This window comes from Clinocottus analis, unplaced genomic scaffold (genome assembly GCF_023055335.1).
Source record: "Clinocottus analis isolate CAN_PGR_092001 unplaced genomic scaffold, fCliAna1.0.p SCAF_22, whole genome shotgun sequence".
NCBI classification, from domain to species: Eukaryota; Metazoa; Chordata; class Actinopteri; order Perciformes; family Cottidae; genus Clinocottus; species Clinocottus analis.
The window spans coordinates 9385282-9526046 of NW_027175954.1; the positions used below are offsets into that span (position 1 = coordinate 9385282).

General features: G+C 41.2%; 13 protein-coding genes across 34 annotated transcripts; 9 read left to right on the plus strand and 4 right to left on the minus strand.

The window, feature by feature from the left end:
• The first annotated feature begins 2575 nt into the window (after positions 1-2575).
• On the plus strand, positions 2576-19060 carry elf2b (E74-like factor 2b (ets domain transcription factor)). 6 transcript variants are annotated; one of them, XM_068588817.1, is made up of 12 exons: positions 2576-2963; positions 5079-5245; positions 5341-5394; positions 9120-9290; positions 9399-9651; positions 14505-14618; positions 14811-14999; positions 15393-15479; positions 15601-15796; positions 15894-16298; positions 16438-16594; positions 17036-19060. In XM_068588817.1, the coding sequence occupies exons 4-12, from the start codon at positions 9213-9215 to the stop codon at positions 17639-17641; spliced, it is 2085 nt and encodes a 694-aa protein (XP_068444918.1). In that variant the 5' UTR covers positions 2576-2963; positions 5079-5245; positions 5341-5394; positions 9120-9212; the 3' UTR covers positions 17642-19060. The 6 variants fall into 6 exon arrangements, with proteins under 6 accessions (XP_068444918.1, XP_068444922.1, XP_068444917.1 ...); XM_068588821.1 differs by lacking the exon at positions 5341-5394 and having other exon boundaries at positions 9399-9527; positions 9609-9651; XM_068588816.1 differs by lacking the exon at positions 5341-5394.
• Positions 19061-20498: 1438 nt separating this feature from the next.
• On the minus strand, positions 20499-31628 carry noctb (nocturnin b). The gene is made up of 6 exons (XM_068588927.1): positions 31522-31628; positions 28061-28339; positions 22487-22614; positions 22197-22371; positions 21557-21888; positions 20499-21470 (listed from the first exon to the last, which is right to left on the minus strand). Exons 3-6 carry the CDS (start codon positions 22604-22606, stop codon positions 20949-20951), a joined length of 1149 nt encoding a protein of 382 aa, XP_068445028.1. The 5' UTR covers positions 22607-22614; positions 28061-28339; positions 31522-31628; the 3' UTR covers positions 20499-20948.
• Positions 28371-31320, minus strand: ccdc175 (coiled-coil domain containing 175). The gene has a single exon (XM_068589069.1). It carries the CDS (start codon positions 31094-31096, stop codon positions 28880-28882), a length of 2217 nt encoding a protein of 738 aa, XP_068445170.1. The 5' UTR covers positions 31097-31320; the 3' UTR covers positions 28371-28879.
• A 1714-nt stretch (positions 31629-33342) lies between the features above and the next one.
• Positions 33343-43073, plus strand: LOC137793210 (uncharacterized). 9 transcript variants are annotated; one of them, XM_068589223.1, is made up of 9 exons: positions 33343-33588; positions 35423-35555; positions 35646-35743; positions 36218-36549; positions 36723-36787; positions 37042-37199; positions 37331-37837; positions 39228-40723; positions 41462-43073. In XM_068589223.1, exons 1-9 carry the CDS (start codon positions 33348-33350, stop codon positions 42113-42115), a joined length of 3684 nt encoding a protein of 1227 aa, XP_068445324.1. In that variant the 5' UTR covers positions 33343-33347; the 3' UTR covers positions 42116-43073. The 9 variants fall into 9 exon arrangements, with proteins under 9 accessions (XP_068445324.1, XP_068445325.1, XP_068445326.1 ...); XM_068589224.1 differs by having other exon boundaries at positions 35495-35555; XM_068589222.1 differs by lacking the exon at positions 33343-33588 and having other exon boundaries at positions 33599-35555.
• Positions 43074-43354: 281 nt separating this feature from the next.
• On the minus strand, positions 43355-49458 carry slc43a3a (solute carrier family 43 member 3a). The gene is made up of 12 exons (XM_068589427.1): positions 49272-49458; positions 48841-48979; positions 47619-47665; positions 46820-46896; positions 46590-46682; positions 46276-46415; positions 46048-46181; positions 45041-45184; positions 44779-44886; positions 44462-44648; positions 43677-43800; positions 43355-43513 (listed from the first exon to the last, which is right to left on the minus strand). Exons 1-12 carry the CDS (start codon positions 49456-49458, stop codon positions 43355-43357), a joined length of 1539 nt encoding a protein of 512 aa, XP_068445528.1.
• Positions 49459-53250: 3792 nt separating this feature from the next.
• Positions 53251-78780, plus strand: ctnnd1 (catenin (cadherin-associated protein), delta 1). Of its 7 annotated transcripts, XM_068589355.1 has the most exons (24): positions 53409-53651; positions 60273-60421; positions 60549-60696; positions 64160-64234; positions 64346-64471; positions 64657-64946; positions 65051-65141; positions 65329-65519; positions 65801-66059; positions 67086-67157; positions 67975-68125; positions 68408-68609; positions 70821-70938; positions 71235-71391; positions 72388-72405; positions 72648-72713; positions 72806-72933; positions 73368-73518; positions 73619-73814; positions 73963-74156; positions 75077-75124; positions 75244-75326; positions 76232-76286; positions 76734-78780. In XM_068589355.1, exons 3-24 carry the CDS (start codon positions 60556-60558, stop codon positions 76790-76792), a joined length of 2871 nt encoding a protein of 956 aa, XP_068445456.1. In that variant the 5' UTR covers positions 53409-53651; positions 60273-60421; positions 60549-60555; the 3' UTR covers positions 76793-78780. The 7 variants fall into 7 exon arrangements, with proteins under 7 accessions (XP_068445460.1, XP_068445453.1, XP_068445459.1 ...); XM_068589352.1 differs by lacking the exons at positions 53409-53651; positions 60273-60421 and adding an exon at positions 53327-53387; XM_068589356.1 differs by lacking the exons at positions 53409-53651; positions 60273-60421 and adding an exon at positions 53658-54178.
• A 130-nt stretch (positions 78781-78910) lies between these two features.
• Positions 78911-87744, plus strand: LOC137793282 (uncharacterized). 3 transcript variants are annotated; one of them, XM_068589349.1, is made up of 7 exons: positions 78911-79105; positions 79996-80111; positions 80191-81221; positions 82085-82180; positions 82914-83403; positions 84326-86173; positions 86897-87744. In XM_068589349.1, the coding sequence occupies exons 2-7, from the start codon at positions 80009-80011 to the stop codon at positions 87229-87231; spliced, it is 3903 nt and encodes a 1300-aa protein (XP_068445450.1). In that variant the 5' UTR covers positions 78911-79105; positions 79996-80008; the 3' UTR covers positions 87232-87744. The 3 variants fall into 3 exon arrangements, with proteins under 3 accessions (XP_068445450.1, XP_068445452.1, XP_068445451.1); XM_068589351.1 differs by having other exon boundaries at positions 84347-86173; XM_068589350.1 differs by lacking the exon at positions 78911-79105 and adding an exon at positions 79507-79627.
• Positions 87745-87915: 171 nt separating this feature from the next.
• On the plus strand, positions 87916-91322 carry timm10 (translocase of inner mitochondrial membrane 10 homolog (yeast)). Its single transcript, XM_068589127.1, has 2 exons — positions 87916-88139; positions 90116-91322. The coding sequence occupies exons 1-2, from the start codon at positions 88069-88071 to the stop codon at positions 90300-90302; spliced, it is 258 nt and encodes an 85-aa protein (XP_068445228.1). The 5' UTR covers positions 87916-88068; the 3' UTR covers positions 90303-91322.
• Positions 91323-91501: 179 nt separating this feature from the next.
• Positions 91502-98894, plus strand: unc93b1 (unc-93 homolog B1, TLR signaling regulator). The gene is made up of 13 exons (XM_068589447.1): positions 91502-91643; positions 92605-92721; positions 92862-93003; positions 93113-93266; positions 93401-93562; positions 94507-94636; positions 94777-94870; positions 95629-95753; positions 96806-96988; positions 97086-97359; positions 97442-97563; positions 97647-97769; positions 98353-98894. The coding sequence occupies exons 1-13, from the start codon at positions 91641-91643 to the stop codon at positions 98602-98604; spliced, it is 1881 nt and encodes a 626-aa protein (XP_068445548.1). The 5' UTR covers positions 91502-91640; the 3' UTR covers positions 98605-98894.
• Positions 98895-101864: 2970 nt separating this feature from the next.
• Positions 101865-105167, minus strand: cryba1l2 (crystallin, beta A1, like 2). The gene is made up of 5 exons (XM_068588798.1): positions 105093-105167; positions 104864-104982; positions 102968-103109; positions 102629-102771; positions 101865-102092 (listed from the first exon to the last, which is right to left on the minus strand). The coding sequence occupies exons 1-5, from the start codon at positions 105165-105167 to the stop codon at positions 101945-101947; spliced, it is 627 nt and encodes a 208-aa protein (XP_068444899.1). The 3' UTR covers positions 101865-101944.
• Positions 105168-110201: 5034 nt separating this feature from the next.
• crybb1l2 (crystallin, beta B1, like 2) lies at positions 110202-112894 on the plus strand. The gene is made up of 5 exons (XM_068588799.1): positions 110202-110297; positions 110728-110846; positions 111313-111445; positions 111565-111707; positions 112720-112894. Exons 1-5 carry the CDS (start codon positions 110202-110204, stop codon positions 112889-112891), a joined length of 663 nt encoding a protein of 220 aa, XP_068444900.1. The 3' UTR covers positions 112892-112894.
• Positions 112895-127129: 14235 nt separating this feature from the next.
• LOC137793337 (uncharacterized) lies at positions 127130-127954 on the plus strand. The gene has a single exon (XM_068589428.1). The coding sequence runs from the start codon at positions 127130-127132 to the stop codon at positions 127952-127954; it is 825 nt and encodes a 274-aa protein (XP_068445529.1).
• A 2604-nt stretch (positions 127955-130558) lies between these two features.
• rtn4rl2a (reticulon 4 receptor-like 2 a) lies at positions 130559-133967 on the plus strand. Its single transcript, XM_068588982.1, has 4 exons — positions 130559-130707; positions 131201-131427; positions 131593-131826; positions 132033-133967. The coding sequence occupies exons 1-4, from the start codon at positions 130650-130652 to the stop codon at positions 132885-132887; spliced, it is 1374 nt and encodes a 457-aa protein (XP_068445083.1). The 5' UTR covers positions 130559-130649; the 3' UTR covers positions 132888-133967.
• The last annotated feature ends 6798 nt before the right edge of the window (positions 133968-140765 follow it).

A 140765-nucleotide genomic window follows, 5' to 3' on the forward strand; every position in this document is an offset into this window, starting at 1 on the left:
GATCAAAGTAAGAGCTTACAAAGTGCCATGCAAGTCAAATACCTAATTTAGTTTAATTTATAATGCGGCATAATAGTTAAAATTACTGCTTCTTTTTTTATTATTGTAAAGAAAGGAAATGGTAGTATAGAAAACCCCCTTCACCACCCCGAAGGCTACAATAACATTACACCCAGAGTTTCAGCTTGTATCCTGTTAGAAAAACATATACCTTATATAACTGAATACGGTAAGTAGTGTACAGTACGCAAAGGAAGATTGGTATTGATATTTTTGCCAAATAGACAAAACAGTCTGACGTTACAGATACATTCTTTTTGCACAATGACAATTTCAGACACTAAATGGCAGCACGATAAATCTTAGACACAGCAGACATATTGACAGATGTCACAGTAATGACTTTACCATCAGTAACTTTCTCAATTCCACCTGTGCTTTTTCTGCTGTAAGAAACCTTAATTTAGGAAAAGGCAGATGTGAATTCTTCTACTACTACTTTGCTGAGTGTAAAGCAAACATTATCACCTCAAAAAGCATATAAAGGTTAATGATTCATGTATAATAAAAAGTTTCAAGAGTGGCTGAACATGTTCAACCTAATTATTTTGTTGTAAGCTGACTATCTTTAATAATGACAGCTGCAGCAAAGATTAAAGTTTTTCAATTGGAAAGCTCTCATATCCTCTGGACTCTGAATTTGTGGTTCAAGAAGACAACCTCATTAATTATTATCAAACAAAGACTGAGCTTGCATCACAAGCTTTCTGGCTGCTTTGAGTCTTGATAAGAATAGGGATGTAGTGACTAAAGTAAAAATATTGTCAGTACACAGAGAACGTAAAAAAAACCTTAAAATGAACCTGAGTCCTGGTTGATTTCCATACTTGAATAACTGAACTGTTTAGCATCACATTAACAATATGACACAGTGTGGCTACATTTATGGCTCTTAAAATATATATCATTAAAAATTATATGATCTGAGTCTTCTCTGTATTTGGCTCTGACCACATGTATTTCTGCCTATATCCACAGAGCCAAAGGTGTCTTTCTGGACAGTAAAAAGCTGCTCAGTGATGTAATAGTACAGTTAAGAAGGTAAAAGGCCAAACACAGCACAGCTATAAGCACAGCTGTCTGTGTAGAGCTAGAGGCAGTAGAATGGACATCTTCAGGATAGATATCGCCACATGTTTGCAGTTGTTTATGAGACCAGTGTGACTCATATTTACTATTACCATACTTTTCTTTGCATTCATTTAAATCCTGCTGCCCATGTCCATTCTACTTGTTTAAACTCTAGGTTATGCATGTTGCTAAATGACAGTCACGTTCACTAATTGTATGCATTTCTACCAAACAAACTTGTGTTGTGCTTGTTTGTTTCAGCCATGGTGGTGGTGACAACCCGGTCATGACATGACGGACAGTGCCTTTCACAACACAAGGAGAACTAGCCACTTGTCTATAGTGAATGTGTCCTTTTTGAAAGGTTTTCAAATGTGTTTTTTATGTTTCCAATCTTTCTTCTGTTCAAGCTTAATTAGCATTTGTGAAATGATTCCCATTACGCCTCTTGTCCTCTAGGTGTCCCTGTAGCAAAGCTTTTCATGACAAGTTGAATGAAACACAAGTTTCTTTTGTTTCTGATGTAGGCAGTGGAAAGGGTTTTGTTGTTTATGTAATGTTGTTCTAGACTTATTTTTATAGATATGCTTAATCACAGAACACTATCAACCCACCAAGATTGCACCAAGTGGGGGATTAGTACAAATAGATGCAGACATGATTATGTTAAGTGGTTTAAGACATTGCAATGTCATTGTGTTGGTAATTTAAAAGGAAAAACATGACATAAAATACTAGTAAACCATATTGCACCAATTCTGATATTTGTTTTTAAAGTTGACTTTAACTGATAGCAATAGTATATCCATATATTGTTATATATCTATGTTCCTTTTCTTTTCTTATTGTAGACAATTGTACCTAAACCAAAAGCTGATATATTATATACAGGTTAATTTCTCGTTAATATTATACATCAACTATATATTATATCAACATATTAAATAGTGGATATACCTACTGTTATTTAGTTAATTACAATGTCTTTGCTGTCATGATAATTTGCTCCCACATTTTCAATAAAGTGATGTATAAACAATTCAACTCAGTTTTGCTGTGCATGAAATGATTCGTGTTTGTGTGTTATTAACGTCCACATGGTTTTGCACTGTGCTATAGTAAATGTCAGTGCACCACTTGGTGGAGACTGTTATTGGATCGTTTGACAAAATGTATGCATCTTAGCTTTTCTGACGGTATTTGGAATAACTCGTGACCATCGTCTGTGTTGTTCAAAGGCAAAAAAGAAGCAAGAAAATAAATTCCTAATAAAACGACACTGATGATCCTTCGTAACCGATTTATGTAGTATTATGTTGTTTTTTTGTCAAACTTAAAGACAACAAAACTTGTCAAACAAATCAAACCGGACCGGAGAAGTCTCCTCCGGTGAGCGCCGATTGTTTGTTGTACGACGTGACGTCACACGAGTATTTCGCCCGAAACGAGCGCCGAGCAACTGACAACCGCGTCGGTCTCCGTGAGCGGAAGAACCGCCTGTTCCCCGGTCAAGCCCTCCGCGTCCGCATTCACGTCTACTGTCCCACACGAACCACCGGAGGGCTGCGAGCCCTGTACGCTCGTCCGTCCGGAGGCTCTGAGGGTCCTCGTCGTGAAAACAAATGGCTAACTGTTAACGTTAAGCTAGCGCAGCCGTTAGCAGCGGGACTCCTCCGCCTGACAGTCGACAGCAGGAGAAGGGAGGAGGAGAGAGGAGAGAGGAGGTTACTGGGTGTCACACAGCAACAAACTGTCACGGAGCCCCGCCAGCTAACGTCAACTTTCCGCTAAGAAGTTAGTTTCCAGCCACCCGCGAACAGCAGCGTCTCCCGGTGAGTGAGCGGACCGCCGCTTCAGCCGCGAGCTTGTTGGGTTTCTCTTCTGACAGCTTGTTTTTCTGAAGGCGCTCACGCAGCTAGCTGTCGTTAGCCGAGTTCAGTTTCTGTTCCCCGTCAGTTCGCTTGTCGTGTGTGAAGGTCCTTGAAGCGCATCTCGTGATTCAATCACCAACTCGGCGTACTAATCTTTTAAAAACGATATGTAAATGATGCAAGAGCTGGATAACAGTTCATTTACAGGGTTAGCGAATAGCATCGATATCAATAGTGAATCCCCCCTTTTGACTCCCTATATAACTTAATCTTTGTTGTCTTTCATATCTCTTCATTGTAACAAAGTCGGCCAACCAACAGGGTGATCTTGATTAACATTGCTTGTTGGATCTAACCTCGCAGCTGTTTAAGAGTCCGAGGTATTGCCAAAATCAAATAAGCTTTGTGCCAACACTGAAACTATATTGGCTTTGCAGGATAGCAAGTTCATGATGTGCATATCATTGTAACCTAGCAGTGTGACCTAGGACCATGTAATGATAAGTAGGTGGTGACATGCTGTCAAAATGGTTGCATGGTATCATGGCATTCATTATGAAGATGTACATATGTGCAATTGCATATGGTATTGAAAAATACATCTGACAAAGGTGAGTGTGTGTTCGAGTTAAAGGCACACACAGGAGCAGTCTGGCTGCTCCATGTTAATTGTCAATAATCACAGAACACTTTTTAAAAAGTCACAGCTGATGATTTTTCATTTAGTAGTTGTTTTTTTTTTTGCTTTTTGCTATGTGAACTAACATGCTTTTGTTAGACTTTGTTAGTAGCTTTTGAAATTTTCTCATAGCTTGTTGAAAAAAATAAATAGATAAACTGGGTTAGGGCTGTCCCTCCTTTTACTACTTGACATTCATACATTTTGGTGGATTTGGAAAGTCTTATTTGGAGTATACATGTGGTGGTAGTTCACAGAGGCCATGCTGCGTTCAGTGTGAGCTGTGCTATAGTGTCTGTCATTTGTGCTGGCAAATGATTGATCAGCTTGCTTTGTGCTCAGCTGGTATGACCTGCGGTCAAAGCTAATAGTTGCTCTCTGAAGGTTTCTGATGAATATTCTGGAATAGGGCTAAATCATGAGAGGCTGTTCAAGAAAAGTCTAGGGCTGCACATCGTTATTATTTTATTGTCACTTTCTGGGAATCTATATAACTCATTTGGTTATAATGTCTTAATTTGGACACCAAGGGCTGCCTCCTGCTGATTTTTATTGGAATTTTTGTCGAGGGTTTTGATGAAATAAAATCAGTGCTGTAATTTAAAGTAATATAAAACGCAGAAAAAGAAAAACCCTCACTTTGAGAATGCTTAATCCTGCATGTATTTGGTGTTTTTCCTTGATAAAGGACTAATCAATTATCTCAATTGTTGGAAAATCAATTTTGGTCAAGCAGGTAAATGATTAATGGAGTAATTGCCTCAGACTTTAACGTAATGTAAAGGGTAACTTTTCCAAACGTGCACCTCCTTTGATTTAAATGTCACTTTCTCAATGACTCTTGACATTCCAAGGCTAAATATGCTATTTAGTATTCAATGTGTTGGTTGTGTGAGAGTGTAGATACCATAATTTACTGCCACTTTACTTATTAAGACTAATCTGTATTACAGAATAAAATGTGACAGTTTTAGGCATATTTCAACGTATATATATATATATATATATATATATATATATATATATATATATATATATATATATATATATATATATATATATATATATATATCTCTAGTGATTAGTGTGCATGTGTGTGTGTGTCTTGGTTGTATTTGCACATAGTGTCATCACTGTGTCTGTGTGTATTGGTAGAGGGTAGGGCACAAGGCAGGGCGTTGTATCTTTACCAGCAGCCCTAGAAACTCGGAACAAAAGCTCTGTTGTTGAAAGATCGTGTGTGTGTGTGTGTGTGTGTGTGTGTGTGTGTGTGTGTGTGTGTGTGTGTGTGTGTGTGTGTGTGTGTGTGTGTGTGTGTGTGTGTGTGTGTGTGTGTGTGTGTGTGTGTGTGTGTGTGTGTGTGTGTGTTCCACCCTTGTCATGTGATCTGAGCTTAGGGCAGGGTCTAAGATGTGCTGACTCGCTCTCAGAGGTTCCTTCCACCCAGGGAACAGGCAGACAGCGAGCATGCAGGCAGAGAGGAGAGATGGACCCCCAGACGGATGGATGTCAGGCAAAAGGAGATGTTGGAGAGAGTCAGGGACAGGCAGAAAGAGAGAGAAAGGTGAAGACAAAGTCCTGTTTTCTCTTACCATGACAGGAAAGCACTGCTCCCATTCTTTCATTCTACTCGTCTCTTTGTGGATTTGTAAATAACAGCCGAGTAAAGATGCAAGCCTGCATTTTGACTCACATCAACTTCTCTATGGCAAGGCAAGTCTTCAGTGTTTTCCTCTTTTTTTGATGTGTTTGTTGGGCTTTTTAAAATAATTGATCTACTCATGTGCTTCCACCATGTTATGCAAAGGTTAAAATTGAGAGTAATTAGACATTATTACAGTGAGACATGTATCTTTAGCTCTTGTTCAGGATTAGTTTTAATTGCAGCCTAAATATCAATTCCTCAAATAGCAACATGCCACAGTGACTTCTTCTGACCTTTTTAAAACAATTCATTTCTTTCCTTGTAACTTGATGGATGTATTCTGGTAACTTCAGATTTGAATAGTTTGTGGCATTTTTAATAATGGAGCATTTAGACTAATTTATGTTTGAGCTCAGAAGCCACAAGACAGCCACGTGTTCGCATTCTTCCTGCAGTTCCTGTAATACTTGTTTGAGTCGATTCGACCTGCAAGTCCTGCTTGAGAGACTCGACACACTGTGTGTGTGTGTGTGTGTGTGTGTGTGTGTGTGTGTGTGTGTGTGTGTGTGTGTGAGTGTGTGAGTGTGTGAGTGAGTGAGTGAGAGAGATTTGGCTGCAGTTTGTCCACTCACATTGGTGTTTTCTCAACATCTTAGACGGCGAAAATAAAGAAGGGATAGAAAGGAAACAAAGAAAGAAATTGCATTGCGATGAGAAGTTATTGCCATACTGGCGTACATGCTGTCATTTTAGTGCCAGATCATTCTGTTGACCAAGTGAAAACATACGGGCGCCACATACAGGACTCTGCACGTTGACCCTCCCTTTCTCTCAATCTCTCTCTGGCTTTCTAATAAATACTTAGATGGGCTGGTTGGATTACAAATCCCAGTGTGTCACAATGTCCAACTCTTTCATGAGTTTACATCATAACGTTTGTCATTTTATCAGCAAAATAACAGCAAATAGTGCATCTCATGTGGACACACCTTTCTTTGGTTAGCCTGTTTCTGTGCCATATTCCTGGCAAAAAAACAACAAGTGAAGTAAGAATTGTTCAATCAAAGAGTGAGAGGAGAAGAAAAATAAATTGGAGTGATAGTATATTGTATGAAGTACTCTGGTCTGATTTCCTGCAAATCTGAGTTAACCTAGCACCTCCAAAACACAATATACATTTCTGTAGATGCATGTCTGCTCACATTGTTAAATAATTGAACAGAGGAGTTCCATCTCATGTTGGTCACTGCATGGCTCATGCATTATGCAGCTGTTAAAGTAATCAAGCATGTCCTCATAACACCATGCGAGGATGTTGTATGGTCAGTAAGTTTGTCCAAAACTAGAAATGCTTTGAATCATGCATGGATTTTACATTGTGTTATGCCTGTTTTAAAATGTGCCATTACCTTTTCACTGGAAAATTATTGAGGAAAGGGATTTACTTCTAAATGTTGTCTTTGTGTCTACGGAAGAATTTAAAGAATTTTGTGTAGGATTATCTTTTAAGCAGAGGGTAGGCGACCTAAGCTGTTGGGAGATGTGCTGTGGTTGATGAGGAGAATACGGTTTGCTCTGTTGTTGATGTAAAAAATAGTGTCATCAACACATCTGAAGGCAAAACTGTTTCTAGCTATCTTAAATGACCGCACTTAAAACCAGGATGTAATTCATGCTGTTATAGAACGATGCTTTTCAGAGAGGTTCTTTTCATTAATGGTGTTGCAAAACAATGTAAGTAGAGAGCTAGCAGTGAAAATGTTACATTTCCACTCCCCGACAGCACGACCCAACAGTCTAGTTTGCACTAGGCACACAATTGAAATTCATAGTAATTTTCCAAACAAGGGTCCTTGATTTCAGACACAGGTAGAGAGCTAATTAAGTGAATGTTGGCTCCATAAATGCATTAAAAAGTTGTCTCTGGCTTTTTCATTTCTGCAGATGTCTTGCTTTTAAACGAGAATACTTTAGAAGGATCCTAATTATAGATGTGATGGCTACATACTGGATATTGTGCTAAAAGACTGAGACTAGAGCAGCATGTCCCAAGCAAAAAGTTGCGTCCTCACGTGTTGATGATCCATGTAGAAAACATTGAATTAAAGAAGCAAAGTATTCATGTGATGTCGGGTAGAGATGGTTATGGATAAGGTGTAAAGACTCACCAGTGTAACAATATATCTAACCCAATAGGTCAGTGACCAAGTCAACCCGTTACAAAACAGAGTAAAGTCAGAGTAGGTGGAGCAGCAGTTTACAAGGCGTCATGCATTCTCTTTGTCTTGTATCCTGTTGTCACCTGCAGAGCAGCACAAAACAGGGACTGAGGGTCTTCAGGTTCCTAGCAACGATTACCATGGCTTCAGTCTGCCCTGCCCAGATCTGCCATTGGACTCTCTGTGCGTGTTTAAGGAACTGACTTGGCTTTCTGTCAATGCAGTTTTTCCCGTAATAGCAGACAGGCACTTCCTGCAAAACAAAGCTCAAAGGAAAGAGATGGAAAAGATACAAGAGATCCATGGGTTTAGTGTGAGCAAAACTTTTTTGACGAAACTGGACTTAGGAAGGAAAAGTTTGATGTGAAGATCATCACGGATGTGGAGATTAATAACGTTCTCTACGGCCCAAAGCAACATCCAACAGGGAGTTAGCTTAGGCTAGCTAAGGAAAGCTACCTTGGTAACACATACATCCACCAGCACCTCCAAAGCTCACTAAACATTGGCAAAAAAAAGTGAATGTCTATATTTTTCAAAAAGTCAAACTGTTCTTTAAAGATCCCTACAACAACATGTTCTTCTGTAAATGATTAACACTAAGAGCATCAGGATGGCATCACAGCCCCCTCAATGGTTTGTCAGACCAGATGTAATTTCAATATGAGTGTTCATAAGCAATAATCAAAAATGTATTTGTTTTATGAAGTTACTAAAGGTGATGGGAAATAAGTAAAATATCACAGATCATAAATTAGTATCTGCAACCTTTATGATGTCCCATTTTTTTGAATTCCACATTGATTTACCATAATAACTTCTGCTGCCCGTCTCATGTCCACATGGACAAATTTGCTTTACAATGCTAAAATACAACTAATACTAATATATAACTTTTAGCGTAGTTATTGTTGTTAGCTGTCCACTGTCTGTCGACAACCAGAGACTGTGCAGGGTTCTTACGGTCATGGAAAAAGTCTTGGAATTTCAGGCCTGGAAATGTAATTGGAAAAGTAATCCCAAACCTTTTGTAAAATGGAAATGTGTTACATTTATATGTTTATGACGTTCATTTACCTTGAGTTTCAAATCGTTAATATGCTTTGAAAAGAAAGACGCTCAAAATATAAGCAGGCATCCATATAGGCATTTATATAAATGTTTATTCTTTTAATCAAACAATTGTCTCACATTCATTTGTGTCATTTAAGGTATACTGTATGCTTTGTAATTCCCATTGTTAGTTTAAATATGACATTTTCTCAGTTTTTCATGTTTACACCAAGATTTCACAAAATGTTTGCTCATGGGAATTTGGTTTAAAGTCATAGAAATCCATTGATTTAAAATGTGTATGAACCCTGTGTTTGGCAGTTTTGATCTCAAACTAGTTTGAGAACAACAATTGAGGCGGTGGGCATTCATTGTTTCGATCAAAGACACAAAACAAGGATAATATAGAGAAATATGTGGACTTCTGCCTTCATCAAACAAAAAGTATATTTTGAATCTGCGTCACAGACTTTATTGTGTTAAACAAAGTTTTGCTTATCAAGTATGTCTTCTCTCTTCAGGGGCCTTTCTCCACCATACTGGTGGAGTCCACCAGACGGTGGTCCTGAGGCTAATCACTGGCTGTAATCGCATATCCCTGAGGAGCATGAGTCATGACCTCAGTGGTGCTGGTCGACACTGGTGGGACGGTGGTGGAATATGTCACAGCGGAAGAAGGGGACTGCCAGCAGGTGGGTCAGACACAGGCATCTTGCCTCCTTTTTTCCAATCTGTCATCTGTCATTTGTCTTCTTGGAAACTTTTTTTTGACTTGCTCTCTTTCGTCGCCCAATCTGCAGGAGGGAGAGTGTGAGGTGGACCTGGAGTTCGAAGGAGAGGTAGAAGGTGAATGTGAAGCCGAGGAGGCCTTTGAAGAAGAACAGGACAGAGAGGATGCCGAGAACAACCCAGCAGTCATAGTAGAAGAGGTACCTGGCGCAAGACTGGCTGATGAGCGAGGTTACTCGGCGCAGGTGTTCGTATATAATGATGAGGCCTACCTGATGCAGGAAGTAGGCGATGAGCAGGAGGTGGAGACCGAAGGGGAGGCAGGTGAGACAATATTATACTCCTGTACTTATAAAACAAACTCACTTCCTCCATAATGTTAATATTGGAGCTGTAGGTCAGTGCATCAGATGACTATAATACAGTCTCTTTTTGCAACAAAAAGATTTTGCGTTTGCATAATTTTAGCTCGTCAGAATCATTTAAAACAGGCAGTTGATTTTCCCTGACTCTGTTGTTCGTAGTCTTGAATCCACCAAGTCAAAACTACACATAAGACAGGACAAAAGTTGGTGATGACTGTAATATTATAAGAGATAATCTTGAGTTTGTGTAATAAAAGTATGGATAGGGTGCAATATGTGAAGTCTTTCTCTATAGACACCCACATTGGACCAAGGAACAAGTTCAGCTGTTACATTATATAGTTTTGCGCAATGTTTCAGCTAAAAGGCATCATGATACCAGTGTATATTGGGAGGCCTAGGCATCCGTCCTCTTTAGCCATGTAAGGTTTTGTCTTATTTTATAGTATTTTTTTGGTCATGCATTGTGCAGTCAGCTTCATGTTATCATATAAGTAATAGTTTATTTTTGAGACCATTACCATCTTTAAAATATACATTTTCCCAAATGGTTCAACTTCAATTTGGTCCAGTTTTTTTTTCTCAAGTTTATTCATATTGTCGCCCAACCTTGGACTTAGCCTGATGTGTTAGACCAGATGGCTGCCATTCCTGCCTTACTCTAGGTGGGCAGGGTCTCTATAGAGGCAATGCCTCCGATTTTGACCAGTTTATTTAGTTTCCTGACAAGTATAGAAAAGAATAAATAATAGTGAGGATGTGGTGCACGGTGGTAGCAAAATAGCATCTGCATACAACAACAGTTTGATGTTTCCCACCACGAGCCTTTATGGCAACGATGTTTTGCCTAATGGCAATCGCTAATGAGTCAAGCATGATTAAGGGAGTTAAAGGGCATTGCGTTGTCCCTTTTTATAAAGCTCAAAAGGGAAGACTTCTTGCCAACTGTAACCACAGATGTTTAGGACTGTATTATAATAATTTGACACATTAAAAAAAAAAAAAAAGACAAAGAAAAGGTACGTCGACACTACCATTCTAAATGCTTTATAAGCATCTTGTGTGTGTCAGCATCATGTACAGCTTACCACAAGAGATGACGCAACCTTTTGGAGATTTTCAGAGGTTGTCCTGCTGTTATTAATGAAGCCCACTTGGTCTGGTTGAAAAAAAGTGTTTAGTCGAGAAGCCAAAATCTTGAACGATAGCTTCTCCGCTGTCATTTTTTTAAGTATTGTTTTTAAAGTGTGCCTGTAGCACATTTTCTACACTTTTTTTGGTACATTAGAGCGGTTACAGCATGTAAATAAAATGTTGTGAGTTAACTTAAATCTATATTTAAGGTCAACACATTGGTTTCATAAATTCAATCGTACAAAGTGTTGCTTTTGTTTGTGGTGGTTGTGCTGAAATGTGACATATTTCTCATATAATTCTCCAGCCAGCATCAGTGTGATGAGGTCTGGTAAAGTAGGCTGTGAGGCTCACAAAGCCATGTGTTCACACACTGCCACCTTCTGGGTATTTTTGACGGTAACTTTTATGAACAGTGACAATATCCAATATTAACGCTCTAATCATTAATCCCCTATTCATTGTAACTAGTGTCCAATCCAGTGCACTGTTCATAAGTATGAAACAGACTAAAAGACTGGGACAATAGTATTTTCAACTAAAGAGAAAACAACATTCTAATCTTACTTACTGAAGAAATCAGTGTTCATAAAGGCCCACTATAAATACATGATTGTTGTCTTTTTGTGTAATTAATGATGCTGTGTCTGTTTAATCTTATTGAAACCAAAAGATAATGACACCTGACAAAAGAACTGGTGTATACAGATTATTTTTGAAATGTTGTAGATGTAGATACCACACTTCCACTTGTAAAATGCTCACTGCTCGTGAACCACATTCACAGATCAAAGATGTGTATACTGTACAAGGCAATTAAGTATTGCAAATTAAGCAATTTCAATGATTGAAATGCTAATGACCTATGCTGTAGTACTAATATTTATTTTTGATTTATTGTAGTGTATTTGGCTTGTACAACTAAATCAGTTAAAAAACAGAAACCCATGCTGTAAAGTAAGTTTAAACAAAGCAACACACAAATAACTAATTACAAAACATAGTGTTGGTTGTTTTTTAACTTAATTTAATTAGATGTACAATACTGTCTTGTTGAAGTGAACTATTCGGTATTATTCAATTTGTTAGGCAAACTGCACATTGGTTTGTTTTTGTCGATTTTTTGTTCAATGAGTTTATTTAAAAACGGATATCGCAGTACAGCTTTATTTGACGTAGTCACTACGCAAGCGAGGGAGAGCGAAGGAAGGATTTCCTGTGTCGGCTGCGGAGGGATACCGCCGTAGTGTGTCTCGTTGAAATCGAGGAGAGATTTCCCATTCGCGGCGGAGTGATCTGAGCTCGTAGCTTCCTATACAATTCAGTGATAAGTCAATGTGAATCTGCAGCAAGGGGAAAACATGGCGACTTCGCAGCATGAGGGGCACGCAAACCAGCTCGATCTACTCATCCGAGCCGGTAACGTAGCTTGGTGTACTAGTAACCTTGATCCGGGAGCTTGCTTTAAAGTAAGGGTTGTGTTTTAACCTCGTCAGCGGCGCTCCAGTCCGCTGAGTAGTGTGGTAAAGTAATGGAGGAGGGCAATCAGGAAGTGATCACCTTGGTAGCAACCTGCATGGCGTTGCTACACGGTTTACCGGACCCGGTTTAAGAGGGGAAAAACTTTCGCAGGGCTTGCCAGTCTGCACAAACGGATCGTTATCTGCACGGAGTGTGTTTTGCATGTTGTTGCATAATATTCCCATCGCAACCATGAGTTAGAAAAGCAATTTGCAGATCGGCTCTGCACAACCAGGAAGTGAAAAGATGTTGTCTTTCCTACGTCTTTGCCACGCTGTCTGAGTCGGAAGGACATGTGGGTGTTATTTTTTTCTGGTATAAATGTGGTACACACAGCCAGGTATCACCTGTGGAATTACATGTATCAACATTATGTGTTAGCTGGCTTAAGTTTTTCCGTTTGTGGTACTTGTGTGCATTAAGTCCTCACACATTGTCTCTGAATAACAACCTATTATACCTGAAAAGTAATCAACATTGTATGTATTGTAGAAGTGCGGGCAGATTTCACAGAGATCAAATATAGGAGGTTTTGATTATCTTTTTCTTTTTGGTGTGCGCTCCTGTTTCCGTTATGGTGTTGTGCACTACTGATTGACGCGTGGGGTGGCCTGGCTCACTCGCTTTCTTCCCTATAGTTTTTTGAAGTGCGGCTTTAACCTTCAACCTCACCGACCGGCAAGTACACACACGTGTGTGGTATCACTCGGGTTTTAACAGTTTGTATTAATGTGCAACATCTTGCGAAAACTGCGTCGTTTCCACCCGTTTTTTTCTCTCAAATTTCTAAGTATTTTTGTCCCGTTTCGATGGCGGAAGCATTGTGTATAGAGAGGGCGTGGTGTTGTGTTGATTGACTTAACCTTTAGTCCAATAGTGGGCGCGCTGGTTTATAACGTCAGCAGTAGTCCAATCAGATTTAAGAAAAGGCGGGCTGTTGACCGGAAAAAGAGCCAATAGGAGATGAGGCGGTTGTTGAGTGACAAGAGAATTAGTGAGCTTCTTCGAAGAGAACTGGAGGGAAAGGATGAGGACTGTAAACACGGAAGTGATCAGAGGCCGCACTACTTTTTGTCGGAATTGCTGCCGTTCTTGGCGCCGTTATATTGTAGTATAGGTTCAAAATAGGCATTTTCCTAACTTCTATTCATTTTACCTTTTTTTATATTATTCCCACACATTATGTTTATTTTTTTACACAATTATATATGTTTATTTTTGTAAATAAAATAAGTGAGGATAAATCAAAATCCTTACATTTTGAAAAAAGCAAAATTGTTCAAATGTAGGTCATGCTGCAGCTTTTTGACCTCACACCTTTTGGTGGTGGTATTACAGCAGGGCTGCCTGGTTTTAAGGGCAGCTCGGTAAGCTGTAGACTCTGACGTGACAGCCGCCAGCATGTCCTGTTTGTTTGTGAGAGGGAATTGAATGAGTGGGACAATCTAAAGATAGTCTGTTTCTCCCCTATGCTGTGCCTGTTGCCTCAGTGAGATAGCCAAACATGGACAGAGCAGGGTGTAACGTGATCTCATGTTTCCCACTAGTGATTGACACCGACAGCAGGTGCCCTGGGTTCCTTCTCAGCGTCCCAGATGGGGCAACTTACCATTTCATTCAGGCTAAATCCCATATTATATTTATTGAGCATCGTCTGTTCTGTGCCAAGTCTTGCCCTATTTGCAATGCATAGAGGCAATGTTCCTAATGTCACTCAATGAGTGTCCTGACCCAATCATGGCATCTCGCAACTTCATGAAACTACAACATTGTTTTTGTTTGATGTCATGACTATTTGACGCAATATAATAAAGACACTTTATACTGTAAAGTTTGTACTTTACATACTGTCCCTGGATCAGAGTAAATGTGTTGCATACTGAAATTGCTAAATCATTTTGGCAATTTGTCTTTTCACTAGGGGGCGCCAGATAGTAAAACTTTATTTGTTGTATGTGCAGCATTGTGTGACAGTGGTGACAAGCCCTTTGTTGTACTTTTTATTTCAAACATCCTTTGGATAAATTCAGTTAATCATAAATATAAGTAAGTGTTTTCTTAGCGTTGATATAGGAAATCAAATTGTAACTCTTATAAAAAAGGCTCCACTCGGTTAAACCGGTAACTATTTGCTAATTGATTCTGTGTGTGTTTCAGTTGAGGCTTCTGTCCACGGCACCAGCATTCACTGCTCTGACAAGACCTTTGAGGCTGCAGAGGCTCTGCTACGCATGGACTCACCTTCCAGCCTCAGAGAAGACCGTAGCCCAGGTAAAACACACTCACTAATAATACCCCAAAACACAATTTACTAATTTTGTAATATTTTATAATGAACTCATCATAACTGTATACATCTGTGTGGTAGGGTTTGCTTTCTGCAGTTTAAAGCGGAAAAAAGTAATTAATTTCAACCTAAATATTTTTTAAGATAACTCTTCCCTCTTATATTCCTCCATCTAGAAGCTTTTATCCCGCCCTACATGGTGACACCAGACTTCCTTCATGCAGCCATGCGTCCTGACATGATTGCAGGGACAGAGGTGGAGATATCGACAGAGGAGTGCTGTGAGGAGGAGGAGGAAGATGAGGAGATGGTCACCTTGCTTGAAGAACCAGAGCCAGGCCACGAGCCTGTCAGGAAGAGGAGAGGTAGACAGAAAGCTTTTTACGTTTTTGTTTGTGCAAACGCATAATTCATTTATAACCTGAGGAAAGTCAACCCCTAGTAGTCCAAAGCTATGGAAAATAGCATACAGACGTGTTAAAACTCCATTTCATGCAGTGAAAATAGACTCACTATCAGCACCATATTGTAAAGAATTAAGTTTTTGAAAAAGGGAAAGTTTTAAATCAAAAACATCTGGCGGCTCTGTGATTACCTGACCTGCCAAGCCACAAACCTCAAACCAAAATCCAGACTTCTGCTGTTAGTGAGTTTATTGAAGAGCACCATCTAGTGGTAGAATATTACTGTTGGGTCTAAACTTAAGTTCACAAGTCAAGAGAATGATGAAGTCATATTTAAATGTTTCTTTGTTGAAGCTGGACGCAAGCCAAAGACTCATCCGTCATCTATTTCCAACGGCTCACTGGACCTTGGCATCAAGAAGAAACCAAGAGAAGGGAAAGGTACTAAATAGTGCTAATGTTACTGTGTACGGTGAACATGTATGGAGACATGCATGTTGCCAAAGCACCGGATAAATACAGGTTACTCTTTAGCAGTGCAATACATTTGCCTGATTTCCAGTAGGGAGCACCACCTACCTCTGGGAGTTCCTGTTGGACCTCCTCCAGGACAAAAACACGTGTCCCAGGTACATCAAGTGGACTCAGAGGGAGAAGGGCATCTTCAAACTGGTCGACTCAAAGGCCGTGTCCAAGCTGTGGGGGAAACACAAGAACAAGCCAGACATGAACTATGAGACCATGGGACGTGCACTCAGGTGAGCAGTGTGTGCTTTTGTTTTTGGGGGGAATTGTGTTTGAATAATTGTCTTTTTGAAAAGCAGCATTATAACCCTGATTGTAATTTTTCCTCAGATATTACTACCAGCGCGGCATCCTCGCCAAGGTTGAGGGCCAGCGACTGGTTTACCAGTTCAAAGATATGCCCAAAAACATAGTAATCATTGACGATGACAAGGCAGACATGCCCTCCCACGACGATCTGATTGGCTCAGAGACCGTATCATATGAGCGCGTGCCGCTGCCATCAGACATGCTGCTGCAGGCGACCGAGCTGTCGTCCTCCAAGAAGCCCAACATCTTGCGGGGCGGGAACAAGGCCAACGTGCTTCATGCTTCTGTCGCCACAGGCAGCAAAACAGTGGGAGGAGGGGGAGCTGTGATGATGGCAGGGCTACCGAGGATAATGTCTGTTCCGGGAGTATTGGATGGGAGTCAGCAGTCTCATACGGCCATCATCCCAACTGCCACCGGGCCCAGGTTAGACTCCGGCAAAGAGATGCAAACCTCCAGTTAAAGGGTTTCTCATATTAGCAGTGCTGCTGCGAGTGGCTTCATCTTTTCCCAACAGCAAGTATTGACTTTTGACTCTGTTTACTGTCTTGCCTCTTGTGTACAGGACGGTGCGGGTGGCCATGCAGGTGCCTGTAGTCATGACATCATTGGGTCAGAAGATCTCCACCGTTGCTGTGCAGCAGCCAACACGAACCACAGGCGCAGCCAGCCACGCCACCCTTCTCACCAATACTTCTGGTAACAACAACTCGCAACAGAAGGTGTGTGTATGTAGAAACTCATTTAATTACAAGTACTTCTGCATATCACAGCATGGTATCTGTTCTACTACCAACTACGGCAGATAAAAAGCTTATAAATGGAAAATGTCAATTTTAGCAAAAGCTTAAAGGACCTTTTGAATTCATTTTTGTATTAATTCATCTATACATCTTTTGCTGTTTATCCAGGTCCTTGTCAGATTACTTATATTATTGGGAATTACTGTTATATACTGCTGAGAAATGCTAAACATTAAGGAATAATTGTAGTCCATGTCATGCCTACTGGTTTTCTATCATAAAACGATGTTCTATTTGGTCCTGTACAGGCTTATTGTTTAATCAAGGAAACTGTTAACGTGTAACATTATTGGTTTGTAGTCTTTTTGTTAACTTTCACAAACGTTTTAGTTTTTACAATAATGTGTGTTTCTCGGTTAGGTTGTGATTCAGACCATCCCCACCATGGTCCCAGCGACAGCAGAGAACGGAGACAAGATCACTGTCCAGTTGGCCAAGATCATCACAATCCCAGCCCACCAGTTAGCTCAGTGTCACCTCCAAACTTCCACAGGCTCAAACAAGCTCGGCGTCGGGGGCTCCCCAGGGAGTATCAGCCTCCTCAGGAGCCCCCTGACGGTCCGGGCTCTGGCACCCGTCAATGTCGCTCCAGGAACGCAAGTGATGAGACTCACTGTGCCTACGCAGACGCAACAACAGACTTTGGTGGTGTCACAGCCGGGTAGCGTGGCGGGGGTGGTCACCGTATCGACGGCCACTCAGACGGTGCCAGCACACCCTCGGATCATAAGCAGCATCATTAATCGTTCAGAGATGATGATGGGAGCACCGGTAACTGGAGGAGTGTCAATGGAGAACTTGAAGGCAGCAGGAGTCCAGGTCCAAACTGTGCAGGTGGCAGTGCAGCAGAACCAGCAGAACCCCAAAACTGTCCAGCTCAACCAATCAGAGGCCGTGGATGCTGAGGTTGTTATCAAACTGGAAACACCTGGCGAGATGATAAAGACTGAAGAGCCCGAGTGTTGAAGTGTGCACATTTCCGAATGGTGGTTTGTATAGATATGATGCCACTTAACTCTTGTAATAACCAGCAGTAGTCTGATATACTTCATAAGACTCCTGAAGGCCTGTTTTTACATCTTCTTTGTTGCTACAATGAACTTTACTGATCCAAGCCGGTCCTCAGAACCACACAGAAACCTCTCAGTGTTGTGTATGGACTTCACAGGGATACACACACTTTGAATGGACTTTTTGTAAAAGGCAGAGGGACCAACCTTGATCACTACAATATATACTTTCTAAATGGATCACCATCGCTGACTAGAATTCGAGGAGAAAGAGGGGAGGAAAACCTTGAAAATAAAAAAAGCTGAAACACTACAAAATGAGGCAAATGATTACAACCAACCAAATTACAAAGAAATACACAATGAGTGTGTAATTAAGCATTTGTAGAGACCATGTGTTTATAATTTTGCCACTTCAGATGTTTAAACCAGCAATTTATATTTCTTTTCTTTTTTTTTTATTACTCGTATCACTGTGCAGATCAAGTGTGGTTGGTGCTATGAGAATGCTAAGAGTGAGAGAGAGACAGAAAACGTGGAGCTGCGAGAAGCTCAAAGAAGGAACGATGTCAGAAAGAAAATGGTCATGTATGTACATATTTATATAAATATATATATCTACTATTTACAGTTTACGGAGCTAAAGTTAACAGCCTTAGATTTTACTTTTTACTTTCTTTTTCATGTATTGTCTGAACGGTAAGCTGACATTTTTGTGTGTTTTGATACCTTGTACCAAGCACAGTATTATTAAAACTAGGTGAACTAATTTGTATTATTAATAATTTCACTGTCATTATCAGGCTTCAAATAGATTGAAACAGCAAAATGTGTTAGATCAATGGCCAGATTTGTTTTTGTCTCTACTAGTGTCTGGAAAAACCTCAAGGCATGAATATAGACTTATTTGACAAGGATTTTGGCAATTTCTCCATTCTTTTTCATTTTTATGTTTGCTCTTTTTACAAGTCTACACACTCTGGCTGCACAGAAATGCAAAGGAGTGCGACTCTGAGCTGGTACTTGCTGCCATGTCTTAAAAACGGATTCAAATAGGAATGTATGTGAACTCAGAGATCAATACTTAATTGAATCAATTATTTTAATTATCGAAAAGAGAAGCATTGAAATCACAAGTTTTTGCAAAAAAAAAAAAAAAAACCCACTGTGGATCCCAGGTCACTTTGCTTAAAAATGAGGGTCAAATGCCAGCATGCATTTAACCCTAAAGAGGGAAGAGAGGGCGCTGTTTTGTGTTCAGACTGGACTGTTTCTATATTCAACATTTGAAAGTATATTCTATTTTGTTGTACTCTTGTTTCAAAGTGTATTAAAGTAGATTTTACTGAAATATAAAGAGACATTTGAATCCTGACTTGTCTTTTTCATCGTGGTTTTATGGATTTATTCTTAAAATATTTAAATTGATGTGTGTAGATTAGTTCAAGGGGAGGCGGAGACGTCAGTTATTACAAGCATGTTCTTTCTTAACAATGGTAAAGAGAAAAATATCCCATGAGCATTAAAAATAGCACATCCTAGAAGATAAAATTATAGACAAGACTGTTGCCTTGCACCTGTTTAAGTGGCTCACTCCAATCAAACAAATGAGAATCTAGTATTTTGTCCTTGAAATTGAAAGCTTGGATGTGCTCCTATCACATTGTGATGCTCATTAACGTTGTCTCTAACACTCCACCCTGAATCGCATTGTTGAAGCACAATCTCTTTCACCAAATGAAAGCTCAGCTCAGAGAAGATGTCATCTGTTGGGGCCAAATATCCACAAGATTGTCTCTAGATTCTGTTCTACATACTCTGTACGTTGTGTCGGTATGCACCCAAAAATGTGGCACTGCATAATGATCATGAATACAATACAAAGAAACTGTCCACCTGCAACTGTCAAAGCAATAAAACAAGTGGATGTGACTTTTGCCAACTAAAAATCAACTTTGACATGGTCACACATGCAAGCAGCTGTGATTGTAGTTTTTTAAACTCTACAATGATTTTTTTTTTAACTTTAGCTTTTTAAACTCTACAATCTTTCACTGAGTATTGTGTTCATTATGGGCTGGTGACCTCCAGGCCATTCGTCACTATCTTTTTCTTTCCTCCTTGTTCATGAGCATGAATAAATGCCATGTCCCTATCGCTAATCAGGTTAGGATTTATAACCTTTACTGCAGCCACCAGGAGGCGATCTGTGTGTTTTGAACTGCAGCTCGGTTGACATGTCTCTTCAAAAGCAGCCCAATTGGAAATCCAAAATATGCCCCCGTAAAACCATAAACACTGCTTTTAAAGTATCGTAATATCTACAAAGTAACAAACATTTTGTGTGCCTGCTCTCCCTCAGGTTACATTTTTTCCTGTGAAAGGGTTTTTCTATCTTTATTTGGGGAGTTTTTCCTGATCCAATCTGAGGTCCTGGGACAGGGATGTTATGTTTACAGATTGTAAAGCCCGCCGAGGCAAATTTTGTATTTGTGATTTTTGGCTATACAAAATAAACTGAATTGAATACTTTAGACAAAGATCAATCAAGGTGTGCTGGAGCTGAAAATAAGCTCATGAATAAAGATGATTAAATAAAGCCATTTTAAAATAGTGCCAATTGCATTATCCTAAAGAAACATACTCTTTGGTATTAAATATTGGAAATGTTTTCAAAAGGCATAACATTTACATAGTTAGATTTTACCTTATTAGGCATTTAGACTTGAGCTGTAAAGGGTCAGTTGCACCACAAACAAAATATTCATTCGCCACTATTTAAAAGCCGCATTTGAGTAAATGGTCCTTTAATTCCGAGAGGGTAGTCAGAGAATAAACATCTACATAACACTAGACTGCAAAAGCAACAGCCATTGAATGTAAATATACATGGTCTGCAAAAATACTTTATTCTCAGTCACTCTGTAGTACAACGGTAGTTTGAAGCACAACATTGATTACAGTTTCAAGATTGGGATTAGACCCCACGGGTTCCATCCCTTACTTTCACTGGGCAGGTAGACTATGTTGTCTTGTTGCAGTTTCTCTGTGACTTCTGTGTCATAAGTTATCAGACTGATCCATCCAGTGAAAAATAACCAACTCTGGTTTTTCTGTAACCTGTCATCATCTTCCGCCTGTCACTCCAAAATGGTGTCTCATGTGCCCGCCGTCTTGTTGCGTAAAGCCGACGAGTAGCCAATCTGAACTGGGTCTCTTCTCAGTGTGGCCCCTTCCAATGTGCCGGTTCATCATTTCCTTCCTCACTCCTTCTCCTTAAAGCTGAAGTCACAAACCAGAGAGAGATGGTCTGATGGATAGCTGAAAGACGGAAGCCTGTTTGGTCCAATCTGTTCCTCAGTGGGCATGTCCAAAACTTTGTCCACTCTCAGTGTGTCCCGACTGTACCAGATGTAGTCCAGAGTGGTACAGCATTCCCCCGTAGGCCGGATCTTCCATGTTGTGTACTCTGGCTCAGTCAAACCGTCTTGACTGAGTTTTTTATATGCCGAGTCCAAACAGAGAGGCGACGTGATGAACCGTCGGTACACCTCCTCCGTCGGGACTGCGTTGAAATCTCCACATATGAAGAGAGGAATGTCTGACATGGGGGCACCCGCGGGATCACCAGTTTGCTGCTGGACCAGATTCTGGAGTTGTCGCAGGAAGTCGGAGCCCTGGGCGCTCCGGAGCCACTCCCAGCCAGAACGAGCCTTCAGATGGGTCACGGCCACGCACACACATCTCTCTGTGCTCCGACAACGCAGCATCGTCACCACAGCAATCTGTGGCAAGAGAACTGTGTGTTAGAGGTGCTTATGAATGGCTTTTGTTATGTGTCCAAGATTGGCTTTGCACAGATTCTACTCACCTGATTGGTTGGGATCCGCATGGCAGAGAGCCTTATGTTCACGCTTTCTAGGAACTCGTATCGCGATTGATCAAAGAACAGCGCACAGCCGTCCGGACCGTTGTTGCCCTCCACACCCAGGCATGGCGACCAGGGTTTAGGGCAGAAGTTGCCGCTGTAACCGAGGCCTGCCAGAACCGGCTGGAGGGTGTCATAGTAGTGGTCGACTTCCTGCAGACACAGGATATGAGGTCTGTAGGTGAGGATCTCCTCTAAGATGAGGTACTTCCTGCGGGACCAGCTGAGGGCCTCCGGGGGACACTTGACAAAACAATCAAGTCCCTCGCCCAGAGCTGAAGGAGAAGAAGGAGATCGGAATTCAGTAAAGAGTTAACCTGGAGCTAAACAATGCTCCATAGTTTATCTTAGCATCCAGTTTGTCAATGTCCTCCACTAGCAAGCTAGTTTGGTGCTGCGCAGGTAACACACACTGTGTTTACCAGAGATTTGTCTTTGAAATAAGCTGGAAACAGCCTGATGAGAAGTAGTACTTGGATTCACTCTTTAAACTTTTTTTTAAATATCTCTTTTTGAGGCTAATGTGTCCTTAAAGTCCAAAAGCCAGTGTGATGTTATATTAGATGGGCTAAAAGCAATCTACCTTGGGCCAATATGTTCCACTGCATCACCCTGAAGGAGCTGTCGGGGACGCCGTCTCCATCATTGACGCGAGTGAACTTCCTCCGGAGGCGAGCTGGTCGGTCCCCGAGGGCCTCTTCACACTGTCGGAGCAGCTCCGTTGGATCGGGGGGACATACTGGGGACGTCTTCTGCCCCTGCAAAACACACATGACACTTAATCATTTAGTTCACCCGAGGAGGCAGATTGCTGCACAAATCTGCTGCTGTGTCAGTTTCTGAAATCTGCATTAACAGAAGAGAAAAAGTCACCTGGCAGAAATCTGGATCCAGGTTTGTTTCTGCAGGCTGGTGGGACGGAGGGAGAGGGAGAGCTGAGCTGCTGCTGGTCTGAGTCAGGACGCTGTACAGCCTGGCGGCAACTCCACCCATCGGACACACTGATTAGAGAATGACAAAGATGGTGAGGTGTGTGTGCGCGCAAGGAAGTAGAAAAATAAAACATTCAGAATATCTCTGATTCTTATGCCAAATCAGTGTTGCAGTAACTGGAGTTGAGGGACTTTTTAAATTGCAGACACGTGTGTAAATGAACAGGAATACCTCTGACGAGCAGGTGGTGTCGTTTTTTAAACATGTATGTAATGTGTCCGTTGACCTTCAACTCAGCGCCTCTCATGGGCGCTGATGAAAAGTCATCTGGTGCAGCCTAACTGGGACTGCTTTTTTGGTAGACACAGTGGCTTCAGTTTTTCTGCTTCATGGGTGTAGCTCTGCTCACTTTTTGTCCCCCTTCAACAAATTAGATAAACTGCTATTGAGTATTAACAATTTCATCAAATGTGATAAAAACAAATTGTTTTCCTCATCACACACTGAAACTGCTTAAACCTGCAACAACTCAGTATTTGGACCACCGAGGGAAAATTACATATCATCATTTATTGTATATATAACGCCCCGGTGGGCAGTGCAAACAAGCAGACATATCACCATATATTGTTTGTTTTGGCATATTTGTTCGCTAACAGTTGCTAATTTACATAACTAGCAACCTCAAGATCGATTTGGAGTCGTGTTTCTGGCCACCAGATGAACGCAAGTACAATATTCACTCTCTTCTAGTTCAGGTTAGATCTCCACCAACTCCTGAGAGATACATCTGACTCTTTAACCGCTAGCGGTTCCACTTTGGTCACTAGCTAGTTATTAACAGCTTCTGCCTGCTGTTTAGTGCTGGGTAGGTAGCGTACAGTGGGTTTCTGCAAGATGTGTCTGTTAAAGAAGTTGATGAGAGCAGTTAGAGTATAGTAATTATTGAAATATAAAACATATTTGTCTGAAAGTTTGTGCATTCATTTTTCAAAAGCAGTTGTATTTCAGCCAGATAACATCAGGCAAGAGTCCTAACTGGTTTGATGAACATTAAATACAGAGTGATGCACACCTCTGTCACGGTATGTCACAGAGTTTTAACAAGTAGTGTTTTGCAAATCTCAATTGAAAAAACAGCACAAAAACAAGAATGACCTTCGCTCTGTCAAACAAATGCTGGTGAGGAACTTTCTTTCCGTCTCCTCTGGACCAGAACTATACTAAAAAAGGAGAGTTTAGGAACCAGTGATGTGTGTGAGCGATAACAGGACTTCTTTATCAGGAGTCAACTACCACTCCTTCAACATACAAAACAAACCCTAAACAGACCTTTGAACTCTGACATTAATGGTGCAGGACCTCACTGCCACTTTGAGCTTTCACCTCTGTTTTTTTATTTTGTACATCAAAAATGACAGTTATGTATGAACAAGTAGATATTATACATTTAAAGAAATCACTGTATCTACAGTAAAATAAAGAATGTCTTACCCATAGTCTCCATCACTGTCCACAGATATGTCCACTCTGCACTGTAAAATTGTCCGTAACGCTTCCTTGTTACACTATCACTCTGATAGATACTAAATGTTAGGGTCAGCTGATTAAAACTTGTGTTTCCACTGCCAGAGGAGACCGCGACATTGAATATGAGTCTATGTGAATGCATGAATCTGATGTCTCGCTTCCCACTCCCACTTATAAAGCCTCGGGGAGGGAGAGAGCGAGATTAGGAAGTATAGACGTCACCAGGCCAGATTGATTATTACAGTTCATGTGCCGGTGATGCAAAGAGGGACACGCTGCGCAATACAAACCGCTGCTCTCTCACACAGTCACACACGCACAGTCACACACATTGTTTTGCAATAACAACTTCCTTTGTTTGCATGTTGTAACAGCACCTAGGCCACTTTGAACACAATTTACCTTCACCAATGCAACGTTGGTTATTTTCCATGTACAGTAGTACTTTGGACATTTCCACACTGATAGAGCTCAAATTAAATTAAATATTGGTCTGTAAACAAATTAGAAATGTTCTAACTCCAGTACAAACCTCCCTCACCTGTGATTCATGCTTCCCCTGTGGGGTCACAACATATGTGTGTGGGAGCATGAGTCAGAACAAATTTCCAAACAGCCGTTATCTGGATTATTAACTGACCACAATTATCTAAATGGCAACGTTAACTATTAATGGTGAAAAACATATGCCGCACAGTAAAAGTCCTGCAATCACATTTTTACTTAAGTTAAGCATAAATGACTGAGCCATTGATTACATCCACAGTGTGGGCAGAGCTTTACATTTTAGTATAATGATGGATAGTTTAAAGAATAACAATGATTCATGTTTTAATTACAATATATTGGCAGTAAAATCAGACTCTGCAACGTAACCAGTGTGTCACTCACAGACAAGCACTTATGAGAAAGAACCAAACGCTCTATTGACTTGAGTGGTGACTCATGTCTGTAGACGCAGCACTCAGATTACGTAGTTTATAAACAAGTCACGAAACAATCATGGGCGGCTGCGGCGGGAGATTTACAAACATGGTTTCTTCAGATTAGATGTTTTTAGGAAGCAGGACAAAAAAAAACAAGTATTCCATAAAACTAATGTCCAAACATTAATCGATTATATACGTGTGTGTGTGTGTGTGTGTGTGTGTGTGTATGCGTGTGTGCGTGTGTGCGTGTGTGTGTGTGTGTATGCGTGGGCGCGAATTGAGGGTAGTGTGATTCATATCCTGTGGACGAAGTATTGTGGCTCCAGGCAGAATCCTTTACTGTGGCGGTTTGAGTGCGCGAGATGGAGAGCGTGTCACTCGATCCTTTAGTGGCATAGCGACATTTCCACATTGAAGAACAGCTGCCTCTTGACATTCCAATATGTGTGTGTGTTTTTTAAATTCATGTTCATGTGATATCTTCAACAGAGCGGAAAAGATTTCACTGTGATGGTTGTCTATCTGTGGTCTTAAACGAATATTGCATGTAAACGAAAAACCGGCTTTTCCCTTTTGACTGATCCATCAGTATCTATCAGTATTATTTCTGTGCGAAGAAATATAACAATGTCTTCTGGCATCTTGTTGTATTTTTAATGTTACATTTTATACGCATGTACTTTTTTCTTAAAAACGTATATGTTAGGATGCTATATAAATAAATTGAATTGATTGGAATTCGCTAACATGCTTGTAATTGGAATATCAATGTTAATCATCTTAGTTTTTTGTGTTAGCATGCTAATGTTAGCTAAAGGACAGCTGAGGCTGATGGGCATACATTAAGTATGCAGGTATTTGGTCTTAAACCAGTGTACTGCGCAAAAGTAAATAAATGACCTTATGATGACACAAGATGAAGAGTCGTGGCCAACAATAATATTGTGATTCATCCTGAGAGAAACATTAATATCTGAACAAAATGTTATGGTATATAATATATATTACGTTACATTCACATAATCATCTCAATCATATAACAGTGCACCTAGAAGTGTATTAAAGACCTTTTTTTAACGGCGGGGAACCCTTAACAAAATCCCAATTGTCCAAAATTACGAAATTTGATTTCATTATTTTCTTAAAACTTGCACTAATGTGCAGATGCATGCATGTGATATCTTGCAGACCCCAAAGTCAGCCTTGTGTATGTTTTGAAGTTCCTAGTATAATTTGCTACTTGACTTTGACCTTTAGAGAGTCTCCTCCACTGCAAAGCTGAGTGAACACAACACGTACTATAACTACAATACCACTCAATCCATACATATGCAACTTGCATTAGCTATGATGGCGCCAGCTTGTTTTAGTGGTAAACAAACTGAATCATAAACCCATTGTCTCTTAGAACAGTATGAGACAACATAATTTACACTGAAAGAATCACTTTAGTAAAAAGCACTCGTATTACTTTGTCACATAATGCAAAGTACACGTCAAAGTTATTCTAACATTGGAAATATACGCAATATCGTATGTTAGAGTTATAGATTTGAGATTGCAAAGTATTTGTAGGAAAAAATAAATATTGTTGTCAGCTGCTGACCTATTCTCTAAGCAATAACATTAACACGCTTCTGGGACTTGAATAAGAAAAACAATGCATGGACACACATTGCTCTGGAAAATAACTAAATTACTGGCTAAACTTTCTAAATATATATACAGTACATTACTTTAGGCCAGTGCTTGAAGTGGAAAAGAATAATTACTCTTACTGCCCTTACACACGACTTTGCAATCTCTTACAATCTTTCTTTTTATTCCTATTTATTTACTCTTTCTTCAAGCATAGATACTCTGTCAGACATAATCAGTTATTTTTTTGTTAAATTATAATATTTGGGCTACATGCATCTTCTATATGGACCAATAACACTTCAATAATATAGTAACTAAAACATATTAGGGTAACGGTTGGGTGTTCGTATGCCTTTAGGCCTATGAATGGTAAATGGACGTGTACTTGCATAGCGCTTTTCTAGTCTTTCGACCACTCAAAGCGCTTTAACACTACATGACATAATTCACTCATTCACACCCATTCACACACTGATGGGAGGAGCCACCATGCAATGTGCCACATCAGTATCGTCAACCATTCATACACATTTATACATCTTAGGCGCAGCTACGGGAAAAATTTTAGGGTTAAGTGTCTTGCTCAAGGACACATCGACATGGGCTAGCGGCGCCGGGGATCGAACCACCAATCCTCTGATTGAAAGACGATCCTGCTCACCACTGAACCAGAGTCGGTTCATTCAAGTATTAGGAGCAGGGCCCCAGTCAAGATGCTCGTACATATTAAGCAGCAAGATAAAGAGATACATTCTGAATTCCTACAGTGAATAAAAGATACTTGAGATATTTACTGGTTGTATGTCCTCCCTCAAAAGAATGTCATAAAATTATGCAATTTAAAATAATGGACCATTAAAATAACTATAAATAATGCCCAATAAAATTTGCTGGAGTCAAATTATTATCTCAATCTTTAAACATATCACATGAACATATCATATGAACATGTTTGCCCCCTTAAAATACTTCTGTAAATCAAAAGAGCAGATTCAGGGAACTTTTAAATATTGTTTCATTGACTATTTGTTCACAAATAAAAAAGAAAAGGTGATATTGAACAGTTCACTATTATTTCACAAAAGGGACATGAGTATTGTATTGATAAATTACAGCCCCCTTATTCAGATGAGTGTGGTTCTGAGTGAAGTTTTTCAACTTTACAGTCGCATACAAGTGGACGCCATAAAGAAAGACATGACACAGCTACACACCAAACGTACTGATGAACAAACATGATTGTGGGACAAAAATCTCCCCCTGAAGAAGAGTCGCGTTCTGACATCTATCACATGCAAACACACTATTGATACTGTGGAGCAGTCACAGTCACTTAGAAGCCAAAAAAAATTCCAAATATTGCACGGTGAGGAGTTCAAAGCAAAGTTTACATTGTATTTAACTGACAACTTACCTCCTTCACTGGAATCAACTGCTCACTTCCCTTCAGCTATCCTTCTGCAGCTGCCGTCTTGTCTTTTGGATCCCTTTCTCTGCCTCTACGTGGTTCCAAAAGTGTGCGACACAGACGATGGGAATGTTTCTCTTTGAGCATGCGTCTGCGTGCTTTTGTTCCGTTTGAAGTGGCGGTGGATTGAACCTTTAGCTGTAGGGCAAAGACACAGTGGAGAGAAACCCAGTCTCTTCTGCCATCTGCTGGTACCCAGGGACCAAGTGTCCAACTTCAGACAGTCTGAAGAGAAAGAAAAGTAAGAAAACTCCGCTTGAACAGATTTTGTCCAAAAATAAACCATGTTATCAAGGCAAGGACACTTTATTTATAGACCACATTTAAACACAGATTAAATCCGAAGTGTTTTACATTAGCTCTATTTTAGGCCTACATTTGCAGTGGTTCCACAGCAGACATTTTGATTGGTTGTTTCAGGAAAAGCAGCACAAGAAAAATAATAACATTAACAACTGTTCCATGTCAGCAATTAAGGCAATGCAGAAATTAATGAAGTTACGAGTGACACCCTTTGATAAGTCTTCATTACTTATACCAAAACGGCACCTACCATTAACCATTACACCAATTATGTCAACATGAAGAGAAATCAAGTTAAGAATATATCCCAGTTTTATTACTTGACATGACTTAAATTTATCTTTTTCTGCTGTGAGCTTTATTCAAAAAAAAAAGTTTTATCACAAATTAATATCACATTTGTACATTTATTATATTCCATTCACAGGTTATCGGAGTTCAGATAGGACACTACAGGTCATCTCAACTCTGCTGTTCTATAATCGTTTTGTCCCCCAGTCGTTTGCTGAAGTCTAACATTTGGTGGTGTAGAAGCGTGCTCACGTTCCCAAACTGCTGTCTCCTGGTCGTCAGGTGGTTCAACAGGGCACTAAACGACATCAACAACACGCCGTCGCTGTTTTGACTCTCCAGAGTTACCAATGAATCCTCTTTCCATGCATCCTGCAAGCTCTCAAATAAGGTCTTTATGTCTTGCTTGACCTGGTGAACCTCCTGCCAGTATTGTTCTTTGTCCTCTCGGACTCCGTCAACATCCTCTGTCATCTGTCTGATACAGAGATGCAGCCTGCTGTTCTCTACGCCGATCTGCTCCAGTTTCACGCCATTGTCATAGATGCTCAACTCGACAGCTCTCAGCTCCGAAGCCTGCTCGTTGAGCATGTCCATGTAACTTTCTCGCAGTTCCTCCAGCTCGGTCTTCATCTTCTCTCTGGGCTGCAGCAAAGAGCCTGTTTTCTCCTTCATCCCCTGAATCAACATCCTCAGATCAGCTCTCCTCCTCCTGAATTCGCCGGTCAGCGTATTCAATCTCTGATGCCTGGTTTGCTCTTCATTCCACTTTGCAACCACCTCCTTCAGCATCTCCTCTTGCTCCTCCACCCCCCTCTGCTTCTCCTCGCGGCTCCTCGTGATGCTCACAGTCTTTGCTGTGCACCGCTCTATTTCCTCCTGCTGTTTGGTCTCTTTTAGTCTGTATTCCACCTCGCACTGGGTCACATGGCTGATGAGCAAGTCAGCATTTGTGGTCTTGGGCTGACGCATTTGGAGTGTGGTCTCCTCTTGTTGAAGCTTGTAGTATCTCATTCTGGTGTTGCTGATATCCAAGTTCATCTTCGCCACATGCTCCTCCTGCCTCCTCTTCGCCTCCTCCAATAGCTTTGATAGCCGCCTTTTCTCCTCCTCAAAATGACGGATATTCGTCTTCTCTGTATCTACAATATTACACAACTCCGCCTGATTTCTTTCAAACACACGCTTGGTGATCATTTTGGCCTCCAGGAGATCTTTGATCTGCTTGTCCATCTCTTTTATCTCCTTGCTGTGTTTGACTACGGAGGCGATGCGCTCCTCCAGCTGCAGCTTGGTCTGCTCAAGCTGCTGCGAGACAAGGACATGCTCTGCCCTGACTTCATTCTCTTCTTCCCGCTTATGCTTTAATATCTCATTGGTTTGAGCCAAGGATTCTTGACAGAGTAATTTTGACGCTTGACCCTTCTCTATTTTATCTTCCACTGTGGCAATTTCTCCTTTAAGCAGCTGGACGGCAACACAGAAAGCTTCCCTCAACTCATGCAATTCCTGTTTCATCTTTGTTCTCTGTTGACTCAATTCTGGATGCTTTTCAGTTTCCCCCTGCAGCTGTTTCTCGCACTGGCACCGAGATACTGCCAGTCTCCGCAAATTACTTTCCAGCACGGCCACGTCCATCATAAGCTTACCCAGATGGTAAAAGGTTTCTCGTTTCTTGTCATTAAGTCTGTCCAATTCTCCTCTGTTCTTCCTGACAGATTGTTTCTGCTGGTGAACTTTATCCTTAGCCTGGTCCACTTCTTTGGACAGGTTGTCTTTTTTCACTGTGAAAGCCTCTCTCTCCAGCACCATATTTTGCTGCAGTGTTCCTTTGTCTTGTTTGGCAGCAGCGATGCAGGACTTCAGCGCCTCTATCCGATCCTTCGTCTCACCTAGCTTCCTCTGCGAGTCATACTTTAGGGTGATCTGCTTATTCTGAAGAGCAATGATCTCTTCATGTTCAGCCTTCATGTGCGCTCGCTCCGGGTACAGTGCCTCGTTCTGGCTCAGCAGTGTTTCCCGCCTCTTCACAGTGGCTTCTTGCAGCTGAGAGACTGCGTTGAGGTCTTTGTGCAGCTTGTCTATCGCTTCCATGTTAGATGCCCGGGCTGCTGCTACGTCAGCCATAATGTCCTGGTTCATTTGTTCTCTGATATTGTTAATTTTCTGTCTCAACTTGCTGTTTTCTATGGTTTCCACTTCTAAATGTTCATGAGCAGCACGACGATCCGCCTCAAGTTCAGTGATGGCAGCAGTTATCTCCGTCAGGTGGAGGCTGGCTTCAGGTGAGAAAGGTACTGCGTCCTCATGTAGCTGCTTGTCCAGTTCCTTTAAATGCTCGAGCGCAACCATGACGGCCGGGAAGTCCGGCACCAGGGAAGAAGCCATTTTATACCCTTGTTTACTTTGTGCGAGTGTGCGCCTGTGTTTGCAGCTAGTTTCGCTAGACTCGACTACCGATAACTTGAGTGGGGTTGCCGTGGCAACAACTAACTGGCCACGAAGAAGGCAGCGTGCTACGGCGAGTGAAAGGGTCCAAGTAGCGAAACAGTCTGCTACCTATAAGCTAATTGTCAGAAGGCTAACGTTAGCTACGTAAAACCAATGTAGTACGTTACCACAAGAACAAGGCTGAAGTTAACTTTAAATACTCAAATAAGATAAGAACTGTATTGATCCTAATTCAGTTGTTACAGTGGCCCAATGGTGACAAAAGCAAGACGATACGTTGGGTGACCTTTGCATTTGAAGCATGAAAACAACGTGTTATCGCACGAGAGAGTATGTCCATCAGCAGCAACTGCAGCGCTTACCTGAAGTATATTAGCCAAGCAGCAATTGGTTACAACCTTGGCGTTCCAAGACCTGCTTACGAGCTGGGCACAAATATCAGACTCACCCTAGTATGACAGCCAAGCTGTAGGTGGCAGTAGCAGGGAGCGCGAGCCCGAGTGTTGCCACATTTGAACATTTCACGTAAATCAGTTTAAAAAGTGGGCTCGCGCATGCTATGTGCTCTTATATATCCGACCTACAGTTGTAACGAAGTACATGTACTTGACTGTACTTAAGTGCAATCTTTAAATACGTGTACTTTTTTGATTATTTAATTCAATCAACAAATACAATCTCAGATAGAATTGTAGACAAACCTTTACATCACTATATAAGTAAAAGGACCAATCCCAAGCTCCACTGTAAACCCTCAAACCCTGAACCCTCAGGGACTTACTGACGTCAGCTGCTAAGTGATTGAATGTGAGAGGCTGTGAGGGTTTAAACTGATGTAAATATGAATGGGACAGTACTTTCCTGCAACATATCACATGACTACATAAAAATGTTGTGTGTACAATTGTCTATTCACTGATTTGAATGTCTTCCTCAATATGTCACTTTAAAGTAAGATATCTATTTACTCGTAGGTCAAAACAAAATGTTTGATGAATGTAAAGAAAGTATTATATATATATATATATATATATATATATATATATATATATATATATATATATATATATATATATATATATATATATATATATGTTCTGCTTGCATTCCTCTGATTTCATGTGTTTTTATGTTGTAGTGTAAAGGTATTTTATCTGGCTAAACGCACACATGTGCCTCTTTGTTTACCTTCTTTTTAACGTCTCCATTCTTTAATTGGGAACTGCATGTTTAACGTCACATTGCTATGAACTGTGGGTAATTCCCTTAGGTAAAGTCAGCATGCTGACTTACGCAAAGGGATCGTAAAGGGCTCAACATGTCTGTCAGAGAGCACTCAGGCATTTGACAAGGGGACACCACTAAACTCTCACGGACTTTGCGCGACCACGACTCAAAGTCTGTGTGTCCGTAAAGGTGGAGATTGGGATTGGGCCTTTAGAACACTGGAGTGATAGTTGCTGGAAATGGGCCTCCACACCTATGTGTGTCTGTGAAACCAGAGCAAAAAATCAGGGTTGTCTGTGAAGAATCAGAGTAAACTCATGAGCAACAACAACTGGGGTGGTGTCATCATCAAGTCAGCTGCGGTTCCAATTGCAAAAAGACCGTGCTGCGTCCTACCGTCCTCCCAACCCCCAAGTCCAAACTCCAAAGTACACATGTCTGTACTTAGCGTACTTCGTATTGAGAAACGGCCATAAATTTGTGCAGTTCTTTTAACAACAAGACTTGGCAACCCAGACCCGTCGCAGTGTGCTGTCGTTGGTCGACAAATAATGACGTAGCAAGCATAGAAATAGAGGAGATAGACGATGGAACATCATTTAATGTCTCTCATCCTATCTGTTGTTATTTGTACTTTTACTTTTAGGAAAGCCTCTAAAAGTGTTTGGACTTTGTGTTGTCCCAAATATGGAATATTTTTTCAGTGTAATAGAGTTACATAGAGTTTCATTTAATATGTTTACAAGTATGTGTTGGTCACGATGATATGCATTTGAGTATCCGTTTCCTTTTTCTAACTCACACAGAAAGTTCTCACCATCAACATACATTAACAGTACATTTAAAAGACTGCATTAAAAATAATTGGTGTAATTTTCCACCTGATTCGTTTTCTATCTCACCTAATTCTTGCAGCAATGCTGCAGCCAGCCAGCTAGCAGAGCGGACAGCCTGCAGAAACATGGATCTCATCAGTAAACCAAGAAGCAAGTCAATTGTGTGGCTGTATTTCGGCTTGAAAGCAGACGATAAGGGACAGCCTTTGAACTCTGGGGAGGCTATTTGTCGTTTGTGCCGAAAAATAGTACTTGCTAAAGGTGGAAATACCACGAATTTAAGAAGTCACCTGAGACGTCGACATCGTGCTGATTTCTTCGAGAACATTTCTTCCACGACCTCTGGAGCTTTGTTGGAGGCTCAAGGTACACACATATCTGCGCTTTCACATACAATAATTGTGAAATCTAAGGTGTGCATCAAATGTGAGTCGTGTTGCCACTACATTCACCCACCCCCTTTACCGACAAAATACAATTGCACTACAGGGCACTGTGATGGGGTTTATAAAGTTGCATTTGAATGCGAGCAGTTACATACCACATGGTAGCACGCTAACACATGGTACTTTATCTAGTAGAATGTGTCCGAAAGGCTCATTGAGTGTGTCACTATGAATGCAACATTCCATCCCGAGCATGGATTAAGATTGTATCAGACACATTCACAGAGTCGATACAACCGATATGTTGGATTACACTGGGCCCTCATGTAAGTAACGGCGAGTTTCTAAGTAAAACTAAGTCCGTGTCTTTAAACAGGGGGGTTATCTCATGTCTGGTTCTTTCGTTCCAATTTCCACACATTGGCGTGAATTTGTAACTAAACATGCTTGTGCGCATGCGCTAAAGAGAGCACAGCGCCAGAAGTCTGTTTTACGGCAGTATTGTAGCCGCCATCTTTAGCGTTTTAAAATTAAGCAGTAAGCCACGAGAGGCTGCGCTTTACAATGAATTTACAACCACTAAAGGGCGTTGTGAGGTACTACGTGGAGCCACTGCAGCTGCTTTAGTGGAATCGCCATTTATTTTTTTCCAAACTAACTGGCACAGTCTCTTCAATACGAACTGATACTCCCTGTGGTATAATCGCAGTATAGCGCCGCGACCTCAGTACTTGAGCGGTATCACTCCGCTTTGTTGACATGGCCAAATTCTAACACCCGTGCTCGCCTCATTTTAGTTTTGAAGCCGCTACATTGACAGCTGATGGAGCTAACAGATGCCACTATGAATGCAGACCTTACTGATTCCCGTGAGAAACTGGTTTTGTTTGAGCCTGATATGAAAACTCAAGAGGAGATCATTCTGAAAGAAGAGGACGAGTCACAAGATGGGGAAGAGTGTGAGGTAAATGCCACTGACATTCCCAGACATGCAATGGTATCAAACATGGAACTTGATGAACTTGAGGACAGCAGGACCGAAAGTAAGCTTACAAAGATGCAGACATTATGGGCTGTGAATTGCTTTACTGGCTGGTTGGAGTCCCGGGGGCTCCAGGTGGACCTGGCTACGGCAGACAAGACTGAGCTGAACGGGCTGCTGAGACACTTTTATGGATCAGTACGAAACAGCAAAGGAGAACTGTATGGGATTGCTAGTTACGTTGCGCTGAGAGCTGGGCTTAACCGTTACTTCAAAGAGCCTCCTGTCAGTCGCCCTGTGAGCTTAATGAAGGATGCAGAGTTCATTTCAGCCAACAAGGTATTCTCTGGAGTGCTCAAGAAAATTAGGAAGTCTGGTCGAGACATAACATTACACCATCAGGCACTGTCTCCTGATGATATCTGCATCCTTAGACACTCCCGTGCGATGGACACTGGCACTCCAAGGGGTCTTCTGAACAAAGTCTGGTTTGATATCCAGGTGTATTTCGGCCGCAGAGGAAAGCAGGCCAACAGGAATCTGAAGCCAGATTCATTTGTAATCAGAAAAGACAATAGAGGACTAAGGTACTGCACTTCATTCTTTGGTGATAAGACAAAAAATCATAGTAAGGACAGATGCTCTATGTTTGAGAAACCAGGCAGTGTATTATGTCCTATTACCTCTCTTCTAAAGTACCTCAGCAGGCTCCCATCCAATGCAACAGCCTTTTACTTGCAGCCTAAGAAAGATTTTGCAGATGACATTTGGTACAGCCACACCCCCTTAGGAGTCAATTATCTGGGCTCCATGTTGTCTCGCATGTCTAAAGAAGCCTGCACATCAGTCATCTATACGAATCTCTGCATCAGAAGCACACCATTTCACCAACTATGTGACGCAGGATGGGAGAGAAGAGAAATTATCCCTGTCAACTTGCAACTCATTCCTGTCAGCTTGCACAGGTGGGATGAGCTTATTCACTTGTTGATTTTTTTTTTTACATTCATCCCGTTACACCTGCTGAAATAACTTTCTTATTTTATTTATATCAGGTCTGAAACCTCCCTTGAAAGTCACCAAATTCCGTCTGTTGTGAGCCGTAAGCCGCGGAGCAAGATATTGCAAGAGAGCATTTCAGCCAGCCCAGCAGGTCTGCCACCAAACAAGTGGGCACCCTTAACAGAAGTTCATTCAAGCACACACTGCTGTAAAGGATTTATTATTTTAGTAATTACAGTCTGCGTGAAATGTTCAGATAGACGTCTATAGAAAGTCTGAATGATTAAACATGATCCTGGATACAAAAAGCTATAATTTTGCTTGATTGGGGGAACAAAATAAAAGTAATCAAAACAAACTCAAAGTTTCTGTCTTTGCTATAAATATTCAAAGTTTAAAATGTTGTGTACTTACAAAAATGTAATCTGTCCAATGTAGTATACTATCAATCACAATCTGATGTAACATTCTCTGCAGGTTTTGTCTTTATTTCCTTTGTTGCTTAATTCTGTCACCTCTAGTTTGTAACCCTTACAACAAAAGAACAGTAAACATGCTCCAAGTCTGGATTGTCAATACAAATTCCATATTTAACTAAGTTTTTTTTTTTTTTTTGCTTCAGCAGGTTTGGATTTAAACAATGACGAATTCTTCGAGGATGTTCCTTTTCTTCAGGCCACTTCCAACACAAACTACGTCCCAGATGCTGTTTTGCCGCCTGGAGAGCCATGGCTCCACGGCGGCCCCTCCCGGGCAGTGCTGTCCCTGCCTTCTTGCCTGTTCCTGTGCGGTGACATTGGGTCTGGGATGTCTGGTCCTGGATTCTCTGGCGAAGAGCAGATGGGAGAAATGAAAGTGTACGCCAAGTGTCACCTTCAGCAGGGTGTGATGTTTGGGCCATATGTAGGAGAAGTGTGCAGAGGAGAAATGCCGACCAACCTCAAATACGCCTGGGCTGTAAGTGGACCGGTTTGAGTATATGTAAAGGTAGTTTAAACAAGTTATAGAGTAAAAAAATACTTTTATAATACACTCGTAGTCCATGATGTAACTTGTTACTTGTTTTGATAACCAGCAGGATTTCTATACAGAATTGATCATAACACATACTGTATTGCTTACATCTTCAGATCAGGGATGATGCTGCTTTTAACTACGTTGATGCTTCTGATGAAAGCAAATCTAACTGGATGAGGTGAGCAGTTCTCAGTGATTCAAGTATTTGTTTCCTCTCTTAACGTACTTTCCTTTCTTTTCCCCTCTTAATGTAGTTTCATTTCTCCTCTTATTGTCGTTTCCTTTCCTCCTTACACACACATACATATGTACGTATATATTGTTGGGGGTGGGGTTCTTTTTTTTGCAGTCAATCAGAGCGCTTTTCTCACAGAGATTGTTTCTTTTTCTTGGTCACAGTTACATACTAAACATGTTTGCTTCATATTTCAGGTATGTAACGTATAACAGCAGGGAGGAGGGACACAACCTTGTCATCTTCCAGTTCTACCGCCACATCTACTACAAGGTTTCCCAGCCCATTACAGAAGGAACAGAGCTAAGGGTCTGGATTGGCAAGGATTATGCGACCCTGCTGGGCCTCGGCATGGGTAAGTTCATATACTCAAGCATGTAATGACATGTGCCAGGAGCAAACTTTTAGATTTATAGTATTTTTTTTTTACTTCTACATACATTTTCAACTGACAGTAGTCTTTGTTTTGTGATGGGTGGTATACAGGCGACAACGTGAAATGTGAATTTGGAGACAAAGAGACGGTCCTGCGCCTTCTGCAAGACATCCAGTTGGTCACCCTCCCCGAGCCAAGCAGCTCTTCCCTTTGGTCAGACCACAGCCAATCACAGAGCCCCATGTTTGTCATCAGTGACGTGACGACAATGTCAAACCCAGACGCCGCAAGTGATTCAGGCATGGTTTCCGGCTCCGCCTTCCCCTCCGCCTTGACGTCCCCGAGCTCTCAGTCTTTAGAAAAATATGATTTTATGCCTGGAACTGAGAGACTGCTGAGTAACCCAAATGCCACACATAACAGCCCATGGTACTTTTTTGGGTTGGAGCCAGACCCCACCGGTCGTCCTCTAGACCGTTGTACTGCAGTGTGTAAGCTGTGTGGGGAACATGTGGGCTGTGGAGGAGGAACAGCGGATCTCCAAAACCATCTGACTAGCAAGCACCACATCAGACCACCACGTGACGGTATCAAGGATCGGAGTTTTCTGACAATAGGTAACTATTACTGTACACAAAAAGTACAAACAGCCGACTACTCATTAAATTCTAGCCGGCTGCTTTATTATATAAATGTTTTGGTTCTAGTTAAGTAGTTTTGATTATCAAGTTGTGATTCACTCTGAGTACATCTTAAGACCACTGTGCTTTAAAACAATGTGAGAATTAGGACTGTTTACCAGTGTGGGGCCATGGTTTTAGTCACTTGGCCAGCTGTTCAGTTTAACAGCTGACTGCTAGCGCTAATTAGCTTGCGAGCCACGAAGACCTGCTGCCCACTTTCCATCGCGCGTGTCTCACAAGCAGGGTGAGATGCGGCGCCAGTAAGTCCAAGTGTTACAGAGTCCACAGGAAAAAGAAAACAAGCTAATAGGGAAAAATAATTATAATACATGTAGTGTATTTGTGAAAAACAATTACATTATAAAATAGATATAACATTTAATTATTAAAGTACATTTAAAAAAATACATTATAAAATAGGAATAACTTTTAATTAGAAAAAAACAACAACATAAAATAGCGATAACTTTGTGTGTGTGTGTGTGTGTGTGTGTGTGTGTGTGTGTGTGTGCGCACGCGCTCAGCTGGGGTCTGTGTCCTGCTGAGTGGAGCGTTAAGAGTTGCCTTCAGTGTGTAACAAATATTAGCTAAATAATTAATTACAGAACACAATAAGAATTGCATTGATTGCATGGGCGGGGTGCATCCTCGTTAGACGGGCTTCTTCATAAAACAATGGTTGCAGCAGCAGTCGTTTCTAAGACACATTGCAAACATACTAAAATGAGTGACGTTGTCAAAGTAACAAGTCGATGTCATATGAGGAAAATGTAAGCTATGCCTCAGCCACATACTGTAATCACACAGTTGAAAATGTAATCATGTAATTTCCCCACTGAGGGACTGATAAAGGATTATCTTATCTTAATATAACATCACGTATACATGTTTTTTCAACTCATACATTTTATCCATGATTTACACATTTTTGTATGCTGTCATAAAGTAATTCTCTCCTGCTTTGTGTTTAACAAAGTGAATGTTCGTTCTTAAATAATACCTACATCCTTACAGAGGTGTAGAGTGTATCAATAGAGAAGACGTGGGAGAGGAAAGATAACACTCAAAATTGTTCGTAGCTAATTACAAACTGTGAGGCTAAAATTCACAAGAAGCCTTAGTCTCCTTTACATCGGAGAGGCACACTCATTAAAATATGTAAGGATTAAGATCGGTTCGTATGACGGATTAGTTGTATTAGAACGTGTCAGAGGCTGTAAATTTGGGCTTTCATGAATGTCTGTATCTAGTGTAGTTCAAGACTGACACATTTTTACAAAGCCTGTCCAAGATCAAACTGCTGATTTGTCCTTTTTCACCAAAGGTCACCAACGCTCGCAGCCAGTGATGTGTAACAGTGGTTTGGTCAGCACACCTCCCCTGGTATTCTCCACTCATGTGACCGATGCCATCGCCAACTTTCTCATCATGGATGTCCAGCCCCCAGCTCTGGTAGAAGGGGAAGGCTTTAAACAGCTAATCCACACCCTCCTGCCCTCCTACAAGGAGCTGCCTTCATCGTGGCAGCTCGAGAACCTCCTGAAAGAACATCACACCAAAGGCAAGTCGAGCCTAGCTCAGCTGCTGAGGAAGAAAATGGAAAGCAGCAATAACGAGGATATATCCGACTACACTGCTCCCATGGAGTTTGAGTCCAGGAAACGTGGGCGACCACCCAGCCATCGGAAGGAAGTGCCTTATTTTGTCACTTTAAGTGTGGATGTATGGTTGCACACCTGGCAGGGTAACACTGAGAGTTACCTCACCCTCTGGGCGCATTACATAGATGGCAATTTTAGTTTTCAGAACCTGGCACTGGCAACCCAAAGACTGGCAGAGGGTGGTGTTAAAGACTACAGCCTTCAAGCACTGGAGGCTCAAGTGAAATGGATGGCACAGGAGTGGGGGATCTCCACGCCTAATCTGGTCTTGCTGGGCGGAGAGGTGAGGAACAAGACAAGGCATGGACTAGGTAAGCGTGGCAAAGGTGGAGAGGCTGCAGGAAGCATTCCTCACCCAAACTCCACAACGTTTCTCGAGAAGGAGGACACCGTTTCACCTGATGAGCCACATGGCTTGGAGCATAACCAATATAGTGAAGCTTTCCCATCTGTGCCATGTTTCTTCAGCGCTGTGCAATGCTGCATTGAGGAAGTGATGACGCACTCTGTCGTCTCAAAGACACTCAGTCAATTCCAGGGTGTTCTTGCATCCCTGTTCATGCCATCTGCTCAAAACAAAGGCTTGTATGAGCACAACATCCAGAGTCTGTTGCAGACCCTAAAGAAACGAGAACAGGCAGAGCTGAAATCGTGGACTCACAGCCGGCCAACATGGAATACTTTGTACCCTCTACTCAGCATGCTCATCAAACATAAAAGCCTTTTCTGTGATATGCTAAAAGAGATTAAAAGTGAGACCTTGTCTAAAGAAGACACTGGTTCAGAATCCAGTTCGTCTGGCAGCTGCCACGCTAACTCCACCTCCAACACATCCTCGGCAAGCTTTACGACTTTGCGATCGGAATGGAAAGTTGTGGAGGAGCTGTGTTTAGTCCTCAAACCTCTTGACGTGGCATGTCGAACTCTTGCCAAGGAGGCCTTCCCCCGTCTGACCCTAATCAAACCCATTCTCACCGGCCTGCTCTCCCGCCACCTCGTACCGCGGACAGGGGATTCGTCATCCATCCTAAAGGAAGTGAAGAGGATGATGAGGCGGAACTTGGCGAGCTGTTATGAAAACCCTGTCGTCAACAGAGTTCTGTGTGTGGCATGTGCCCTCGATCCCCAGTTCCATGGGCTTGGATTCATGGAGGAAAAGGTAAGCCGTCCAGTTCTAATGCATTGATTTTTGTGACCACGGTCAATGTTGCTATGAATATATAAGATTAGCTTTACTTTAAACTTGGATGTCTCAACACAAACAGTCAGTCATTGCATGTATTTTCCTCAGTAATGTACTAAAATCTTGATCTAAAATCTACTGATCAAGTAAGTTTGACTATGAGACTGCAGGAATTTGATTCCAGCTTTTAGTCCTTTACAGTTTTTAATACTTTTTGCGACGGACATATTTCTGTCAGGATGAAAACTTTGAGGTCTGACACATCCCGTCATCTGAAGAGCACATACTCCTTAAAAGCAGATACATTCAATGTCTTGTATAGCTCAACTTCTTGAGGGTGGTACTGCGCTTCATTCCTGTATAAAGTGTATGTAAAATTAATACAAAAATTAAAAGCATATATTCAAGTTTGCAACAAAACATTTTTATAAAGACAGTTTTTAATCGGCCTTGCTGTATTTGTCAGTGATTAAGGGGGACTTCTATTTTGTTTTGGAAAAACTAACGATTCATACATACTGAGTTTTCGGTTTTTCCTGCTTATGTCCATTTGTGGTGCTAATGTGCCCTTTTACTTTTGAGGCTACTTATCTAATCTGCTGTTCAAAATCCTTATATGTAACATGACAAATCCCCTGTGTGATCTCCATGATAACAATGTGTAAAGTGAAGAATGCTCACAAAGAAATATTTTTTGTGTGGTTTGGCTTTTAGGAGCAGAAAGACACTTTTGATTGGCTAAAGAAAGAGGCCGTCAGGATCGTGAAGGAGGACAGGAGGAGAAGTCAAGGTCTCAAGCAGAGCAAGAGAAGCCCCTCACCCGGGTCACCGGAGTCAGAGAGTGACTTCCGAAGGAGGAGCAAGCGCCTCAAAGAATCCCGCCCAATTAACTTCAGAGAGATGGAAGATGAAGAGAGTGATACCGGGGAGGCTGACGAAAGTGAGTCGGCAGATCCGGGCCCTCAGGGCGGACTCTCTGGTATGGAGTTCCTCCTGGGAGACCTGTTCTGCTCAGCCCCCAAGAGCAGGCAGAGCTCCGTGGAGGAGTCTGTAGACATGGAGATGTCGGTCTTCAGAGCCGACAAGGGGGCGTCGCTGGGAGTTGAGCCCCTGCAGTGGTGGAGGACGAAGGCAGTGCAGTTTCCACTCTTGGCCACAGTAGCACGGGCCTACCTGGCTGCCCCGGCAGTGGCAGGTAGCGCTGCTCAGGACTTTGCGCAGGAAGGAGCGTTAGCCACATACAAGAAAAGAGCCAACATTCCCCCAGAAAGTTTAGACTCCATCTTATTTCTGCACCACAACCACGTGCCCACCACTGAGAGCGGGCAGAAAGCAGCTAGGAATGACGACAAAACCTGTGGGATATAAAAGATCCCATTAACACACAAACCACATTCATTCCTTTTTTAATAGGCTTTGAATTTAACCCTCTCGAATTATTTGCTCCCTTGTCCAGCAAAGGTTTAACATTTGACTAGAGAGAATAAAAAAGGAAAGAAATAACATTTTGTACTGTGTCTAGTTTGGACCGTTCTTCTGATGTACATTTGACTTTTTTACATTGTACATGAAGTATCTTGTAGCGCCTAGTGCCTTATCTTTTGGACACAATTGTACTCTCCTGCTACTTTCTAACATACAGCTGTGATTTGGAGTATGTAGATTGTTTATCAAAATATAAATACTGTAAGTCATCCATGGTAGCAATGTGTCAAACTGTTGCTTTTAGACAAATGTTTTTGTTTTATGAATCAGAATGTTATGAAAGACGACTCCAAAGACTGAATGTTACTCAATGCTACTCGTTTTGACCATAAGTTGCTTTTACATTTTAATTTAGAGGGACATTGCTCACTTGTTCTGAAGGTAATTTGTTTCATGTTTAATATATTTGTGACTCACCGGATCTCGACTTTGGGCAGTGTTGGGAAGGTTACTTCTAAAAAGTAATAGGGTACAGATTACTAATTACCCTGTTGAAAATGTCACTGTAATATCACTATTTTGATTACTTCATGAAAAAAGTAAAAGCTTTTTTGTTTTATTTTTTTATTAATAACAGCCAGGCTTTGCGACACTGTTTAATAAAAAGCATAAAATTATCTCCATAGTTTGATGCATTTTATTGGCATCACAATGTGAAGACAATGGATGAAGCTTATTCGCACAATGTCTGTATTGCTGTAGACTGGGATGTACTTGTCTTTTCATATTTCATCTATGTGCAGAAACAATTTTTTGTTTTGGGTATCTCACTGTGTCACATTATTAAAATAATGAAATATATTATATGAATCATAAATAAAGGACCATGTATATCAACACAGCGCACAGTTCAGTAGTATTATTTGTACTGTACTTTAAAGTATTGTGGTTAATACAAATATGGAGCCATATATGCATCACACTGCATATTGCTAGTCTTACCTAGTCAATAAAACAGTTATTTAAATAAAAATCACTTATTAAATGATTAATAAATTTGGAATGGACAAAAAAAAGGTTATACAAAAAGTTTTGATTCAAGTTAAAGCATCTGAATAGAAACAGGCATGTACAAAGATTAAGTGTCCATAAGAAAATGTGAAAAGTAAATCATAACCATGATCAATTATTCATAAAACTGTCTTTCGCCGCTTTGGAGTTGTTCGCGATGGCCGTCGAGGCGTCGTCCTCTCTGTTGCGGGCTACTCTCCTGCAATGTATGAATACGTAGACAGGATGGATAAACGGCAGCAGACTGAGGACAATCAGAGCAATGTCCACCTGTAACAGATCAGTTATTTATCAGAAGTCAGTTTATTAAGTGTTACATGTTGACGTGCAGTAATGACCATAGCAGTGGGACTTCCACGTGACCTCTACGTGTCCCCCAAGAGGATTGCATATTCACCGAATGTTTTTTTTTCTAACTTTCTTGAGCACTTACAAAGAAGGGGTCTCCACCCAGAGTCCCCTTGACAAGGGTGAAGCAGGGGTACTGCAGCAGAGAAATCAAAGCAGAAATGGCCGTCATCAGGCCGTACAGCTTCCCGAAGTGACAGGCTGGAAAGCTGACAGAGAGAGAAATGTTTTCACAGCTACGATTTAATGTCCAGCCATCACGCTAAACCAAAAGATCTTCATTGTCTCATTATTGTCTGATTAGTGGAAGAGGCACACAATACCACAGAGTAGAAATACTATGTTTTAAGTCCTGCCATAACATTTTAGAGTACTGTTGGAGTAGTATTAGCATATAAATATATTAATAGGACCAAAAGTAAAAGTATTCATTATGTAGAACGACCCATTTCAGATTTTCTATATTATATTTCCAGAATATAATTAGTGATGCATTAATAAGTTCATCACTTTGATGTCGCAGCTGGTAAAGGTGTGGAGCTATATTGAATTACTTAATATATTGCTGGGTTGCTTAACCCATGATTATATATCAGGATTTATTCGTTGATTTCAAATTTGTATCAATAATATAAATCTGCAAAGTAACCAAAGTTGTCAAATACATGTAGTGGAGTAAAGCTAACAGCATTTCCTTCTGAGGTGTAGAAGTATAAAAGTATAAAAAGCAAAGTACTGCAAAGTACTGCAGAATTGCACAGTAAGTAAATAAAGTTACATTCCAACCAAAACTTTTCTGCAGGACAATTGTGCTTTTTTACATTCATTTTGCCCATTATCTGTTTATGTTTGTGTGTGATTGCTACTCACGCAATGCTAACGAACGCTACGCATCCCCCGTAGAGGAAGGAGCGATTGAGGACTTGTAAAACAAAGGTTAAGTACTGCAGAGAGAGGAGAGGGATGGCGGCGCACACAGAGAACAGCAGGCACTGCAGAGCGGTCAGGAACAGAGAGAGAGAGGAGGAGTGCAAGTCGGCCTCCTGCGCGGTTTCTCCTACAGGAGGAAAAACGGGTTGAAAAATATGGACATTCACACACACACACATACACAGACACATACACACACACACACACACACACACACACACACACACACGCAGGTATAACACCAGATGCATATTTACCGGGAGCTAAAGGCTTTCCCTTGTGTCTGTCCATGATAAGTCCGTTCAAGGGAGCACACAGTACTCCACACAGCTGGGTCATGGCGAAAGCATTGGTGTACTGACTCACTGAGAGATTACGGGCAGGAAACAACCAACGAGAGGAGCAAAGAAACAAAACAGGAGTGAAGACGACGATAATAGGGATGGAAGACTTGAGTTAGTCAGGTAATCCAGAACCTGGACACAGTGACTTTTTTACTATGTACTTAGAAATATTTACCTAGGCCGGAGTCGCCGTTGGCAAGCCGGTTGAGCATGGAGTTGAGCGTACTAATGAAGAGGTAGTGCCTCAGCTGCATTATGGACAACCACAACACGTGCCACAGGAAGAACCATGACAGCACACAGCTCCGGAAACTCGCCGCTAAACATTATGGAAATTTACAGAAAAATGTAGTCCACACACTGAAAAGTGCTTGAAATGTTGAATACATTTTCTTATATCTGCTTGTGATTTTTGAAAGAGATTTTTTTTTGTTCTTCCTGTTTAGATGTAAAGTTCATCTCTGAATTGAAAATCACCCATCAACTCCTTTAATTCCATGCCACATGAAAGTACAGTAAAGACCAAATATTCCCTGGTTTCAGCTTCTCAATTTTGAAGATTTGCTGATATTCTTTGTCATGTGACAGTACATTAAAACTCTTTCGCTTTTGGACTGTTGGCCAGAAGAAACAAACAAATGAAAGACACCACTATGCATGTGTTCTGCGAAATTTTGAGTGGCATTTTAGAAAATATTTTATAGACTAAAATATTTATAAAATAATGTTTATTTTGTGGCCATGATGTTCATTCATTTGTGGCAAAACAATTGTGCCAGAACCCAAAAATCATAACATTTCTCAATTAGCTTCTAAACCTTTAGTCACACAAATGTTGTACACTGCAGTGTGTGTGTGTGTGTGTGTGTGTGTGTGTGTGTGTGTGTGTGTGTGTGTGAGAGAGAGAGAGATAAAGAGAGAGAGAGAGAGAGAGAGAGAGAGAGAGAGAGAGAGAGAGAGAGAGAGAGAGAGAGAGAGAGAGAGAGAGAGAGCACAATCATTACTGCACAATGATTTGGATTATTGATTGTAGGATTTCATTTTTAATAAAGTGAAACAAGTTTTAGTTGGATGCCATATCTTTCAAGTTCCACTTCAAATATGTAATGATTTGTGTGCAGCTTACTGATCAGCCAAGTTATTCAACCCCGACACTTTGAATCTGACAACGAGGTTTCATACTTTTTCCCGAGTCATCCTGAGGTGCTGGTTGCATGTTGTCCCTCCCACTGGACTCCTGTAAAACTGTCATGGCACCATCCCTCATCTTCTCAAACTGCTCCGCATTGTAAGTGTTGGCTTTTCCGCAATTTAATCTGTACATCAGGATATATGGATTGTCACGTCTCATTAAAATGATGTACATGGCCGTAAACAGTAGCTGCTTCAAAGACAAGCTAATGTTCTCACCCGTAGGTGTAGTGTTGTGGCAGAGGGTAGGGGATGACGGTTCTCGGCATCAGCAGGAAGGTCCTCACCAAATGTATGATGCTGCAGAAGGACAAAACAAGGAGGCAGGATCGGAGAGAGATTCCCTGCTGATGAAGAACCTGGACAACAGAGAGAAAACTGGCTAAATTTTTTTAAAAAAGGATAAGAAATTGTGTAGAAGTTGTTTTATGTGTAGCTTTCTGCTCAGAAAAAAATACTTGTGTGTCAAAAAAACAGAGAGCACCATGAACTAAAATGGTGTGTTTCAATTATCCTAATGGCTCCACTTTTACCTTGATGATGAGAAACACACTTGCAGAGGAATCAAAGGCACCATTGTGGAGGGTGATGATGGTGGAGCGATGAGCAGCGAACAGGTTTCCCACCTTTCCAAAACACAGAGACACAGTTCAGCAATACAAACATGATAGTTATGAGTTATTGGACAGTTCAAGGGGTATTTGGTTTATATTTTACTTTGGACCGATAGTATGTTTTTATGGTATATTAAGTGAGAATCCACCTGCATGTTGGTCAAAAAGAGCAAAATTCCTCCTACTCCGATGCAGGACAATGCAGGGAAAAGCAGCTCTGAAAATGCTGCATGACAGTGGAAGACAAACTTTACTGGCAAGTAAAGAAATAACAATTCAATTCATTATAGGCTTATGACATGTTTGTAAATCCATACACATCCCCATTCACTTGATTTGTGCTAGATTTAAGACACAGAGCTAGAACAGCAATGTTGGATAAGCACTGATGAACAGTTGAACAAACAAGCAAAGCCAAACTTGTTCCTGTGGTAATAACTAGTGTACCTGGTTGGGACAGCTAGACAACATAAACAGCAAGCACGTGATGATTAATGGATTAATAAAGGGTGACTATGTGCTCTGTCATGACCCAAGAGTTTTAGTAAAGGTGTGTTTCCTGTTTTTGCTTCAAAGTCCTCTCCTGTTGGTTCGTATATTCCTGTCTTTGTGGTTATCTATATTGTCGTTTGTACCTCAGTCTGCTCAGCGTTTTTTTGCGACCAGCTTTTTGTTCTTAAAGTTGTTAATTTACCTGGCTGTCAGGTGTCTAGCGTTTGGGTCCACCAGTTTGAACCGGAAAGGCCACTATCAGCTCATCAGGTCTGTCATATAACTAGGGCGCTGGTTATATATGGGCTTGAAGGTGAACAACACAATCTCAAGTTTAATGAGAAAGTGAGGGAGCAAATGCAGGGAAGTGAGAATTGGTGCTACATGATCACTGTTTTTTTGAAACAGTGATCATTCTAGCTGCAGTATTTTGGATTGCAGAAAGTAAACATCTACCTGCACTGGAGAAGGCCATAAGAAGGGTTCCAGTGGTGTACAAAGATCTGAAGAGAGAAATATGACTGAGTTTCAGTGTCTCAACAGCATACACACACTCGGACACACTAGAAAGCTGCCAGCTAGTTTCAAACTTTACAGAGTTGAAAATATTAAGTATGGACAGATGTATTACAGATGTGCACTGCCTGTTCAAAACATACCTGTTCAGAACCAATGTTTTCTCTCGAGAACCACTTATTCAAACCACTTTACACTCAACAAGGCCCCAGTACACCGTAAACTGTGTACTCCTATTTCGGAGGAAAACATTATAATACTACATTTACCTGACAAAGAAAAAAGGGTTCAGATTGGACAATTCAAATATAATGTATGATTAAACTATCCAGCGTCATAAATTGATAACAGGTGTTAAGTACATTTAAAAGTACATAATATGCACACATCAGTGAACCCATGGTGTGAACAGTCTGATGGTAAAATGAGACGAGTTGAATGAGACAAGTCTTTCTGTTTAGAGGTAAAGTTCATGAATTCAAAATCAACTCCTTTAATTCCATGCCACTTGAAAGTAAAGACCAAATATTCCCTGGTTTCAGCTTCTCAATTGTGAAAATTTGCTGATATTCTTTGCCATGTGACAGTAAATTAAACCTTTTTCGCTTTTGGACTCTTGGCCAAAATAAACAAACAAATGTAAGACATCACTTTGCATGTGTTCTGCGAAATTTTGAGTGCCATTTTAGAAAATATTTTGCTTACGGCCACACATAACGCTTATGTGTGGCCATAATGTCCATCTTGAGTCTGATTGCAGCTGTGGCACACACACGCTCACACGCACACACACACACACACAGACACACAGACACACACACACACACACACACACACACACACACACACACACACACACACACACACACACACACACACACTATCTCTTTCTTTTAGGCAGTAGAAATAAAACATTTAATCATAGTCATGTTAGAACGGGATTTGGTTGCATGCAGGTAAATAGTCCATGTGGAGAGCAAGAGAGGGCGACATTGGTACCACAGACATATCGACCATTGTCTTCAGAGCCTAAATCGTTAAACCCATTGACCACTATGGGACTGTGTCATTACAAAAACTGATATTGTTGGCTTTGTTTTCAGGTGCAGCCTTGACATTTCCTCCATTTCTTCGTGGCTGAAGAGAGAAAAATTAGACTCACATTCCCAGCAGTCTGGTTACCATGGTGCCGAATCGATCAAACACGTAGCCATTGACCAGATTCAGAAAATTGTTGAGGAACGAGGCGATGGTGAAGACCAGAGAGAACTGCTCATCCTGTTTACTACAGTCTGTAAGAACTGCAAGCACAGAAACAACGTGGATATTATGGAATATTAAGCAAAGTAATGGTGGACACCAAAATGTGTCCGCTTAAAGCAGAACAAATACTGCAATTAGGTTCGGGGGTAAGGGTTGACAAGGTTGTTCCGTGTCTGCTGGATGGAAAGACATTATTTGTTAAACCATAATCACAAAGGTTACAGTATGTTGGTGACTGTCATTGTGTTTAGTTTCGAGTCTTTTGCTCCCGTTCAAATATCTGTGTGTGCCTTCATTTTGTAAACGAACAAACCAGTTGCTCACCTGCACTGGTCAGGCTGCTGTTGATAACTGGGATGCTGAAGCACAGCTGACTGAAGTAGCCATCCTCCTTCAGCACAAACACCAGAGAGGCGTATCCAAACACCACGCCAGCAAAGCACAGACACTCCAGGATCCCTGAGGCCAGAGTCAGCCTGTAGCGCAGCCTGGTGCCAAGCGAGTCGTGCCTCCGCATGCTTCACTCCCTTTCTCCAGGTCGCCAATCGGTTTACTTCGCGTGGGAATTTTGACTTTAGAGAAAGTTGTTTTTTCTACTTTTTTACATAAGGCTGCTGTTCGTCCAATTCAAGCAGACTTTAAGAGTACCATGAGCTAGTCCAGTGAATTGAAGGTCTCTGCTGGAATTAAGTTTAGAAGATACAGAACAAAAACTCAACAGTTATTTTTCATCTTTCAGATACAGTACAAGAAGGTGCAACATGGACTTTTTTTAACTTTTGGTAACACGTCTTTACAAAACAGTAAAATGTATTTCTTCTTTCCTCTAAACTTCCCAACTTTTACTTTCTTGCTTCATAGTCTGGGTTTCTTCTGCTGTACCTACTTTAATCTTTTAATTTTATGAAGATTTTTATACTTCCTGTGGACAGAAGAGGAACCTACATACTGTAAATCATTTTGTTTGATTTCTCCGGGAATCATATCCCAACCAACGAAAGGCACTAAGAATAACTGTGTAGACAAATTCCGGCGGTATCCTTTATATATTTAGGTTGTTTCATAAGCAGTTAAAAGTTCTATGTAACTTTAAGTGTTGTTTATAGGCATAACACGATGTCATACAACAAAATTACGTTGTATATTGTGACAAATTACTCCGTAATTTAAAGGCTACACTAAGTGTTTCTCTTTTATGTTGGCTACATGTTGGTACTTGGATAAAGGACTACAATACTTCTCCCAACACTGTGCTTGTGGTTATTGTAAAAATCATAAGGTGAATTCCACCTTTAAACTTAACTTGGTCTATACTGAAAAATCAGATTTCCTACAAGCCAATCTTGCTTTGTGTCTCATGTCCAACTTACCTTGCAACACGAGGATAGTGCTGACTGTAATCCAAATTAGTTCACTTAATCCATGTGTGGATTGACACAGATGGCGCGATCTGGACACAAAACCGCCTGATGTTAAACTCTTGTATTGGGACTGTTTTATACATTTATAATTAAACACAACATGGGACAACATCTGTAAAATATGTAAATTCAACTCTAACGTTTTAGCTCAGATATCAACCTGAATTTGTTGGCTAAAGCCCGGTGTTAGAAACATCATCACACGTTTTTAAAATGCATAAAATCTGTAAATGTTCAACTTTGAATACATTACATTTTAAATTCACGTTGACAGGCAAATATAGAAGTAAAATATGCATAGATTAAATCTGTTTTCAATGACAAATTGCTATTGAATATACTCACCCCAGCCACCAACACGTTGTACCGTTTACATTTTGAAGGATGTTTACCTTGTAGTTTTCTCTATCTCTTATGCACTTTGCACCGAGCTAAATTATCTGTCATGCAGAGCGGTGTCTCTCTCTGTCTGTCTGAGGCAGCAGGTGGAGACTAGGGACTATGAACATATGGGTCTCTATTATATAGGCAGTAGTTCTCATTAGCAGTTGTTGAGGACTAAAGGATCATCTGGTAACTATTTATTCCCACCAAATGAATAAATAAATAAAAAGTTAATTGATAGTGATTTTATTTTTTAGTTAAATTACTTTACAGTTAGCAAACAATGAGATGAAAACTAATAAAGTTGACTAATTATTAGTCATGTTATTTTATCATTAATGATATTAAATTATTTGTCGTGTTAAATTACTAAAACTTGAAAACACGCATCCACAGATATCTGTGGTTTTCTTCCCTTTCAATCAGTTGGTTAGACTGGATAAAGTCAACATTGTTCCAACCCTTGACCGTTCACTTCTTGTTCGGTCTTTCTCTGTTTGGCACGCAGCTTTTTGCTTAGGTGACGCCCACATTTATCTATAACAATGACAGAAAAGAAATCCAGCAGTTTTATTTCTTTCCGCATTTCCGTAATCTCGAATGAACCATAAAACAAACGAACAAAACGTACACGGACCACTCTCATCCGGGTTTTTCTTAAATCCGCTGTGCATACTGCCAGTGACGGTCCTCTGAAGACTATGACTAAAAGCTGTTCAAATCATCAAACAATATGGCCACGTGATGGGATCCTGCTGTTAAAGCTTGTGACCTTTTGGATTTTGTATCACAATGTACTTTAAGTAACACTTTGGCTACTTGTTATACAGGATGACCACTTTCTGAATGTTATATTATCATTATAATTACTGATTATTATTAGATAATATTGTCCTTCGCTTTCGGTTAAATGATTAATTGTAACAATAACTGCCTGATCATTTCGGAATGAGAATCGATAGTTGCAGCCTTACTCGTTTTAACTATTTGATATACTGCTGGGTAGTTTAAGCTATAACAAATCATTAAGATTTAAGAAGGTCATCATATATTTGGGATATAAACTTGCAAAATACAGTAATAGTGAAACTAAAATGTCATAAATGTGTTTGAGGAAAAGTACAACATCTATCTCTGCAATGCAGTAAAAATAAGTAAAGAGAGGCATACAATGGAAAGTACATACCTCAATGTTTTCTCAAGTAAAGTACACGAGTAAATATACTGTCGACCACCGGTACACAGTCTCCAAAACAATTTGAGTACAAGATGCATTGATGAGTGTTCTGCGTTGTAATAGCACCAAATGACCACACGAGGGCAACGTCGGCCCTCTTCTGATAAGTGTCATTTTCCATAAGCAAAAGACAAATAAAGTGAGGTATTCCCTTTAATGTCTGGAAGCTGAGAAAAGAGCAATCCTGATTGGGTGTGAAATAGAATATCCGTAATAAATTATACTATTTGTTTTATTGAAAGTGTAGTATATATTATTATAATATTTAAAGTATGAATAGTAAAATGTATACCAATGCCTACAAAGACTATTTTTCTTTGGAAGCCCATTTTATACTATGATAAAAAAAATAATTATAATGAGAAACATTCTTAAAGTAATGACGTAGTTTATAAAGATAAAGACTGAGAATCTTCTAATTATGACAATATTTCTGCACCTCTCTAGACTGCATTGTATTTATTAAACTGCACTGCAACTTGTATTATATTTTTTTGCTTTTTAACTGTTTAAAAAAAATGTTTTAATACATTTTCCAAATTGTTTTAAAATCTCGTTTTTTTCTGTAGATGCTTGTATTGCTTCTATGTGAAGCAGTTTGAATTGCCTAGTTGTTGAAATGTGCCATACAAATGAACTTGTCTATGTATTAATACAGGAATACAATTTATTATGACTTATTCGTCATAATTATAGGAGGGAATAATAATAATAATAATAATAATAATAATAATAATAATAATAATAATACAACATCTACGAACAAACACAAGCCATGTTTACTTTCACGCTCACAATGCACACACAGACTCAACATTATTACACAATTTTTTCTTCTTTCTTTTTTTATTGTCTATCGTATGCATATGTATTTTTATGTTTGTACATTGTGTATTTTTTAAAAATATTATTAGGTGGAGGCTACGAATTAGCCGAGTTGACTTTGTTTTGTCTCTTCCTGCACTGTGATATTAATTTATCTCTCTTATGATTTTCATACTGTTTGAATTGTGGAAATAAATAAACACATACATAATTGCACCGTTTTGTGCTGTTCCATATTAATAAATAGCTGTCAGAAAACATTAGTAGATCATGAAAAAGTTGTATTCATGATTCATGAGTGTGTCACTGACAATATTACTTTTTCATTATTCACTAATAATTTACTAATTCACGCCCCCCTCCTCTCCTCTGTGTTCCCTTCTCCGTCTCCTCCTCTCCTCCTCTGTGTTCCCTTCTTCGTCTCCTCCGTCTCCTCCTCTTCCCTCTCTGTTCCCTTCTCCGTTTCCTCCTCTCCTCCTCTCTGTTCCCTTCTCCTATCCCCCACCTCTTCCCCCCAGCGGAGAGGAAGAGCAGCGACAAGTGAACAACAAGCCGAGGCAAGGCAGACAGATCGCATAGGTGGGTGTTTTCTCCGTCTTCACGAAGAGTGCGCTCTCCCCGCGGCGGAAAGTTTTATTTGTGCATGTTTGAAGTGTCTGCTCGACCCCGCCGAGGTTGTTTTTGTTGCCTCCTCTCAACTCACTTCTCCCCCGAGCTGCGGGTCGAGGTGTGGATCGTGTCAGCAGCAGCAGCAGCAGCAGCAGCAGCCCTCGGCTAGGCCTGAATCCACCTCGCAAGCACTTAATGGACTTTGAAAAACAAGCCTAACACTCTCCAGGATCGGTAATGGCCCGTCTTTTGGCGTCTCGTGCTCGTTGCAGCTGGTTGGGATGTGTTGTTTGTGGGAAACAGAGGGTGACCTTTTATTTTGGTGAACTTGGTGGTTGTAAACGCAGCGTTAGCAGGGGAGCTAAAAACGGCTCATGCTAAGTGAGCTAGCATAGGTGTATTCCTGTCGTTGGCAGGATGAATAACTTATTTAGAGGGAGAGTTGGGGGGAAAAGTTACACTCAACGTGTACATGTAGTCGCGGAGGGTTGATACCGAGGCGGCTAACGCGGACACAATGTCCGCGTAACGTGGACGTTTGCTAACATTGCAGTTTATTACATGAATGGTCTGGTTTGTGGGTTGGCTGGTTATCACGTTATTACACTACACGTTGAGGTCGTTGCTATTTGCTGCCTTCAACCCATCATGGCGGAAAGATCCCCGGGCGTAACCTCCAGTTTTTCTCCAGGGTTATAAAGGTGTGCAGGACAGGTGAGAGTACACGGAAGTCACCGGGCCAGCCCGCCGCGTCACAGACCGTAAGTGAGGGTTCAAAGTCCAGTCTCGGGCTCGCTTATCAGTTTACTATGATGTGTTGCAGCCGAGACTCTCTGCGGACGGTGGAGCTGGGTGGTGCCTTCAGGTGACTAAACGTGCATGGTAGATTGCCCTAAACGTGTCTTACATTTTCGTGTTGAAAGTCTAACTGAGTAGACACTGTTTCAGTGTTTCAGCAGCTGCCTTGCACCATGTTTGATGTGGTTTGCCAGGTAGAGGGAGGGGTGGAGGTGGAGCAGAAGGGGAGGGGGCAAGAACCTGTTGTGTGGGTCTGAATGTTTGGGTGTGGTAAGGTGGCAGGCTTGTTTGTTGCCTCATTCAGTCCCTTGTGTAGAGGCTTGCTACTCAGACACCTTCTCGATTTCCAGTTCTTCAATGGGAACGGGTGCTGGATTACTCAAGAGGGACCTGACCAGATCCGCGTTAGTGGATCGCTCTTGGAGTAAGCGTTACTGCTTTTATTGTGCAGTCCTGTCTTATTAGGTTTGTGTGTGTGTGACGTTCCCCAATAACAACACAGACCAACCTGAGATGTGTTTGACAGCTTCTCTAAAGTAACTGATTTGTTGATTTGTGTTGGTGCAGTCAGCTGATTGGCGAGTCTTAGTGCAGCATGGACAAGCCTGTCATATTCCTTAAAAGGCCCTGGGGCATGTCTGTTTCGGCCTGCCGGAACTGACATGGGAAAGATTGGGAGCAAGTGTGGACATGCAGTTTTCTCAAAAATGTTCCTTCTGTTTTAGATGTAGAAAAAAGGAGTGGCAAAACTTCTAAGTTGGACGTCTCTTTTGCTGCCTAGAATTGTTTCCTGAGCCATTTTGACTGTGGGGGCTGAAGTCTTGCTACTAAGCCAGTTGTTTTAACCAGGGCTATCATTTGTGAGCCTCTGTAATGATGGGCTTTCAGAGCACACCATGGGTGTGTCCCTCTGACACACAGAAGCTGAGGTTTTCTTATATTTGCTCCTCCTCCTCCCTGTCTGTCTCTCTCCAATTATCTCTCTTCCGCTATCTACGTCCAATGGTTACAAACGTGCAGTCTGTGTTTTTATTTGAATGGTGTGTACGTCAGCTTGCTTTCTATGCAGTGAAGGACATGTACGATATGAGATGGTGTACACAGAGCAAAATCAAAGTGCACAGGTTTCTAAATCTGTGAAGGGAAACTGTCGCTCGGTACCCTCCCTCAGTGCTTGTGGTTAGCGTCTTGGAAAGAAGTTGGAACTTTTATGGTTCTCACTGCAGCTATTTAACCCACTTGCTTGTTAAGTGGTAGCCACACTTTGATTGCAAGTCACCAGCGGTAAATCTTTACTGACTGCTGAATGTTTTTTAGTTTGTTTGGCAATTTTTTTTAATAAAGTGTTTGAGTGACCAGGAATGTTAAATATTTGTTAATTTTTTAACACATATTTGTACATTTTAAATGGAGTATTACGAAACTTCTGTGTTTTGTGACTGATAAGTAAACGTCTTTCAACAATTTTGAATGAGGTTGAGTTGAAGAATAAGATGTAGTTGGTTCAATGTACAGCGAGCCTACATTGACTGATTAAATATGTACATTAAATGAATATATCTTAAATCAGGTGTGACAAATCACCAACATGTGTGGACTTTGAGTAGACTCGTATGATAATACCGTTAGGACATATAGTCACAAAGAAACAAAATAAGATTATGTTTTAAATGTGTAGGGAGTTTTGTCTGATACCTATTTTATTGCAAAAATGCAATTACTCATCATTTTGATTATTTTCTATGTTGACTTTTGATTAAATTTGGTTACATTTGCAATAGTGTAATATAATAGTGAATGCATTTTGAAAATACATACAGTTTTAACAATGATTAAAACCATATTCCCTACTCTTTTTTTCAATAAGCTTGGCTCAGAACAATATAAAAAATGTATATTCACTTTAATAGTCACACATTGTCCATTGCACACCCCTTCATTTAAGCCATCCTGGTTTTAAGAGCAGTGGGCAGCTACTATAACGCATCCAGGGAGCAGTTTAGGGGCCCCATAAGGTGGTTAGCCACGAAGATACTGATACACTTTTGTCTTGTGGTCAATTTAGTTAGATCATGACCTAATCAATCGCCACAATCGTTAAATATAGGCATTTCTTGTGTGAAATGAACCTCCACTCTATTTGTTAATGTCTGCTGGAGGTAAATAACCAATTAAATAGAAGGGCTGAGCACTTAATGTAATTTACTGTTTATTTCAAACAGAAAAAGAATAAGTAGAATTTGATATTATTTGAAATAAACTGCATTTATAATTATAAAAGATATTAAGAAATCAAAAATACCCAGCATGTTCTGGGTCTATCATTTCTGAGGGATTGCTTCTTTTCATCTGTTCATATCATTGTTAATTCATTCAATATTTTTGACCTGTCAGGCAATTTTAATCCTTTGAAATTGTGATGGGCATTTCTGTCTAGGTAGAGGCAGGGGTGCCCAGTAGTTTAAAGGCAGTGCGGGTAGATCACATGCCATTAAAAAAAAAAAGACTTTTAAAAAGCACCTTGCTCACGGTGTCTCCTATTTATTTAATTTTCTCGTCATGTGGAGCGGCTGCGCGGGTCAGTCCCCTCACCCCGTAGGCTCCGTCGCCAGGGCGGGGAGCGCCTCATGTAAAGGGCGTCAGGGGTCTGCAGCAATGTCGTCAACCCACCCGACCCGTCTTGCAACACGGACCAAGGAGTCTAACGTATCCGAGAGTCAGAGGGTCTCTGAAACCCCGTAGCGCAATCGCCCTGTATGCTTGTGGTGGAACTGTGTGGCGGAGCGGGTGGTGGACTGTCATAACGCGCCGAGTGTGTTGGTCTGTGACAGTAACTCCAGGAACACTTTTTCTTCCTAGTCTGTCCGTGATGTAGACTATACAACACTCATTGAAGGTCTAGGTCTGAATCCCACGGCCTGTCACTGGGTGAACATATAGTTGAACTGTTTTTTTTTTTGGCGGTTTCGTGATCTATAAATTACAGTTGCCTGCACATGTCCTTTTGGCTGTTTTGTGATCTTTCGTGATTTATGAATTACAGTTTCCTACACGTGTCCATCCTCGCTCAGAATAGTAAATTGACATCCTGTAGATTAGACAGCTGTCCTTGTAGAGATCTCCAATATAGCGGTGTGGTGTGGTGGGTGGGCGTCCGTCTCTCTGCAGCTACCACACTGCAGGTCACAAGGGAGGAGGGTGGGGAGGGGAGTGGTTTCAAGTCAGGACAGCAAAGGCGGTAGTATTTGGATGCGGGCCAAGGCTAACACACAATACACACAACACAAGCACAGGGGCTAAATTTCTGTGAGACCATTCAAATGAGGCTGAGTCAGCGTAACACTTGGCCAAGCCACAACAGCATTTTATCATAGCTTCACTTCAGCTGTGTGTTTTTTTTGTCTGCCAGAACCATAAAGTGACTAAATCGCGGAAGTAGCAATGATGTCATATTATAATCAAGGAAAACACATCGGTCACAATACTCAGTGGGCACTGGGTGAGAGACAAAAAAACTGTCTGTGAGTGTGTGCTTCACAAAGTTTTCAGTGAGTAGTGGACACAGATAGTGTGTACACATTGGTGTTGGCTCAGGATGCCAGGGGACTTAGCGGTGTAATTCTAGGGCTATACCATTAGTAGATGCGATTTAGCGTAGCTGCTAATGGCCTTACAAGAGATTAATGCCTAATGCCCAGGCTTTGAGTGGCTGAAGCCATTTAAAACTCACTCACAAGCAACTATTCCCTTTCACAAAAATGTTAGTGGTGGGAATCGCGTAGCTATAGAGTTTGTGTGGTTCTGTGTGTCTGGCAGAGGCATAAAAGCTCTCCTCTGTGCTCTAAAAGAAGTGTTGATGTTTTGAAAGAGCCGCAAAGAATAACCCATACTGTGGTATGTCGACTTATCTGACATATGCTGTCAGTGCTCCATTGCCAAGTTAAAATCTTGATTCCTCTTACGAAAAAATGTGGCCGCTATAGACAACCTTCATGACAGAACAAACATATATTTGTAGCTTGCTGCCACATTTACTTCCCCTTTCACTTTTTGAGTTTGGGATCTCAGCAGAGAGATCTGTTGTTGTTGAGTGAAGTCAAGGCTTGCATTCAAGGCGTAATGCATTCTAAGCTTCACGCAGAGGTTACATATACCCACTTGAGATAATTTCAAAACTATCTCTCAATTTCTGAACGCTAGCCACTAAAAAAGCACTTGGTTGGGTTGTGGTTGGATGCCCTGATTGGGTCGGAGAAAGTAATGGGGCCCCACTCTGTCTTTCCAGGATTGGAGTGTTTGGCTGAGAAGACAACACACTGCTGTGAGAGATGGATAAAAACCACACAATGAGAGAGTGAAGGGCTCCCTTATTAGGACAGTTTCCAACAGCTGAGACAGGATATGACACGCTAAATCTCACTGTGGAATGTATGACAATGGCGGCGGTGGTGTGTCTTTGTGCGGCTCATGTGTGTTTCTATCCTCATGTGTGTTTCTGTCCAGAAATGCCTCTCCACCCTCCTTCCCCTTCTCTGCCACACACACAAATGTAAAGAAACAAGAAACAAGGCAGTATTAACTTCACCAAAACTTCGCCACAACTCTGTTTGCATATTCAAGGATAGAACCAACGTCAGCCAGGCACACCCGTCACCTTTATTTAGTCTCTGACCCACATACACAATCACTCGCCCTCACACAGATGTGTGCACACACCCGTGCTGGCGTTTGTGCACACTCAAACTTCATACAGGAGTCTTTGTTCACTCAGCCAATCCAGTGTGTGCAGATGGAGAGCAGATTTGATCTACATGAGTCAGTGAACTTTGAAGTAGAAAATGTTTTTTTGCTCTGGTTTTGGAGATGAGCCACCCTCGTGTCATCCCGTTATTACGCAGACACTGTTGAATTAATTTTCCTCAGATTCCTCAATCCTTCCTCACCAGCGTCCCTACTGAGGAAGCCTGAGAAAAAGGGACTTTGTCATTGTTTGAATTTGGCCTGGAGTGACATTCACTTATTAGCATACCTCTGTAATTTCAGCTTGAGTCATCCTTGGCATGTGTTCAAGCTGCATTTCTTTCCCAAAAGTCCAGGCTGATATGTTGACCATTGCAAAACAAAATTGTTCTACTTTGCTATTTTGCAAGCCCACCTACATTTGGATAATCATTAGACATAGCATGTTAGGAAAGTACAAGTTCTACCAATTTGTGAAAAATATGTTGGTGAGCACTGAGCACAGTAAAGAGTAACAAATGTGAAGTGTTATCTAAGGTCACCAGAGTTTGTCAACCAGATGGAATTTGCCTTGGGGGTAAGGTTGTGCCCTAAAACACTAGATATTTGTTTTATTTTAAATTAAGAGGAAGGAATTAATATTATGTAGCAGCAATGTTGATATACCTTTTGACAGTTTCTTGTCTTGACCAGCTCCAGTTTGTATGGCTTTTCTTGTGATTTTGAATCTCTTTTACAGCTTTTAGTTATATCAAGAAATGCTGCTTGCCATAGATGGCATGAAAAATAAAATTGCATCCACTATAACTTGCAGAGTGCTGTAAGAAAGCTGGGAATACGAGGCATGCCTTGTTTTTCCCTTCGCAGAACACGCCTTCTCAATTCAAAACACCTCTGGATTTTCAAATTTGGTGTAACTTGATTGTGTGATGCCGTCTCTCGATAACTCCTCTGAATGCCCTCACACTTGCACATGTCTCCTCCCTCCGCTCTCACGATCCCTGCATCTTTGGAGTGAAGAAGTGCTAACAAGCTCCACACGCTGAAAACAAGCTTTAATTGTTCCTCTTCCTGTATCTCACTTTCTCTCTATTTTTAACTGCACAGCAGAAGGTGAAGAAACGCTGAAAACCTGCTGGTAGTTCGCTTCCATTCCTTGTTCAGCTGATGCCACCTTTAATTTGAACTGAATAATCACTTTTGAAGACAAATTCTCAAATTGCGAGTTCTCTTTGTCCCTGCTGCTCGTCCTTACTGGTTCTTGCTCTTGTTCTGTCTCCTCATATTTTCTCTGCACCTGCTTCTATATCTCCTCAGTTCTCTCTCTCATCTTTACCTTTCCTCGCTTTCCCCTCCTGCGTCAGCTCTTGCTGCTTTTAACCTCTATATTTTATCTTCAGTCACACTTCAGTGTGTGCATTCCCAGATGTGCATGGTGCCATGGCCCGTCTGTCTTTTGTATCTATGTACATGGGTGGTTCAACCTCGCTGTCTCTAACTTTGATTGACTCTCGGTGTTGGTTCACTCTCCTCTACTCTCTGGTGTTGACCCTGTCCTGTCCTGTCCTCTGCTCTGCTCTGTTCTGCTCTCAGCGAGTGAATGGAGCAGTGTGCGAGTACGGCCTCCCTGCTGGCCTCGGTGCGGGAGCAGGAGAGGCAGTTTGAGATGCTGAGCCGAGCTCTGGAGGAGGAGCGGAGGTCGTGTGCCGGCACCTTGCCCCGCCCCCTCCCCAACATGCAGGTAACATGGAATATACCACGCCCATTCCCTCCACTTTCCACCCACCCTCACCCATATTTTCCATCGAGACGTTCTTCGGATTCATCCTTGATCCGGGCAAGTTTGTCCAATCTATCTCCATCGTAACCCCCCTATACCATCTGTGTGTGGACTGGCTGGATGGAAGCAGAATCAAATAAAATACCTCCTGGGTAGGTTTTTGCCAAGCTGGAATTTTAAAGTGCGACTGAAGCGTCTCTCAATATCGCCTTCCTGAGGTCATTTGCACTCTCTGCCCATTTTTCCCATCCTCCATTGGTTCCTCAGTCACTGTTCATGTCTTATTCAAATGAAAAGTCCTCCTATCATTGTACCCCTTTACCAATCATGCTTAACAACCGTGTAACTCATCATGTTTGTCTTGACCTGTCCATTTTTGCATGCAGAGCGATGTCTCGCTCGACAGAATGTTGTTTGTCATGTTTGGCTTTTTCCTGGACGATCGATTGCTTTTTCAGTCCATTAGTTTGGACAAAGACGTCCTGTGTCGTCGTCTGTGAATTCTTGGTAAACATCTCAATTACCGAGTGTGTTTCTGTCTTCATCATCTGTGAGTCAGTTAGCTGGTTGAGAGACTGCAGAGTGATTCTGAGTTCACCTCGCTCCCTGGCAGTCATGCGGCACACCCACCAACTCTCGCTCGTTCTTTTACTTCCTTATTGACTAGTTCAGTCATTAGCGTGCGTAAACAGACGCGCGCGCGCACACACACACACACACACACACACACACACACACACACACACACACACACACACACACACACACACACACACACACACACACACACAGTCCCTGAGGCAACCTTTGAGACAAGTTGTCATAAACTATTCTCTTACTCGTTCACTTTCCCTCTTTCACTTGCTGCTCCTGCATGTGTGCATGCGTTCTCCAGGACACATCCCGGTTTCAGGTATGTCTAGTGGCAGATAAGGAGCAGAAATGTCAGTTGTGTGTGTTTTAGTGAGAACAGGGCAGAAATGTAGCCTGTGCTGGTTCTTATCTTGTGTGTGTGTGTGTGTGTGTGTGTGTGTGTGTGTGTGTGTGTGTGTGTGTGTGTGTGTGTGTGTGTGTGTGTGTGTGTGTGTGTGTGTGCGCGTGTGTGTTTACATAGCCCAAAGGCTTCGGCATGCCTCTGCTACTCTCCCAGGCAGCGCAAACCCGACCTGAGTCTTTACTGACAGGTTCCCACATGCTCACATCTGCCCGCCACTTTCTACTATTCTCCCTGGTGGAGTCCTTATCTGAACTAAAGAGTTTTGATTTGCTTAAACAAAGTATTGTTGATTTGATCTGGGCAGAGTGGCACTTAAAAAAAGGCTGTTATTGCATGTGTTATTTCCAGCCTTTTTACTTAAAATGTTTAGGCAGACAACTGCTTTCCTTCTCAGAATCGCTGTTGAGAAATCTTCCCCCTTGGCTGTGCCCCCTTGACCCCTATTGTAGTGGAGATACCTCTGCAGAGATGGCATGAGCGATACAAAGAGCTCCCCCTGTGGCTGGAATGAGAAGTGCACCACACCCATTACCACTCCTAGGCTGGCATTGCTGGTGGTGTCGACTCAAAAGACAGAAGTTTGTCTCTTTGTTTGTGTCTTTGGATCATTATTCATTTCATTACTAATTATTTAACTCTTAAATCACATTATTCCATTCCATTCATACATTTGTGGGATTAGTGTGTTCTGTTCAGTTGTATGTGTTTAAGGGTGTGGCGAAGACATGAAAGCCTTTTTGTGTGCCAATGAGGTTTACATAGCTTTGGTCGTCATGGAGTGTCATTTTTATCTCCTGTCTTCGACCACAAGCGTGTCAAGACATGATTTTCACGCGCATGTCTCAAACAACACGCACACTCGTTTTAATCTCTGCAGCAGTCAGATCTTTATTTGTGCAGGCTTGCAATCGTTTATTTACGCTTTAAGTCAAAAAACAAAATTCTCTACAAAACCTAGTGCATCCATGGGGAGCCTAATTAGGGGACCCTAAGTGTTCTACAGCTCATATGACCTTGATGTGAGTACCAGACTCTATTGTCCTTGGTCTCTAAAGAATCTGCAACTTCTTGCCATTCAAATTTTTTATTATTATTAATTTCTGCATAAATTTGATCATAAGTCAAGAATTAGATCAAAAAATTACTCCTCGATCGCTCCTCGAGTTTTTTAAATTGTATGTTTGGTACCTTCCTATAATGCCACAGAGTAATACAGCACCTCTTTGGCAAGATTAAGCAAAGATTAGAGCGTCCAAATCTGCAATATTAATCACAATAAACACAAGCACTGACCCCTTTTCAAGCATTTCTAGTCCAAAAATCATGTTTTTCGGTTCAGAAATAGAAAAATGACCAACTTTGACCTTTTCCTTGGTCTCATTATGACAAACAATCTGGGTTACTGACCCTCTCATTTCCGCATGTGTCATCTAACGCAGATTTCAGATTAATCCTATTTAGGAGTACTAAATTCGTTAAAATGTGAAAAAAACGTAAAACATTATAATCGCTGAGTCAGGTTGAGGAGCTTCCGGAATTTTTTTAAAAATGTCGCCCATCGTTTCTCTTTTCACAAGGGTTTAGAGTACTTAACCTGTTTAAATTTATTAAATCGGACCTGTGGATGATAATCTAGAAGCATTTGAGTTTTTCTTTTTTTAGGCACTTAATTTCTGTGGAATTAGGGGAAAAAAAGCCCTGGGTGTATCAGGTTTATTAGCAAGATTGATTGCTACTTCATTACATCCCTTTCAGTTTACTACATATTGTAAGGGTTTATCATTATTTTACCGTTTTAATTGTTAAACTTTTATCATTATGTTTGTTTTCTTAAAATATGACCAATGTCCGCACACAAAAGCATGATAATGACGTGACGTTTGTGGTCTAGAAACGGCCCATCTGTGGCGGAAACATAGACAAAGCGTTGAACTGTCACTTATGTGTCCATTTTGGTTGTCATTAGATATTTGCATCATCGTAATTCAAATATAAAATAAATTGAAATAATTTCAATTTTGTTTTTGCTGCAGCAGCAATGCAACTGAAGCTACGCTCACGCTACATGCGACAAATCAACAGGCTACGCGCCATTTTCAGTGGAAGCCGATGATATGAAACCACAAACCTGTGACTACAAATCAAAGTTGACCACGTCTCAGCTTTTTTTCAGCTGTGACATAGTGAAGAGTAAACAATCCCCCTCCCTCATAATTCCTGTTTTGTTAAATAAAAAAATAAAAAAGTATTGTTGCTGGCCACACTTGAGCGTTTTAGTTGCTTTTGTCGCTCACAGTGTGAACATAGCACGAAAGAGCCTGAACTTCACAAGATAAAATCGAACGCCATTCAAATAAAAGTTGACGATGGATCCAATCAATGTGTGTTCGTGCGTTGGATCTCATATGTATTTTGTCCTTCCTGCAGAACGGACGCAATTCTTGTGATGCAGACATAGAGAGGCTGACACTGAACGAGGGTTACATCAACGGGACACATCATGTAAGCATCTTTCAGAGCCCTTCAGCTCTTTACCTCTTAAGATGGTTAATCAAAAGGATAACCCATGTAAGACCTACATTTTAGTTGTTCTTCTCTGAAATGTGTGTGTAGTTCAGGATGGACCCTGGTCAGATGGTGCAGGAGACATACACGGTGGAAGAAGATCCCCAGGAGGTGCCACCTGTTGTCTCTGTGGAGACCGGTGAAGATGGGACAACACGCCGCACAGAAACCACGGTAAGATGAGTAGATGGAAAGCAAAAACTTCACTTCATTTTACAGCATTAAATAACCATTTTGTGTTCATTTGTAGCTTGTAGGAGTCTGGATTCTTTGCGACATTTCCTTTTTAGGTTGTATCATTTACCTTTGTAAATAATAGCTGTTGACTCTAATCTCCTGCCTACCTTCTTTTTGGTAAGGTAAAGAAAGTAGTAAAGACCACCACCACTCGCACAGTCATCCCCTCCGTGTCAGACACACTTTCCCTGGATGGTGGGGGTTCAGTCACAGGCATGGGGAGCTACCCTGCTCCTATGGTCTACAGACAGGGACCCGGAGGTGGGGGGCCCATGGACTACCCCACTCACACTGTGCCCCGCAACTACCAATACGGACCGCCGGTGGGGTACGAGGACTACCGAACTGGGCCACCCCCTTCTGAAGCCTACACAAGCCTGAGCAGGGGAGCGCGCATGGATGATCGCTACAGGTAGAGTTTTTGTTGAAGCTCATGTAGTCAGGGTAAACATTAAGTTCACAATTTAATGGATCTGGACAATATTTTCATCACTTCCCTTTCCCTCCTCTCTCCAGACCGGTCCATCAAGACGGTTACAGAACTATGGATCCAAACTACAGGGCCCCCAGCAGGAACCAGCTAGACCCCTATGCTGCTCAGCCACAGGTATCTTCAACAATCATTGCGTCACTTTTTTCTCAGATTGACTTTCTGAGTTTGTTTTTTTGCTTCCTTGCTACGTGTTTGGATTGATTGTGATTGCAGGACTACGCGCATATACAAGACCTAGCATGAGTTCACGACAACAATTGGCTTGAGGCCCCTAATATTTTGGATTCTGTCCCTTTTGTAGGTTGGGCGTATGGGAAGTGCCATGGAGCTGTCCTCTATGACAAGGTTTGTCCCAGAGCCGTACGGTCTGGAGGACGACCAGCGCAGTATGGGCTATGATGAGCCCGACTATGGCATGGGACACCCGATGCACTACAGCACCATGCCTCGCAACCACAATGCATTCCCTCATGGGCCCCCACGCAGGACTGGGTAAGTTCTGTGTTTTTGTTGTGACTCGTCTGTTTCAGGGATGAGTCTCGATGTTTGTTTTACATGTCTGTATATACTATCTGTGCATCATCTTTGAAAGCAAATAATAATGTTTCTCCTACAATTATTTTTTCACGAAAAAATAGAAGTAAATGTGAACATATATTGAATTGTTATTGTTTGCAAATCACCAATGTTATAAACAACTAAAGGGGCAAACTCTGGTTTCCCCATATATTGACCAACATTTTTTACATTCTGTTTTCCTCCCGCCTCGCCAGGAGTTACGAGGGCACCTTGGACGGCGACATGAGTGGCCCGGGAGACATGTACTTTTGGGAAAGAGCGCCGCTGGCCCAGGGGGAAAGAGGTAGCATGGCTTCATTGGACAGCACTTTAAGGAAAGGTCCCGGTCCTGGTCCCACAGGCTGGCGTCAACCCGAGCTGCCAGAGGTCATTGCCATGCTAAACTACAGGCTGGACCCGGTCAGGAGCAACGCAGCTGCTTTCCTGCAGCATCTCACCTACAAGAACGATAAAGTAAGACATGCAAATGCGCAAGCATATAGTTTTATGGTATAAAGTTTGTTTCCAGTGTAATGCAGGTTGGACTAGACTTTTATTTAAATCAATCAGTTGAGGAATGCAAAGGTCAAAGCGCCATGTCACAACAAAAGATGATTAGTCATGTGTTTTTAAAGAGTAAATGAGGCATGTATGATAGCGGATATAGCAGAGACAGACAGAAAGTTATAATTGTATCAGAGTGGGAGTCAAGATGAGATAAGGAGTAGTAGGATGGGTGCAAAACGTTTAATTGGAACTTTCTCCCAATGTAGAACTGTCAATGTTTTAGCAGAAAATGTTAACGTGCGCCTTAGTCTGCACTCTGGTTGTTTAATCTTGTGGCATTATACCTGGTTTTATAATAACATGAACCAAAGATTGATCTTAAAAATAAAGCATAGCTTAATAAATATGGGTGAAAAAATATGTCAAAAGCTAGGAGGACTCTGTCTTGATTAAACTCTTTAATCAGCCTTTTATGCTCAGACTGAACGTAGGCATGGATACTTCAGTTGGTTTTGTCCAATAAAATGTATTGAAATGAGATGACTATGACTAATACTGTTGCATCTTCAACTATGTTGATAAAAGGAGTGGATTTGCAGCGTTACTTTGTGCTGTTGTACTATGAACTGAATATAAGAAGAAAAAAATTAAGCTGCAGATGGTCGGAAGATGCTGACTCTTCTGCTGCAATGTTCATTTTTATAAAACAGGCTCAACAATACACGTTTAGCTACATGTGAAATAATACTCCAGTTAGTCCAACTTTAAACATTAAAACAAGCTCACTGTAGTTGTAAGCTCCTGCTTAATCTGTACAGTTTCAAGCAGTCTTTACATTATCTGCTTCCTTTATGAATTTGCACAGCCAGTGTATTTTTCTCTTTCATTCATAAGGATTTTCCAGGAGGTTTCCTCTTCAATGATGGTCAATATGTGCCTTAATTTCTAGGCCGTGTCTACATAAATGCTCATGTTCTTTTTTTTGCTTTCCAGGTGAAGTGTGATGTGCGTCGAATGAAAGGAATACCAGCGCTAGTCTGTATGCTTGACAACCCAAACAAAGAGGTTAGTTTGCTGATTTTATTTATGTCTTTCTTTTCATTCTTATTAACTACTGTGTGGTTAATGGTTGGAATAGGTGGGGGTAAACGTGAGGTTTAAGGGATGTAGTGTATTCCTTATGTAATAGTTCTTAGATAGAGACGAGTTGAACCTGAGACTTGGCTCTAATATCAATTAGAAAGGAAAATAGAAATGAGCACTACGTCTTTGACGACTCTTGGTCAAATCTTGAAAGTCAACATTTGTGCTAAATATGGTTTCGGCCAAAACATTTTGTGGTTTTTCTATGATCCCCTTTCATTTAGCACAAGCTGTGGCAAGGTTTTGCTGATCTTTGTATGGGCATTTCCAGACAAACCACATCATGCATTGCATTCCACTCTCGAGGCAAAGAAACATCTTAATTTCACATTTCATGCTATACGGCTTGTGACATGTTGGTCAAGTCTGAGTTTGTATTGAACGACTTGCTCTGGGTCAAACTGCAACTGCAAACTCTTTTGTGTTTGTGTGTGTTGTATTAAAAGCGTTATAGGATCATGCAAACATGCTAAACAATTTTAATTGTACAGTACAAATAGGTGTAATAGTGTTTTTTTTGTGTTTTTTTTTTAACACAAGTGAGATCCAATCTTGACTATAAAATGTTCTGCTGAACTTAACATTGCTTTATAGTGAAAGTATGCCAGAAATATGGTCAACTAATAGTAGTAGAAATGCCAAGACCCATTTCCTTTGCTTATTAAAATCTGTCCATGTGTGTGAGAGCAGTGGTCTCCTGACTCATAGATTATAAGCTCTTATTGCATCTTTATTATAGGTTCACTATGCAGCCTGTGGAGCACTAAAGAACATTTCGTATGGCAAAGATCAAGACAACAAGATCGCCATCAAGAACTGTGACGGAGTGCCGGCTCTGATCCGGCTGCTGAGGAAGACCCGTGACCAGGACCTCACTGACACCATCACAGGTTAGAGACGACACGCAACAGCACAGCGCGACCGCTTACCAATCCGGTCAATGGAAATGGTCTTCGCTCAATCATCAGAGTTCCCTCACTTATTTAAAGAGTCGGCCTTCCTTGTAATATTTAGATGTTTCTACAGCTTTTTATTGTATTAAAGTTCTGTTAAATTGTATTTAACAGTGACATTTTTATCAGCCTATATTTTAAATTACATTTTGTACGATTTGGAAGCTTCATAATTGAATACAACATTTTTACATCTTGAATTGTTTCCGTTTTTTGCAGGAACGCTGTGGAACCTGTCGTCTCACGACTCTGTGAAAATGGAGATCGTGGACCATGCACTGCACGCCCTCTCTGACGAGGTGATGGTGCCTCATTCAGGCTGGGAGCGAGGGACCAACGGAGCAGGAGGAGGAGAGGAGAACTGCAAGCCCAGACATCTTGAGTGGGAGACCTCCCTCACCAACACAGCTGGCTGTCTAAGGTATAGAAACAAGAGCCGTTTGACTGATGTTTTGAAAAAGACGGAAAGAGGAAAGGTTGTCGGGATGCCAGCTAAACAGGCTGACAGAGCAGTGGGATGTATGAAGGAGGATGGAAGCAGTTAACGGAGCAGAAAAGATAGGAGAACACCTACATGGAGTGGAGAAAGAAACTAAGTTCATGTTATTCCACTAATAATCAGCATAATAATACAGTCAGACTAGAAATGCTTAAGGTTTCCTCTCAATCAGACCAAACCCATTCTACAAGAGATGTTATTGCACTTAATAAACCTTTTTATATTCAGTTTTAACAGATAAAAATCTATCATCTCTGGTTCTGATGGCTTTTTCTGTTTTTGGATAATATTCATACAAGTAAAGTATACTTTTTTAAAACCACACTTTTAGTTAAAAGAAATAAGCAACAAACACTCAAGGCAAGTCCATCATATTCAAAAGTTTGCACGTGGTACTTGTGCACATGAGAAGCCATTTATTCTTGACCTCTAGCACATATAAACCGGATATACGAGTACATATAAAATACCATTGGCGTTAAATGTCAGTTATCTTTCATGGAAAATAACCTGCTAAATGGAAGAGAAGTGAAGCCTCACAGTAACTCTTGGAGGGTGAAGAAGGGAAGTTTTCAGGGAGGGGACAAGCAGAAGGACACTGGGGCATTGACTTTCAAGTGTAAACAGTACGTTCTGTCTGTTATCTATGCATTCCCCTTGACCACACGGTTAATTACAGTGTTTATGTGTAGGTTTTGAAAAGTATGTGTGAATAATTCTTTATCTTGAAGACTATAACAGTTTGGTATTTGCAGAAATTGTCTGCACAGTATCGTCTTACTATCTATCATACAGTGCATTGACCAACAGTGTTGTAAAATCTCATTAAGAAGAGTAAGGGAATGCATCAGATTGTTTCAACTGAATCATATTAAGAAAACCTGATTATTAATAAGTTTAGAATCATATTAAAGTTACCACTTTTATAGATCACATTAGATTTTCAGAAAATGCATTAAAATTGCTCAACATATACAACGTATGCTTTTAAAATAATGGGAAGTATGCCGCAGTCACACTATCATGCTACAAATATGGACTTTAATTATATTATCAGAGGATCTCGTTTATACAGCAGTTGTTAACGTGGATATAAACTTTAACCTGTTCGGGTGAGCAGAGGAAAGGAAATGCTAACGGTAGTAAACACAGACCTCTCCTGAAAATGTGATACAATATTCACAGAGAGGTTTGAAATGGGAAATCTTACATGTTCAAATGAAGATAAAGAGAACTGCTCTCAGTGACTTAATCAAAAAAGAGGTAAATCCAGAACAACCTGAATTTGATTCTGAAGTTAACTAGAGCTTAAATACCTATTGCGTTTAGCTTCATTATACCTTCATCAGCTTGTTCGTTTGCTAACGTGCAAAGTACAGCTGCAGATGAAGGGAGTTTCATTAGTTTTGCATGAGTTTTGGAAATAAACAAAACCATTGGATTATTTACAATGTTCACCACCATGATGGTGATTGATGGAAAATTAAGGCTGAATTTGATATTGGACATTAATATCTGGTCAGTAAATGTATTTCACCCTCCACCCCCTTTTTTTTTTGCCAACTGCATCATGTAAATACACTTACTGAACTACGCAGTGAAGTGGAATCGGTGCCCCACGCTGTGGAAGGGAATGTGTCCTGGTATTGTGTGAGAGGGCGGGGCCTGTCACTGGGAAAACAGGCCAGCACAAAAGACCAAGGCTGCATATCATTCCACAGAGTTTTATTCTCCCTCATGTTCCTTTCTTTACATGTCTTCTGCATCAGTGAATAGAGAACTAACTGGGTCTCAGTTTCCACATGTTTCCATCCACCCAGTCCTGTTGGATTTCTAAGTGGGACAGAGTCAGAGAGCAGCCGAAGAAATTGCTCCAAAGCTGTTACTTGATCCCACCAAACTTTACTCTCGTTCTAAACCAGTAGATTTAACAGGAGTTTCATTCAAACAGCTCTTGGGGGCGTGTTTAAACATTGTGTGCTGGAATCCTTTTGTTGTCACTGAAATTGATTCTTTCCTGTCACCTTAAACCTCTTAACCGCCTCAATTATTTCTCCGACCTTTCACACTGCTAATCCACATTTTGTTTTACATTCTTGTTTCCCCTCTTCTTAACTTTCCACGGGTCCAAAGAAACGTGAGTTCAGAGCGAAGTGAGGCAAGGAGAAAGCTGAGGGAGTGTACAGGATTGGTTGATTCGCTCATGTACATCGTCCAATCCCAGATTGACTTTAAAGAAGTCGACAATAAGGTGAGTGAGTTTGAGGCTAGTGTCACTACGAGCGTAACCGTATCGCCGGCGTCACTGTCGGTGGTTGAGTTGCATTGCGGGTAATGCATAAAAAACATGGTTCTTCTCGATCCTGTTTTCTCTCTAAACCTTGTTTGTGTAACAACGCTATAGGAGTGGAGAGTGCTCTTTTTAAACTAAATGTAACAAGTTAATTAAAACATGAGTGTGTTTGCCTGCGAATTGGTGATTTACGGACTTGCAGTAAGAGACTTGGCAGAGTTTGCATTCCATTAATTATTCTTCCATCTTTGCAGTTGATAGAGAACAGCGTGTGTCTGCTGAGGAACTTGTCCTATCAGGTGCATCGTGAAATCCCCGGCTGTGAGCGCTACCAGGAGGCCACGCCCCTCAACCAGGGCCCCGCCCCCTCCGGCCAGAAGGGCGGCTGCTTCAGCTCCCGCAAGGGCAAAGGTCTGTGTCAGAGAGAGAGAGAAAGAGAGAGAGAGAGGCAGTATTTGTTAGGTCAGTCGGAGGAACATTTGAGGTGATGTCACTGTTGACAATGGCGTCTCACTAGACTGATACTCACACACACGCATCCACACGCACGCTTGTGCAAACAATACCACTCGCTCACATAGGAATGTTAGCAATTTCCCCAACTGCAAGAAAGCTCATCCTCTCTTCTGCTGCTCACTGTTTGTGAATAAAATGAAATAGAGAATAAATCCTCAAATTTGAGAAGCTGAAATGAGTGAATGTTTAAAACGTCAACTTCAGATTAGTTTCATTACTGAAACCATGAATCAAAACTAATTAATAATTTGTTTCATCTTCAAAATTATGCACCAACATATTTTGTCATTAAATAATCAGATCTTTGAGGTGCTTGCTACTTTCTAACAGCAGGTTGTGCAGAAAGTGATCAGGTTCAAATTATGCCGAATTATTAAACTACTGTATGACAAACATGTGATACTTAAAGTATATATATATATATATATATATATATATGTGTATGTATGTATGTATGTATGTATGTATGTATGTATATGTATATATATATATATATATATATATATATATATATATATATATATATATAGATAGATAGATAGATAGATAGATAGATAGATAGATAGATAGATAGATAGATATATAGATAGATATAACACATGTTCAGACATCTGCTTTCTGGTTAGGTAAATGCTTACCTGTGTATATAAAATGGTTACATGTGCTGTGTCCTATGTATCTGCTTTATTTGGCCTTTACACTTGGCATGCCACATTGCTGATTTCTGTGTGGTGTCAGCAGCGCTGTTGTTGGGAAGCAGGTGTTAAACTAGGTGACTCAGTTATGGCTGCTTTCCTCTTACTCACTGTAAATGCTCTCTCTTCCTCCTATTCTGTCTTCCTATCTTCCCTCCCTCCATTCTTCTCTTTCCCTTTTTACGCTGGGCTACAGATGAGTGGTTTTCCAAAGGTAAGCTCTTTGCCTCTGTATGACTGCACTTTGCTTTTGCTGTGGTTGTTGTAGTGGTTGTAGTAGTATTAATAATAGAGTAGCTGAGCTAACAGGTCAGTGTAACTGTCTTAGTAGTAACATTGCACGTCTAATGCATCTCAGTTGTAGGTCATAGAACACATCTAACTGAACTAGAAGACATTTACTAACAGTAGAACTTAGCTTGTGTGTGTTTCTCAAGCTGTGATGTTTGATTCCAGGTAGAAAAGATGAAGATGCAGCTGCAGACATAATAGACATTCCAAAGAGGACCGCACCTGCTAAAGGTAACAAAGTCCTTTTAATATATGTATCATGCAGTGCAGAACAAACTAAATACACCGTTTTTATTTCACCACTCTCTTCTTCTTTCCTGAAGGCTATGAGCTGCTGTTCCAGCCGGAGGTTGTTCGCATCTACACCTCTCTGCTGAAGGAGTCCAAGAACCCCACCGTGCTGGAAGCCTCAGCTGGAGCTGTTCAGAACCTGTGTGCCGGACGCTGGACTGTAAGAGCCGCTATCCAATTTATATCCCACTGCATGTCACCGACGCTCCCTTTGATGAATGGACACACTAGTTTTGGAAATATTGAATAAGATTGGAATCTGAGCAAACATGAACATATACCTATGCAAAGCTCTTCAAGCGTGCCAAACAAGCATGCAATTTGGGAATGAACTAAGGCATTAGTACACGCTTTCCAAAGTGCATCCTTTTCATGGCACTTGTCCATGACTGTACACCATGAACATGACCTTCAGAATCCACACAATATAGGCTCAGGAAACAAATAACCATCTCTTGGGTAAAAGGAGGCATTTCCAGTCTTGAATGACACTTTCTAAATAGTGTGGCTAAGAAGTGAAGACGGCCACAAGATTAATGAATTGGGGGAAATGGGAGTTTGAATACCACCTGATGAAATTGTGTGTCTGTTTAGTATGGGCGATACATTCGTGCCTTGCTGCGCCAGGAGAAGGGTCTGCCCATGATGACCGAGCTGCTGGCCCACGGCAACGACCGCGTGGTCCGCGCCATGTCTGGAGCCCTCCGCAACATGGCCATCGACGCACGCAACAGAGATCTACTTGGTGAGACTGAGCTACTCGTACTGTTGCACAAGGATTTATTGTATGGATTGGATGGCCTGTTTAAATTCATAGCACTCTTCTCATGAACGTGTGTTATCAGGTAAACATGCGGTGCCTCACCTGGTGGCAAACCTGCCTGGGGGCGGGCAGAGTCAGCCGGTGCGAGGGCTGTCAGAAGAGACGGTGGTGTCGGTACTGAGCACGCTCCATGAGGTGCTGGGCTCCAGCCTGGAAGCAGCCAAGACTCTGAGGGCCTCGCAGGGAATCGAGAGACTGGTGCTTATTAACAAGGACGGGTAAGGGCTGTTATCTGAGATAATCTTCTGTCCATGGTGCAAGGACAGAATATTGGCATGTATTGCATGTCTCCATTTAGCATGCTTTATAAGTCTTATCATCTTTTTAATTACCTTTCTGCTTCCCCGTGTCCACGGGGATCCCCAGTAATCGTTCTGAGCGGGAGGTGCGTGGGGCAGGCCTGGTGCTGCAGACGGTGTGGGGCTACAAGGAGCTACGGCGCACTTTGGAGAAAGATGGCTGGAAGAAGACAGACTTCATGGTCAACCTAAACCCTCCGAGCAACAATACCAGAGCCAACGGAGGATATGAGGACAGCACTCTGCCCCTCATAGACAAAGGTTGGTCGGCAAAAGGGAAACTCAAGCATGTAAAGTGTGCTGCACTGCATGGCCAATATCTGAGAGTTTAATTACTTAAAGCATTCAGTGTGTCTCATGTCTAAAATGGTCCAGATTAAGCATTTACTTATTGCCCCAGTGTTTGTATTGCATATTGAAGTCCTGCTAAAAGTAATGTATATATCTTTATTACTGTGTACTTTGTTAATGAATGGCATGTTTTTCATATGATCTTTTTACCTTGCACACAGGTTCACTACAAATGCTTTAAAGGCTGATTTAATTCAAATATAGTATTCAATTGCAACATTTTACAGTGGGGCATTAAAATGCTCCATTTCCAATGGTTTTGCCTTTCACATGTCAAGCATTTTACTTAAAGTGATAGTCGGGATTTTTTTAAGTGGGGTTATACAAGTTACTTATCTACAGTGTATTCTATTAAGTAGTTTGGTAATACACTGATTATGGATAAGTGTCTCACATAATCCCACCCAACATATCCAAAATTTCCCATTAAGATCCACAGATCTCCACTTTATATTCTACAAATGTAATCATCGCAGTGTTTCACAATGTCCTCCTCACAATGTTGCTGTGTTTCTATGTGCTGCAGTTCATGCAGGCTGTTCGCAGAATGAAATAGAGTTCCAATTAATTCATGAATATTTGTCTCAACTGGCTTGGCCTGCTTTTTAAAAAAGTTTCTAAACCTCACCCATTACGCATCAAAGTAACAAACTATATATTTGCGAATACTAGCTGGATCATGCCTGCCTCTTGAAACTCTTTACAGGACACTCACACACCTACACACTATTCTATCTTTGGCAGTAGCGGTTCTCACTGCCGCACCATGTGAACAAAAACATTTATCATTCCACATCGACGCTCATGGTCTTTGTGTCTCTATTACACAGGTGGCAAAGGGGACCGGGAAATGATTCCAATGAATGACATGGGGCCAGGCAAGTAAAAATATGAACACAGACACAACTGGCCAGTGTAACAAATGAAACTCGTGGAGAAGTATTTTTTATTGCACACGCACACTTTGCTGGTTAAACCTTATGTTTGTCCCACTCAGATGCCTACTCCACACTGGACCAAAGAGGGAGAAGGAACACTCTGGATAACACACTCGAACCTGCTGACAAAGATGCAGTACAGGTAAAAGAAACTGGCCAAATGAACAAACACACACACACTCTTCACACACACATAACCCTGCATGACTGCACTCTAATGAAAATAATCCCCTCAATCCTAAACAAACTTCTTTACATACTTCACTTTCCTACATTTTCAAGAAAACTAAAACGCGTAAGACTAATAGAACAAACAAGCTCATGACTTTCAAAAGTGTGTCTGTAACAACTTGCTGTACAGTGTCAAGCAATCATTCACAGGATGTTATGGTCTGTTATCTTATCTTCCGGGCCTCTGCGTCGCCTCTGAGAATATTTCCAGTTCATTCAGGAGACGTCACTGTGAAGCTGACTATTAATAATCAGAGTATTGGATTGGAAATTGCACATGATCACTTGGCTGAAAGATTGAAAATGGTTGGAAATGTGCAACTGGTTAATTATATTGACACACACATCATACACACACATACACACGTCACACACACCCCCACACACCCATCTTTGGAGTTTCCAGATTTCAGGACTTCTGCTAAAATGTTACCGTGTGAACGGACGTGCTCTCACACACATCCACACACAGCATGTTGATGCATGTCTCCTTAAAGCACTGTGGTTGATCTGTGTCTTTCACAAACTCTCAGCAGTGTTCTTTCTCCCACCTTGAACATAACGTAACATGTAACTAACGTTTTATTAATCCTTATCTCACCTGATGTCTTTATTTCCCTCCACTTTTTCTCTTTTCTCTCTTGCTGTTCTTTTTCCGTTGTCTGTCTATTTCATGTTTTCTCCTTTTTGGATTATCACACTTAACCCTATTATTTCTGTATTTTCCCCCCTCGCTGTGTGTACGGTCTCTATGTATGTCACCTTTTGGTCTCTTTCCTTTCTCTGTCACACACTCCTCCTTTCTCTCTATATTAGGGAGGGATGTATGGGGAGAGGCAGGCCTCTTTGCCTCTAATGGATTCTTACGATGGTTAGGCTACACCCACTGTCACACTGCATGTCAGCGCATGGTATGTGTGTCCCACAGGCTGCTCCTCTAAACTCACTGCATGGCCAAATATCTTAGATGTATTTTAAGAGTTGTGACTTTTTATGTGTTTGACAGTGACCAGTATTGTTGAGCTTCCATTGTACAGTTTGTGGACTGTTTTTTTTTTTTTTTGCTTTCCCTGCTGGTGTAAGCGATTTGTTCTCCTGAGATGTGGTTTTTCTCTTTGCACAGTTCATGTACTTTTTGTCTAACCCGTGGTGACTTTGTTGCCAGCAGCCACTATTCTTTATTGTATTTTATACTTAAAAAAGTATATAATTGAATCTTCTGCTGTGAATTTTAAATGTGTGATTCTTCCCGGCTAGGCAAGAATGCCTCATAATAGCTGCTCCACATAATCAATTCTCACACTTGTGTCTCTTGCAGAAAAACTGATTGTGTGCATCACGAGACGACAACCTCCTCCCACCTACTGCCCTTGCTGAACTGACATTGAGGGACTACTACACTATCGATGGGACTAAACTCCATCCTTTACACTCAAATCCTCTTCACTCTATTGCAGCCTCTCTACTCTCTTTCACTTTGTTACATTCCTCCATTGCAGCTGACAAACTAATGGAACCACTCAGAAAAAACTGACGTGGATCTGCGCTCCCTGTGGAAAACTGGATGAGACACTATGACCACTTTGTGCTCTGCAAGTCCCTGAACTACAAAATACTAACCACTCGGTCGGATCCCGTGGTCACAACACTACAGCTCGATGCTACACTACTACTACAACACTACAACTTGCTTGGACAACACTAACTCTCTCTTTGACAAAAAGCAGAGACTGTGGCTTCATCTGAGAACCTTTCTATTTCTTGGAGGTGGGACATTAGATGTAGACCAATCAAACTAATCAGAACAGGACACTTTATGTTGAAATTTTGCATAAATGGCTATTACACTCAGACAAAATCAAGGAAACTCTTCCTTCTCTGCCTCATTCACTGATGGTTAAATACTACAACAAAAGGTTTTCCTACCACTGATCTAATCAGATATGTGTAAAGCTTCTGCTTCTGTTTTGGTAGTGGTTGTTCCTCTTCTTGCTTTGCTCTGTACCACAGTGATGTACATGTGCCAAATGACACTGCTACCGCTGCGACTGCCAATACTCAACGCAAGAACTTCACACTCAACTTTTGCAGCAGCTACACTGAAAATGCTTTATGTGTGCATGGGGATGCTGCATTTTCTGTATTTGATTGTGATCCATAAATATAAAAGGGTGGTGGTTTCAGTATGGATATTCCTACAGACAGAAATAGAGCTGACAGATTACTCTCCATCTCATTGGAATAGACATGTAGTCTGTTTCCGTTAAATGTAAAGCCCCTTAATATTGTAATTCTTAGAAGATATCACAGAATATGTGGGGTGCATTTACTTGTATCTGCAGGTCTGTCATCTTATGAATGTGTACATACCAGACGGTCTCTAACAGCATCTGTATGGGCTAACTGGAGTGCCTCGCTCATTCAGGATAGGTCTGATGGATGTGCCCAACATGACATGGGTGACCAATCATGGTGTCTTTTTCTCAGCAGGTTACTAGTTGAGAATACTGTATATGGAACTCATCGGTTTTCTATTCTGCAAAATAATATAATATGTGAACTTGTACGTATGTAAGACTGGATTCTTGTTAATGGAATTGGTTGTTTTTTTAATAAGATATAAAACTCTTGAGTTCTGTATAACTTACTGCTTCGCAAACCCATAGCCTAGCTGGCTTTAAGACTACAGAACAGTACATGGGAGAAGACGCAGCATTGTCTGTTTTTGCCTGCATTTCTTAAGTACAGTGCTTGTTCTGTAGAAGAATACTTATTCTTAGTGTCGAGTGAGATGTAGATACTTACTGAGTGGATGATTAAAAGAAGCACTCGGGGGGGTATAATGTGTTTTTTTCTTTTTCTTTTTGTTACCTTTTAATTTGTTTGTTTTTCATGCCAATTGAAACAGACAGAGGGTGCCTCTTTTTCTCTAAGTAACAAGTTGCCTTCGAGAATGGACTGACTAAAAGAGGAGAGCAAGGGTTTGTGTTAGCGCATCGCAGTGTACAGAGGCATAGACCAGAATTTGCCATTGGAAAAAGTGGAGAAAAAAATAAAAGCACATTTAAACTATATACAAGAGTATATTTGTTAATTTTAATGGTTTTATGTATTTTTAAAAAATATTGATTTGGGTTAAATTCTTTGTGGGTGCTCTTGGTGAATGCATATGCAATCAGTTTATCTTTTGATTAAAAATATTCAGTCTGTATCTCAATTAAATGCAAGGCAAGTTAGCTAAACATAATAATTCAACATAGTCACCAGATACTGGATCACTAATGACAAAATAAATCTCATTCTGGACTCCACCTTAATCTCTTTGCCTTGGCTCTTAAAAGTTGCACATTCTCATTTACGAATGAATCATGTAACTAGCAATACTGTTTTTAATAAAAAAGAAAATGATTTTTCAGAGTTCCTGTTTTGCCTCTTGTTTATCACACTATTGCATAATGATTCAGTAAAAAAGTAATTGTAAAGCCCTGAGCTTTAGTTTCCCCTCGCTGTCATGTGACAGAGCGGCCACTAGGTGGCGCTTTGAGTTGGCGGCCCACTTTAGCGACAACTTGGAGCTCGGAAGAAGGCAACGAACATGTAATGCCGCCGCAACTTCGGAGTTTAACGCATGAACGTGCAGTTTATTGTTGCAGCAAAGCCCTCGCAAGAGTAACAGATGTAATGCAACTGGTAAGTGTGATTTTAAGCTAATGCTCACTGTTTCCTCAGTTCAGCTGCGCAGTGCAAGCTTTACTGTCTGTTTGCTAACATCGTTATCTAACAAGCACTGCGTTACCTTCACACAATTATTCGGCTGGGCTCACGTTACATCAATAATCTACTGTTTATAATTAAGGTGGCCATTTTTTTTCTTTCATTTGTCTGCTAATGGTAACGCTAGCTAACTTTACGCTGCAGCGGTCCAGAGACGTTAACTTCCTGCGTCTCTTAACGACGATGACAGAAATTGTTTTGGTCAAATTGTAAACAAGTCGGCTGTGTAACATAATATGGAATAAATTAGTGGGAATGTACAACCATGCCCTAAAAAATTAAAATCGCTGCCACTTTTTTTTTTAACATGAAGTTCACCAACATGCTGGCAGTGCGCGAGCGCAGTTGCGCTTCTCCACGTGGCTGAGCCATATGGCTGCCACCTGCTCAGAGTACTTCATGAAGGCTGACATGAACCCAAGCTGGTCAAAATCAATGGTAAACCGTGGTGTTGATTGTTCACGCTGACGGTTCTCATTGAATACAATGCATTGCCTTTTTAAGGAGAAGGTTGTTTTAATAATCTAGTGAGTAAATAGTTTAACGGTATACTGTAAGGACATTTTATTCAGCATGCCATTACTTTAAAGGGATTTACTAATTGAAAATGAAATGCACACGATACAAACATTTTTGAATACGAAAATTAAGTGAACAGTAGATGGCAAATAGTAAAACCAAAGCAGGAACTAAAGTTAAATTATAGGATGAATGTTAACTTGTCCCAACAGTGGTAGGTGTACAACAAGATGAACCATATTTCTTAATCTGACATCCCCACCTCTTATGTCCTTCCTTGTTCCCAGTACCCATGAGGACATGCAGCGGTACAGGTGGCCAGGTTATGACATGCAGCTTCTTGGAGAGCTGCAGAAACAACAAAACAATGCCCAATTCTGTGATGTCCTGTTGAAAACTGAGGGTGAGCTGTGTAGCATACCTAAACATTTTAGATTAAATGGTAATAAAATATTAACCTATTTTTCTGACTGTTTGTAAAGGAATCTCAGTCCCAACCCACAGTTGCATCCTTGCGGCGCTCAGTCCTTACCTATGTCAGAAGCTGTCCGCCTCTCCGTCTCCTCCATCAGGCCAGAAGCGCGAGCTCTGGCTCCAGGCTGTGAAGTCCCAGACCTTGCTGAAGCTGGTTTGTCTTCTGTACTCCGGCGAGGTGGAGGTGAAAGGAAGTGCAGAGCAGAATGACTTACTTTCTGCAGCCTGCCAGTTTGGGATCTCACACCTTGTTGAAGGACAGAACAATGGACAGGTGGGGGAGGGAAAACCCCAGAAAGGTTTACGTTGCAGAGAGAGGAATGGACACAGAAAAATGCAGGAGACACAAGTTCAGGCCAAGGTGGCTGGATGGAAAAACACAGTTTCTCCAACTGAAAAGAGAAGTTGTGTATCCACAGGGAGACAGAGTGTTATATCTTTGCAAAAGGCGGTGAGCTGTTCTACTACACACTCCGCCCAAACTGAACATCCCACTTTAGAGTCTGAACCCTTTGTCGCTAAAAATGTGGATTGTTCTACCTCAATGCAATCCCATAACATCACACTTGATACACAAGTTAGCTCCACTCCTTGCCCACATGTTTCCTGTGTGCACAGTGGAGTACAAAGTGATGGAGAGTCTGCATTCGATCAATCCTCTGGAAGTGTAAAGAATCCCACGCCAACTTCATCTTTGTCCAGCAACGTGATGGCCTTCTCTTTGTCTGTTAATGATGACTCAAACTCCACAACCTCTCAGGAAAACGGAGCCTACCAGCAGTCATCTAACATTGGGAAGAGCATACAGGTGTTTGCTAAAGAAGGGAGAGGATTGAAGGATAGAAAAACATATGGCAAAACAGCTGTCAATGGGGAAAATACAGAGCAGCGGAGCAACAGAGATGAGATGCTCGGAGCGGAAAAAGGAAACTCAACAGAGATGAGGCATGCACATGCAAATGTAGGGATAAAGAGCCTGACCAAGCTGAGACGGATGCAGCAGATGATGGAGACAGAGACCACTCAGATTTCTATCAAGGTATGAAGGACGAGTTCCTTTTTTCATGGAGAAAATAAACCTGGAAAGAATCGTTTGTGAACCTTTAAGCTAAACTAGGTGAGATTATACATTTATTATGAACCAAGTCAAACTTCCTTAATGCACAGTAAAGTTTCAGACAAATTAAACAGACAGACAGGAGTCCTGTCCCCCCTCAGGTATAGAGTCTTTCTTCGCTCTCAGGAAGGGCCAATTTGGCATTAAAAATAGCAAAATACAAGGCACATCCACAAATTCGGGGTTAAGGCTCTCGACCATGACTTTCCAGGTTTAAAGTTCAGCCAGGGATCTTGACATATCCCTTTCATTGCATGTCTACTGTCAAAACAAACAAAAAAACCCTTTAAAAGAATGACTTTATTTTTGCATCTCACTACCTTTGAGACACTTTTCACAGACAGTTTTGTTTTTTTAACTGAGGCTGAGGCTGAGCATATTTTGTCATGCAGTTTGTGATCTTACTATTCTGGGACTTAAGCTCAGTTAATGTTTGTTGTCTAGTGTTTTTGAACAAGATGTAATTGAAAGATTAGACATCAACTTGTTGAGTTACAACTACCGACTGTAGTGAACATTTTCATCAAATCAAATCTGTCGGGTTATCACAATCACTCAACTGCAGTTGCCTTTTAAGTTTGAGTCATGTCTTCATTTCCCCTGGAGCGCAGTCCCGGCTGTAAGAATGACTTGTCATTTCATAAACAAAGAAAAGTATGGAAATTGGAGGATTTGGTTTTTATGACAGGATTGTTTTGTCTCAGCAATGACGCCATCAGAATGTCATAACAAACTTGAAAGAAACTCAATTGTTTTCATCGCCATCTTTTCTTCCCTTTGTGCAGGTGAAGCTGAGGAGGAGGACCAATGGAGAAGTGTGGGAGGTTGTGAGCATGCAAAACACAGATGAGGCGCTGTCAGTTCTTACCTCCCTGAAACAGGTATACATGTGGATGTGCTTTTTATACATAAATACTTTTCATCAAGTTTACTTATATGTAATTGGATGTTTACATTGCAATTAGAATCACTTCATCTGCTAAATAGAATAAATACTTAGTATTAATCTGCCTTGGGGATGCAGGGCAATGCAGAGAACATTACAGAACATTACATTTGCAAACACATCTACAAAGCTGGGTCATTTTTCTTCACTCGTCTTCATTATGGAACTAGCTGATGCTCAATCTCATCCTCTTCTTCAAAGTCACTGTCACCAAACCAAAACCAAACCACAAGCTTCTCTCTCTACAAAAAATAAAAATAAAAAAAATGTGCAGGAACGTGAGAGCAGACAGGTGTCGCCACTTGAATTTATCAACAATGTTTCAACCTTGCGTAGGAATGACGGGGCATAAAAACAAACAAAACTCACAATAAGCAGGCCTACAATTTACGCTCTTATTATCCCTGGGCCCAGTGGACTTGAACATCCTGTATGTAATATAAATGTGTGAGGTGGTGTAAAGTCTCATTTATGTTCATTTATGTTCTTTACAGGAAATGAGCCAACGTGTCTGAGTTTGAAAAAATAATTAATCGTAACATTTTTCTTTTGATAAATGAAAACGGGTCCCACAGAGCTCAACACGAGGGTTAATACTTATTTGAATCTCATCAATCTAAACTTGATAAAAGGTATGTGACTGTTAGTGTCTTCAATATTTTCAACAGGATGGTTCCTGCCACAAAAGGCTGCAGACGGACCTCACAAACAGTGAGCCTCCTCCCTCCTGTGTCCAGCCAGGCCCAGCTCATAAACCAAAGACCCCGACTATTGAACCTGCTACCAGCAACTCCCCCGAACCCCCTCACCCCAACTCCCCATCTGACTCCCAGCTTCTCTCCAGTAACTGCCTTGATAGCGGCCTTGAGTCGGTCCCGCTACCCCAGCCTCCAGGCCCTGTGGAGGAGTGTGATGAGCACATAGAGAAGTTGTTGGAGGACTTCATGATGGGTCTGAACTTCCTGCCAAACTTGGACAGAGACTGCACAAAGGCTCATTATCATCAACCGAACCATGAAGGAGCACAGGCCATTTGCCCGGTTCCAGTTACAGAGAATGAGCGACCGCTGAGTCGGATGCATGCGGCCGCCAGTACAGCGGGATGCGAGTATTACCAGGATTTTGGGAAACCAATTGGTCACACATCAACAAATACAGGTATTTAAATGCATTTAGACACACGATTGCCTCATTGTTGGGCTAATTAAAACATTTTTAACCCAAAGACAGAGAGATTTGTTAATTAGGATAATGAAAAAGATATATCTGACATGTTGTGATCCCTTGACTAACGTAACTTTGTACACATGATGAATCATGGTAGTCAACAATTTAAGGCTCTCTATAGCTTTATCCTTTCTCTATTTAGTCCTTTGATCTCAATCTGATTTATCTTATTTATGATCCAGCACTTCACAGCATTTAAAAAACGCTCATCACAATTTCCATAAGCATCTGCTGGTTTTATTTAATTTTTTTAAGTGGGGTTTTACAAGGTAGTTATCCATAGTCAGTCTATTACTTACAGAGGAGAAGCTGAACAGGTTGTAGAAACAGAGGAGTAACAGCTGGAGAGCATCAGTAATACACTGACTGTGGATAAGTATCTCGTACAAACAAAATCTGAACTATCCATTTAAGTCTGAGCCGATAACGTCCAAATACTTATTCTGTCTGAACAAATGTACAATACTCAAATTTTTTCATTTTACCATCGTAAAAGATGGAATAAGGAAAATGTTACTTGAATATTTATTTTATTCTCAATTGTTTAAACTAAAATTTCAACCTTTGTACATCTGGTAAAAAATGATCTGAATCGTGTATTGTTTAGCGGGCTAAAGTTAAACAGTTGCTAAAGAAACCAACGAAAGCAGTCGCACCTGAAATATCCATTCTTTGTGTTTTAAGACCCCCTCAATCCTCCACTCCACTTCATGACCGCATTTATCACACCGTACCACAATCTAAATGCCCACAATGCTTTTACACATCTTTTCAATTTATCCAAATGCCAACCACTTCTCTGTTGTAAATTCTGGATGATTAATGGCGGTCTTCTCACTTCTCCGTTGTACAGGTTTCTATTCTTGTTTTACAGCTCAGCCAGCTCAACAGCAGCGTTCTGGCCAGTGTCATTCATCTGTCCCGTCCGTGGGGCAAGGAGATGGAACGAGCCACGAGGGCATGCCACTTTCCAAAACACAAATTTCTTCATATCCTGAAGCACTCACTGGACAGAAACTTACTTCCCTTACTTATTTCCCAGCATGCCAGGAACTGCCTTTACAAGACAATCAGAACATACTCGAGCTTTTGCCCCTGATTAATGGAAATGGAGCACAGTCCTTGCATTCCTTACCTTGCATGGATGATTTGCGGCTTCCTCCATGTCTCTCTCCGTTAGCGGATTCCACCTCACCAGCAAAACAGCAGCCGATCCTCAACAGCTCAACGAATCAAAGCGGTGATATTCAGCCACAGTCACCTGCACATGGCTTCCGACCCTGGCTTGCAGTAAACTCCCGGCCACTACAGTTTCCTCTCAGTGCCATCACTCACGAAGCAAATCAAAGTGCATCTTTACCCCATGATTCAAACCGCAGCTGTGGGTCAAAGCAACGGAAAAAACATCTGAAATTGAATCCACAAAGTGGTGGAACAATGAAAGCGTCTTGTTCTTTTAAAGAGGTGGAAGAGAGAGGAGCCATATCTGCTGGTCATCAAAACGGGGCCGAACAGAAATGTGATCTTGGGAAAAAGAAGAAAAGTTTCAAATGTAAACAAATTGTCCCTGAAGGTGATGCTGCGGTGCCTAAAAAGAGGAAGAGGAAACACAAAGATTGTCCACAAGAGGCCAGTTCCCCTTTGTCATACAAGCATTTGAAGGTCAGCGATGACACAAAAAAACACTCCAATCAAATCAACCTGGGCGTTTGTTTAGTCAGTTTGTCGAGCAACAATGTGCTGGCAAAGGAAAGAGAAATGGCTGCCGGTTCAAACATGCCAAACACATTTGTAAGGAAAAAGAAGGAACCGTCAACCATCACGGAAAGTCAGAGAAAGAAAACCAAAAGGTCTGGGGATCTCGGTAGTAACCAGACGCGGATTGGGACAAGGGGCTTTTTGAAAAAAACTCTAGCAACACCAAGTATCTCAAGCATAGAAAGTTTGCTTTTAAAGCCTGTGGTCTGCAGAGATCAGATTGTGAAGAAACCAGAAGGGCCCAAGCGGGGACGTGGAAGGCCACGAAAAACAAAGATTGAAGAGATACCTCCAGAAAGCTCGCTTGCTGTCAAGGACAGCAGGAGCCCCGATGTAAAAAAAGAGGTGCAAGTTGACAGCGTGTTAAAAGAGGACAGCATAAAAAGAAAGAAATGTAGAAAACGGATGAGAAATAGAAGTAAAGTAGAGGCAGCTCCACCAATGGCCTTAAGTGCTGAGGCAAACCACAATAGTGACGTAATCCTAACTGAAAGAAAACACGGGGAACCCAAACAGCCACGAATGGTCAGTTTGCAGGACTTTAAAAAGCTCATCAAACGCCAACACTCAAAAACAAAGAATTCAAAAGAAAGTCAGGACAAGAAAACAAGTGAAACTTCAAAAGTTGAAGAAAGTGAGGAAGGGAAGACTTGTGGTAGCAGATTTAACGAAATAACTAACGGGTCAGAAATGTACATTGCTCAGCCTACGAACAGCGACGGGGTTGAAGAGTGTCGCGCCGTCTTCAATGGCACAGTTGATAAAAATCACTATCAAGTAATCAACAAATCAGCAGCTGAGTATGAGAAATCACCGCGAGACAAGACGAGCCGCTCTACTCGTGATGAGACCGTTTTTTTGGGTGATGAGTCCCCTCCGAGGTTTTCCTTCAATGAGGAGTTGGCAGCTGAGACAGAAAAGTCACTAAAGAATCCTGATGAAGGTAAAGAAGTGTCTCTTCCTCGCATCTTAAGTGGCATTTTTTTTAAAGCCCTTTTTACTGTATTCAGTGAGAGTAGACAATGAGAAACTGAAACTATTGAACCATTGATATTTGATTTTATTTGAAATAGAAACACATTCACTGCAGTATGCATAAGATTATAAACTCAATCTACTTCGTTGCAATGTGGTGTAATGTATAAAGCATGACACTGACGGGTAGCAAAGACCACAACAGACTTAAATTGTTGTTTTCATAATGTTGGGCTAGTTTTAAGATAAGCCTTTATGAAAAAGAACATTAAAGGATTTGGCAGAACCTTGTTTACAAGCTTAGTTAATCAAATTCACACACTATTTTCCAATTTAACTTTTTAGATGTATAAAGTATTGCAGCAGTGATGGAAGAAGTACTCTGATCCTTTACTTATGTATAAGTATCAGTATGACTTTAACAATACTCCTTTGCGAGAAAGTCCTGCATTCGTAGTACAAGAACAAAAGTATTGTCAGCCAAATGTCCTTAAAATATCATCATTAATAGTAATGTTTGTTCCGTAAAATGTCTCCCATGAGGCGGATTTAAAAACTCTAAATTGTATTAATAAGATCTGGAGTTTATGGTTTGGCAATTTGTATTTCAGAAGTTGTGAGATCTCCGTGCTAAATACTCCAGATAATCCATCTGAGTTTCTTCTTCCTTTACTTGTTTTTGCCCAAACAGCCTGTGATGAAGAAGTGTCGGATAAACCAAAACAGACTGAAGGATCATCTCCCAGTGACACGCACCTGCCTCAACAAGACAAAAGGCCTTTGGTGTCCAACTTGAACCTCCAGACCCCCGAGAGAACTAGTCCACCTCTGTTGGATGCTGTCTGGTTCGGCAGGAGCTCCGGCTGCGATCAAGAAGAGGAAGAAGTGGAGGTAGACATTCTGCTTTTCTCTCCGGACAAACTGCCTCTGGCCGAAGAATGTGAGAATGGACTTGACAACGTTGAAACAACTTCTGAGCAGGAGGAGGAGGAAGATGTGATTGAGATTGATGTAACTGGAGATTAGATAGTCACCTTTGTATTTGTGCATAGTTTTTACTATGTTGTGTGACTAATTCAGCACTTTGTTATGTCAAGCAATACGTTATTGCTGTTGGGGTTTTATGTGTGTTTGCAAAGATGCCAGACAACCAGTTTTCTGTGAAGCTATGTACAATAGATTTTTATGTCCTTCCTTTTCTGTTTTCACCATCAGTCAGTGTTTGGCAATTATAAGCTTTATGCATGCAAGGATGACAAACTGCGTGCTGGTTTTACCTTCATTTAGTTCCATATTAAAGGTTCAAATGGTTGTTTAATTTTCAATAATATGCCAAAAATTTGCTACCAAGAAAAAAAATCTTACTGTTCACGATTTCAATTATTTTATTAGTTTTGTATTTTCATTAAATGTTGAATTTTCAAAGAAATGAAGGTAAAAGCACTTTAGTGGCGTCGTGTCTCTGAAAGTTACCATTGTTGAAAAAAAAAACTTTATTTTGAGCAGGTTTTTGTACACAGGTTTTGTGTAAATTATATAATTATGGGTTATTAATAAAAACAAAAAACTGAAATGTCACTTTTTATGGTAACGGACCATTACATTGAAACACGAATCTTTGGAGATTATTGCACAGGAAGGCGCGAGAGGGCGCACTGTCTCTGGGTCCAGTTTGAATCCAACTTTATTGACAGGAAGTGGGAGCGGAAACGACACGCACGTGTTTTGCGTCTTGCAGGTTTGAAGGTTAAAGAAGAAGAAGCAGCACCGGCTCGGTCTCTTGTCCACCGTCCGCTGCAGAGGGTCATTAGGAAGGCGTGTTTTGTGGTCAAAGCCGGGCGAGAGCAGCACTGAAGCGCAGACATGGATCCCGTGAAGGCACAGCAGCTGGCGGCGGAGCTGGAGGTGGAGATGATGGCTGACATGTACAACCGGTAAAGCCCGAGCAAGCTAACCACTAACGCGAGCTGCGTCTAATTAATGCAACCTTTCTGTCAGGAGTGAAGGGTATCAATTTATGTCTATTAAACTCAATATTTAGTATTAAAGGGACGTTCAGCGGTAGTAAATATGTGACCATGTAGTCCCTCCTAATGCTCGATACATGGAAGATGAATTGATTCAATCGGGTCACAGACTGGACTGTCACGTGACGTACAACAATTGTGGCAGCACTGTACGAGCCAGTTCAGTGTGTTTCAGTAAAACGCGATCTTAAATAGGTTTAGCTAAGTTGCAGCTAAAGTTAGTGTTTGCTTTACAGTGCAGCCTGATTTTGAATTGCCTCAGCGTGTATTGATCGTCTTTAAATAGTTTATAGGATAATTATAGGGATACACAAGTCTTTTTTTTTTTACAACTAATTTCTAACTGGAATGGGAAACAGTTTATTAGATACTTGTGCATTACCCTACAGCAGAAGGGACTTTGATGGAATAGATATGCTCACAAGCACTTTTATCTAACAAACGAAGCACCCACAGAATATTCCCAAAAATATATATTTTTTGATGATACTGATCCCATTAAACATTTGAATAAATCATTGTGTGATTAAAAAAGGTAATAAAACAGACATGCATGCAATTAAAACGGTATTTCTCACTGTTTGAATAAATCCTCTTCATCGCTACCTTCAGATGTAAACCACACGTGTCTATTGAGGACAATACATTAAAAAAGAAAGCCTTAAAAAAAAATCATTAGTGTTTTCTCAAAGATACATTTCGCTGATGCTTTTATCCAAAGCGACTTCAATTTTTGATCTATACACCATAGACACAGCAACGTGGAGTATTCAGGGATTAAGTGTCTTGCTCAAGGAAACAACGTGGACTAGCAGGGCTGGGTTCAAACTACCGATTCTCTGATTGACAGACCGGCATCTGAGCCACAATTGCCACAGTTCTCTATCTTCATGCCTCTGCATCTTTAAAACTACACTTGTTTCAAAGTAAATGAGACCAAGACGACCTCTCGGACTGTCAGCATAGATGTAATTTAACCAGCACCTGTTCAGATCAGTGGTACAGGTGCAATTAATGAAATGAATGATGGCTGGATTCGATGAAGCTGCTTCAGTCTCAGGGTCCTGGTATTGTGCATGCTGGTCTCACCTTCACACTGGGAGGGGTAATAACTTATGTAATAACACTATGACAAACCAATAAGTCTTGTGTGAAAACAGTCTAGAGACAAAGTAAAACACATGGGGATTTGTTTTTTTATTTGTAGTTTCAGGCATGTTGTTGCTGCTTAATTCACTCTTCGTTTCTAATTTATTAATGAGCATTATCTCTATGATATAAACAAATTGACTAAAGTAAAATGAAGACCATGAAATCTAAAGCCTCACTTTGACTTGGTTAACGCTGGTTAACCAAGTCAAACACATGACCGTCATTTACACCAGCTATCCCAAAAAATATTGCATCTATTGAAAATATTGTCCAATTAGTGAATCGGCAAAAATTCATTAAAAATTTTTTTCTGCAGCGTCCCATTGTCCTATATGTTAGAAGATTGCATATTTTTTCTTTTTGAACTTTTGGTTCAATATAACAAGACATTTGATGACATCACCTTGGGCTTTAGGATCGCTTGAACAGTAAATCTGTTGATGATAAAAATAATCTGTGCAGCTCCATAGTTGTCAGAATAATGTTAACGTTACTACAATCACATTCAAATTCGACAAATAGTTGCTTCAAGCTATTTACTTGGTCAAGCAAGGCTGCACAAAATTTAAAAAGAAATTGGCTGATTCCAGCAGATGGTGCTCTAGAGTTTGGTAAGGTGCTTAGACATGATAAAATAAGCTAGAAAATGCATTAACACATGAAATTATAACCCAATCATTACACAGTGTGGTAACAGAAGCTAACCGTCTCCTGACTTTCTTTCTTCCCAGCATGACCAACGCCTGCCACAGAAAGTGTGTACCACCACATTACAAGGAGGCCGAGCTGACAAAGGGAGAATCTGTGTGTTTGGACCGCTGCGTGGCCAAGTATCTGGACCTTCACGAGCGGCTGGGACGCAAGCTGACCGAGCTCTCAGTCCAGGACGAGGAAATGATGAGGAAGGCAGCTGTGTGAAGCGGATAGAGACGCTAATGAAATGATCAAAGTAGAGCATTGTGGGAGGGTTAAAAGGTCATGGGTTATTAAGTGGGTGGGTTTTGTTTGGGAAATCAATAAAGTGTGAAGAATTATGCTGTTAAGGGTCCACGGAGATAAACTGCTTTCTTACTGCAGTCGAGGATGAGACCTTGGATGGGGCTCAAGGAATCGCCGGAGGAACTGGAGGACATCTTGTAACTGCTCACTGCTCCACTAGCTTCTCTGGATGCATCTGATTAGTTTTTCCATTCAGCTTGACTTGATCCTCAAAAAGTCACCTGATAATTAACTGAAAAGGGGAGAGGATGTGTAATATTATCTCTAATCCATTCTTTGTGCTTGTTTTTAGCTGATTGGAGTCCCAGAAAGGGGCTTTCTCTTCTGCAGAAACTCAAATACTGGCAGGTTAAAACAAACACCATTTACATTTAATATTTGTTCCCACGTCACCCTTTGAACTTGGGTGAATTATTTATTTGTTGTTTTTTGAAAGGGGTAAAGTACACATGGGCCCTCTTCATAACGTTGCAGCACAACATGGTATTCAGGTAAATGTATTGTTCACGATTAGAAGTTATCTGTTATGCAGACATGATTCTTTTCAAAACAATAAACTGCAGCAAGTCAAATATAGATAGATCAGAGCATGCACTAAATCAGTGCATGTCTTATTAGTTGTTTTTTTTTTCAAATGTGTAACACTGCATAGTTTACTTTCTTTCAGGCCTGTCGGCTTTGTCTGTAAACTCAGATGCAGACTAGCAGCCGGGTCATTCTGGCTACACGGACGTGTGAAGAAGATGAACTGAACTTAATGCGTCTGTGGATTATGTTGTGCAGTATGTGACTGGACCATGTTTCTTTGACTGTGATAAGTTTTTTTGTTTTTGTTTCATGTGCTACAACCGCTGTGCCAGTGACACAGCTTTTTATCAGAATCGGAAATTGGAGAACTGCACAGTGTGTTGTTATTGAGAACTCTAATAAAACTGTCATTTATCTTAACATGAGTTTTGTTGTATGGGTATTTAAATCTTAATCTGTCCCACACACTTTTTTTTCATATCTCGCACTAATTTAGGCCCAGAGAAAGTAGGGCTTGCGAAATATGTGTCTGTGCCTTTAAGAGGAACGGTGAGGAAGTGAAGACGACTTAGTTTCGCTTCCCTCACGAAACTTGTATTTGTGCCTGAATCTTGTACATCGGAAAGGGGAACTAACATCTGCCGAAAACAAAAGCGACCCCGTTAGTTGTAATGTGTTTCTAACGAGCAGGTAGACAGACCTGTGTCCGCGAGGAGCCCCGCGAGAAACATGGTTAGTCATTTTCAAAGTGTTCATAAATGGCTTATTGTTTGGTAGGAAATTTATCGTGTGTGTGTGTGTGTAGGTGTAGGTGTGTGTGTAGGTGTGTGTGTGTGTGTGGTTGCTATATAAATCCAGAATGTGGCTGCAGCTCATATATTTACAATACGACTTGACATGAAAATTACAGCCGAAGTACTACTGTGTCAAACAAAATACCAAAGAAATAAGTATACTTAAGATATAACCGAAGCTCAGACTCAGTTTTTATTTCTGTATGAAGTTTAAGGTTATAATGATCCTGTGCGAAGAAACATTTACATAATTATTGAAGCTTGAAAATGATTCTGGTATGTGGCTTCATGTTTAGTTAACGTCATGTATAAGTACCTAGTTTAAGAGAACTACGTTGTGTGTCTTGGGTAACATATTGGGGAACGTGAGGCAAGGGCTGGCCGATTATTATGATAATGAATCGTCTTTCAATTAAATGATATCGTGATGAAATCAGATATTGTGATACACAATTGTTTTGATGTCAAAATTGATCAAAACTATTTTTCATTTATCATGTATTTATGCAGGTCTATAATAAAAAGCTCTTTAAAGAAAAGTTATTAAGAAAAGGCAATGTAGTCTGACTTCTTTAGAGGATAGCGAGGGAGGGTATGTTTTTATTCCCTGACCCATATTTCTAGCTTATATCATTTTTTTGGGTGTACTATATTTAATATGCATTTAAAAAAAAAATCAAAAGGATGGCGTAATGCACATGTTATTTGCACCGCCTCTGAAAATTAAAGGTTCTCACCTTCCAAGAGTAATAGACTTTTTCCTTAAATTTATAATGTGGCCTGTGAAAACTAAACCATCTCAATACATTCCCATATGTACAGTAAGATATTCAACAACAGTAGTAGGCACTACAGGTAGCTGTCTAATAAACCAGTGTACTGCTCCTTTTGGTCACTAGATGGATGCCTCTGATCAAGAAGATTTGATCGGGGATGTGGATCATCCTAAAGCACCTCCCAATGGCGTCATAAATGAACTGCTGAATGTGGGAGCACAAGACAACATGCAGGGCCAGGTGAACTCCCTCTTGTCTTGTTAAAAAAACATATACTTCTAGTTTTTGTGATTTCAATTGAAAGATACTCACTTCTTCTTGAGTATGATCATATTTTCGTATCAAACAATTGCATAACTTTCATTCAATTCTTTCCTCAGATGGAGGAGTTTCTGGGCCCGCAGGCCGAGTACAATGAGGAGGAAGAGGAGAGGAAATACTACAGGAGAAAGAGGCTGGGTGTCATCAAGAATGTTCTTGCAGCCAGTGTTGGAGCCCTGATTGTGTATAGTGTATACATGGGTGAGTTTGATTGGAACAAATACACTGAATAGACACCGAATACAGAGTTGCAGAAACTCTAATATGTTATGTTCAATCTATTTGTGTCTGTGTGAATGGTGTGTTCAAGGCCTACTGCAGATGCAGCTGATCCTCCATTATGACACAACTTACCGTGAGGTGAAATACAGCAACCTCGGTCTGGAGGACATTGATCGCAAAATGCTAATGGGCATCAACGTCACCCCCATTATAGGCCTGCTTTACACGCCTGTACTTATCAGGTAGACACATACGCATGCACACGCACACACATACACAATAGACCATATTTTTGTTTTATCTGAGTACCCTTGCATTGTCTGTATGTACTTTTTGATGACAATACATACTATTTATAATGCAATTTACATGGAAGGTTTCTAGGCACCAAGTGGATGATGTTCCTCGCTTCAGGAATCTACGCACTCTTTGTCTCAACCAATTACTGGGAGCGGTACTACACCTTGGTTCCATCAGCCATAGCCATCGGTGTGGCCATTGTGCCGCTCTGGGCCTCCTTGGGAAATTATATTACAAGGTGAGAAACTGGTTGTGAGCGGGTGGGCGGAGAGAGGTGTTTCATGAAAGGCGGAAGCTTTAACCTCAACACATCACAGCGTACTGAAGGTCGCCCAGCATTCTCGGGGACCTCAGGGGATAACCAGTCTCAGATTGCTGCTCTTACCCATTTTGCCTGTTTTGCACGTTTTTGTATGTATTATATTTTGTCTTGTCTATGGCCCTCAGGAAGATTAGCGTCCCCAAAGGCGTCAGCTAATGGGGATCCTGTTAATAAACTAAACCTTCTGCAAAAATATTAGATCTAAATTTCAACTTCACTAACAGCTTCTCGTCTTATAACACCTCAAGATATATTTATAACCACCTCAACCCTGAATCTAAACATAACCATTAGTATTGACCATGTCTAACAGTTGTTATGGATTGTTGTCCTTCAAAGCTTTAAAACTACAGGGCCCAACTAACACATTACAAAATTATTATTTAGGCACTTTTATCTCCAAATCAATGAAGGAAGTCAAAAACTGATTTTTGTTCTTATATCTGAATAAAGAATTAGGAATGTACGATTGCATTTTCTTTCTTTAACAGAGGGCTCTTTCACAATCTTTTTTTACATTTTTTTATTTGGTATCTGAAAGAAAATTACAGGAGTATAACCTATCATACTCTATAATGCCATATATATTCTGATGGGGGACAAATTGTATAAAGAAAAGAAACAGAAAATGGAAATTCATTCTATCTTAGTTGTCAAGGTTGGAAGTTTAGGGAGCACATGGGATCTTTGAGACCGTTCAGATAAGCATAAACACCTCATACACACACACACTGAGGCAGGGGTCATGTGATTATGTGGGCTCATACTGTATCCATTCATACAGAATTTATATTAACACCTCATGGTGTTTGCTTTTATGAAGGTGTTGTGAATTTCTTCTCTCACTCAAACACATGCAGGATGGCGCAGCAGTACTACGAGTACGTCCACTACAAAGAAGACCATGTGCAGGAGCAGAAGAAGCTCCCTAAGGGAGCGTGTCACAAATACATCATTGTCTTCCAGTCAGTCTTCCACATCATCTTCCATGTGAGTTTTCAGCCAGCTTTTGTTCGCTATTGCTTACATTTATTTCTTGTCATGTGCTGTGTTCTAACAGCAGGAAATAAGTTTCAACAGCTGCAGAAAAAATTGAGCAGGACACCTTTCTTCTGTCCTTTCCTCGTCAGCTGAGTTTTGTCTTCGCGGAGTTCCCCATGTTCTTCGTCCTCAACAGCCACCTGCGTGATAACCAACACATTCTCCAAAATGTCCACTACTGCGGTAAAGACATCTCACTTCCCCTCCCGAATTAAGTTTGTTAAAAAGAACAAAAAACAAACAAAGCTTCACTGTCTTGCATGAAATAGAAGTCTGTGTTAGTGTTAGTATGTATGTTTCGTAGGCAGCAATATGCTCAAGGCAACGCGAGTCGCCCTCACAAAGCTGACGTGAAACCAGGGAAGTGCAACACTTCTGCTAAAGATGAAAGGTTGTTCCTGTCATGCTAGACTTGGATCTCACTTATGGCGAAATCACTTCCTTTTTATTATAAACATTAATAGGAGGAAAGGTAACTGTAGAGAAGTTCCCCTTCTCAATGAAATGCATATTTTAGCCACGTGTAACATTTTCATGCTTCCACAAAAGTGTTAGCTGAAGGCATTATGTTTTCAGAGTGTATGTGATATCTCAGGAACGGCTGGAGGGAATTTGATCAAATTTGGCATAACGGTTCACCAGGACTGGTGGTCAAAATGTCCCTGTGACTTTATTGATTACGTTTTTGTCCATAACTCAAGAATATACATGCTACTTCTGAAGATGTCCCACATATCTACGATCTAAAAGGACGAAATTATGACATTTTGGTCAGACATGGACGTAAACTGCAACTTCGTTTTTGTTCTCTAAAGCGGAGATGACGTCCATTGTGCTCCAGGCTTCAGGTCTGACTTGATAAAGGTTGTGTCGGACTCAAGCCTGTAGGTTGTTGTTTCTCATCGCCTCCTTACTAATGACCCGTCCTCTTCCTCTGACAGGCGCAAACATCAGTGGAGTGATCCCCGGCTTCAACACCACTGTGCTCACCAAACTGCCTCGCTCCATGTTGCTCATCCAAGTGGAGAGTGTCCTCATGGGCTTCGCCTTCCTCGCCATGATCATCGTAAGACCCAAAATACCCGACACACACACGCACACACACACACACACACACACGTGCAAGCACAGACACACACGCATGTGCACGCTCACACGCACACCCCTCTGCCCCCCAAAGAACTCAGTGTGCTTCGGTTGTTTATTTGTATTAATTTGACTGTCTTTCTGTCTGTCATGCATTTCTATCTTTTTTTTTTTAAATGAACAGGAAATGACTGCTTGGGAGCCATGTTGATTTATATAGTTTTTGTAGGGAGGAGTTACATAATAAGAGTAAAGCATATTTGTATGTCTTAGTTGTAAACCAAAATGTTTCAGACACACTGAGAACAAATCGCTTTGTCTATTCAGGGCACGCACGGAGCTCCAACATATCTCAGCATGCATCAGGCAACTAGTCTATCACCAGTCTATTTACTTGGAGTTCCAATTCGCAAGCGTCCCGCTGTCAGAAGCAGCTCCTGGGGAGTTGAGTGGACAGCAGCTCGCTAACCTGCCTTCCCCAAGTACTGACATGAACCAAACTACGTTCATGTTGGTGCCATGGGAAGAAAACAAGAGTGTTTGTATTGAGTAATTGACTTTATTGCCCCACCCATCGTGGAGAGTGAGGGGAGTCGGTATGTAGTGAATCAAGCGAGCTCACAGACTGGTATCCTTGATCAATCGATATAGATATGGTTAGTGTAGATTGACATAATTAATGAAATGGGAGTGTATCTGTTCCTTAAAATGCTTCTAAATAGGCTTTTAGTGGGGTTTGGCTGTGATGGCATTTTAAATAACTGGCATGAGAAATGGATTGTTGTAAATACACAGAAAATTTTAGATTGACCAATATGCTGAATGTGATCCAGTGTGTCTTTCTAGTGGTATTTGCTTTTCTTAAGGGGAATACAAAGGCCTATTCAGCCTTTATTGTTATGATTTTGTTGAAATTGTTTATTTTAGTCTACAAAATGACTGCTTACTGTTTTAAAGGAATACATGTACAAACCGTGGCAATCATTCATAATAACTGAAAATAAATTGATTGCTGTTTGTTGCTACCCACAGTTCCTTGTGCTGTGTGGCGCTGCCTACCGCCCGACGGAAGAAATCGACCTCCGCAGTATTGGTTGGGGAAACATCTTCCAGCTGCCCTTCAAACACCTGAGAGACTACCGCCTGCGACTGCTCTGCCCATTCTTCATCTACAGTGGATTTGAAATCCTGTTTGCGATCACTGGATTTTCCTTGGTTGAGTCGAATAGCCGTCACTTGCACTGCTTTGTTTTCAGGAAATATAAAAATACATGCGATTTATCTAATTTTCTTTCTTTTTTCTCCTCCACAGTCCTATGGCGTCTGCGTTTTGGGCCTGAAAAAACTTTGGCTCCTCATACTTGTCTACGGCCTCTCCTGCTCTGTCTTTTCCGCCCTATCCCTTTGCCTCCTACGCCTCCCACGCTGGGTGTGTCTGGTGGGGGGCGCGGCTGTGCATGTAGTGCTGCTGGTGGTGCTCCTGGCGTTTTCTCCACCTCCTAAAAGTCTGGAGTATATGGGCCCTCTGCTGATGATCTCTGTGCTGTGGGGACTCGGCACAGCGCTGAACAAGACCGGCGTCAGCAGTGAGTAGCGTCTGTGATTGAGCCGTTTGTAGGTTCATTACTGTCCACTACCTTTGTTCACTCCTCTCTGTGTGTGTGTCAGTTCTGCTCGGTATGCTATACGCTGAGGAAAAAGAACGTCTGGACTTTGTCTACACCATCTATCACTGGTGGCAGGCCATCGCCATCTTCATAGTCTACCTCTGGTCCAACCTGCCCATGAGGGTATGATATGTTTTGTGTCTTGGGAAATTTGGACCCACATTTTAAAGTAAAAGTTCCTACTTATTTTTGTCACTCTTCCTCAGGCCAAACTCTCCATCCTGTTGGCCACTTTATTGCTGGCCTGCTACTGTTATTGGTTGATGGAGCGTCGGCTGGCCATGAAAGTGCCTTTCAGACTGCCTCGCATCCCGCGTCCACGGCACAAGGTGAGAAATGATGTCGGATTCATGCTGTCAGGTGAAGATTAAAGTGCAGCCTTCACAGCCCAATAGGGCTGTGTATTTTCCATTGAAGCTAATTAAAGCTTCGACATGCAACTCAAATGGGTTTTGCTCATTGTTATAGCGTTTAGATGTTTCACATTCTGGAGTTTCTGTGTGCTCACCGTGAATCTCGATTCATGACGAGTACGTATGAGTGTTACTTTATACCTACAAGGGTATCATACTTTTTGTAGCCATTGGTTAATGGCGAACTCGGACCATTGCTGTGAAGTACATTTCTCTTAAACTTGAGTTTGGTTACATATAGAACTAAAACTCGGGCCTTCTCCTGGAGACAGACCCAGGAGAATTCCCATAGTCAACTACATGGATCTCTCAACAGAGATTTAAAATCCTGCTAACAGTGTCATGACCTGCACTCTCTAGAAATAAATCCTTCAGCTGTGCGAGAGTCAATACAATCTTATTATAATCTGAGCTTTATTATTAAACATTTCACTGGTGACTAAAAGGTGTGCAAACTTTTTCTCCTGTCATCAGTATACTATGAAATTTGCGTCTGCAGGTCAAAGGTTACCGCTACCTGGAAGAGGACAACTCAGATGAGTCAGACTCGGAGAGAAGTGAGGAGGATGACGAAGAAGAGAAGGAAGACGAAGAGCGTGTGGCGGAGGAGATGGGAGCAGAGGACCGGGACGCAGGGGTCCAGGGAGTTGACTCACCCAAAGCCAGGAGGAGAGGGGCCGAGGGTCACCGCCACAGACGGGAGGACGCCTGGATGAAGGAGGAAGTGAGAGAAGAGCGAGAGGAAGGCTGAGAGAGGAAGAACGAGAGACCAAGATGAAAGATGGACAAAAGTTGATAAAAATTTGATGATAGATATCTCGATATTTTTTTTACATGCTACACCAAACGAAAGCACTTATTCTGGCATAGGTTTTGATTGAAAAGCTCTAATTACCTGTTCAGCTATAATCACAACATCGGTCCAGAAGAAAGGGTACGCAAACTGTAAATATTATTTTGCTATTTAAGAAAAGATATAGACATTTGTAAAGGGAGCACATGATGGATAAAACGCAACTAAAAATCTAAATACAACAATAATACTTTTGTTGTGGCTCATAAGTGCTGATGAACATAAAGTTCATGGCAGCTGCTTTGTCAATAAAAATAAATTTTCTTTGACATCATTTTGAAAAGAGCACTTCACTAAGAAAGAATAGAAAGCCCTGCAACCAACAGACAAATAAATGAGGAATGGATTTTCTAAGTTTGTCCTCAGGGTGAAGTGTGTTTGGATGGAGTCATTTATAGAGAGCCTGGTCCTGCTGGATTATGAGCAGCATAAGCAGACTCAACTATATTTGTTCTTCTGCCATTTCGTTCACTTCCCACTGCTTAGTTTATTCACATTTCTAAAAGAAAACAACCCAAATCCACCTGTTATTTTAGAGACTCAGATGCATGTCTGTCAACTGTTACACCAAGCATGAGATGCTTGGTGTAACAGTGGCATCATGTGTATTATAAGTGTACTAAATATGTGCAGTATATCAAATTTTTGGAATATAGTCATATTTAATACAACAACAAACAAGATTAAGAGTCTACAGCAATGCAACCGTCAGGAGTTGTGATGGGTGCACAATTCTCTTATTAATAACAATTAACATGCTCACAGTCACAATATTTACTTGCTGATGTTTAGCGGATCTGATGTTTTCGGTGTTCACCATCTTATTTTAAGATGTTCACATGCAGACATTAGCTTATTAGCACCAAAGTAATACAAAGTAGTACCAACAAAGTACAGCTAGGGCTGATGGGAGTGTCCTCACCTCATCACTTCAGTCATTGGAATTCAATTCATCCTTTGGGAACGATGAATGCCTGTACAAAGTTTCATGGCAATCTTTTTAGTAAATGTTGAAATATCTCTTTAAGTGGGAGACAGAACACATTCATAGCAAAAAATAAATAAATTAGAAGCATTCAACTGTTAGGCCATGAGCTCGTACAGCAAAAAAAGATATTATAACAAGGTCAGACCATGTCTTGAACATGCACCCATATCAGGGTTTTCACATGCCCTTGAAATCTGAAAAAGTATTGTAACATTTCTATTAATTTAAGGTCTCAAAAAGTATTGAAATTGGAGATTATTTCTGACATGGCGCAAACAGAGCAGTGTTTTTGCTGAATGTATTGACCGAAGACATTTTGACACGCCATTATGAAAAACACAGGCACAAGTAATAAACTGAATGATGGCTCGGAGTCTTGACGAGAACAGAGCCTTCGTTAATGTTATTAGTAACAACTGCGTCGTAGTACGATGACCTTGGTGGAACAGGTCAATTAATCCTGACAAATTGTCAAGATTGGAAAACCGCTATTGGATGATTTTTGTACAAAATACCAAACCTATATGTTAAACATATTATATCTACTTCACTGCTCATAGTTGTCACTTTTTTTCTCCTATTCAAGTAACCACTCATTGTTGTCTGAAATCATGTTCACTTGGCTTTACCACTTTCGTTTGGGTTGGTTTGATCCAGGTTACATCAAGAGAAAAATAATCATCTGTTATGTCAAGCATGTCATGCTTTCAGCCCATGGACAAACGTTCACATACCTTCAGGTACTGCTCTTACGTGTCACGGTTGGGATTATGTCTATTTAGACCTACTGTGGGAGGAATGGCATCTGACCTCCCTGAACTGATGCCACAGCTGCTTGATGTTGCACTGATTGGTATGTAACGTCATGTCGCTGACTTGCACAGTGTGAAACTACAAAGAACATTCTGTGCTTCTCTCATGATTACACCTGTACATTGACAAAAGATGGTGTTGAACTTTGCAGCTGTTGTACATGTTTGGTGGGCGGTGTGATGTAAAAGTCACTGATGTAACATTCATCATCATGGAAACGATGGAGCTTTACAAAAAGTCTGACAAAAGCAAAGAATAGGTAGCCCTAAGTAATTGCATTGCAGTTAATTTGACTGTCGACCATAACATTGAAAAAAAGTGTTTTTTTTTCCTTTTCAGTAAAATGTTCATGCCCCACTCACCCAATAAATTGTAATAAAATGGTCCATGCTGAATTTTTATTGAAATAACGTTTTGTGACTTCTCCATCCGTGCTTTTCAAATAATAAATAAAATTACAACCCATTTTAAGTAAACCAGATTGCTCTGTCAGACAAAAACAAATATAATGTGCAAGCACTTTATTAGAACAGTGCAAATAAAGTTCTATCTGTGCAAACAATAACTTATATTTGTCAAAAATAAATGGCTTATTGTGGCTGCAATTAACCTGTTTTGCATTGAATATCTTTTCAAAATAATAATAAATGCAATCTCTGCAAAACAAAAATGAGTGCAGATATGTGAGCCATTATTTTTTTATCAGTATTAGTGGATGAATTGAGCCGCTTTCCTCTACAAATCTTTTTAAAACGGGGTTGTATATGTGATTCGCTCTCAATTCAGGCTCTATGTTGAGCGAAGATCTGTTTTCTGTTTTGAGAAATGCAACAGCAGAAAAGTCGACCTCACAGAGATCTCACGAATGTCACGCACGGCGAAATGTAAACATTTCCACAAAAGTACAGGCATTTTGCCACGTTTTATTAATAACGTTTTATGTCCGTGTACTTTGTACTTTTGTAATATGTGAAGTTCTCAATAAAGATCTTGAAATAAATACATTCCACCCCACCTGTAATACGCCTCACAGTTTGAAAACACTGTCCTAACCCATCAAAATGCCAATGATAATTTAAACTGCATACATTTTTTTCTTTGCGTTTTGCACTTCAAAAACCTAATACCCCTGTGCTAACATTCTCTCTGCAGACATGCACTCACACAGGAATGACACAAAGGACTTCTCAAGATTCTCAATCTGTGCTTTATTTCACTTGTTCTAAAACAAAATGAGTAATAACACATAAATTAAAATGAGCTGGAATAAAGAGGTAGCTGCTACGTCACTGATGGTCTGTGTTGTAGCTGCTGACAAATGCAGCCTCAGACTTAGAACCAAACCTTGAGTTCAGGTGACAACAGTCAGGCCCCTAAAGCACAGCGTCCAGGTGTGAGCCTGAGTCGTTACTGTGGCCAGTTCTGATCGGCTGCTTCTCAGTGCCTGATGCGTCTGATGGACTGGATCTTTGGGGTCTGGCAGTGGGAGCCCCAGTTCCTCCAGTGCTGGTAGTCTCCGCTGTGTCTCTCGCACTCCATGATGTACTGCTGGCCCCTGTAGCCCGGGTACTCATAGCACACAAAGCTGAAGAAAGACAGGCAGGAGGAGGAGTGTTAGTATCTGATTTGCTCATTACATTAAAAAAAATGTCTCCAGATGGCATTTAGATTAAATTTAGTTCTTAGAATATTTTAAGGCTTCCACTACGTGGAACATTTTATAGTAACAAATGTAAATTTCAGTGCTCTCTGGTGCACAAGCAAGGTAATAGTGACTGTGTTTCTATATTCCTGCGAACTTGTCTTTGACATCTCTATTCAGCAGTTTTCTGTTATTCATCAGCTAACATGTGCTGATACGATCTGTGAGAAGCTAACGTGCCATTAATATTGGCCTGATGTGTTTATGTTTAGTTGCAAAATAAACTTCAGAGGCTTATCTTAACATGATATCAGTTCTTTTGGTATTGTGCATTTGTTTAATTATTTAGTGCTGATGTTCTTTTCTGCTCCTATTTCTCCTTTGTCTTTAACTTAACTTCAAGATGAGTTGACTTCTTTGCAATAGAGAGCTTTCATTCAACTTGAACTCGATTGTGTCGGTATGAAGCTCTGACTTACGCGCCACACTGCACGTGCATGGAGCCCACCTCGGGCCTGAACCAGCCCATGGCCTGCAGGGAGGGGTAGTCGTCGCACAGCTCGGTGTTGCGACCCATGAAGTTCTCCCTCTCAAAGATCATCATACGACTGCTCTGGTGAGACTGTGGAGGAGGTGCAACAGAGTGCGTAGTGTTAGGCCTGTCTGACGGACGTACAGAGCGAGCAGACATTTGGCACCAAGTTGTCTCATTTTCTATTTTTAAGTTGTTTCAGTGATTTGTGCTTTCTTGCTCTTTCACTCCCACTTCTGTCTTCCCATGTCCTATTTTATCCCTCCCCTCCTCTGCAGTCACTCACAGCGCAGAAGATGGGACGAAGAGACATGAAGCGCTCAATGTGGTAAGACAAGGAGCCATTGTAGGCTTCCCAGTTGGGGTACTCTCCCCTCTCCAGGATGAACTGCTGGCCCTGGAAGTCATGATGCTCGAATCCAACCCAACTAGACACATGGTTGGAAGATGAGAAATAGTCAGATGGGTTAGTGAAAATTACAGTGTTGTCAGAAAACAACATGGACATTAGACGGGGTGAGAGCAGAACCCAGCTTTTGTCCCTATAGTGGTCACAGGAAAAAGTGCATGAAGTTGTTAACGTCCTGTGTTATATTTGTATATTTAACATTTCCACAGTAAGAAAGAGGTTCCTCAAATCATCATTAATGGTTATTTTTTTTAAATTTCTATTCTCACCAAATAGAAGACGAAAAGTTATCATTTAATATTGAATGACTTCCGATTGGATATATCACTTTGTTATAAGAGAGATTTACACTTTCTGTTCTCCTTAACGCCACCTTTTTATTCACATAAAAAAACAGACATGGTCTGTCGAGCATTGTGCACTTCAGAGTTTTCCCTCCATTGGCTCTGAAAAAGTTAAAAGAAGATGTGCGAGTGCACAGAGACGACATCCAGACTGCTCTGGTTGATGAATATTTGGTGTGTTCTCACCACTTTTCGCTTTGAAGAACTGGAGCTAAATCTGCTTTCCGCTTTGACAAATCACTACACGAGTTATGACAAACTATATGTTGCCTGTATGAAGCTATATAAAGCTACCCGGAGTAAAGTGCGACGTCAATACTGAGGGTTGCACTTAAAAGGTTTTCCTCCCCTGTGAGGAGTCACCAACAGATGGCTGTTTGATGTTTACAGAGAAAGAGACTGCACTCTTTCCAACCGAGAACAGATGTTTTTGAAATGTATGATGACACGCCGTTGATAAAACATAACTGTTTTTTTTGGGCGCTTAATAACCACAAAGGACTGATGCTGATTCTGTCTGAATAGAACCAAATGCTGGGACATAAGTCATTTTCCTTAATGTACACATAAAGTACTTTTATATAGATTACACAAATAAAGTCCTTATAGCATGTCTCCCAAATCCGAAGAAACGTAATCACTGCTCTGTAAAACAAGAAGTAATTGTCTCTCTAATAATTGTCGCAGCACCATCACAGACATTTAACTGAAAAGATAACTGATTGTAACTAATTTATTCACGCGTATATTTAAAAATAGCATTCCAAATAGCACATCTGATGTTGTGCCAACATAATTATTGTTAGTTATATACTGCCCTCATGAATTGAAGTGTAACTAACGTTGGGCACAATGAATGCACCATAGAAATACAGAGTAACAGATGGTATATAGTGTAGTAGCAGGAATCAGTCTAATGCTTTCTTTACAAGCTTGCTTCAATATAGAAAATGTTCTGATATGTTGAGATTTGTGTTGAGTTTTTCAACAGAGAGATCTCAACATTTTCCTCTGCAGATACAACGATGGAAATATCCCACTATTTTATCAAAAGGTCATGTGGCCTCAAATTAACCGCTGCTGACCAACAATATCTGGTGATCACAGGTGGGGCTCTTTTGCCAGCTCCGAACAGGCCTCCTCGCCGGCTCTTCAGGTGATAGTTTAACGTCTTTCTCAGTATTTCATTTGTAAAAGGCAACTGTGGCAACAAGAAGACGACCTCCTCCTACTGCTGCGTATGCAGGGTGCACCCTACACAGGGTGACCTGAGAGGTGATACACTTTCAGTGGGAGCCTGGACACTACTTTGTCTCTCATTATCTCTCCTGTATCTCCGTCTCACAGACACACACTTACGTAAACACACACACACAGAGTCAGTCAGATGTCCACAGAGATGTGCGGGCGTACAGGCTGTGTGACTCACGCTCCACTCTCCACTCGGATGGAGCGGATGTTGTCCAGGCCGCAGTTGTGGATGTTGCAGCACTCGGAGGTGAACTCCTGACACTTGCCCTGGAAGTGCTCCCGCTCAAACACAGTCACCTGTACACAGGGGAAGACAGGGAGAGGTGTGAGGTTGTGGACCGGTGTGTGTGTGTGTGTGTGTGTGTGTGTGTGTGTGTGTGTGTGTGTGTGTGTGTGTGTGTGTTCACCTTAAAGAAAGGGGCTGTATCCATGCCAGGGAAGTACATGGGTGAGGTCATGTGGGTTTTAGTAAATCTACTCATTTCTGAAGGGAAAAAACAAAACAAGAAAAACCAAATACATGAATCAGAGAAGGGGTATAAACAGTAATATGCATGAATATTGGCACAGTTTTTCCTAAAATGTACACATTAGGCAAATTTAAATAGTTTCCATTTGTTGTAACTAACAGTGTTTACCACCATATACGTTAAAAACAGTGAATGATTGGATAAGTTAGTCCATCACGTGGGAAAGTTCAGTCATGGCTTACCTGGATGCTCTCCGCTCTCCTCGCGCTACTCGCACAAAATCCTCTTTACTAGACTTTTGTTTGGATCTGGCGCTTCGGTTTTATACCGGCGTCCACGCGGGGCCCTCGTGCTCGCGCGTGTGCGCGTGTTACTTCTCCGTGCTGATAATGTAAACGAGGCGAGTTTGTGGTGTGTGAAGCGCCACAGCACTGAGAATGACACTTCCGGTTAGGGTTTTCACAATTAAGCTCTATCTTGACCAACGTAAAGAGTTTCACAATGATCATTTGAAGGGATTGGAATATTAAAATAAATAGGAAAAATACTATGATACATAGAATGGTTGTTTTTGTGCGTTTTTAAGTTACCAATTAATTAGGGGAATAACTGAAATATCATCAACAGTTATTTTAATAATTGATGGAAATTTATGTGAATTGCTATTCACAGATTAAGGTTTCAACAAACTAAATAGTGCATATTTTGGAAGTCATGTTGAAGACTAAACAATTAAGTGCATAAAACATTAATCAGCAGATTGCTTCCATTAAACAGAATAGAAAATGACAAAAAAAATAGGTGATCATCCCTATGGGATGTCTATTAGGCCCTTTTATGTAATATATTATTAATAGACTATTGGTTATTGTCCTCTCTCTCTCTCTCTCTCTCTCTCTCTCTCTCTCTCTCTCTCTCTCTCTCTCTCTCTCTCTCTCTCTCTCTCTCTCTCTCTATATATATATATATATATATTGTTGGATATATATATATATATATATATATATATATTGTTGGGTATATATATATATATATATATATATATATATATATATATATATATATATATATATATATATTGTTCAATTATTTATATATATATATATATATATATATATATATATATATATATATATATATATATATATAGAGAGAGAGAGAGAGAGAGAGAGAGAGAGAGAGAGAGAGAGAGAGAGAGAGAGAGAGAGAGAGCCTGCTTCAAAACAATTAAGGCTTTTATTTTGAAAGTAGAAGGAAGCCATTTTCCTACGGCTAAATGTGACCAACTTGACTCAGGTGAGAGTTAACCTCGCTTGCGTCTAAAAAGGTTTGTGTGCGCGCGCCCGCCGGTGAGTTGGTCGCCCAGCTCTCTCGCGCTCTCTTTGTAACCCTATGCGGCCTGTCGACTCAGCAGATCATATACAGCGCAGGCACAGAGGTGAGGCTGAGGAATGCGGCTCTGTTGTTGCTCTATTCGTATAGGTCAGCACTGCCATCGTATAGGGCAACAATGGCCGGGACTATAGGCAGAGAATGAGAAGGATTTGGAGAGCCTGTTACCGTGGTGGCTCCCAAAAGTCGAGAAAACTGGGACAGATGAGTTAAATTAACGATCATGATTATTAATGAATAAGAACATTATGATAATGACGTTCTCTTTCAGTGGAAACATCATTTTAGAAGTGGTTAAGGAGAATAGTTCACGTTATTAAATAAATACACAAAAAACATAGAAGCACAGAAATTGAAAATAATTTTCTGGCTATGATGAAATACTATCAGTCTATTAAGTTGGGCCTGTGTCACATCCACGGAGCAATTTTTGATCTGATGTTGTTTTAATAGAAACTCCTACAATGGGCCACAGTTGCCAGTTGCCACAGCACCCCCCCCCCTCCCCCCCTTCCAACACACAACCTCAGCTGGTCCTCTGTCGTTGACATTTCATCTAGAGAGCAGCAGGAGGTCTCCTTAGCATGTTCACCGTCATGCAGACACAACACACAGTCACGGCTAACATCACAACCGAGTTTACGAAGTCACTGCTTCAATGAAAGTGACTTGTGTGTATGAAGTGGTATGAAGTTTATCATGGCACCTCTAAAACATACATTTTTCAGGTACACGTAGATGCCGTCACTCTTTATAATTAATATAAGAATTATGCTCTATGAAAGTCTTCCCTCCACAGAAGACAACCTTTTTGTTGTTAAATGTGGGTGTACACACTTGTCTGTTGGACGATACCAGGTGTGCTCCACTTAACTTTTGAAATGAAAGAATGAGGTGGAGGAATATTTAATATAATAAGTATTTTCTTCAGTCAAGAGGGACACTTCACTCCATGGTTTTTTCCCTTTAAATGTGGCTTTGGTAATGCAATGTCTCGCTATATAGAGGACTGCAAAGTATTTCTAGCATTAGACACAAGATGTAAATTGCCTGTACATAAAAGGCCTGGATATGAACCTTTAAATAGAACACGTCAATGCAGGCACAATGTATTGTGAGAGGGAAGGTTAACCAAAACTCTGTTGGACGTGAATTCGCACTTCAAGGTACATCAACCAGGCTCCGGACATTGAAAAAAAAGTTGTTTTAAGATTTTTATTATTGCACATTCATCTTTTACCTTCAGCTTAGTTGCAATATCTTAATACTACAACTAAGCATGTATGGTCTGATTATCAGGAGCCGCATCAGTCTCAAATTATAGTGTTGTGTTCCTGTTTGCAGCTGTGGCCAAGTTTGAATGTTAAATTGTATAGTCCTACACCGTAAAATCCAAACACATTTACGCAGGATAAAATACCTTCACATGCGCTGCTTTGCTAATATCATAAATGTGATTTTTATCTCCTCTTAAAGTTGTCTATTTACAGATTCATAAATCACAATTTATTTACTGTCTTTAGGAACGTAACAATTTAAATTAGGGACGGCCATCACATGATTCAGGGCTTATTTAAAAAATGTATTTTCAATCGGTACATGTACATACAGGATATGTGACCTCTGCTTTTATCCTATTCTAAGCATTCATGACGCAGTGAGCTGTAAAGTGCTCCTCTCAAGGACACTATGACATGCAGACAGTAGGAGCCTGGAACCAAACCCCCTTGTGGGATGACCATGTTCTGCATGTGAATGTTTTATATCACAGCGTGTTCTCACGCTATAATATGTGTTATCATGTAAACTACTTTATGTGGCCATTCTGGCCCAATTCCTTTAGAAAAAGAGATAATGTATCACAGTACCTTTTTCTCTATCTGAATAACAATTTATTTGACACTTCTCTTGCTCAAGCATCACAATTTCAATGATCTGTGATGAGATTTAGGAAAGAAAAAATGTTACACATTCTCAGTCCTTTTTCCTCATCTGCTCTGAGAAGCTAACTGTTCTTTTGGATGAGGGATCTTGACCGAATGGAGAATCCTCCACTCTCGACCAGAGGATGTGGATCACGGTAAGAGATGTGCCCACTTAACTTCCCCTTGCTGTCGGACTTCACTCGTGTGACTCCAAGGACGACCAGTCACTGAGAGCAAAATGTGCTCAGTTTAGCCATTCCCTTGTTCCTCCATTGACCTTTTTTTGAAGCTCACTTGAGCACTTGGACTTTAGGAAATTGAAACTGCAGGATTATTGAGTCCTGTCACTTTACCTCGAGATCTCATCTGCTGAAGAGCTGCATCCCTTATTTCCCCGCTGTCCTCCTCAGCACATGTGACGCCTTAGTTGATGTGACCTCGCCTGTCTGTGAGGACTTGTTCAGAGTTACTTTCGACTGGTGTTGTTTACTTCCTCAAGTGCTTTTTGGAATATGCACGTCGCAGACTAACACCCACCACAATATTTACACCCACGCAAGACAGAAAATTCAGAGGGCTGTAATTTAATAGCCTTCTCCCACAGTGGTGAGGAGCCATGTACACTCTGAACCTCTTTGCTCACCAACAGTTGGAACAGCAAGGTTATTGCTTCTCACCGCTTATTGCTTTTCCTGTTATTGTTTGTCCCAGCGCCCTTTGATTACAGAACTGATGGGACTTAAAGTGAATAATTCTGTGACTGGCTCTTTACCTGGTCTGCCTGCCGGTCATCATTATGACACCACTATTGGGGTCAAGGCTTTGTATGTAACAGCTAACTCTATTTTTAGTTCATGGATTCCTGTTATTAAAACATTATTATGAAGGGATTTTGTCTCTGAGGCCAAATATACATTGATTTTCAGTCTGTCACATTTGCTTCCTCATATTCTTCTTATTTCATCATATGTCTGCCCCACTGTCTCTCTCTGCCTCTCTCTCTCTCTTTGATGATGGGGGTATTTCTATTCTGTGGGGGCTGTGAGCTCAGCGAGTTTGTTTCTGTGTCTATAATCCCCTCTCTCTGGGCGCCAGCATATAAAAGCGACGAGGGGCCTAGTGCACACTCACACAGACCACCAGTCCCAGCCCCGAGTCTACTCTTTTACGCATACACTGCCACAGGTAAGACAGTGGACAAACATCATCAAACATTTTCAAATACATTTTTTATTTCATGTTCAAAACAAAAAATGTTTAACGCTACAAAATGTTGTATTTAGAAAAATCGCTTTATATGTTATATATGTAGAATGGAGATAGTTGTACTTTTTATACATGTTGTGCATGTATAAAAACATGTTTTGATAGTGGAAGGACATGTTGTGCCATATTCATATGGCATTTATTCATACCTGTAAAACAGTGACAGGATAGCGATGTGTGTAGGAAAGTTAAACCAGAATTCAGCTTTTTTGGGGATTGTATGAAAGGCAAGGTTTGAATACAGTATTGTGTTATATTACTTTGAGATATTGTGGGTAAGGTGTTATATTTTGTCTCTTAGTAAAGGGGAGGGTTCAAAGAAAAATATTAGTTGAGTGGGCTTTGCTTTTTATATATTTGAAAAACAATGTTTACCTCTATCCGCAACCTAATCATTTTTATACAGTCCTGTTATATGACAGTTATTTAATAATGTTTAAAACATCTTCTGTTTTCAGTCAATATGTCTGCTGGAGGAGAGAAGTCCAAGTCCGCTTCCCAGACCGATGGGAAGGCAGCTCAGAACAAAATGTCTGATATGGGCAAGATGGCCTACAAGGTACAACACACACACACACACACACACACACACACACACACACACACACACACACACACACACACACACACACACACACACACACACACACACACACATATATATATATACACTCGATGATCAAAGATCTACAGAGTTTTGCATACATTATTTTTTGCAGTGTGAAGCAGCTGGATTCACACTAATAGTTTACATCCAGGCTGATGTCTTTCATCATGACCAGCTAGTTATTACGGCTCAGTGAGGGGGCAGTCGACAACTTCTGCTAACAGAAAAAATTACCATGTGAGGCCTCTATGTGTTCAGTCACTGTGGAGAAAGATGTCAGCACTTTATCACAACCTCTCTCTCCTGTTGCTTTTGATTCTAAAACCACCTCTGCAACCTCCTTTTTCACTCTCATTCTCTTTATTTTACCCCTACTATCCAGATGTGCGTGTATGACCAGGAGAACTTCCAGGGCCGTTGCATTGAGATCAACGGCGAGTGCATGAATGTGTGTGACATGGGAATGGACCGGGTGCGCTCCCTGCGCGTTGACTGCGGACCGTAAGTAGCCTGTGCACGTACAGCATGCACGTACACACCCACCTGCAAGTAATCATGCTGTTTCCCAACACCCACACTCCTCTGAGCACAGAGTAGGCAATTTCAAAATTGTACCGCCATTATATGACATTTCGACACTTCACATTTTTAGGCATGTAGCTGAGGCTTTTATCCTAAAGGATTTGCAGCAGCGAGAGTTCAGCAGTAGAATTAACTACCTTAAAAAAAGGTGACGAGTATGGCATTTGCAAATAAGCGACTTGAAAGAAGAGCTTCCACGTAGTCATCATGCATGACGTGGATGGACATCATCAGGGTTATTTAGTTTTTTTTCACAGGCTTAGTTGTACTCTTTGTGATTAATAAAAAGATCCTTGTGTGAATTCAGCGCACCTTTAAAAGACAATACAATGATTGTCCATCATACTTAGCTCTTCGTCTTCCTCCCCGCTCCTCCCCTCCTCAGCTTTGTGGGCTTTGAGCAAATGAACTTCTGCGGAGAGATGTTTATCCTGGAGAAGGGAGAGTATCCCCGTTGGGACTCCTGGAGCAACTGCCAGAAGAACGATTACCTGCTGTCCTTCAGGCCTGTCCGCATGGTAAACCCTGTCTGTTAGAAAACAAGTGGTTTGACTTTGTAAGACTTTGCACTACTTTTCTACATCTTCTATCTCTGCTCACTGTTTTCCCCTCTTTTTTTCCACACACATTCTTCTAGGATCCCGAGAAGCACAAGATCTGCCTGTATGAAGTTGGACAGTTCAAGGGCCGTAAGATGGAGATCATGGACGATGATGTCCCCAGCCTGTTTTCCTATGGTTTCACCGATAGAGTGGGCAGCATCATGGTCAGCTGTGGAACGTGAGTAGTGTGGCAACACGCTACAAACATTTTCTACATTTCTTTTAAAGAATAGTTTTTTTGCCTTCTTGCGCAGACTTAGGGTTAGCTCTTAGTTTTGCATAAATACTGAGCACATTTGGTCTGGCTCTGTACGGATTGAATTAACCAAATGTAATGTGCTTATGAGTGAGCTTTAGAGGTGCTGGTAGGCAGATTCTGCTAGCCTGACAAAGCCCAGTTGGCTATCTCCCCCAAGCGGCAACCTCTGGTATTCAGAAATAAGGACAATACCAAACCAAAGGCTTCCAAGTGGTCGTCAACAACCAACAACATCACAGTGACTACGACAACTTTTATATGCAGCCTATGGTTTCCCCATATTGCCTTTATATTGAGCAAAGCTAACCTGTCACTTCGTATTTAGCGTGCAAACTTGAGAGTGGTATCAATCATCTAATCTAAATCTCCATTAAGATGTAACTCAGCTATCTTAAATCCTTTCTCTATTCGCTTCTATCTCTTAGTAATTCTTAAAAAAAATTGTCACACGAGCTGCTGCAAACTTGTAAATCCCTGCATTTGCATCGACTGAAATAGAAGCTTTTTCATCTGCAGCTCACTGAAGGTGTCAGCTGTTTAGTCCCTGTCGGTGCTCTCAGAGGTGTGGCAGACAGCATGCACTCTTTTTTTTTACATGCTGTGATTACTTCATTGGTCACACACCAGCCATCTGAAACATCTGTGATTCGGCATCTGACAGCATGATAAACAGATCGATGTCTTTACTTGTGTGATGTTTATCTTCCCTCTTCAGCTGTGCTTCAAACATCTTTCTCTCACATTTTACTTGTCTGTTACTCAGCTTTTAAACCGTCTGTTACTCATCTTCCCCTTGAATCAATTTTCTGCATTTTCTTTTTCCTTGTCACCTTCTGATTTGTTATTTCTCCTTCAACCCGTGAAATCTTTTCCCACTTTGAACATGTCAATCCCCTTTCCTCCCCTCTCCTCCGCCTGTTTCTCCCCTCAGCTGGGTGGGTTACCAGTTCCCCGGATATCGTGGCAGCCAGTACCTGCTGGAGAAGGGCGAATACAGGCATTTCAACGAGTTTGGTGCCCGCTGCCCCCAGATGCAGTCTGTTAGGCGCATTCGTGACATGCAGTGGCACCCACATGGCTGCTACACCATGTCCTCCAAGTGAAATCTAGCGAGGGCGAGGAAGAGAGGGATCGGAGGATCGATGGAGGCCGAGGGCGGGCATGGAGATGCAGGGGGAGGCAGTGGAGGGAGGGCAAAGAAGGAAAGGAGGAGGGAGAGGGTGTAATATTATCTCCTCCATCCCCAAATCCCTTGTCAGTTTTATCGGAGGATAGAGGGAATACAGTTGGTTGTTATTATTATTTTTTGCAACATTTTAATCTAGTGAGCAATTAAAAGTTACTTTAAGTGGAGGAGATAATTACATGGACCGCCGAGACTGGATCTGATAATAAACACTCACTCCATTTTTGCTCTACCTCTGTTTGTAAGCTCTCTTCTCCAATCTTTCCTCTTTCTCCTCCTCCTCCCTCCCCTTCACACACCTCTCTTCCACATCCCACCTACGTCAGCCCTCACTAACTCCATTAGAGCATCACAGAGGGGGGAGGCACCAGTGTGTGTTTGTGTGCTGGGGGATCTGAGACAAAAGCTGCAACAAGAACAGGGGTGGAAAATATTCTGTGTTCAGATCCTGCAGTCACATCAACCCTAAACCCCAATAAAGCATCTTCCATCCTACTCCACTCGTAAACAGTCTTATTTAACATATACGTTTGTGATATACTTTCCTCCGGAGTTAGACGACTTGCATACATGCATCAGGTGATCAGAAACACGACTCCACATGAATGCTAATGTTGCTCTGTATCGGCTCGATGTGGAAATATGACCTTAGGAATGTCAATTTGAGGGAGATTATATGTCAAAACCAAGTGGTGAACAGATTTGTTAAAGGGTAACGTCCCTGACTTTACACATCACAGTCTCTGGGGAGTACTCCTCTGTTAAAAAAATCTGATAAATTGCCTCAGGTAATGTAAAATCATACTGTGTATGAGGGAAAGAAATGAGCTTTACCAGACCTCTCTAGCCCGCTCCTCCTCTTTGTTTGAGGCATAGCGGCTCTAGACAACAACCTGAATCTTGGACCGAACTGTGAGTGGTCAAGTTACATTTGGTTAATTTGATAAGCTTTCTCCCTTCAACAGATGAAGGCAAAAACAACCAATGTCAAACTCTGCACATTTATCATTCTGCACAGTGAAGCTCAAACATCAGAGTAAAGGAACAATAAGAAAATAACATGTTGATTTGAGGGGAAGTTTAATACATTTGTAAGAAAAAAAACAACCCTTGTCTTCGGCTGTGCTTCTGATCCTTACAACATGAAGTGAACACTAATTACATAGCTTTTTCAGGGCCTCCAACATTTTTGTATTCAGTAATCCATCCATGCCCAACTGAGAAGCTTGTCTTGTCCATAGTAACTCTAATCATCTGGAATGGCACATTCGATTACAAGAATGTGACTACCTGCCAAAGCAAAAGCCCAAAAACATATTTTTATTTCTTATTTTCTAACCAACAAACTGCACCTTTAGTGACTTACTCACACACTTCAAATGACTTGAAGAATCGACTAGCTCACTTAATTTGGTGTTGTTGCAGCACATCTTGAGGTAATTGGAGACTTCGATCCCCAGCCCACACATTGTGATCACTCAACACAATGCTTACTGCGGAGACACAGATTTAATTTCTACTGATGGAACAATTTGAGAGCAACATTGTTAATGTCTGAAAGAAGAGAGCACTCCATCTCCCTTGCCTTAGCACTCTACCTAAAACAGCACATTATGCTTTGAAGCGTTCAATGATTTCATACATTATTTATCTTTCTCAACAAAGAGAATATTAATGCAGGTTATGGTCTGCAACGTCAGCAGAAAAATGGACTTGACCACATTTTAGCATTCAAACTTGCTTTTAAAGGAACAAAAAAAAATCTTCCTCATATGAAATATCGATAAACACCAAACTACATTATTCATAATGTCATCTACGCATTTACTGTGTGTCACATGGTCGACCCACTGTGTGACGTCTGTGATGACTGACCTTTTATAGAACATGTCTTTTTGAGTGCTTCAAGTCATCCAAATATAATTAGGCCAGTTTCAGTAAACTGCATTAGAGTATCTCTCAGACATGAAATGATGCATATGGTTCATTAATGGAGTTCACTTTGTCCTATCATTCATTTAACTTCTCCTTTACCAACCTGCCAACCAAGTCATGAACGTTTTGTTTAAATACAACAAAACATGTAACTCTCCAATAAGAAACTTCAGTACACTGTGTCCCAATATCCCAGTCTAATGCTGGAAGCAGTTTGATTTAGTTTATGACAACAACCTAAGTTAACAAAAGAGAAATAGCCAACAAAGTGTGCTGTTTGTCAAGTTCATCAACGATACAAAACACAGGAATATTTCACCACACACTTGCACCAACTGATGAAACCCAATGCAAATACCCTGCAAAATATGACCTTTTTGAAGCCTTCAGTGTCCAGTCATAGTTGATTTGGTGTGATGATGGGTGCTGCCAACGGGGCTTATGTTCAAATACGGGGCGGCAGTAGCCACTTGTCAGTTACTCGTAAAGAGTATCAAGGTTGGAAGAAAACCTCCTGCTGATAAATTGGAGCAGTTTGAAGGTTTGGATGAGCATCAAACGTTTCTTCAAAAATCATCAATATAAAATGTGAGCTTTATTGGGGAAAAAAAATGAAAAAGTGATGAGTGTTATGAGCATTGCTCAGTTTAGAAAACTCCTGTTAATAATTTAAAGAGTTTGCATTTTAGATTACTAACTCTGATTCTGGGTCAATGTTAAAAGAATTTTGCAGTTTTTTTCCCTCTGAATTTGATACAGCGCTGATTAATTCTGCTTATAGCTTCTTCTCCATAGCTGTTAAGTCATGTGGTACAATATAATAGAACAAACTGAAAACATTGTATGTGTACATATGCATAAAGTGTCATAACAGTATCAACACATCAGTCCCTGCTGCCATGAGGATTCTAATGTGGCTCCACCTCCTCTGCTGTGTTACTGGAGCAGCTAATGGACAAGCTTGGGTTTTTCCATGAGAAGAGCTGTCGGCAATTACATGAATGAATATTGCACAGTAAAAAGAGACCTCCCAGATGCAGTTGTAGCATGCAGTCGTCACCACACATGTGGGAGGAGAGAGCAACAGAAATAGCAAAACCAATAGGAGGAAGTCTTCCAGCTAAGACACATGATCGTTTTGACACTGAATATACTTGTGGCTTCAGTGCATTCTCCTGATGTTTCCTCATGCTGTTATATGATTTAGCTGTGCTCTTGACTTCCATTTACACAGGAAAAATCTCTTCATGACATTGTATGTAAAAAAAAGTGGGCCCAAATCCAAACTACTTTAGCAATAGTTGCTTTTGTAACCAGTGCAAAGGGCTATCAAAGTTTATTTTAACACGGTGATGCACCATTTCAGCACTCATTTCTTCACCCCCACCTTACTGAAATATGTTTGTATCTGCCTTTGACTCTGTGTTAAAAATATATGGAACACATTTCCACTGCAAAAGTACAGTCTAATTTTCAGCTCGGCCTTGTTCCTCCTCCTAGACGAAAGTGGGGAAGGTGCACTTCACCTGTCACTCTGGCACCAAGTTTAGATCAGTCTATAAATACACTGAGATAAGACACCTACAAGGTGCTATGAGCCTTCCAGTTAAATAAGGATTGGAGGAGTATTGACGTCAGACCGACACACACGCGCACACATGCACATTCACACCAGTTAACACACATGGGGCGTTCACATATGAGTAGACCTGAGCACAAGCCGGCACACACACATATACACACACATACAGGCACACAAGCCTGGTTGCCAGTCCTGCCTCTGATGTCATTCTGTGAATTGGGACTGTCTCCACAGCAGGGTATTATGGGATATCTTATTAGAGCTTAATGACTCCTTAAGGTATAAATAATGGAAAGAGAAAGGGTGAGGGATGAACAAACACACCCTCACCCACACACATATCTACCCAATCGCTCTTTGTTACTCCAATTCCCAAGCTCCACTTCTCACTCCATTGGGGGATTTAGCGGCTCTGATCGCCCGATTGGCTGCTCACCTGATTGCCTACTCATTTGATTGGTCACACACTACCGCAGATAAAGACAGAGCTGATGAAAATGGTGGTGTGTGCTGACCGTTTCCTTGTCAACTATGTTTCCTTTCACATTTCCTTCCCCCCATAAGGTCGCGTTAACTCTGATACAAAATGGATATTATGTAACAACAGCACTTTTCACATTTTAAATTTCTATGAAAAGAGCATGTACAATACGGCTGTGATCCTGTCCGACACCTACGATTATCAGTGTTATTGCCAACATCATTACTGGTGTTGATATCATTATTTTCTACTATATCCACTGTTACTGTTACTTTTTCATCATACTCACCTACTACTCTCATTATATGAATAATTAATATAACATGTTTCACTATTGTCATATTTCTTGTTTTATTGATGACTCTATTGTTTGTCTTTACCATGTAAAGTGCCTATTAAGGTGGCATACACATAAAATGTTTTATTATTAATTTCTGTCATATGTATTGAATGTGTCTCTGTTATGTTGTTCATTCTGTACACATGACATCTATTGTACTTCTGCTCATCCTGATAGAGGGATCCTCCTCTGTCGCTCTCCTGAAGGGAGATACATTTAATTTAATAAATTATGGAAGCCTGTTGGGGCATTTTTTTGATTGGATAAAAGTAAGGACGATATCGTCAATCTATAAGGCTGTAAGGTGGAATTTAATAAGGACATCAGTGCTACAGCCCCATCTAATTCTCGCTGCTTTAAGGAGGACCAAATCTGACTATTTGACAAATTAATAAACATTTCGGTAATGCTTTTATCCAAAGCGATTTACTTTTTTGCTCTATACACAGCAACTGGGAGCAATTAGGGGTTAAGTGGCTTGCTCAAGGACACAACGACTCTGACTAGTGGACCGGGGCTTGAACCACCGATACTATGATTAATAGACGGGCATGCTAACCACTGAGTCACAGTCCCTATCTAAATAAAAGACAAGCAAATTCAATAAATGGGTGATCAAATGAAAGACAAAGAAACGTAATATTATAATTTAATACCGTTTATCACTCATTTCATCTCAAGACATATTATCATATTGGAAGAAAGATGTATTCAGTTGTAGTGGAAATTGCTCTATTTACTGTGGTCATATCCATATCCTTATTCTGAGAGCTGCATTATGGAGGACTAAACTTGACCCGTGAAAGACTTGTGAAGATATAATAAATGTGAGATAAAGTGAAGAATAAATAAAATGGAACCATGTATTAACTTGTTCATGTGTGAGCATTTTGTCTATTTATAATTTAGTTTATTTCTTTGTTAATGAGTCACATTTGGGAGGCTGATGTCATTATCTTCCTTCCTACCAACTGCACTGTAACTGTGTCTTAGCAAGCCTAATTAGTTTAGTCAGAGTTCCAGGCAGATAAAATAAGATCTCCCAGCGGAGGATTCTCTGTATTGTTTACTGTTGTCAAACTCACAGATTTTTACTGGCAATCGAATGTGTCATCAGTTCACTGTGGTATTTGAATAATACAGTCCCACTTAAGGCATATTAATCATTACAGAAATGTGGTTGCTCCCATTGTTACGTGCCGGGATTGTGAGGTATAAGTTTGGAAACAGCTTGCATACGTATGTTGAGTAGGAGTGAACTGGCAATTTTAGTTGCATTGTCCAATTATGAGCAATGTTAACTCATTAATGTAAGTTGGAGGGAAAAGGGGAAGGTGTCGGTCCATATAGAGGAAGAACTTTCTTTCTTTCTTTCTTTCCTCGACGCTGTATGATTCTGGGCTGATTCTGGATCTGTTCAGCTGTAACAAAATTTAACTATGCACACACACACACTCACACACATACACACACACACACACACACAAACACACACGTGCAAGCACGAACGCTCGCACGCACGCACGCACGCACGCACACGTGCAAGCACGCACGCTCGCACGCACGCACGCACGCACGCACGCACGCACGCACGCACGCACGCACGCACGCACGCACGCACAAACACTTCAACCTGACAGTTGGTGTGCGTCATGCAGTGTTGATGCTCATTCAGTGCCTCTATGAAAAGTCTCAGGCTGACGGTTGAGTGATGTAAGATTGATATGTAACTCCTCTTCTTTCTGCTCAGACAAATCAGTGGGTGTGTTGAGCTTTCAGGAAGATGGACGGGGTGGAGAGGGAGAGGAAAGAAGTGGGAATGTTGGTTGAGTTTCTCGGTTTTTGACATGTTGTACATTACAGTGAGGGGATTTAAAATTTAGCAGGCAGGTAACAAGTGACACATGACAAGTTTTAGGGAGGCTATCTGTTTTGCGCCACAGTACGTGTAAAATTGGCATTGGCAACATTTCTGCCTCTCTCTTCGTCTGTCTCACCGTCTTTAACGTAGTCTTGCTCATTTCCCTAACAAGGTCCCCTAGTGTCTGCCTCTTTTCCTCTCATGCCGGTCACCGTCTCTCTCTCTGTCTGCAGCCCAGGCCTTTTCCCTTCTTAGTTTACTGTGTCCGCATCACGTACCCATCTGCGTCACGCATGAGGCATGCCTGAGGGTTAAAAATAAATGATGAAAGGGGAACAGACGGATGCAAGGAGAGAGGAGAGGGAGACTGATGACTAGGGGTGAGGATATGAAGGGGCGAGGACAGAGGACTGGCCTTAGAAGCGACAGCCGGCAAAAGAGCAGTAACAAATCCATCCATTAATCGTTGTTTGTCCATGTTTTTTCTCTGCAGTGCATCACCTGTGAATGTGGCTGCGGACACTCTGTGTGCCTGAATGCTGAGTGAGGGGAGGCAATGGGCTGCAACCACAATAAGCACACATGTGATTTAAATTTCTGTCTTCACTAGAGTGAAATGATGATGTAGAATCTTAAACACTGGAAATTAGTGTGTGAAAGCTAATTCTGAGACACTTATGGGAGTTGAAGAGTTGAATTTTTCTCTGAAGAGGACTTTTCAACTTTTTGTCTATTTTCACATTTTGTGTGTATAGCCAAATGCAATACTTTATGGGCCTCAGAGGAGCGACTGTATGAGAATATGTGCTGTTATCCTACATTTAATAGATCTCACGTCTCGCTCATTCAAAGGCTTTTTACAGCACCTTTGATTGTTTGGATCACTTTTGTCTTTAAAGGTGATCAGAAAATACTTCATACCAACCTTGCAGGATAAGGGCTTCTGAACTCCAGGCAATACACATTGTATGCATGTGTGATTGTGCCCGAATGCTGTTCGGGGACCCTCTGGCAAAAATGACTTACAAGGTGCTTACTGAAAACAGTTACATGTTTGATCAAGTACAATTAAAAGTGTGAGCACAAATTTGAAATAACGATGGTATTGAAATTGTATTTCAGTAAGACCCCCTCAATGAGGGACCATATCATCAGAGGAAGGAAGCACTTTAAGACCCTTACCATGATTGTAATTTGTGCTGTAGATACACTGTTCATCTGGATTCATCAGAGCCAGTGTAGATCTGGGGTCCTGGGGCAGGTTCCCACTCAGTAATCCAGCAGACCATGCCCTTTAGGCTTAACTTCAAAGACTGGAACTGTGGATGGGTCTCAAGTTTGATAGTTTCCTCAGTAGCCCAAAGTTACTGCTGATGCTGTCTCACAGTCTGGATGTGAATGCCTGAATTTATACTTGGCAGCCTGTGTAATGTATAAGGTTGGTGTTGAGTTTTCAGATGTCAGTGCTGTCAAGTCAAAAGCTAAAGTGTATTTCTTTGGCCCTCGCCACATTTGGAGGTGACACTTCTACCTGCACTCTTTTTTTTTAGAGGTGTAACATGACAACTCCAAACTGAAGGCTGCTGAAAGTATGTTATTCAAATAAAGCAATAGAAATGTGCACTCAATCACATAAGTATGTGTTGCATTGCACTTTGCAGTGATGCTATTACTCTAACAGTACAAAAATAACTGTAAAGTTTACACAACAGTCACCATTCATTCATATGATCTTCGTCTTACTTTGACATGGGAGTCAGCTTGTTGCCAACCTATGTTCTAGTTTCATGGAGGTTAGATGACAGTCTGGTCTCCACGTCCTCAGTTGGGAGACAGGAACATCGGCACAGCGGCTGGAGGTGTAGGGAGTGTGTTAGCCTCCATCAAAAGAGGAGACATCCATCTCAAGCTTATTTACAGGTTGTTTGTTGAATGTTGAACACAAGTTTAAAACTGTGACCATGATAACCTTCCCCCTGAACCTCTGGTAAACTTTTTCAGAAGCGTGATTGACACCATCCTCTGTCGGTGCTTTACTGTGTGGTATTCCAGCTGCACAGCAAAGAACAGGAGGGACCTGGCCCGTCTGGTCAGAACAGCACAGAGGATTGTGGGAGTTACACTCCCTGACCTGGACACTGTGTATGACCTACAGAAAAAGGCTAGCAACATCTGTAAAGATATCACACAACCGGGTCACTCTGTTTGCTCCCCTGCCATCAGGAAAAAGATACAGGATGAAATCCTGGTCTAGCAGGCTGAGGAACAGCTTTTTCCCCAGAGCGGTTTCCTTCATCATCCTTCTTGCGTATGGATTGAGGTTTAACATATGTTGTGTGTATGTGTGAGTGTGTGGGATTTGCTCTCTATATTTTCTCTTCTCACACTTAATTGTATTGCATTATCTGCAAACCAATTGTGCAGGGGAAATATTTCTCCTGGAATTGCCCCGACCAAGGTCTTCCCCACTTTCACAGACCTGTCAGATGTCATATTCCTACATAATTGTGTGTTGTTTGCACTGTGCAATTGAAAGAGCAGAAGAGGAGCATGCTAGAGTAGCAAAGGGAACATTTTCACGGATATTACACTTGGGGTGAAGTGTTAATAATTAAATGTACGTGCAGACGCAGATACATACGCACACACAGGTGAAACACGTACAGAATTTTTTTTTCTGGACGGGTTAATGACGTAAAGCAATTTAGTGTGAGAAATCACACTTTGAGAAGCAGTAAAAGAATAAATCTATGAACTGAAGTTGATCCACTGACAAAGTGCTTTGGCACTGCTATAATCTTGCCAGTAAAGCTTCAGATAAATAATCAAACAGATGGCGTGACAGACTGAGTCGGAGAGGACGTTGAAGAAAATCAAACACTGCAACAGAGCAGAGGAAAGAACAACAGAAATCCTGTTTGATTTGACTTGAAAATACAGTACAACCTGATTCTGATCTCTTTGATCAGAGGATTAGTGATCACCATCTCCCTTTCTTCAAAGCACAATTTAAAATGACAAGGCTACCAAAAAGGGAGTGTGTAAATGGTATCTGTATAATGAGGAAAGCACTGTGCTGTGAAAAACATTGGTCTCTGAGAGAATAGTTCAAGGATAACATTAAGCTATTCTCTGGCAGAATAGCTTGTGAGTCTTGTGGCTGAAGGATCAGATGACGTAATAGTTCTAAAATATGATTTCCTCGTACAAAACTAGAGCTCCTGTGTGACCTGGCCTTTTTTTCTTTACATGTTTTACATGCGGGAGACTGTGGCTCAGTGGCTGAGCAGAGTTGTCCTCCAATCAAAAGATCGTCAGCTCAATCCCCGGCTCCACTGGGCCTTCACTAACACTAATTTGCCCCCTCAGGCTGTTCCTGCGGTGTGTGAATGAGTATGAATGGTGAAATAGTCCTCATGAGCAGTCCTTACCTGGTGGCCCCTGCATCAATGTGTGAATAGGAGAATGACGACATGTAATGTGAAAGTGCTTTGAGTGGTCGGAAGACTAGAAAAGTGCTATACAAGTACAGTCCATTTATATAATAAAACATAACACAGAAGCTGTATTCATGTATGTGTATTACAATGTTAGTGAAAGAAATGTGATTATGTACTTGAAATATACATATATATGTATATTTTGGTTAAATGTAGTTTAATTATTCTGTCATTTTAATTATTCTAATGTGATTCATTGCCTGGATTTATCATAATAAATTATGGTCAGCTGTTTTTCTGACACTTCCCAACATTGCTTTTATCAAAACATCAGTTTCACTCTATAGTGAGCAGTTTTTTTCCATTCCAGTCTCTGAACCTCTTATCCTATTTAGGGGAGCGGGGTGCTGGAACTGATCTAAGCTGATTGGGTGAAATCAGATTACCCCCTGCACAGGTCGCTGGTTTATTAAAAGGCACATATTGTACATACGCTCACATTCACACCTACGGGCCATATTTTAAGCTGCATGTCTCTGGACTGTTGGAGGAATCTGGAAAACCCAGTGGGAACCCACGCTGCCACAGGGAGAACATGCAAACTAACTACAGAAGGACCGCCAGACCGGGAACCGAACCCTGGCACCTCTTGCTGTGAGGTGACAATGCTAACTCCTACACTTCCTGTATCACTTGCTGTTAATGTTGATTTACTCACCTTTGATCATTTGTATAACTTGCTTTTAATGGTTTGTATTACTTACTTTTAACGGTTCGTATTACTTATTTTTAATGTGCCGTACTGCAGCTTTGTATTGTGTGCCCTTTCCCCCCACATATAATGGTGTATTGTGCATCTTATCTTGTACTGTTTGCTTGTGTTTGTTATGGTTTGTCAAAGGACTGCAGATGCAAATTAGCTCTAGCTATACTCTGGTACAGTGCATGGTCAGTGCATACAGTGCATGGTCCCTTTTAAATAAAAAAAATATAAATTGTATATATAGATAAAAAATAATAATTATAATAATAATTATATATATATATATATATATATATATATATATATATATATATATATATATATATATATATATATATATATGCCGTGTGATGGACTGGCGACTTGTCCAGGGTGAACCCTGCCTTCGCCCCTTGACATCTGGGATCGGCTCCAGCGCCCCGCGACCCTACTGAGGATAAGCGGTTCAGATAATGGATGGATGGATGTATATATATATATATATATAATATATACACAACCGTGCAGCCCAATTACTATTTTGTGTTGGTAAATGGAGCTAGATCAACTCTCTCTTAGCTTTAACCCCTTAGACAGTCTGTATCTCCCATCTTTAAGATAAATAAAGACACAGTGTCTGCCCAGCTAAATGGACAAAAGGTGCCCTGTGGAGTTTTTCTGTACTCAGAAATATTTTTTCCAATCAATGCTACTCATTGAAATGCTTTGTCTGTATCCCTGAGACCTCAAAATCACATTGAATGCTTTTCCGACAGAAAATAAAAACCAGACTCGATATTGAAAATAGTTTTCTACAGATTTTATTTTGTATTTACCTTTAATGGACGAATAGAGGGGACAATTGAAAAGACATGATGAGACATGCATCCATGGCTGAAATCAAACCAAGGATATTGTCATTGCTTCCGTAGCAACAGACGCACAGTATGCACTCACACTGTGGTCACGTCACCATTGTGTACACAATGTTGCTAAATGTTATTTCCTATTTTTAATAATAATGTGAGTGTGGAAACAAAGAAAGCAATGTAGAACACACAGAAATACAGATGATGAATAAATAAAGATGTGATTCTGCCTATTTCTCAGGTCAAATTTAGTTAGAAATTGTACACCTTTTAAAGTAAGTGAGAGATCCATATATTGATATATATATATATATATATATATATATATATATATATATATATATATATATATATATATATATATATATAGAGAGAGAGAGAGAGAGAGAGAGAGAGAGAGAGAGAGAGAGAGAGAGAGAGAGAGAGAGATTGGGGAAACTTACAAGAGCTGAGAGAGAACACAGAGCACATAAGCTACAGAAATGTGAGTGAGCGAGTTAGTGAGTGATGGAGTAGGAGGAGAAGGAGGGAGAGTGGACAATATTGATCTGAACACATGCAAACACATATGGCCGAGTGTTATACAATTTTTCTGCTTGTGATGAAAGAGGACAGGAAGTGGCATTGACCAAAGAAGCAGTGAGTGAGTTCAGTCACTCGTTCGTCTGCTTCGAGATGAATGACGACACAGTCTCCATCCAGAGCCACAGAAGACATTACATCACGTTTTTTGTCATCGTCACCGTGTGGTCATCTGAGCATATTTCAGTATTCTCTTGCTAACTGCCTGCTGCGGTTTTAATGAGTTGTTTTGGTCATGTGACCCAGCCAGGTAATAATTAATAGATTCCAATCAGGAAATCAGGCTTGAGTTGGTTTGTCGCACGGTCAGTTTGCAGCTCCACCTCATATGTTCCTTCCTCTGTTATCTACATGTAAACACTTTTAATGTGTAACTATCTGTGAGTTGCTATGGTGATTTCTTTTAATGGCTATTTGATTGAGTATTTAGATTTGCATTTTCACCGCGTACAGTGTATGCCCATACAAGACCGAATCCCTACTGCAGCGGCCGGTGTTTGAATCTGACCCATGGCCCTTTAGTGCATGCTGGCCCCCAATACTGGCCAAAATGTGTTCTTTTTTATTTTGTATGTGTCATTCGTACGCTATACTTTTTATACTTTTTATTTAATACATTTCGTAATTTACATCTATAGTAATGTGACTACAGATGTACAAATGCTTAACTAGCATTCAGTAATTAGTGCCATCATTTCAGTTTTAAGGAATCCTTTCATGAGAATGATAACAGCCGTGAAGGTAATTAACTGAGGCCTTTGACTTCCTCTTGATATCCACTATTTGTGGATTTGTGTTCAGACACACACATTGTGGAGGGAATGGTTTTCATACACCGAGTAGTCCTCTTTATACTGAGTAAGCTAAGTTTCCTGTGTAAAATTGGCACAGTGTGACTCTAAAAAGACAATGAGTTGGGCCCCTGTACGGTACTCTTAATGGTAAAATGTATTTTTATTTGCTTATGCTAAAAAAATTATCTTAGTGAATAAAGACAAATCATTGTAAAACACTGTTAAAGTGCTCATAAATATATTACCACAAAAGTGATAACATCCTCCCTAAATGTCTGTCTAGCACATTAGAAACTTGCTGCCTTATAAGAAGAAAATAATTAATAACAATGCCTGTTCTCTTCCCATTGTTCTGCAGACTGTGAGCCAGTGTGTGGAAAGAAAGCAGCAGTATATGGTTAAGCGGAAGTTGTGACGCCAAGAGACACAACGAATGAAAGACACTGGCAGAAACGGGAGGGAACATAATGATGACAAAGAGAAATGTGATTCAGGAAAAGAGATGTGAGCTGAAGAATAGTATGAGCATCTTTATTGGTGACAATTGTAAAGACTCTGAAAGATGCTGCTGACTCTGTAAGGGCATGTTTGAGATATATAAGGTCCGTGCCAATTAAAGATGCGTTAGATGGTTTCCTACCACACAATATGGCCTTTCAGAAGTACATGTGCTGGTTTGCTTTGTCTCACTAATGTGCGTGACACTACTCTGCCTTTTTCTGTTTACTTCAGAGTATGTTTGTCAAGTCTTTTACAGCATGCATGTCACACTGTACGTTGACCTTCTGTCTTTCTCGTACCTCCTTATTAACGGCCACCGGGGTGCAAATAAACTGAGCGTGTTTTGTGTTCATTATAGAGATGAACCGTAAACCATATAAAAGCTATTCCCCCTCACAGAGTGACCCTATTCAACCGCCCGCACTCCAGGATATTAATTAAGAGGAGCAAATCATTTCAAGCCAATGGAAGTTGCGCTGAAGGGAGCTGCAGTTCAATAACGGGGAGATATTACCTTTTATTTAATAGCTTCATCACAGAGAACAGAGTGTGTTGTTACCTTGACAACAGACACACCTCTAGTATAGTATCCCATCACTACCACTAACATGTTCACCGACATGCTCACTAACATGTTCACCGACATGCTCACTAACATGTTCACCGACATGCTCACTAACATGCTCACCAACATGCCCACCAACATGCTCACCAAGATGCTCACTAACATGCTCACCAACATGCTCACTAACATGCTCACCAACATGCTCACCAACATGCCCACCAACATGCTCACCAAGATGCTCACTAACATGCTCACCAACATGCTCACCAAGATGCTCACTAACATGCTCACTAACATGCTCACTAACATGCTCACCAACATGCTCACCAAGATGCTCACTAACATGCTCACTAACATGCTCACCGACATGCTCACCAACATGCTCACCAACATGTTCACCAACATGCTCACTAACATGCTCACCAACATGTTCACCAACATGCTCACTAACATGCTCACCAACATGTTCACCAACATGCTCACTAACATGCTTACCAACATGCTCACCAACATGCTCACTAACATGCTCACCAACATGTTCACCAACATGCTCACTGACATGTTCACCGACATGTTCACCGACATGCTCACCGACATGCTCACCGACATGCCCAGCGACACGCCCACCAACACGCTCACTAACACACCCACTAACATGCCCACCAACATGCTCACTAAGATGCTCACCGACATGCTCACCAAGATGCTCACCGACATGCTCACTGACATGCGCACCAAGATGCCCACCGACACGCTCACCGACACGCTCACCGACACGCTCACCAACACGCTCACTAACATGCTCACCAACATGCTCACTAACATGCTCACTAAGATGCTCACCGACATGCTCACCAAGATGCTCACCAACATGCTCACCAAGATGCTCACCAACATGCTCACCAAGATGCTCACCGACATGCTCACCAAGATGCTCACCGACATGCTCACTGACATGCGCACCAAGATGCCCACCGACACGCTCACCGACACGCTCACCGACACGCTCACCAACACGCTCACCAACACGCTCACCGACATGCTCACTGACATGCTCACCGACATGCTCAATGACATGCTCACCAACATGCTCACTAACATGCTCACCAACATGCTCACTAACATGCTCACCAACATGCTCACTAACATGCTCACTAACATGCTCACTAACATGCTCACCAACATGCTCACTAACATGCTCACCAACATGCTCACTAACATGCTCCACTTGCTATCAGTGCTGATGGTGTTAATGTCACGCAGAACAGATTTGCGCAGCCACACCTAACGAGGTGTCCCAATGAATCCAGGAGGATTATTGACATCAGCTGATTGAAAGTGCGATGAGTTTATCTCAGGTTGTTTCGCAACACACACACAGAGAAAGATACCAACACTGCACAGTAGTTGGTGCAGTGACGCACTCCTCCGTTGGTAACAGATAAAGACAGACTTGCAGATGGACAGATAGGCAGGCAGATGTATGCGGAAGTGGGTGCGGCCCGGGTAAGCCTTTTTTTTCTGTGTGGGGATTACACAAACGCGACGTAGAAATCTTCACACTCATTGAGGAGACAGTGCCTACACAGTACCGCAGACCTGCTGTGTGGGTGACTGGCACAACACGGATTGACTGACACTCAGTGGTGGCATTTAGACAAAGTTGTGCTTCAGCAGGCTGGAATGCAAGCTCACACACTCACACATGCCGCTGGTACTGTGGGTGTGTGAAGGGAGGCCTGTGAGGTGTTGGTCCCGGATGGCCAGTGGGCACCAGATCTTGTCTATAAGTCCAGATAAGGACAAATTAGGAGGTGTGAGGGAACAACACACACCGTGTAATGGATCCCCTCAATTACTCATTTGTTTATGATGCCTGTAGCTCAGTTGGCTTCATGCAATCTTGAGCGTGTGTGTACACGCGTGTGTGACATGTGAATATCTCTCGTATACTTCATCTGTTGAGCCGCCTGTGTGTTACAGTGTTATGAATGGGAGCACTTCTGATGTCTGCCTCATGGTGACTCTCGATCTGAGTACCATTCCACATTTATTTTTATTTTCGGACATTTAAAAATTTGTCTTTTCTCCAAGGTTGACTTTCCTATTTTTCTATTCTTACTGTTGCCTGTCCAATGTTAAACTGTTCTTCAGAAACTGCCATAAAATACAGACAATATTCACAGCTCTTGGCATAAGCAGTTGTTAAAAGACTTTCCAGAGCTTCCCAGACCAAACTAACCAATGATCGATAGAAGCAAGTGAGTCACACATTAAGCAAAAGGAAACAGAAGAGCAAACAAGTGAAAAACAATGAGCACCATTTAGAGAGGCCTTAAAAGCTGATGGCCTCTTGAAAGCTTCCCCGAGACTCGTCAACTAATTATTTCTCAGATCCTATTCTATACTTCCGTCTCGTCACTGTAATGTAGCCATAGTTTCTCTTGTTGGCCCTTTGCATTTTTCCATGTATTTAGAGCAATACTTACGGGTCCCTGGATAAAAGAACAATAGATAAGCACAAGAGAAATGGAAACATCAACAATATAATGCAATACAATACAATAGGTTTGCAAATAATACAAACTTGGTTGTTTGTTTAACTCAACTTGAGGATTCACAACGTTGTTATACAAAGTGTTTTTAATATTCTGTCACCCCTATTTACAATGATGGAGGAGTACATCTTTAAAAAATACGCAATGTAAGCGCCACGTCACAGACCAAGCTTCAAATAGCAATCATATTTTTAAGGATCAATACAATTTAAAGTTTCATAAAGATAGATGAAATAGCAGAGTTGTTGCTTTACATTAAAATGTAGGGCTTTCACTCAGTTCATTAAAGTAGTACAGTACTTAGATGTACGTAGGTTTGATCAATCAAAAGGCAAAGGACAAAGTTGTATTCGTCACACTGTATCATTGTCACATTTGATGCTATCTTGCTGAAGCGGGTTAACACAAGCAACAACAGCTTGAGGCACAGACACACAACAAAACAGACTTGAAGTGCTGTGCATCTGTTGTGTTTTGCTGTCTTTCTGCTTTCTGGTTTAATTGCTCGCCTCTTTCCCCTATTTTTCAACCTAATTAACAATAATTGAACACAATGCAATAAAACTAGAGTCAAGTCCCATTCACTACTAATTTGTTTAAAGTGATCTACATCTAATTATATTGTTAAAAAAAGAACATTTCCATCTGACCACTCTTGCCTTGTTTAGCCACTCATATATCATAATCAAATACTATATCTCAGGAGCTATAATTGTACAAACAGTATAACTGGACCTTATCGTATTTAATCTCCACTCTTTGAGTGACTGTCTTCTGGCACCGAATTTTCCATTGCGATTGACTCATAATTCGGGGGCATCCTGCTTTCCTGAGGCAGAACCATCTAAGTCCATTCTCTGTATCTTTCAGTCTGGCTGCAGTGCGCCGGAAGCAGGCCATAAGAGTCTCTGAGAGAGCCAGCCAGGAAACGAGCTGTGCGCTCTTCTCCTACCCGTTCTCCGCTCCTCCACAGTCATCATCATCAGGCACCGTGCCTTGCCCCCCCCCCCCCTCTACACCCCTCCCTTCACTGTTTCTACTTTCACTTGCTCCACTCTCTCACCCTCCCTCCCTCTTGTTCCTATGTGCGTCGAGAAAGTCTCCTCCTCTCATAGTCTGAGCGCACGTCTCCAACCAGTCTTTGCGCGCGTACAAACTCTCCAAGAGAATTCCCCACGGCCGGCCCTCCCCTTTCCGTTTTTTTTTTGCCGCCCTCATTCATTCATGACCCGGGATCGGTGACGTAGGAGATTCCTCGTTGCCCACTGCCGTAGGCAATAACGGGATCCTTGAGTATATATGGGACACTGGTAGCCACCAACCAGCACACTCTCAGTCGCTCCGACTCGGGAACCAGAGCTTCAGCGGAGATAGCAGGCTTTACTTCGCCCTCTTAGGCTAACTCGCTTTGGTCTTTGGTTCAGGATGGACTCCTCTTCGATTTCTCGGAGCCGACGATGCTCCATCATACGCAACTGCAAAAGTAAGTTTCTCTCTATTTTCTTTGGTTTTGGATACATGGACGCTTCAGACATAGCGCTACTGTCATGCTGCTTTTCATAACTTTTGTAACAATTTCTAAGTTTTTAAATGTAACATCCAATACGGATACATGTTTGGATGATGATACAAATTAGAAAGAAAAACAATTTTACGACTTAAATGATTTAATGTGAAGTAGAATATAACAGGGGCTTTGTATTAACACGGAGAAAGAGCTGCTACGTTTGGACACTCGTGTGATTAGGCTTTGCGTAAAGCTCGGTGCGTAGCGCCGAGGCATACACTTAACTTATTGTAACAACACAAAGCTGTAAAGTGTAGACAGTCGATATTGAATTACATCAAATACCAGTGCAGTAGGCGCAAATGTACACGAGTTTGCACTCAGTTTGCCGTTGAAAGGCACGATAATGGATGATATCGGAACCATGGACAGCTCCCGCTCACATCCCTCTCTTCCTGCTTTCCTTCAGGCGGTCTCTCCCTCTGGCTGGTGGTGTGGCTGGTCCTCGGCAAGCCAAGTCCGACATCGGCGTGCCCGCACCTGTGTGTGTGCTACCCGACGCCCATGACTGTGAGCTGCCAGGCGCAGAACTTCACCACCGTCCCGGTCGGAGTGCCCTATGAGTCGCAGCGTGTATTCCTCCAAAACAACCGGATCACAGAGCTTAGAGTTGGCTCTTTTGGCTTCGGGACGCAGGTAAGAGGAAAACAACTTTTACTGAAAGGGAAAGAGAAATGTGAAGCTTAAGTTATATGCATAGAAACGTTTAATTTCAAGACGCTTTCAAAATGTTCCACGTTTACAGTTACTATCCATTAAGAAGAACAATCACTGATCAAGTCATGTGTTTATTTGTACCAGGTCCTGTGGCTGTTCGCAAACAACATAACGTGGATTGAGGGAGGGGCATTTAGTGAGCTGAGGGACTTGGAGGAGTTGGACTTGGGGGACAATCCCAGCCTCCACAGGCTGGAGGGGGGAGCCTTCCGCGGATTAGAGAAGCTCCAGAGCCTCCACATGCACCGCTGCAGACTCACTGCCCTGCCCCATGACATCTTCCACAAGCTGTACAGCCTGCAGTTTCTCTACCTACAGGTAGGGGCGCTGGAGAGACATACAAAGCATGCATGCAGATAACTCTGAGACACACACACACACACACACACACACACACACACACACACACACACACACACAACATGCAGCCACCCACACCGACACACAGCTTCCAGTTACACATATTACAAATTACAGTGTGTCTGCTGTTTTTTCAATGCTAATCCCCCTCCATCTTTCCTCAGGAGAATAATCTTCACTTCCTGCAGGATGACATCTTTTCTGACCTCATCAACCTGAGCCAGCTTTTCCTGCACGGCAACCGTATCCGCACCCTGTCAGAGAATGTGTTTCGCGGGCTGGTCAACCTCGACCGCCTTCTCCTACACGACAACCGCATCAAGCAGGTGAACCGTCGCGCCTTTCGAGACCTCGGTCGCCTGACCATGCTCTTCCTCTTCAATAACTCCATGGCGGAGCTGCCGAGCCAGACCCTGAGGGACACCCAGGGCATTGAGTTCCTCCGCCTCAACGCCAATCCCTGGTCCTGTGGCTGCGAGGCCCGCGCCCTGTGGGAGTGGTTCCGCGAGGCTCGTGTCTCTTCATCGGAAGTGATCTGCGCCTCCCCTGCCAACCGCCGCAACCAGGACCTCCGCTTCCTTCGCGAGATGGACTTCGCCCTCTGCCCCCTGCCAGACCCTGGCTCCATCGCCGGCTCCACCACCACCACCTTCAGCACCAAAACCCGCTGGTGGTTCCACAAGAACAAGCCCCAGTCATCAACGAAAGGTCTCTTCGAAAAATCCTCCGAGACTGTCAAAGCTGGTTTGTACGGGAAAAGCCCATCCACAACCACCTCAGTAGTCAAGTACGAGTTGGGGGAGGAAGAGCTGGCACTGCCCAAACTCGACGCCGAAGAGTACTGGGTAAACTACGGCAACGAGGACTCAGGTGTCACCCTGCGGTGCGTTGAGCTCGATTGTCCACCTGAGTTCGACATGCCTCCATCTTCTTCCTCTCCCTCATCCTCCTCTCAGTCTTTCCTGGCACTACTAGCCGTTTTTGTTTTCAGCCTCAACCTCCATCTGCTAATTGGTTGAATCTAACTCTTAGTACTACAACAAATTCCCCTTCCAGCCTGTTTTAAAGGCTGTGAGAATACCTGTTAAACTGTACACCCTCTTTGCCCGCTTTGCTGTATGCCATTCCTCAAGGCACAGCGAGGGAGATAGGGGGATGGTTAGATTCTGAATCTACCACTTACAGGGCTTAACACTTTTCAGGGCTGATGAGAACTATTCAGCTAAGATCATATGTATCTACAATACTCTACAGGTATGGCTTTCTGTGTCTCACCTGTATGGTGTGACGTTATGATTCCCTGTAATCAGGGGTACGAGGGCTGAGTCCATTACTAATGTCAGTGCAATTTGATAGCAGTTGTGAATGATGTTGTCAATTTTGTCATCTTAACTTATAGTTATAACTGCTATTTCTATTAGTGCATCCAATTAACTGGCTGCTAATACAATTACTGTTAGAATCAGTGCACAGTAATGACAATAATGTAACCACTTAGTGGCATGTAGATAGGTATGTATTTTTGTGATATTTGATATCTGTGGTGCACTCCAATCACTTTCATCTTCATGCAGGAGAGAAGGGTAGTGCTTGTACAGGACAGAGCACAGTGAGGTTAACGTTGAGACAGAAGACAAGACAATATGCTGTGAGGGAGGAGAAGAACAAGAGGAATGCACAAAGGACGTCAATGAAGAAAAAAAGGAGGCAAAGATAATGAAAGGGAGAGATAAGGAAAGAGTTATTCCAAGAACTAGGATTATAATGAGGAAGAGATAGAAGGAGGGAAGAGGGGGGGCAGTGTTCATGGAGCAATACGAAAAGAGGCAGTCAGAATAGCGAGACGCTAAAAGGACAGGGCTGGCAGTAAGAGCAGCAACTTGCAGGAGAGAAGAAATAAATCCACTCGTCTGTGGTGGTCCGATCCATCCATCTCACACACACCGCACCATCTGTAAATGTGTTGTCGTTTGAGACAACCACAGAGAAAGAATGCTTCCTGTCAGGAAGCCAGAGATTTGGATTTGTGGATGTCTTTTTGTGACATATTGATATACTGTGTAAATATTGTTGACTTGATTGCAGATGAAGATCTTGATAAAAAATACTTGATACAAATACTTCCTGAATCATGCTTTTCTTTGGGGCAATATTTGCAGAATTTACTTTAGAAAATTATTCAAGGTTCTTTGTATTGTGGGACAGTACAACTAAAAACCAAAAGAAACACAAGAAATGACACCAAAGATTACACCAAATGACTCCTGAGAGGACTGGCCACTCGACAGCTGGAGGTGCTCAGAATGGCTCTTGCTGAGAGGATCCATCTTTGCATGTCTGAATGAATGGATTAACATGCTGGCACGTCTGAAAAAGGCAAATACGTCAGTAAGTTTGTCACTTCACTGATTCATTGGTGGGCGATGCCAGATGGACAGACGTGGTGGAAATTAGCTGATTTGTAAATACACTAAGAGACCAATTAAAGAGTCTGGTGACTGTCAAAGCCGGAGACAACAGGAGACACATTAGGACTGACACACTGCCATGCAGACAGAATGGGAAGTGCTAGAGGAGTGGGCTTAAAAGTCAAACATAGTAGGGAACTAATTAATGCTGAGACTGCATAAATACGGAACGAAAAAATGTTCTGAGATGGCGAGCAGCAGAAATAATGTAGAAAAAGGGAGGAGGAAGTTACCAAATATAGGCATCCGCTCTCTCCTTCAGCAGTGGTTAATAATCTTGCCCTCTTCAAAGCATGTTCCCACATAGCCTTTTAAGAAGCGAGATACAGTAGGTGTTCTGATGTATAGCAATTCCATTTTTTTTCTTCTTCTATGTACTGAGTTTCCCTAAAGCTTCCTCCGTCACTCAAGGCCACAGATAGGATGGAAGGAGAGGATCCCAAAGGTGACAATCGTACAGCAGAGATGTAGTAGGAGTGAAGGAGTAGGAGGTAATGTTAGAGGTACAAACAAAAACACACATACACACACACACACACACACACACACACACACACACACACACACACACACACACACACACACACACACATAGATCTACCCACAAAGGCAGTCGACCTCGCTTCAACGGATACAACCGGGAGAAAAACGACTGCCTCTTTGAGATTTGAGGTCAAACTGAGCCCAGATGCTCTTCAGTGGCCATGACAGTGAGGGCTGCTGGCAAATTACCAAAGTGACGGTTATACCATTTGTTTCCATGTTCAATTCATGTTTTGTATCTGAGACAAAATAGATTGACTTATTTGTTATTAATTTTCATGGAAAAGAAAAGAAATTGTCATTGACAAAGGAAACATTAAGAAAGTATAAATTCACACTTGATTTAACCAAATGTGTATCTGTTTCAGTCTCTCTTGGCATTTGTCCAGGGAAAACAATCCAAGCACACACACACACACACACACACGCACACACACACACACACACACACACACACACACACACACACACACACACACACACACACACACACACACACGCACTGCCATTGTGTAAGACCTCCAGGCAGTTGTCCAGCTTTCTCAACTGTGAAACTGTTGAGCTGAGGATAACAGGAAGTGTGGAAGTAAAACTGCATGAGCAGCATAAAATTCTTGACCATTCACCGAGATTTCGAGTACAGTGACCCCGCAAGCTTCTGTGCTCCAATGACATCAATAACACCTGCTCTTGCCAACTGTAATCGTCATAAAATAATACTGATGGTTATGCATCACATGTAGGTATAAAATTATACATATTTTTACAGATCCAAACTCACTATGGGCCAACATCTTGTGTGATTGTGATTGTCTCTGCCGACAAGTTAAAAGAAACCTGGTTACAACTTCCATTACGTTATGCACATGAGACACCCAGGTTCACATTTAATACTCTAATGTGCACATATGTCCATCGTAAAGGTTGGTGTCTATTGCGATCACCATTCCCTCTTGTCCTACTGGTAGTCCAGAGATCCCTTCCTTACACGATTCCAATGTAAGTAAAGGGGAAACAAATCCAGTTGTCCTCATTCTGTGCAAAAATGCATTGAATAAATTAGCTGTAGCTAATATTCATGTAGCTAGCAGGTCTTAAAACTCAACACCACATTGTGACAATGTCCAGGTTTTTCCATACGACTATTTATTCAATAGAAAGTAGCTCTAGATAATTTTTCTTTTTTTGCTGACATTTTCAGTTAATTTAGCAGTTAACAAGTAATATTTTATGTTGTTGTTGTCATAGGAACTTTGCATCCTGCAGAGTGATTGGGCAGGCAGGTACATATGCTAACACAATTATTTGGCAGGCAGAGGAAGATTCAGTGTATGCTTTTCACAAAATAAAAAGAACATGTTATGAAATTATGGGACCAGATTCTAACTAATTTTCACTTTGTCAAACAATATGTCGGTACCAGACTTCTCTGAGCAGACGGACAACAAAGCAAACGCAAAAGCTGTTACATACAAAAGTCACAGGCTCACACTGCAAACACACACACACACACACACACACACACACACACACACACACACACACACACACACACACACACACACACTGTGTAGCATGGAGCTCACAGCTTGTCATGCCTATATAAGGATGAAACAAGCACATCAGACAGCTCATTCTTCTCACTCCAATTGGTCTCCAAGCTTTTGTGTGGCAGAAAGATTCCATGACGCACATTCTTCGTCGAGTACATACAAACTGTGTGGATTCGATTGGACAAATTCAATGTCACTCAACCATGAGACACAGTCGCGGGCAGGATGTGAACATATCTGTTGAAGCTACAGTGTGTTGAATGCATTATTAATAATGATTCCCAGTTTATTCATGAGAGGAGAGGGAGCCCAACAGAAATGGAGAGTGGGCTGATTGCTGCAAGCTCGTTCAAATGTGTCAAATGCCTCTCTACTTTCTCACAACTTGCCTCCACCTGCTGCGCCCTCATTCCTTTATGTCATTTTCTCTCCCTCACTCCCTTGCGCGCACACACGCACATACTTGCACGAGCGCACACACACACACACACACACGCACACACACACACGCACACACGCACACACGCACACACGCACACACACGCACACACACACGCACACACACACTTCTCACTTTCTCATGCACTTACATAATCTGCATGTTGTTCACCCTGTTATCTCTTCAGGAGTTGATTTTTTTTTCACCCTCTCAGACTCTTAATTAAGAAATCTCTTTCATTTTGTGTCACCAAGCCTCTTGCTTTCACACATACCCTCTTTTCTCAAGCGCCCTTGACGTCATGTCCTCTGCTCTCCATTGACATTTTTTCAGTTTGTCCTTCTAGCATACATCCTCCAACATGATCCGACAAGCTCTTCTGATTCATTTATTTTCATTCACTAGGAAACTATATGTCACTTCTATCCACCCATTTGTCATTTGCCTTTGGTTTGTTAGATTTTGATTAGTTTTTTACATTGTTTTAACTCCTGTTTTCTTTTTAAATTATTGATAAAATTCTATTGGAATAAAAAAAAAAAAAACAGTCTTGAGGGCACACATATAGTCTCCTTTTGTGCTTCAAAGTTTCTAGGAATCAAAATATTTTCCATATAAAAGAGATGAGAACAAAGGTTTCTGCAACAAGTCAACATGAGAGAGATACCTTTGATGTGGTGTGCAGCACTGTCATAGTTGGTGCCCATTATTCTTTAGTTATGTAGATAAATGGATACACATAAGAACATATGGGCACATATACACGGGGTAGATACATTTTAAAACAACACCTATCCAAAAAAATGCAACTCAGAACAACAAAAAGCACCTAAAATGCTCTTCAGTCCTATCCTACAGATACAAAAGTCTAAAATAGCCCAACAATGAATCAGAAATAGCTCCTTAACCAAAATGCTTAAATGTATATTTCTGATCTCCTGGTAGGGAGCGAAGGAATCTAAATAAATTCACAGTAAGTAAACCTATATTACCTTTTCAGAGTTGATGGAAATGCAATAAAGGCAGATTTTTTTAAAAATTGATTCTAAATTCAGTGTCACCATTATTACCATACTCCCATGGATCATGATGCAAGTTAATGTCTGCTACAAAATTAGATGAACATACATTTGTAAAAGCTACGGCACAGCTGGTAGTGAACAGTCAGAGCTCCCACCAATGCAAGTCAGTCAAATTTGACTAAGATGGCAGCTGACTCACTCATTGACGTATCGAGAAAATTGGATACAGCGTTGAATGCAGCGCCTGTGTTGAATGCAGCGCCTGTGTTGAATGCAGCGCCTGTCATTCCTTTGAAAGTTACTTAGATGCGCATAAAGTGGACAAAGTTTGACATACAAGTACATAATTCAGATAAAAATACCCAGATATTCTGGTGATCTTAGCCATCACTGGCAAGGCCTGTAGAATGAATGCTAGGACAAGGTTTTGAGCCACAGAGGCTGAGTTGCTCTTTGCTTGAACCCGGTCTGACAAAACGCATTGGTAAGCTTGAATAGATCGTGGCCAATATACAATAGAATATTTTAAAAGAGAAAGTATTTGTTTATGGTCTTTTATTAATAAATATTATTATTATTCTTTTCAGTAATTGCAGAATTGTCATGGTCACTTATAAAGTAGGTTACTATAACATCTTCCCCGAAGGCACCTCAAACGAATATCTGATGTTGTGTATGATTGTTATTATGCCACTTACTACAGATACACATGCATAACCATGTCTAAGACCATTTACTCTAATCAGTTTTGTGTAACAAAAAGACAGAAAAAAGGGAAAACTCTTTAACGCCAATATGGAATGGGCTGTTGACAGAATGAGCTGAAAATGAGTATTTGTGTAAATGTGAGGGAGAAAGAAAGATAGCAACAGAAGAGGTGTGACGTTTGAGTCATGTACTTGGAACGCTTTGCAGGCGAGAACATTTGGAAGGCTTAAGTGTGTACGCACACACACACGTGCAAATGCACCCTCCTTGGCAGCTTTTGCCGTTGCTGGTAACATTACGCCTTGAGAAAGCCCACTGGCAGACAGACGTTCTTAATCGCATCACACAAGCAGGGTTCACGCACATGCGTGCCTACACACACGCTCTTTCAAAAATGCTAACAAAATACTGTAACTTGCATAAGACTCATCACATCTTCTGAAATCAGGTGGCCTCAAAATATTTGCATGTTTTACAATACATAAGCATTTTCATTTTAGTGTGTATTTTATTGTCTCTGATAAATTGAGTATGTCATAAACTCTGCTGCGATCCTGTACCCCCTGCAAATATATCCATTGACTAAAGTCTAGCCTTTTAAACAAGTATTGATCTGCGCGAAAAAAACACTCCACACTGAGATCTGAGTGCATCAAACACTTGCATATGCTAACATGTACCAGCACAAACACAGCAAACAGATGGGACACACTCACACAGAGACGTCGCAAAGGGCTTCTGACATCATCTGTCGGGTTGTCGTATGAAGTAGGATGAAAGTGAGTAAATAGGAATAGGACAGAGGGAAAGAATAACAGCACGTTACCAAGACAATATCAATATTTGATTATTAAATAGGACTGTTACCATCTATACTAATATATTGCAATAACACCCATAATACAGAAGCACCAGGAAAGTTTAAAGCCCTCAAAGAGGTTTTTAACATGTAATAATTCTGACTAAATCCACAACCATCTAAGTAAAAGTTCCTCAATATGGAATTCAGTGCATATCTATTGCCTCCAAACGGCTCTCAACATGGCGGAAGCTGAACCGGGAGCTAGAAGCTCCCGATGCAAACAGCATGGATAGTGTAAACAACAACAACAACAGCGCTAACAATGGCGTAGTGCCCACCCTCCTGATTGTGAACTGGAGGGTGGGCACTACGATTGGGAAGGCATTATCAGCGGTAACTGCCAAAAGAGTGCAGAGCAACGGCCATGAGCTGGGCAGTGGGACACAACAGAGACTCACATGCTATACATAGCAAACGGGTGCGGATCGTAAATGAAGAAAACACAGAGCAAAAGAAAAACTCTGCTCAGGGAGAAATTACTCCTATTAACGTTTACATAGCAAATAGTAGATTGCTGCTATAAATGCTTTGAATCGTATAGAACCTATACATGTCATGATTTGTAGTTTTCTGTTTCCTGTTTTATTTTGTAGTCTTATCTCCCCTGTGTCTTTGCACTTTCTGCCTCGATGATTGTCTGAGATTTGTCTGTCTACCTGGTTACTGATTGTGGATTCCCTGCACCTGTGCTGCCCTAATTGTGTCCACCTGTTGCTCGTTACCTCCCTGTTGTATTTGAACCCTGGCTGCAGTCGACGGCAGGCGATGTTAGTGACGTCTGTCTGCAGTGGTGAAACTACAACGTTGTAGTCCCTCTGGGACCACAATAAAGCACCTGGAATACTTCATCTGTGTTCTTACAGTGTTGTGTCATGCAGATGATTAAACAACCCGGTTCATATATTACTTTATTAATATAAACAACCCGGTTCATATATTAATTTATTAACGAGGTTGGAATAAAAATTAACGAAGGAATATGAAAGTGAAACCCAGGGATTTTACACAGAGTACAAAGATGCTAAACTGTCTGTTCAGTTTCAATCCTGCTGAAGTAAATACATTAGCCCACTAACGATGTGTGTAATATGTGTGTCTCATATCCATTTATGTTGTTATGGTTTATATGCAGATTATAATCTGATCATAAAAATATGCAGACAACAGTTTATGAAACACCACACAACTTGATAGTGCTTTATTGTAATGTAACAAAATAATTGATTAAAAAGATGATAATCATAAACATGAGTCAGGCTGAAGAGCTCGACTAGTTTAACTATTTCATTCATGCTTCTGTAA

Bases quoted from the DNA above. Each gene is read 5' to 3' on its own strand.
- ctnnd1 (XM_068589352.1), top strand. From the start codon at position 60,556: ATGGAGCAGTGTGCGAGTACGGCCTCCCTGCTGGCCTCGGTGCGGGAG. The intron at 65,142-65,328 runs GTATCTTCAACA...TCCCTTTTGTAG, and splicing joins CCTATGCTGCTCAGCCACAG to GTTGGGCGTATGGGAAGTGC. The intron at 76,287-76,733 runs GTTAGGCTACAC...TGTCTCTTGCAG, and splicing joins TCTAATGGATTCTTACGATG to AAAAACTGATTGTGTGCATC.
- crybb1l2 (XM_068588799.1), top strand. From the start codon at position 110,202: ATGTCTGCTGGAGGAGAGAAGTCCAAGTCCGCTTCCCAGACCGATGGG. The intron at 110,847-111,312 runs GTAAGTAGCCTG...TCCCCTCCTCAG, and splicing joins CTGCGCGTTGACTGCGGACC to CTTTGTGGGCTTTGAGCAAA. The intron at 111,708-112,719 runs GTGAGTAGTGTG...TTCTCCCCTCAG, and splicing joins ATCATGGTCAGCTGTGGAAC to CTGGGTGGGTTACCAGTTCC.
- LOC137793282 (XM_068589349.1), top strand. From the start codon at position 80,009: ATGCAGCGGTACAGGTGGCCAGGTTATGACATGCAGCTTCTTGGAGAG. The intron at 81,222-82,084 runs GTATGAAGGACG...CCCTTTGTGCAG, and splicing joins CCACTCAGATTTCTATCAAG to GTGAAGCTGAGGAGGAGGAC. The intron at 86,174-86,896 runs GTAAAGAAGTGT...TTGCCCAAACAG, and splicing joins ACTAAAGAATCCTGATGAAG to CCTGTGATGAAGAAGTGTCG.
- rtn4rl2a (XM_068588982.1), top strand. From the start codon at position 130,650: ATGGACTCCTCTTCGATTTCTCGGAGCCGACGATGCTCCATCATACGC. The intron at 130,708-131,200 runs GTAAGTTTCTCT...GCTTTCCTTCAG, and splicing joins CATCATACGCAACTGCAAAA to GCGGTCTCTCCCTCTGGCTG. The intron at 131,428-131,592 runs GTAAGAGGAAAA...TATTTGTACCAG, and splicing joins CTTTTGGCTTCGGGACGCAG to GTCCTGTGGCTGTTCGCAAA.
- timm10 (XM_068589127.1), top strand. From the start codon at position 88,069: ATGGATCCCGTGAAGGCACAGCAGCTGGCGGCGGAGCTGGAGGTGGAG. The intron at 88,140-90,115 runs GTAAAGCCCGAG...CTTTCTTCCCAG, and splicing joins ATGGCTGACATGTACAACCG to CATGACCAACGCCTGCCACA.
- slc43a3a (XM_068589427.1), bottom strand. From the start codon at position 49,458: ATGCGGAGGCACGACTCGCTTGGCACCAGGCTGCGCTACAGGCTGACT. The intron at 47,666-48,840 runs GTGAGTCTAATT...TTCTCTCTTCAG, and splicing joins GTAACCAGACTGCTGGGAAT to ATCTTTGTACACCACTGGAA. The intron at 46,182-46,275 runs GTGAGAACATTA...CCTGATGTACAG, and splicing joins CCACAACACTACACCTACGG to ATTAAATTGCGGAAAAGCCA.
- unc93b1 (XM_068589447.1), top strand. The intron at 92,722-92,861 runs GTGAACTCCCTC...TTCTTTCCTCAG, and splicing joins AAGACAACATGCAGGGCCAG to ATGGAGGAGTTTCTGGGCCC. The intron at 93,267-93,400 runs GTAGACACATAC...TTTACATGGAAG, and splicing joins TACACGCCTGTACTTATCAG to GTTTCTAGGCACCAAGTGGA.
- LOC137793210 (XM_068589222.1), top strand. From the start codon at position 34,432: ATGGAGCTAACAGATGCCACTATGAATGCAGACCTTACTGATTCCCGT. The intron at 37,200-37,330 runs GTAAGTTCATAT...GGTGGTATACAG, and splicing joins CCTGCTGGGCCTCGGCATGG to GCGACAACGTGAAATGTGAA. The intron at 37,838-39,227 runs GTAACTATTACT...TTTTCACCAAAG, and splicing joins TCGGAGTTTTCTGACAATAG to GTCACCAACGCTCGCAGCCA.
- cryba1l2 (XM_068588798.1), bottom strand. From the start codon at position 105,167: ATGAGTAGATTTACTAAAACCCACATGACCTCACCCATGTACTTCCCT. The intron at 103,110-104,863 runs GTGAGTCACACA...CCATGTGTCTAG, and splicing joins ATCCGAGTGGAGAGTGGAGC to TTGGGTTGGATTCGAGCATC. The intron at 102,093-102,628 runs GTAAGTCAGAGC...GTCTTTCTTCAG, and splicing joins ATGCACGTGCAGTGTGGCGC to CTTTGTGTGCTATGAGTACC.
- noctb (XM_068588927.1), bottom strand. From the start codon at position 22,606: ATGGGTGGAGTTGCCGCCAGGCTGTACAGCGTCCTGACTCAGACCAGC. The intron at 22,372-22,486 runs GTGACTTTTTCT...TGTGTTTTGCAG, and splicing joins TGGATCCAGATTTCTGCCAG to GGGCAGAAGACGTCCCCAGT. The intron at 21,471-21,556 runs GTGAGTAGAATC...CTCTTGCCACAG, and splicing joins TGCGGATCCCAACCAATCAG to ATTGCTGTGGTGACGATGCT.
- elf2b (XM_068588817.1), top strand. From the start codon at position 9,213: ATGACCTCAGTGGTGCTGGTCGACACTGGTGGGACGGTGGTGGAATAT. The intron at 9,291-9,398 runs GTGGGTCAGACA...CCCAATCTGCAG, and splicing joins AAGAAGGGGACTGCCAGCAG to GAGGGAGAGTGTGAGGTGGA. The intron at 14,619-14,810 runs GTAAAACACACT...TCCTCCATCTAG, and splicing joins CAGAGAAGACCGTAGCCCAG to AAGCTTTTATCCCGCCCTAC.
- LOC137793337 (XM_068589428.1), top strand. From the start codon at position 127,130: ATGTTCACCAACATGCTCACTAACATGCTTACCAACATGCTCACCAAC.
- ccdc175 (XM_068589069.1), bottom strand. From the start codon at position 31,096: ATGGCTTCTTCCCTGGTGCCGGACTTCCCGGCCGTCATGGTTGCGCTC.